At 37.6% G+C, this 116,329-nt stretch overlaps 7 protein-coding genes and 1 long non-coding RNA gene across 36 annotated transcripts; 6 read left to right on the top strand and 2 right to left on the bottom strand.

The window, feature by feature from the left end:
- Positions 1 to 1,581: 1,581 nt before the first annotated feature.
- Positions 1,582 to 8,051, top strand: LOC103955816 (leucine-rich repeat receptor protein kinase HPCA1). Its single transcript, XM_009367713.3, is given in 21 exon segments — positions 1,582 to 1,715; positions 2,161 to 2,267; positions 2,705 to 2,828; positions 2,942 to 3,013; positions 3,217 to 3,256; positions 3,258 to 3,292; positions 3,398 to 3,469; positions 3,560 to 3,721; positions 3,835 to 3,909; positions 4,005 to 4,076; positions 4,175 to 4,246; positions 4,345 to 4,413; positions 4,505 to 4,579; positions 4,697 to 4,768; positions 4,855 to 4,989; positions 5,084 to 5,550; positions 5,637 to 5,786; positions 5,889 to 6,028; positions 6,119 to 6,338; positions 6,771 to 7,006; positions 7,348 to 8,051. Coding segments are annotated over 21 exon segments (3,027 nt in total). The 5' UTR covers positions 1,582 to 1,596; the 3' UTR covers positions 7,861 to 8,051.
- Positions 8,052 to 10,007: 1,956 nt separating this feature from the next.
- LOC108867841 (probable galacturonosyltransferase 7) lies at positions 10,008 to 18,365 on the top strand. 12 transcript variants are annotated; one of them, XR_007255192.1, is made up of 13 exons: positions 10,008 to 10,583; positions 10,702 to 10,733; positions 10,947 to 11,006; positions 12,255 to 12,388; positions 12,464 to 12,521; positions 12,634 to 12,935; positions 13,845 to 13,968; positions 14,379 to 14,406; positions 15,878 to 15,936; positions 16,298 to 16,700; positions 17,035 to 17,174; positions 17,320 to 17,968; positions 18,062 to 18,365. XR_007255192.1 is itself a non-coding variant. In XM_048575952.1 (7 exons), the coding sequence occupies exons 1-7, from the start codon at positions 10,319 to 10,321 to the stop codon at positions 13,882 to 13,884; spliced, it is 891 nt and encodes a 296-aa protein (XP_048431909.1). In that variant the 5' UTR covers positions 10,008 to 10,318; the 3' UTR covers positions 13,885 to 16,254. The 12 variants fall into 12 exon arrangements, 1 of the variants encoding a protein (XP_048431909.1); XR_007255207.1 differs by having other exon boundaries at positions 15,875 to 15,936; XR_007255206.1 differs by having other exon boundaries at positions 14,372 to 14,406.
- A 4,388-nt stretch (positions 18,366 to 22,753) lies between these two features.
- LOC103955818 (leucine-rich repeat receptor protein kinase HPCA1) lies at positions 22,754 to 43,335 on the top strand. Its single transcript, XM_048575927.1, has 20 exons — positions 22,754 to 22,955; positions 23,553 to 23,659; positions 25,897 to 26,020; positions 26,125 to 26,196; positions 39,085 to 39,159; positions 39,265 to 39,336; positions 39,426 to 39,587; positions 39,674 to 39,748; positions 39,837 to 39,908; positions 40,007 to 40,078; positions 40,177 to 40,245; positions 40,337 to 40,411; positions 40,529 to 40,600; positions 40,687 to 40,821; positions 40,916 to 41,382; positions 41,469 to 41,609; positions 41,712 to 41,851; positions 41,943 to 42,162; positions 42,274 to 42,509; positions 42,651 to 43,335. Exons 2-20 carry the CDS (start codon positions 23,581 to 23,583, stop codon positions 43,161 to 43,163), a joined length of 2,871 nt encoding a protein of 956 aa, XP_048431884.1. The 5' UTR covers positions 22,754 to 22,955; positions 23,553 to 23,580; the 3' UTR covers positions 43,164 to 43,335.
- A 20,030-nt stretch (positions 43,336 to 63,365) lies between these two features.
- LOC103952954 lies at positions 63,366 to 66,727 on the top strand. The gene is made up of 4 exons (XR_007255249.1): positions 63,366 to 63,858; positions 64,476 to 65,205; positions 65,505 to 65,591; positions 66,452 to 66,727. It is a non-coding gene; the product is annotated as an uncharacterized LOC103952954 (long non-coding RNA).
- An 11,570-nt stretch (positions 66,728 to 78,297) lies between these two features.
- Positions 78,298 to 84,156, top strand: LOC103960154 (leucine-rich repeat receptor protein kinase HPCA1). The gene is made up of 19 exons (XM_009372569.3): positions 78,298 to 78,871; positions 79,336 to 79,459; positions 79,572 to 79,643; positions 79,844 to 79,918; positions 80,024 to 80,095; positions 80,186 to 80,347; positions 80,461 to 80,535; positions 80,620 to 80,691; positions 80,790 to 80,861; positions 80,960 to 81,028; positions 81,120 to 81,194; positions 81,312 to 81,383; positions 81,470 to 81,604; positions 81,699 to 82,165; positions 82,249 to 82,398; positions 82,500 to 82,639; positions 82,732 to 82,951; positions 83,063 to 83,298; positions 83,440 to 84,156. Exons 1-19 carry the CDS (start codon positions 78,793 to 78,795, stop codon positions 83,950 to 83,952), a joined length of 2,880 nt encoding a protein of 959 aa, XP_009370844.2. The 5' UTR covers positions 78,298 to 78,792; the 3' UTR covers positions 83,953 to 84,156.
- Positions 84,157 to 84,464: 308 nt separating this feature from the next.
- On the bottom strand, positions 84,465 to 89,647 carry LOC125473298. Of its 18 annotated transcripts, none has more exons than XR_007255232.1 (11): positions 89,260 to 89,641; positions 89,014 to 89,146; positions 88,558 to 88,648; positions 88,334 to 88,465; positions 88,098 to 88,161; positions 87,746 to 87,857; positions 87,562 to 87,655; positions 87,055 to 87,114; positions 86,314 to 86,389; positions 85,757 to 85,843; positions 85,098 to 85,371 (listed from the first exon to the last, which is right to left on the bottom strand). XR_007255232.1 is itself a non-coding variant. In XM_048575959.1 (7 exons), the coding sequence occupies exons 4-7, from the start codon at positions 85,781 to 85,783 to the stop codon at positions 84,472 to 84,474; spliced, it is 582 nt and encodes a 193-aa protein (XP_048431916.1). In that variant the 5' UTR covers positions 85,784 to 85,843; positions 86,314 to 86,389; positions 87,055 to 87,114; positions 87,562 to 87,738; the 3' UTR covers positions 84,465 to 84,471. The 18 variants fall into 18 exon arrangements, 1 of the variants encoding a protein (XP_048431916.1); XR_007255228.1 differs by having other exon boundaries at positions 88,575 to 88,648; positions 89,260 to 89,640; XR_007255220.1 differs by having other exon boundaries at positions 88,597 to 88,648; positions 89,260 to 89,638.
- A 2,037-nt stretch (positions 89,648 to 91,684) lies between these two features.
- Positions 91,685 to 97,746, top strand: LOC103960155 (probable galacturonosyltransferase 7). The gene is given in 12 exon segments (XM_048575997.1): positions 91,685 to 92,392; positions 92,517 to 92,548; positions 92,658 to 92,708; positions 92,798 to 92,857; positions 94,707 to 94,827; positions 94,942 to 95,000; positions 95,112 to 95,413; positions 95,722 to 96,079; positions 96,173 to 96,664; positions 96,666 to 96,692; positions 96,897 to 97,119; positions 97,122 to 97,746. Coding segments are annotated over 12 exon segments (1,923 nt in total). The 5' UTR covers positions 91,685 to 92,247; the 3' UTR covers positions 97,175 to 97,746.
- Positions 97,747 to 98,276: 530 nt separating this feature from the next.
- Positions 98,277 to 102,106, bottom strand: LOC103960214 (protein SCARECROW 2-like). Its single transcript, XM_048575928.1, is given in 3 exon segments — positions 98,277 to 98,887; positions 99,638 to 100,089; positions 100,091 to 102,106. Coding segments are annotated over 3 exon segments (2,490 nt in total). The 5' UTR covers positions 101,669 to 102,106; the 3' UTR covers positions 98,277 to 98,427.
- Between the last annotated feature and the right edge of the window lie 14,223 nt (positions 102,107 to 116,329).

Raw genomic sequence — 116,329 nt, 5'->3', positions numbered from 1 at the left:
AAGCTTAGGGACAAAATAAGTAGAGGAAGACTTGGAAAGATACTTTAAGAAAAATCATAGAGTATTTGAAGCTAACGGAAGACTTAGCATAAAACCGAGCAGCAAGTAACATTCTAGGATTTATATAAACGACTCCACTTACTGAAATAAAGTTTTATTGTTGTTGTAGACACAGTCGCAGTCTAGCAATCTTCTGTTTCAATAAGATGTAAATTTTTATTCGACAATCATGGGCATGTCATCTTTGATGAAATATGCTTGAATGCTAAGAAAACAAAAGGAGAAGAAGACCCTGCTTTCATAAAAATGGCCTCAACCGTCACCACCACCTAGTGGAGGCAATGACATTAGTTACAGACACACCATAGGCCGTCCTTACTCCTTACTCCTCTTATCCATTTCTTACGAAAACTGGTTCCTAGTTGCAGATAAATTAGGGTTTAACTTATATGTTGTTTTAATGCCATGTATTTCTAATGTACGAGAGAAACTTGTTTGCAAGGATGCTATTGGTGGCATCTTTGTTAATAACGTGTGGTCATGTGTTATAACTTATTCAATATCTTTTAAGCCTATAATGCGTTCTCGTACATTTTAGTGTGTCGACCTAGACACGAATACAATTAGTTTACCAAACTGATTGCATGTAAGTTCTTCTCATTTAAAACGGACGATACACTTAAGAAAGAATTATAAACAATTACTATATATATATATATTGTTTGAATCCTTACATATAAAAAGTTATTTTTCTTCCAAATGAACATCTTTAAAAATAAAAAAAAAATGTGATTTAGAAATCCTTTAGTCATTCATATGAATCACACAAATTGATGGTTCATAATAAGGATGTTACTTGTTATCATGACTGCCGATTGATCTGGTATATGTGGATGACTAAATGATGTCCAAATGAATGATTTTCTGTAAAGATGATTGATAGATGGTGATTAAAAAGGATGAACAATTCCGATAATAATACGACAAAATTATATCATGTCATGTTTGAAGGGGGAAGAATAACCTCATGTATTGTCTATTAATTTTAATTGGTCAAACTGATTATTTTTTAATTACAATTGTTTGATTATTGATATTTGATCGTTATATCCTTATCATGTGATCGATATATCATTATTTAATTTTGATTAGTTCTGAACATATTAGACTATTTCCTTAGAAAACGACCAAACGGTGTTCATTATTTCATTAGTAAATTGTAGCAATGATTCTTCAATTTTAATCAAATTAGAACAATGATCTATTAACTAAAAATCCATTACCATTGGTCCCTCAACTCATCAAAATGTATTTTTAGTTAAGAAACTCTTGCTCCAATTGAGTTAAAGTTAAGAGATTATTGCTAAAATTTACACTTATTTCATTCATCAAGAAAATGGATGAAACCAGGAATCGGTCCCAGCCGGAGGAGGAGGAGCCCGTCGCCTTGAATTTCATGTCAGCGTTTTGGGACCCACCTCCACCTAAAGTCGAACTGTAGACATTGAATCGCCCAGTTTAATTTGCAAGTTGCAATCTTAATTAAATTTAAATTTAATTTGCAAGTTGTAATCTTAATTAATTTTCATAATTTAAATGAGAGTCGCTTTTGGTCATATACCCAAAAGAAACCTGCTTTGCTTGTTCATATTGCTGCCTACACTGTATTTGGATTATGCGTTTTGTCCTCTCAAATTGCGCGGGCGGAGGAAACGGTAAAACCTCCCCTTTTATTTAATCAATTTAATCACTTTATTAGTTTAATTTAATCTAATTATACTAATGGAATATGAAGGAAGCCAAGCTTAAATATACGCTAATGGTTGGTTTTTGCTCTGGACTAAATCAAATTGCTTTGGCTTCTAAGACAAGGCTTAAATATTTAAAAGAAGCTGAGAAAAGCCAGCCCTAAACCTTTTTCTCTTTAGTTCACTTTTTTGGTTGCTTGGTGGGAACATGGAGATTTAGCATCTACATGCATGCGTGGGACTCTTAATTTTCTTCATTAAATTTCCAACCATCCAAGTGGTGTGTTAGGTGGTATGCAGATGCAGTGGAAGAAGATATGTTTGAAGAGTGCTTTTTTTGACATTTCAAGGAAGTAAAATTTTGTACAAATGTGCTTTTAGGCTTCTGCTTACTAGCTGATCGACCTCACAGATTCACACACAAATTTCCCAAGGCAACCATGCGGCTGCTGCTGCTCTTTCTGGCTTTCTGCTTCTCTGGAATTCATGTGATCTCTTCTTCTACACACCCAGATGATGGTATGTATAGTCTTAAATATCAATATATACATATATATATATATATATATATTGATCTCTTAATTCATGGGAAAATTGGGTTTTGCGTAGTTTCTACTTTTGGTCTACAATTTCAAAGCTACCTTCATATCCGTTGACTTGAGAGATCACATGTTATTATATGGGTTTTGTGTAGTTTTTTCCTATTCTCTGTGACGATATTCCAAATCAATTATCTGTTATTATATGGGAAAGTAAAAACTGATGACACAGTGTGATTGGTGTGGGATATCAGTATTATGCATCCTTGGTGTAGATTCTTTCGTTGTGTACTTAGCGATTAGTCCATTTAATTTCAGTCTAATGTGAATTATTTTGAAGTTTTGGTTATTTTTCGTTCTAAACCCTCATTGTTCCTATTAAGGGTAGTTTATTGATTTAGAAGTGTGTTGATCCAGCTAATGCACTCCAATCCTTGAGGCAGACATGGACCAACGTTCCACCCAGCTGGGACAAGTCAAACGATCCATGTGGGGAGCGCTGGGAAGGCATCACTTGCAGCGGTTCGAGGGTGACTGCATTGTGAGTGTTGTTCATCTTCAAATTCTGATCGTGATCGTTGTAATTATGAGCATTCTTGCTTACTTTCTTAATCGGATTTTGAACCAGAACCTCTTCTGATGTTCATTGTGCAGGGGATTATCAGGAATGAACGTGAAAGGGACAATTGAAGGTGACATCGCGGGGCTCTCTAAGTTGATATCCTTGTGAGTGTGATTGTTCCTCCTTTCATACCAGCATTATGTTTGCAGTATATTATGAACTGAGCAACAAACAACAAATTTGATGTCTGATTATAAAAATATGCATAAAACATGTTTGTTTTTGCAGTCTCAGTTATTTTGTTTAGCTCAATCTTGATTAGGGATGGAATTCTTTTTGTAACGAAGCTGAAACATTAACATTGCAGGGATCTTTCATTCAACAAAGGCCTCACCGGTTCTCTCTCCTCCACGATTAGGGGATCTAAGCAATCTAAACACCCTGTAAGAACAATTTACCAAGCAATTTTTCACATCTGCACCTTTCGAACTTTATGGAACATGAGTTTTTATATCGGATAATTATACGAGACTGTTTCCATCTTTTAGGATCCTAGCTGGTTGCAACTTCAGTGGAATTATTCCAAGTGAATTGGGGAAACTTGGAGAGCTAACCTTCCTGTAAGAATTGGACTAATTATTCGTACTGTTAGTGCAAACCAATATGATGTTTTTCTTTTCCCAAGTTTATTTAACTTTGGTTTTTCTCAGGGCTTTGAATACGAATAACTTCACCGGCAGTATACCTGCTTCTTTGGGTAATCTCTCCAACCTCTATTGGCTGGACCTGGCTGACAATCAGTTGACTGGATCTCTCCCAGTTTCAAGCGGCACTACCCCCGGCTTAGACCAACTGTTTAAGGCTAAACATTTGTGAGTATTTTCCGTTTTGAAACTCTCTCCATTCTGAAAAGAAAATGAAATTCTAGTAAGGATTATGCCACTGCTTATTGCATAAACATTAAACAGATTATATGAATTTGCAGCCATTTGAACCAGAACCAGCTTTCAGGTACTATTCCACCCAGACTTTTCAGCTCCAAGATGATACTAATCCATGTGTAAGTTGATCCGAACGATCAGTTTCTAATTTGTCCGGATCCTATCTATCAGTTTATGTTCTATACTTAAACTGCTTGTCATTCTTTATTTGCAGATTGTTTAATGGAAATAGATTCAATGGGACTATTCCATCAACAATATTTTCCGTTCGGACTCTCGAGGTTCTGTGAGTGAAAAGCCGTCTTGATTTTTCTTTTTCTTCCACATTTAAGTGTATCTGCTTCTTGACACTTATTAGACTAAAACCGTTCTTTTCTGCAACAGTCGGCTTGATAGAAATGCTCTGACGGGACCAGTCTCCTCAAATATCTCCAACCTAATAAATCTCATTGAATTGTGAGTACAAACTCTACAAGAAAATACTTTGGTGTGCTTTTACCATAATCTTAGTGATGGTTAATCAGCTTTTACACGGTTTTTATATTCTCTTCCAGAAATTTCGCGGTCAACAATTTGAACGGCTCTTTACCCGACCTAACTGGATTGAATGCCCTCAATTATGTGTGAGTATATGGCGGGGAGCTGTCATTTTCAGCTTCAATTTTCTGAGTTTTTCTTGTGTTGTACTGATAAATCCTAATGATTTTGCTTCAGAGACCTTAGTAACAACTCGTTTGATCAATCAGAAGCTCCGCTTTGGATCTCAACCTTGCCCTCTGTCACCACTATGTAAGTCCGATGGTGGTTACACGAAAATGTCTTGGTATATATTGATGAGTCTTGGATAAGGACAGTGAAAACTTTATTGTGATATCATTTTGAAATTATTTACTGTTATGATGCCAGCGTTTTAGAAAATGTAGCACTTCAAGGGACTGTGCCAGAGAGGATGTTCAGCATACCGTCATTGCAGCAAGTGTAAGTATAAGGAGAATAACGGAATAATTCATCTACGTGCTGCGATTTCAATAAACTGGTCATTCATCTTTTCTGTGACTCGACAGGAAACTGAAAAACAATGTGTTTAACGGCACATTTAACATGGGTGATAACATCAGTCCGCAACTGACGCTTGTTGATCTGCAGAACAATAAGATTGAGAAAATAACTCTGGGTAATGAGTACAAAAATACATTAAGGTAAGACAGTTCACGGGTCTCGATCTTAATTTTCTATGATGCTCTGTATTTTCATGGGACAATCATTCTTAGTTGTGACTTTTACATTTTGCAGACTTGGTGGGAACCCATTGTGCAATGAATCTAGCTCGAGTTCGTTCTGTCAGCCTCCACAATCAAATACAAAACCGTATGCTACTAGCACGGATTGTCCATCCAATAATTGCCCCGGGGGTCAGCAGCCAAGCCCTCAGAGTTGTCAATGTGGATATCCTTATAAAGGAACACTGGATTTCCGAGCACCCTCTTTCGGGGAATTGACAGATATGACTCTGTTTCAATCCCTAGAAACGAGCCTATGGCTGAAACTTAACCTCACTCCCCATTCAGTGTCACTTAATAACCCTTTCTTCAACATCTATGACCATCTTGAAATACATGTGGCTCTCTTTCCACCTACAGGAACATATTTTAATAGGTCTGAGATTATCAGGATTGGTTTTGACATGAGCAATCAGATTTACAAGCCGCCACACGGGTTTGGACCCTTCATTTTTATTCCAGCTCAATATAATTTCCCAGGTAATTTTAAATCACAGTGTTCATGTACACTTTCCCTGCATTAGAAGATCAATTAAACTGACAGTAAAAAACCCGAATTGTTTCAGACACGCATACAAGATCTATGAGCACTGGTGTTATTGTTGGGATATCAGTTAGTTGTCTCATTCTTGTTGTGGGCCTCGTGGTAGTAGGAATTTACGCCATTAGGCAAAAGAAACGTGCGGAAAGAGCCATTGGTTTAAGCAGACCTTTCGGTGAGTAACCATTCCTGTTGTGGATGATTTGTAGACTGAGATTCTGTCATTAATACTAGATACTGTTCAGCTTATATTCACTATTCTCCTCTTATCTTCCAGCTTCTTGGGTGCCAAGCGGAAATGATAGTGGCGGTGCACCACAGTTAAAGGGAGCAAGATGGTTTTCGTATGATGAGCTTAAGAAGTGCACCAATAATTTCTCTGACAGTAATGAGATAGGATCTGGCGGCTACGGGAAGGTATATATACAACTCATTCAGTAACATCTATGAAATTGTGCTTGAAGGTAAAAGAATTTTTTTCTTTACTTTTCGGTTGGCTATCCATAGGTTTACAGGGGCATGCTTTCTGATGGACAAGTGATAGCAATCAAAAGAGCTCAGCAAGGATCAATGCAGGGAGGCCTCGAGTTCAAGACTGAAATTGAGTTGCTCTCTCGCGTTCATCACAAAAATGTCGTTGGTCTTTTGGGATTCTGTTTTGAACAAGGAGAGCAGATGCTGGTTTACGAGTTTATGCCTAATGGAACACTTAGGGAAAGCTTGTCAGGTCAGTTCTAGATTTTACTTCTCGCTAATTCATATTTTTAGTTTTATGTTGTTGGAAGTTGGAGGTTATCGGGACTCTCATTGCCGCAATCCTTGTCATTTAGGGTTAGTGTTTTACCCAGCATATAACTCTCGGCAAGGGTTTAGGGATCTAGGGTTTTATCCTGGATACTTAGTCATGATGTTCTTTTCCTTCAATTAAGGAACTTTGCTGTTTTGTTATTGTAAATAGATTAGGAGCGTCTCAAGGAGTGATTAAGGGAGTGATTGAAGTCTGTTTCTTCACTCCTCTTCTCTATATATGTTTGAGTCCTTGTAAAGTGTTTCCTTACGTAAAAAATACACAACACCTCTAAACTTTCCACATATGTGTTTCATTTAGTACCATTGATTTAACACGTAATGATAAGCTTTGTTTTAATATGAGATGCAGGGAGATCTGGTATTCATCTCGATTGGAAGAGGAGACTCCGAATCACTCTTGGCTCGGCAAGAGGACTGGCTTACCTACATGAGCTTGCAAATCCTCCTATAATTCACAGAGATGTGAAGTCCACCAATATTCTATTAGATGAACATTTAACGGCGAAGGTTGCAGATTTTGGCCTGTCGAAGCTCATCAATGACAGCGGAAAAGGACATGTCTCGACTCAGGTCAAGGGAACAATGGTAAGTTTACAATTAAGCATTTCGAATGTTATCATTTATAACTACCTAAAATGTTGGAACCCATTTGTCTCACATCGGACAGAGGGAAGGAGAAAGAGTACTTTACATAGAATTAGCCCACTCTAACTAATACCGAGGCCTTTTGTAATAAAACCCCACACCTGAGGATTGGGCAGGTGGTAAAGTGGGGACAGTATCGGTGTTGTTGGAGTGGACCCTCGGCCCATCAACCTGAAAATTTTACTTAAAATGTGATCTGCTAGCTTAAGCACTAAGCCTGAAAATCGTGATTTCCAGTTTCAACATTTCTTGTATAGTAAGTTTACTGTCTACACTTTCAGGGCTATCTGGATCCTGAGTACTACATGACTCAACAATTGACTGAGAAGAGCGATGTATACAGCTTTGGAGTCGTTATGCTTGAACTGATAACTGCTAGGCAGCCAATCGAGAAGGGAAAATACATTGTCCGCGAGGTACGATTGGTGATGGACAAGAATGACGAAGAGCATTACGGTTTGAGGGAGTTAATAGATCGAAACATTAGGAACTCAGGAACTCTTATTGGGTTTGGGAGGTTCTTGGAGCTAGCCATGCAATGCGTCGAAGAATCATCTGCAGATCGTCCCCCGATGAGTGAAGTTGTGAAGGCTATCGAAACCATTCTGCAGAACGATGGTTTGAACACAAACTCAACATCAGCATCTTCATCAGCCACAGAGTTTGCAGCATCAAAAGGTGCTCCGAAACATCCCTACAACGACGGCTTGCGGAAAAAGGAATTCAATGACAGCACCGGCTCCTTTGATTACAGCGGTGGATACACTGTTTCAGCGAAAATCGAACCCAAGTAGTAATTATGGAGTGCAACGAAGTTTTGTGTTAATTAGTTTCTTGTTTCGTATTGTAATTGTCTTGATTTCAACTGACAAATGGGCATGTAATATTTTTACGTTGTGTCTGAGATCTTTTGGATTTGATGCAAGACTTCTTTAAACGTGCTTTCTAACATTTCTTCCAGGAAAAAGATTGTTTGAAAACTCAACAGTTTAATTTTTACTGAAAGTTTGAGCTAACACTCACGATTTGTAATCGGGTTTGCGATTATCCAAAAAGAATTGTAAAATTTACTTTTGGCTGTCATTTTCGCTGCAGACGTAGCTTTTAAAAATTTATGTAGGACGTTGGAGAGATGTTCCGACTGTCAAAACGGATCTGATCGTGGTCACAAATATTTTTGGTTGATTTTTACTATTTTTTTTTATTAAAACGATAAATTTTGTTAGAATAGTTACCGACGGAGTTTGATCTCACTCCATCATGCAAGAGCTCAACCAATTTTCACGTTGTAGTAAAAGGCCACTTACTTCACAAGATTAAATATTCAATAAAAATACTACATAAATTAATAAATAGTGAAACTGCTTACAAATGGTGTAAAACTCAATGATCGCAAAAATGGGTGAGTGTTGCTCAATAATCACATTTTCACAAAAAAAAAAAAAAATGAAAATATGAGCAAGCATACATCAACAATTAAGCGTTCGTTTGGAAGCTTTTAAAATAGTTGAAAGCACTTTTGGTGAAAATATTTTTAAAACCATTTTTAATAAAAATGCAAGCAAATTCTAGAAAAACACTTGAAGTGTTTTTGAGATCTAAAAACATTTTCATTACTAACGCTTTTAGCCGTTATTTTAAAAGCACTTTCAAACGAGTCATAACAATCTTTCCATACCTTAATTACCCGATTCTAACATGTATTTAATTATCTGCTAGTAATCCTTCCATCCTTTTCTCTCTAAAATTAATTTTCCCCCCAATTGTTCGATTTCAAATATAAGGCAAAATCTGATAAAAACGTAGGTAATGATAAGGACTTATTTTATCATCCAAATCAAGGCACGCTATTTTATTTTTACCAGAATAAAAGGACTGTTTCATCGACAAAAAATTTAAATGACAAAAACTAGTTTAACAAATCGAGAAAATTAATAGATCATCAGGCAGGCAACGACCTCTATTTTTGTATTTTGGTGCCATTTCTGAAATTCAGATACCATAGTTAAGTAACAAACATAAATAGAACTAAAACAATAAAAATGTATGTAATAAATAATGTGTAAGTGTACTCTATATAGTTTATTGGGTAGAAAACAGGTTTACCTATACCAAATACACGAGAACAACCTGTATGGAATAGATTTATTGTCATTTTGCATTTCATTATGATGAGTCATGTGTAGAGAAACTGAAGCATAATATTGGACTAAAATCGTAAAACGCTACTGGTGACGATTAACTCGTTTTATATAGATCATCTCCAGTCAAGGGGCTAAGGCAATATTTAGCTTTAAAATTGACAAAATTAGTTGCAAATCAAAGCGCTAAAGAGAATAAGGCTAAAAGAATCAGAATAAGTTTGACCTTATCAAATGCAGCATGCAACCTCAATGTAGACAAAAGATTGTAAAATAATATAATATCAAGAGAAATAAAATATAACCTTGCATAGTTGGACATAGAAAAACTTTGCCCTAAAGTAGTCATAAAATTTGATGGACTAAAACATAGTTAAGCACCACGTTTAGCCTTCCATTACTGTGGATAGCCTATGTTCCTTTTTAGAAGCACAAATGTAAAATAATAACGCTACGCGTGTCTATATATCTACAGGGGATATTGCTCCTATTTTTAGCTTTATAAAAAGGAAAAGGAGTCCAGTGACGAGTGATATCCTCGCAAACGTTAGAGAATTGGATCTAACCCAAAAAATAAGTGTTCGTGATATTTACATACCTTATTTTACTTTTTACATACAATTTTTATTTTTAACCATCAGATCGAATAAAGTGAAGAAGATCAATGAATATAAATTATTAACAAGTGTGTGAGAAGTAAAATAAGATGGGTAGATAGCATATTCCAAAAATAATAACAAACAAAAAATAAATAAAATATTAACCGCCAGGGATAAAAAATTTAATCCCACCAAAAAGCCGGAGACAACGGTAAGCTCTTCTTTTCTTCTCTTTTTCTTTTCAGAAAAAAAAGGAAGAACAAGGTCACAGTTTGTTGTGCTAAAAGTAGGAAAATCCAATCCGTGCCGGACTGTCCAATCCAGTCCAATCCCATCCCATCCAGCTTTTGATTCGGAATCGAAGTGAGAGAGACAGTGAGCTCAGAAACAACCAATCAAATCATTAGAAATGATGATTCGTGCCACAGAGGAAGCACCGCGTTTCACTTGTTGATGCGACGGCGACGGCGACGGCGTTTGGGAGTGCGAGTGCGAGTGGGACTTCGCATTTGATGTTGACACTGCAACAACAACCGGATGAGGAGGAAGAAGAAGAAGGATTAGTGTTAATTGTGGTGGATTTGGTGCTTAATCGCGGCAATGAAATCGGATTAGGTGGGGCTGGCGGAGCAATGAAGGGCGGGGTTGCGGGCGGTAGTTATTCCGGGAAGCGGCGATGGAAGGGGTTGGTGATTGGAGTGTTGGGTCTGGTTTTTCTTTCCATGCTCGTTCCTCTTCTCTTACTTCTCGGCCTTCACAATGGCTTTCACCCTCCCGGTTACACTCTCTCTCTCTCTCTCTAGATCTGTTTCTCTCAGATCCGATTTTGCTTTTGCAACGGTAGTTTTGGATCTCTCTCAAATCTCGGTTTGTTCTTTTTGTTCATAATATGCAGGATATGTACCAGAACAACGAAATTCGCCTTCAGTAAGAACTAGAACTTTGTTTTGTTAATTTGGAATTGTTTTCTGTATCCTACATTCTTGGCGTTGATCTGTTTTAATTTGGATATGGTACAAAAATCATCATAAATGCTTCTAATCTGTTAGGGGTAAACTATACTAGCCAGCTTTGTAAATCGAATTCATGGGTAGAAACACATTGGTGAAGATAAATTACCGATTATTTGGTTTCTTGCAGGGGGGTGGCTCGAAGCATGTAGATGATTTCGTGAAAAATTTCACACCAACCCTTTCAAAGGTTCGTTGCCTGCTGCTCTGGTGTTAGGTTTTTTATGGTACCGCTGCTTTTCGTTTGATACAATGCTTAGTTAGTTATAGGGAAATAGGCTCGTAGATGAAACATCACTTAGCTTCCAGACAAATGCTACTGAAATGTGTGATATTTATTGATAAGGGCAATGTTTACGTGTTAAAATTCTTCAAAATTAGACATTGTGTCTCGTTGAGATAAATTCTGCTAGGAATTTGTTTATCTATTTAAGAGTTGTGATGCTGGAAAGTCTTAACTATTAATGTGTAAGGGGCCGGAAAGAATTTACATACGGTATTCATCAACTTCCTCATCCACCTGGGTCATCTAAGAACTTTTAAGTCTTGGCGTGGTCCTCTAAAAAGTGTTAAAACTATGGGAAAATACAGCAATAATACAAAATAAGCTCTGAAGTATCCGAGTACTGTACATTTTAATTCATCATTAACGAGTCACATGCAATTAGCTGGTTTTGATTTTTCTTTCTCTATGTTTAGGCGTTGGCTAGATCCAATAACTGGATTTTGAATTATTCTAACACGTCTAAGAGTTCTTCAGGATGTGTTTTAGACTTTTTAGTTCAGGAGCTTGAGGAATAAACACTATAGTAACCAATAGACACTTCCTTTCGAATTAGGACAAGTACAACTGTTTTGTTCCGTTATCAAAGATCATAAGCTTTTGATTGGTTCTTGTGAATTGTACTTGATGGGGAAATCCGTGGCCCTATATTTTATGTTTCTAACTGTAGGATATGTGTACCTTCGGAGGATCTGAAAACTAATTATGGGCACATACAAATTTTTTTCTGTAAGTCTTGGCATTTAATCTGTCTTTGAGATGAGAAAATTAAAGATCCAGAGTGAAGAAATATCTTTATAATTTACCATACTAGTTTCTCCATCTGTGGTTCTATTTATTTCGTGGGTCTTCCCAGTCTTTCATAGTTGCTGCCTAATTAACAGAATTTGTATCTTAGGAACACCCACCTATCCAGGTTCTTGGGGTTTGGGTTAAGGCAGCCATTCACTAATCCATAATATGAGAATTAATTTTTTGACTCTCGTGTTTGGCATTTAAGGCCTATATTTTATTCATTTGGTCTACAAAACCATTGCAGCAATATTTTATTCATTTGGTCTACAAACACGGTCAATAATTTGAGTGATGTGATTCAGGCATCTCAAGTCTTCAATGACCTGATTGATTTCTCTACCTTTATTTGTTTTGTGCCAGGATATGCTAAAGAATATTTCACATAAAGTTATTTCACGTAAAGCTGAAAATGAAACCAAAAATATCAGTGTCGTTCACAACAATGAACAAGCCAGTGTCGTCCACAGCAATGAACAATCAAAAGGCCTGTTAATGTTCAATGCCTTCTAAGGTTTGTCTATCCTTTTTACTTGCCACGTAATAGATTCTAACTCGAATTTTGTTTTCAGTAACTGCGGAGTTTCAGCTCCACCTCATGATGGTCCGCACTCGCTTCCCATTGAAAATGTATGCATGAATCAGCCATCTTTTTTGCTTGGAATCTGATTAACATGCTAACGGATTCTGTTCTTGTATAGCTATTGCCTTCTGCTCTGTTTAATTTGGATCTTTGCGGCAGAACTCTAAAGCTGGTGACTCAGCTCAAATCATTGATTATGCGAAAGGTGGTGTGGATCAAAGTGGAAAATCATGCGTGTTGAAGTTTGGGAGCTACTGCCTTTGGCGTGAACGACATAGAGAAGACATGAAGGATGCTATGGTGAAGAGATTGAAGGTTCAACTATTTGTGGCTCGAGCATATTTTCCTAATGTCATGAAACTTCCATCACGGGACAAGTTGTCTCGTGAGCTGAGACAAAATATTCAGGAGGTGGAGCGTGTTCTTGGTGAAAGTACTACAGATGTTGATCTTCCCCAACAGTAAGTCATGGAAACTATTCGTTTATATTCCCATTTTCTGCTCATTCAATGACAATAAAAAAGGGTTTGTGCTACAGATGTTTGTGCCTTCTGGTGCGTTTTCGATTTTTACTGATTTTTTTCTCCCTAAGGTAGTCTCCAACGGGAGGGTGGAAACAAAAAAACCCCAAATTTTTGGGTCCAAATCATATTATATGTATTAAAACCCAGTTTTGGGTTACTGTTGATCTATAGTGTGTGGACGGACTTGCCCCTCCAGCTGTTACCATCAACCTATTTCCCTGAATTGCACAGTAAATTTACTAATTTGCCCCTGATGTACACGTGTTGGTCATTGTGGCTTTTCCATTTGTTTCCAAAACAAAGCTTTTTCATTTGTTCGTAGATGAATCTCTCCATTTTCCCTTAAATTGAAACAAAAACCTGCGTTCATCCAAATCAACCCTACAATCCCGAAACCAAAATTCATCCAGATCGTTCCAGTCTTCAACCTCAAATCAAAATCATAGAGTATCATGAATTGCTCACCTTCCCTATCTCAAAAACAAAAACATCTTAGAAACTTAGTCTTCCCTCTCGCAGTTGAATCCCGTTCGGATTCGGAGAAAATTTTGAAACCCAGAAAAAGCATGGGTTTCCTGGTGAGTTCTCCGATTTTAGGAAAGACTATCACTTCTCTCTCTTCCATCCCTCCCACTGTCTCCGACTCTTGACCTTTTGCATGTGTATTTTACTGTGGAAAAGTTTGAACTTGAATGAATATTTTTAGTTATTTCTGGCAATATTGCATAATGGTTTGAATGTTTGCTTGATTTTGCACTTCCATTTTGTACTTTTGTTCGTTTTCTGGCTGCTGGTGCTGTTTTGTCATTTATTTATACCTGCATACATATATCTTTGCTTTTAAAGGTATGCGCGTTTGGGCACGAACACCATCTCTTACATATGAGTTATCCTTGAGGAGATGCATATGAATTGGATTGCAGCTGAGGCAACTATTTTGTCGCTGTCCCAGACTCCCCAACCATGCCAGGCATGTAATTCATTATTGGTACGTTAAAGTATGTTAAACACAAGTTTTGGTTTTTTTGTTCCGTAATTAGCTATGTATTTGCCTTAATCTGCATGTGTGTAGTGTAGATAATCTCAACCAACATTATAGAATCCATGTTCTGTGAAAAAATTAGAATGTTCTGAGATGGAAAAGGTTACGATAAATTGGAAGGTAGAAATTCTATTATGAGTTCTCCTGTTGATTTGGGGCAGGTAATATAAACTTTTATGTAAATTTATTTTTTGGATGCTTAATTTCTTCCGAAAACAAATAGTGTTTATCATCACCAAGTTGTACAAAGAATATTTTAAAGTGTTTTTTAACCAATCTATTGTCAAGTTTTCTGGCGGGTTTCTTATTTTATTTTTCGTTGTTTTGCAAGAAACCAGAGCCTTTCCATGCTCAAGAGTTCCACAGGTATGTCACCGCTCTTTTACATATTTCTGCTTTGATTTCCAATACGAGGTTAAAGCCTTTGTTTTCCCTCAAAGGACATAAATTATGTGTTTTCTTTAATCATTTTGTTATAATAGTGAACCCATTTCAATTTATTACCAACTGAATCCTAATTTGTTCAATTTCTTTTCATCTGGCAATTGAGTGTGGTTGTTTGTCATTCTCTTTGAGGTGAGATAAAGTTTATGTCTGTAAATATATGTATCTTAACAACAACCATGGGGGTTGCTAATGGCTTTTTTATTCACTAAATTTTTTTTTTTTTCAAGTGCTTCTCTAGAATTTAATCCTTTTTGTCATTATATATATTGCAGAAATTACAAGCTATGCTACAATCCCAGTTAGTGTTTTAAGTTGTTAACTTACTATTTAAACTTCAATTTTCCAGCCCCATTACGAAAATTTGCTAGGCTTTTCAGGTGATGTACATCCGTTGCCGACCAGGGTGGACTGTGCATCAAAGATATATATCTTTGTGTGTCTATTTACTTACCCTTTTCGAACTTTATACTTCTCGAGTGAAATGGTAATTTAATTTCTTAAGCTTACCGTTTATCGCTGTAAAAGAGAGTCCAACCACAACGACTGAATTGATTATCTTCATGCATAAGGATACTAGATTCCCTAGTCTAAAAGATTTTAAAATCATCACAAACCTCCCTTTTTTCTTTTCTATTGCAATTTCTGGATTATTATATGATGATTTTTTAACTTTCCATATATATATATATATAGAAATAGAAAGAGATGGACTAGAAACGACATCTCTTATCTCAATGACACCAAAGGGATTTTAAATGAATGGAATTGGGTGGCCTATTTTCTGAGCATTATAATGTCTACGTTTACACATTATCCAACTTGCTTCCAGGAAATTAAGATTATTAAATGCATGTATAGAATTTTGTTTAAGGGGAGAAAGAATTTTGAATTTTAGTCTTTATTTGATTCTTAAATATTTGTATAATTCAAGGAAAGAACATGTATGCTTTTTTGGTGGATTTGATTCAAATTGGTGGATTTCGGTAAGAAAGAAACTTTAATTTTTTCTTTTGGCGGTTTTAAGAACTGAAATGGACATGCATGAGATTGAAGAATTTTTGGTTTATCTTACTGGGATGAGAGGGTATTGTCAGAACAATTGTTTAGCATGACAGTATTAAATAATCAATTTGATAAATTAAAATGGTGTGATTGAATAAGATTATCTGTTGGGTGAACCTATATATGCTTGATAAATTGTTTAATGAATTTTCAATCTCTGTGTATTTGAGATTGCCTCTTTTTTCTTTTTTTTTTAATTTAAATTTTATTTGTTCATGGTCAAGGAAAATTCTGGTACCCAAATCATTTGACTTAATTTTATTTCCAGTTTTAAAAGTTTTTCCTGTAATTTTCTGTAATAAAAGTATTGTTTTGTTGCAAAAAGCAGGGCCACTCTGTTTAGGGCTTGAAGATTTCTACATTCACCAGGTTTATCTTCGACTTCAGGTATTTCGTTACTTAAAGTCAACTGCAACTGCACAGTTTGGTTATGATTGGGTAAAATAGGTTGATTATCTGCATATTTCATGAGGATATCAATAGGGACTATCTATCAATTTTTGTGTGTAAATAGTATGTAGATGCACATCAAATATTATTTTTTGTATGTAAATAAAATTACATACAAAAAAATTTGTACGATTAAGGACAGTTAGGAGTTCAATTTGTAAAAGATGTAAATATTAGAACAATGGCAATAGAACCGCCAATCCATATGGTTGTAAATAGATTCCTACATGTAAATAGTATTGCATATTGTATGTATTTAAAACTTTATACATATTTTATACAGTTTTAAAACCTACAGCATCGTGCAGGCACCGTTGCTAGTATATACTAAAACCGTGTCCGATTTTTTCAACTTTGCCATTTTACCACTTCCTGCCTACTCCCCCCTCTCGCTCTTGCTCACCGCTTCATGCCGCTTTATCTCCTTTGTCGCTCACAATCATTGCAAACAACCCCAAACCAACAAATCCATTTTCGCAATTTCTCTTAGAATCGCGGCTTCTCTCTCGCTCATCGCTTGCAAATCTCAACCGCAGCCGCACTACAAACCCATCTGGACGGAAAACCCATAAAGAAATCTTGGTCGTCGACCGACAACCGGACTGCAACATCGTCTTGACTCACCCCAGCATTAGCAGATTCTAGCTTCAAGCCCTCTCCGACCCTTCTACCCAAAAGCTCTCTCACTGATTTGTCATCAGGTAATATACTGGAGTTTTAATTTGGCATTTGATTGAAGTTTTCTTTGCATAAAATAAGAAAACAAACGCAAATCCTCAAACTAACATATAAAATTCTACAAATTCTCTCACATTTAATCGAATCGATCTCAAGTGTTAAGGTTTTAGGGTTTCGGTCTCCAAATTCCGGCGAATTGTTTCCGTATGAACATCAGTGACAAAATATGTTGTTTGGTTGTCGAGAAAATATGTAAAAAAATGATATTCTTCTCAACATATTTAAATAATTTCGTTGGATAAATTCGTCCATGAACCTTAAATTTTATGTTTGATTGGTATATGTTTTCATAATTAGATCATATCAAGCTCCATTCATGTCCACTTCTATTCATAAGAGCCCATCTTCTGTCAATAGCAACAATGGAGGCTAGGCCTGAAGCCGAACCAGAACCAAAAGAAATTGAAGAGAGTTATGAACCTCTTCTCAAATACAAGGTAATTAAAACTAAAATATCTTTTTTATGAACACCAATCAGCTTCTTTGCCCGCTAGGTCTATTGTTCTTCATTTTGCATGTCTTTCAAAGGATGTTTGAGGATAGAGATTTAATACTCCTCAATTTGGGATTTCTGTGTTGTAGATTTTGCAACATCGGTTGCATGGGAGATAGGGAAGCCGTTGGTGATGTAGAGGGTGAAGGTTGCTCCACCTAAGGCCATGTAAATAAGGGTAAGGGTCAATATACCTCAGTTTATCACACTGAACTCTACTTCTGCCGAAGGTCAGCAATAATAGCTACTACATACATATAATATACATAATACACACACACACACACGTGTATCTATATATATATATATATATATATATATATATGATTTTATATGATTAACCCTTAAGAACACACACGCACGCGCACACACACATATCTATATATATATATGATTTTATATGATTAACCTTTAAGAATTGCAGATTTGTAAACTATGAGTAGAGTTTTCTAGGCACATTTACTTCGGGTGAATACATTGTTGTTCATTTTGGCCTTCTTTCCAAAATCAAGCCCCTTGCTCAGTTGGACAAAGTTTTCATCCTCAGTTGCGCCATACCGACATGTTTGGTGTCCTACTCAATGATTTAGAGTGTTGAATATACATCCTAAATTGATACTAAATATTGAATCATTTGAACCATACTGAATATTTTGTTTTTTAATATCAGGTTTGGGTGCCCCTCTCAATGTAGCAAAAACAAAAAATTATCCTCAGTTGCTGTTTATTGGCCTCGCTGTAAGTTTGGACAAACTTTGTTGATCCCAAATTCTTTGTTTTAATAAATTGCATTTATTTTATTTTCCGAATATTGATACGTGCATGATCTAGGCTATTGAAGGTGCAAGAATTTCTGGGGCACCACTAAGTATTGGGGTGGAGTCGGTGGACCTGAAGCCCAAGAGGTTTGACAAAGGTATTTATTTATTTATTTTTTACGTTTGGATTTGTATTATTATATCCAGATGCGGAATAGTGATAAACTCTTTCGATGTAAGTCTTCCTCCATACCAATGTTATGTATAGAGAGAGAGGAATAAGCTTAAGCTACTTATGAGTTGGAATTAAACTTGGGATGTGGAGTTTCTTTACATAAGTGGCTTTTAGGGTGATGAATCAAACTCAAAATCTCAAATACAGGAGTGAATGCGTCCGCTTGGTGGCTTGGTTTGAAATTAATATCTTACTGTTTCGTGAACTTATAAATGCTAAGACTCAAAACTTATTATTTTACACAAAACTTAGTCATTTGACAGGATAACCCTTTGTCCAAACGATGCCAAAAAGTCAACAACTAAAAGTCATTGGCAATTATTAGAGCTGAGTTAAGGAAAGAGATCCTCTTCAGATCTCTTCATCAAGTCCAACAAATCCATCCATCCGGATCATTGAAATTTGATTCAACGACTATAAACAAGGGGTCCTTTTAAAATTATAATAACTTAAGTTGTTGTATCAAATTTCAATTATCCATATAAGTGAACTTGGTGAACTTGGTGAAAGGGATCCGGAGGATCCTTTTCCCTGAGTTAATTGTGATTTTGATCGTTCGACATAAGACCTTAATCAAATAGTACTGTAGTATATGTACGACTTAGTCTCCCCGGATCCTTTTCCCTGAGTTAATTGTGATTTTGATCGTTCGACATAAGACCTTAATCAAATAGTACTGTAGTATATGTACGACTTAGTCTCCAATGTCTCTGTTGCAGTCTCTGTCATTGGTCGTAGACTTAAAATTTTAGCACTACAAAGCATTAGGCATAGACCTAAAGTCTCGAAGCCTTACGGATGAATCTGAGACTCATTTTGGGGGCGACGTCTTTCAGGCTCTCACGTTGTCTCGATGTTACATGTTTTTAGTTTTGTTTTTACAAATCAATAATAGAATCTTAGACCTTGAAAGCAAGAGTGATTCTCTTAACTAAATGAGTCACAACTGTTTGTCATATTGCCTTCAACTTAACCACAGTTAAATGTTTAGTCTCAAACTATCTCAATTCAGTGTAAGGCAATTAGGTCAAATCAATATTGGATACGTTACAACCACTAGAGGTGCCTAGTGCTTGTGGATGAATTCCAAGTTCGTATTCCACACGGCATTTTCTGGGTTCGATTCCTAGCATTGGTGAATCATAAGACGGTAGCCAATGAGAGTCTGAAATGCTTCTATGAGTCTTGCTTTTGAAAGATGGACTATAGTGGTGAAGCCACTAGCTAGTCCCATTATAAAAAAAAAAAAAAAGAAAAAAAAATAGATATGATACATACGTACAATGATTGTTCATGGTTGATGCCCTCTGCTACTTATTTACGTGTGTGAACAACGCAGACGTAGAAAAGGGAAGAATCAAACTCCAAGTTTCAATCACAAAGTTAAATACTTTTCACTGTTTGAGCTCCAAATCTCTTCCAAAATGTTGCGTTTTTTATTCCCTTAGCTTGAATTTCTTGTGAACGAAAAACCCTATTGTTGGAGTTCTTATTGGTGGGTGTTAGACGGCAATTTGTACTTGGTTTGTGTATTTGGACTTTGACTCACTAAAAGAAAGAATTTTCTTTGTTGTAGTGAATTTGGATATTTTATTTAATAGACAATCTCGGTTAAAGTGGTTTGACCATGTGAAACGAAGACATATACAGATGCTTCGGTTAGAAAATGCAATTATGAGACAAAAGCTTAGGGTAAAAACAGTAGAGGAAGACTTGGAATGAAACTTTAAGAAAATACATGAGTATTTGAAGCTAATGGAAGAGTTGGTGCAAAACCGAGCGTAGTGATGTTGTAAGATTTTTATAGCCGACTCTACTTAATGAAATAAGGCTTTATTATTATTGTAGACAGAGTCACACTCTAGAAATCGTCTGTTTGAATAAGATGTAAATTTTTATTCAACAATCATGGGGATCTAATCTTTGATTAAATATGCTTGAATGCTAAGAAAACAAAAGGAGAAGAAGACCCTACCTTCATAAAAATGGCCTCAACCGTCACCACCACCTAGTGGAGAAGAAGACCCTACCTTCATAAAAATGAACTTACTCCTCTTATCTATTTCTTACGAAATCTGGTTCCCAAATTGACCCGCCATTCGAATCCAATGGTTGTAGTGCCTCATGAGTTTTGATCTAGTGTTGCGAGCTAACTATATCCTTTTTAAATTGAATGGCTCAAATTCAATTTAATCAATTTTAACTGTAATAAAAAGATCAAATGGCTCAAATTTAAATTAAACTGTCAAAATAACATTATTTATTAACCAAATCATATCCAACACCAAAACTCTATAAATACACATCCATGTGTTCATTAATCCATTAAAATTTCAATTTTCTCAACAATTTTTTTTGTTCAGAATTTGAATTTTTTTACATCAAATGTTTGCAAAAATAAAACAACATAGATTATACAAAAGCTAATTCCAAAATTATTAACGAAAAAAAAAAATCAACTAAATATGAAAGTTTAACAAATTATAAAGTTTGGGGTGGAAAAAAAATGTCTAACCTCAAGTGTCGAACTCACTATTGCTGGCAGTTGCAATGCTAATACTGGTTTAGGGGTTCACGACACAGATGTAGGCCAGCAACGTTTGGTTTGGGATGAAAGGATTCTTTGCCATCCAAATGGAAGTAGATTTTTTTGTGTCAACTGTCTCTCTTGTCCAAACATCAATTTAGTTGCAATATTAGGGAAGTATCAAGTGTCACTCCTCACTTGGATAAGAAGTATGGTTATTGTAAGCTCATAGTCACGAGAACAATTTACATGAAACGAGTGTTGGCGTGAGTCAACGTTTTTTATATTTATTGTAAATTTGTAATTTCTTTATGGATAGGGATTTCATTCTTGATGAGGGATTTCATGCATCTTGTACTTGTATCAATCTTCCTCGAAAGAAGAATATACAACAATTACCCTAAAATTTTCCTACAATTTTATAGATACCTATTAGCTACTATGACGTTCCGGTCCAATAATACATTCTCAAATATATGGAAAAAAGCCTTATACATGACAATGTATTGTTCGAGCTCCAAATCTCTTCCAAAATGTTGCGTTTTTTATTCCCTTAGTTTGAATTTTCTTTGTGAACCAAAAACCCTATTGTTGTGGTTGTTCTTATTGGTGGGTGTTAGACGGCAATTTGTACTTGGTTTGTGAATTTGGACTTTGACTCACTAAAAGAAAGAATTTTCTTTGTTGAAGTGAATTTGGATATTTTATTTATTAGACAGTCTCAGTTAAGGTGGTTTGATCATGTGAAACAAAGGCATATACAGATGTTCCGGTTAGAAAATACGATTATAGGATAGAGGCTTAGGGCAAAAGGAGTAGAGAAAGACTTGGAATGAAACTTTAAGAAAAGACATGGAGTATTTGGAGCTAATGGAAGACTTGACTCAAAACCGAGCGCAGTAACATTCTAATGTTCATATAGCCGACTCCACTTAATCAAATAAGGCTTTATTGTTGTCGTAGACACAATCACACTCTAGAAATAGTCTGTCTGAATAAGATGTAAATTTTTATTCAACAATCACGGGGATCTAATCTTTGATTAAATATGCTTGAATGCTAAGAAAACAAAAGGAGAAGAAGACCCTACCTTCATAAAAATGGCCTCAACCTGTGGAGGCAATGACATTAGTTACAGACACACTATAGTTCGTCCTTACTCCTTACTCCTCTTATCCATTTCTTACGAAAACTGGTTCCTAGTTGCAGATAAATTAGGGTTTAACTTATATGCTGTTTTAATGCCATGTATTTCTAAAATATGAGAGAAACTTGCTTGCAAGGACGTTATTGGCGGCATCTCTGTTAATAATGTGCGGTCATGACTTATAACTTGTTCAATATCTTTTAAGCCTATAATGCGTCCTCGTATATTTTAGTGTGTCGACCTAGACACGAATACAATCAGTTTACCAAATTGATTGCATGTAAGTTCTTCTCATTTAAGACGGGTGATGCACTTAAGAAAGAATGACTCTATAAACAATTACTATATATATATATATATTGTTTGACTCCTTATATATAGAAAAGTTATTTTTCTTCCACATGAACATCTTTAAAAAAATTATTTGATTTAGAAATTCTTTAGTTAATAATATGAATCACACAAATTGATGGTTCATAATAAGGGTGTTACTTGTTATCATGATTGTCGATTGGTCTGGCATATATGGATAACTAAATTGGGTCCAAACGAATGAATTTTTGTAGAGATAGTTGTTAGATGGTGATAAAAAGAATGAACAATTCCGAAAATAATACGACAAAATTATATCATGTCATGGCTGAAGGAGGAAGAATAACCATATGTATTGTCTCTTAATTTTAAGTGGTCAAATTGATTACTTTTTAAGTTACAATTGTCGATTATCAATATTGATTGTTATGTTCTTATGTGATCGATATATCGTTATCTAATTTTGATTAGTTCTGAACATATTAGATATTTCCTTAGAAAACGACATTATTGCATTCAACAAGAAAATGGATAAAACCAGAAATCGGTCCCAGCCGAAGGAGGAGGAGCCCGTCGCCTTTAATTTGCAAGTTGTAATCTTAATTAATTTTCATAATTTAATTGAGAGTCCCATTTAGGTCATATATTCAAAAGAAACCTGCTTTGGCTTGTTCATATTGCTGCCTTCACTGTATTTGTATTCTGCGTTTTCTTCTCTCAAATCGCGCGGGCAGGCGGAGGAAACGGTAAAACCTCCCACTTTATTTAATTAATTTAATCACTTTATTTAATTAGTTTAATTTAATCTAATTCTATGCTAATGGACTATGACTACGACAGAGAGTGATTAGGATGATGGTTGTTTTTTGTTCTGGACTAACTGGAAAGATCAGATGATTTTGGTTTGTGGGTTTAATCAAATTGCTTTGGCTTCTAAGACAAGGCTTAATCGTTTAAAAGAAGCTGAAAGAAGCCAGCCCTAAACCTTTTTCTCTCTAGTTTCTCTCTCTCTCTAGATATTGTAGCCTGCAGGGTATTTTTTTTGGAGACAGTTGAAAGAACCCAACTCAGGAAATCCAGCTTTACTGCTCAAAAATAAGCAGAGCTTCCAAAAAAAGCTCTTTTTTGGTTGCTTGGTGCTTGGTGGGGACGTGGAGATTTAGCATGTACATGCATGCGTAGGACTCTTATTAAATAAAATTCCAACTATCTAAGTGGTGTAGTAGTTGGTATGTAGTGGAAGAAGATATGTTTGAAAAGTGCTTTTTTGGACATTTCAAGGAAGTAAAATTTTGTACAAATGTGCTTTTTGGCTCCTGCTTACTAGCTGATCGGTCTCACAGATTCACACACAAATTTCCCGAGGCAACCATGCGGCTGCTGCTGCTCTTTCTGGCTTTCTGCTTCTCTGGAATTCATGTGATCTCTTCTTCTACACACCCAGATGATGGTATGTATAGTCTTAAATATCAATATATACATATATATATATATATATTGATCTCTTAATTCATGGGAAAATTGGGTTTTGTGTAGTTTCTACTTTTGGTCTACAATTTCAAAGCTACCTTCATATCCGTTGACTTAATAGGTTTTTTGTGATATCATGTTCATCTTCCTATTCTCCGTGATGATATTCCAAATCAATCATCTGTCATTATATGGGAAGGTAAAAACGAATGACACAGTGTGATTGGTTTGGGATAATAGTATTATGCATCCTTGGTGTATATTCTTTCGTGTGTTGACACGCCCGACCCCGATATCCTCCAAATACCTGAGGTAGGACACGTGTTGTCCGACACCCGAAGGTGACAAAGCCATACTAACATTGATGTGAAGTAACGAACATAAATAAAACTTATAAATTTAATTACAATGCTTATGCAATTGAGGAACGTGTTCAGAGCATACAACTAATCCTAGTCACTAAAAAGGAATAATATAAAATTGAATGAACAAGAGATGGGTCCTACACTGAGAGGACTCGAAGATGCCGATGCGGGAGTGCCTTAATGTTAGGATTGTACGCCTTGATTCTAAGTCCTAAGGGGGCGCAAAACAAAACATGAGTGGACCAAGTTGATATATATATATATATATAAGTAGTACAAAAATAGTTATTCAACAACGTACTAACCCCCAAAGTTTATGAAAACTCAATAGCATAAGATATAGTAGGTTTTCCAAAACCCTAGCATGCCATAAAAACCTTCATAAAACATATATTGTATTTAGTGTGCTTAGAAGTGGTATATATATAAGGCATATACATATATATAATATTCATTCGCCCGAAGGCATATAGAACATTTCTTCATTCATCCGAAGGTTCTACATCACGCGTTTGTAAATAGATCATTCGCCCGTAGGTCGTAGGCACTACATCCCCCGGCCGTAGCCAATATAAATATCTTCCGCCTGTAAGCCCTACACACGTTCGACCGAAGCCAATATAAATATCATTCGTCCGTAGGCCCTACACAAGCCCGGCCGAAGCCAATCATATATCTGCTGCCTGTAGGCACCAACTAAATGCTCTGCTAAAGCCAATCATATGTATCCAACCCACACCCGGCCGTAGCCAATCATATATATATATATATATATATATCCAACCCACACCCGGCCGTAGCCAATCATATAAGTATCGTTTGCCCGTAGGCAGTAACATTCAAATAACCATTAAGTAAGTACATAAGGACATTAACATAATATTTCTAATATATATATATATATATATATATATCTATTTTAATCGGAGTTTAGTAGCTAAAACGTCATATCGGAAAACCTATTCGTAGTATATAGTCATCAATCATATATACTACGAAGAGCGTAAAATCAATAAAGCATGGTAATTCGTAAAGCATGAAACTAATTTACTCATAAAAGTTTCATAAAATGTAGCCATTAAATCATGCTTTTCATGTATACGTTTCTAGCAATTAAAACATTCATTTTGGAAAGGGTCCACTCACCTTACACCGTTGGCAAAGAGCTGTGCAAACAAGCGTGGATGAAATGCCACTAACAATTGCACCTAAGCACATAAGGGTACCAATTAATAAAACTATACTAAAACGATTGAATTAAAGAAAACAGACGTCGAAAACAGATTCAGGATGTCAAATTTAGTCTAGAAGGGGTCTCGGACCGAACTCGAAAAAGTCAACCCAAAAGTCAACATTGATGGGTCAACGGTCAACGGTCAAATGGGTCAGTCAAACGGGTTGGGTTGGATCCGGTTAGGGTTTAAGGTTTTGGACTTGAGTTAGTGTGAGGTTTGTGGGTTAGGGCCTAGGCTAATGGGTAGTAGATTGGGCTTTGGGTTTGGGCCGATTGCATGGCCCAAGGGTTAGGTTATTGGGTTGAACCTGGGTTGGGTTTGATACAAATTTGGGCTTGGGTCACAAAGGCCGAAGGTTTGGGCTGGTTTCAGGTTGGGTCACGGGTCGGGAAGAAAGAGGGGGAGAGGGAATAGTGGGCCGGCCCACCCATAGTGCAATTATGAAATTGCCCTTCCGTTACATAATATCCGGAACGGGTCGTTACAGTGTACTTAGCAATTAATCCATTTAATTTTGGTCTAATGTGAATTATTTTGAAGTTTTGGTTAAATTTCGTTCCAAACCCTCATTGTTCCTATTAAGGGTAGTTGATTGATTTATAAGTTTGTTGATCCAGCTAATGCACTCCAATCCTTGAGGCAGACATGGAGCAACATTCCACCCAGCTGGGACAAGTCAAACGATCCATGTGGGGAGCACTGGGAAGGCATCACTTGCAACGGTTCGAGGGTGACTGCATTGTGAGTGTTATCTTCGAATTCTGATGTGATAGTTGTAATTACGAGCATTCTCACTCACTTAATCGGATTTTGAATTCGAACCTCTTCTGATGTTCACTGTGCAGGGAATTATCAGGAATGAACGTGGAAGGGAAATTTGAAAGCGACATTGCAGGGCTCTCTGAGTTAAGATCCTTGTGAGTGCGATTGTTCATCCTTTCATACCAGCATTATTGTTTGCAGTATATTATGAACTGAGCAACACACAACAAATTTGATGTCTAATTACAAAAATATGCATAAAACATGTTTATTTTGCCAAAAAGAATTAAAAAACAACAGCAAAACGAGTCTGAGGGACTCCAGCAGCATCATCAATGAAAGCTGATCTAATTCAAATGGGAGGCTCATCAAAAATAAGAACACCAATATCCATATTATTGGTGGAGAACAATTTAGAAACAATAAAATAACAGAAATACAGAACCGAAGTATTTATACTTTATTATTCAAAAATACTTGTAATACAGAATGCAATTATGTTATAGTAACAAAAAAATTAAAATGATACTAACTTGACTGAGTTGAAGGTAGAGGCTAGCGCAAACGCTATGTCCTTCGAACAGTATTTCCTTCCCACTCGTGTGTTTGTGGTTCTACAACGTCTGCTTGACCAGGATACAACTACCTAATTCTACAACCCGCACTAGATTATAGAATTCTAGCGAATTGCTTTGTGTGTTTACTCTCTGGAAATTTTGTACGGAAGACAAGGGGGAAGAAAAAAAATATGATCTTTGATGGAACTGAGGACTCCAGTTATATAAGCTCTTTCATACCTCTTCATACACATTTTGGATGTATTTGAAGCTATACAACTCTTTCCAAAGAGATACACCTCTTTCCAAAGAGTTGTGTCTATTAATCAAAACGTTTTTAATTAATTTAATTAAAAACTTAATTCGAAATTAAAACTAATTGATCAGATTAATTTTAATTCCTTGGTCCTAAGGCCCAAGGCCCTTGTCTTGATTAATTAATATTAATATTATAGTATAATCGTCAAGCTTAATCCATACAACCATAAAGCCCAAGCCTTCGATCCATTTCCAAATGGTCCAAGTTCTAATTACTAAGATAAAAGAATAAGCCTATATAAAGGCTAGTGAAAAAATACTGTTGACCAATATGGGACAAGAGGATCTCAAACTCCTACAATTATAACTCCAGTTAGCCAACTGATCTGCCACAATATTCTTCTTTCTGTAAATGTGATTCAATTCACACCTCCTCAATTGTCTCATCATTAATCTGCAGCTATGCATAATTGTCTCCAAAGGATGGAAATTATCAACTTGGGTTTGCTTCAACAACATAACAATAGCCTTGGAATCCATCTCAATATGAAGATCAATAGCACCCTTATCAATAGCAAGCTGTAAACCAAAGTATAAACTCCATACTTCAGCATCACAAACTTGCCCTTGTCCCAAATTCACAGCAAAGCCACCTAACCAGTTGCCATTATGATCTCTTAGTACGCCACCAACCCCAATTCGACTAGAATTTGTCCTTCTAGATCCATCCACATTTAACTTACACCAACCTACATCAGGATGATCCCAAGACAGTGAAATTTGCCTCTTGACAGGATTAACAGAAGACTTCACACAAGCCTTCAACCATTCAGCCACATCTCTCACGATGATTGCTTTCGGATCCATAGGCATGACAAAATTAACAAAAAAAAATCTGCTTGTTTCTCCATTTCCAAATATACCAGCAAATAAAAAGGAAAAGAGTACACCAAACACCCTTATTGGTCCATTTTGAACTTACTTTCAGATTTGCCAGCAGCCAAGCCTTAAACTCAAGATTTTGGGCATTCCTCAGTTGCCTTGGAACCCCATACTTTCCCAAATACACATAGCCCTGGAACAATCTTTAAAAAATATAAGCAATGGATTCAATTGGTCCACAACAAGTTATACAAGAAGAATCATAAGTTATTTGTCTTTTAACTCGCTGCTCATTAGAATGCAATCTCCCTTTACTCATCAACCAAAGAAAAACTTTTAGCTTAGGTGGAACATTAATTTTCCAAATAAAATCCCAACAAGAATCAGGCAAATCCTCTCCATCAAAGAAAAGATTATGAGCTGACTTAACGGTGAAAACTCCATTAGAAACACACCTCCAAATAATTTTATCCATACCTGCACCAGTAGTACCAGCGGGCCGACATATAACTTTTTGAACCATATCTTATGGCAACACATCTCTGAGTTTTTCAAGATCCCACCAACCATTACTTAAAAACTCAGAGACAGCACACTCAATATTGGAGATATTAGCAACATCAATAGTTTCAATTAAAGGGACATTTAAGACCCGTGAATCCTTCCAAAATTTCACTCTCACCATTGCCAATTCTCCAAGTCATGCCCTTTTTAAGAAGATTAGCTCCATACAGAATTCCTTTCCAAGAATAAGAACACTCATTTCTTTCATGAATTTTGGGGTCTAAAATAGAATAGCCTTTCAAATACTTGGCCTGATAAATTTGAGACCAAAGACCAGAGTCCTTAGCATGAATCCTCCACCCTAACTTGGCCAAAAGAGCCTGATTCATCACACCAGCTCTCTTAATCCCCAAACCACCCTTACTTTTAGGTCTGCAAACCATACTCCATTGTCACAAATGAACTTTTTTCTTTTGATCGGTATCCCCCCACAAAAAATCCCTGTTCAGCTTGTCTAACTCTTCACACACACTAGCAGGAAGCTTGGTCGTTTGCATGGCATAAACTGGTATGGACGAGGTAACAGCTTGAATTAAGGTAATTCTTCCAGCCATGGACAATACCTTGCTCTTCCAAGTTGCCAACCTCTTCTGAACTATATCAATAATGCCCGAATAAGTAGCCTTTGAAACTCTAGTATGAATTAGAGGCATTCCTAAATAATTCCCAAGACTCAGAGACAGGAGAACCACAAATTGCACTAATACGATTAACAACATCCCTGGATGTGTTTGGAGAACAATAAATAACAGATTTTTCAAAGTTAACAGCTTGACCAGAAGCTTTGCAAAAAATTTCAAGGAATCTTTTCATTAATCTTGCTTGCTTTGGAGTAGCTTCAGAAAACAAATTAAATCATCAGCGAAAAAGAGATGAGAGACCCCATGTCCAGATTGAGAAGCCTTAACAGGTTTCCACCTTCCTCTGTTCACAGTTGCAGAAATTAAATGAGAGAGTTTCTCAATACATAGCACAAACAAATAAGGGGACAAATGATCCCCTTGCCGAATACCGTTTTGAGGAGTAAAACAATCTGTTTATTCACCAGTGAAACAAATTTGGTACTTAACGGTGGATACACATTCCATCATAAGTTGAACCAAATTCGAAGGCAACCCAACCTCATTCAGTACATACTCAATAACTTCCAATTAAGTCTGTCATAAGCCTTAGAGAGATCAATTTTCCAGGCGAAAAATCCTTTTTGGCCTTTTGACATTCTGAACTTGTGAAGAATTTCTTGAGCAATAAGGATATTGTCAGAAATTTGTATACCAGGAACAAAACTACCCTGATTAGGACTAATCAGATGAGGCAAAAGAGGTCTGATTCTAGCAACAATGATTTTAGAGAGCACTTTATAAAGAGTTCAACAAAGACTAATAGGTCTAAAATTCAACATCTTTTGAGGATTATCAATTTTAGGGACCAAAGTTATCAGCACACTGTTTAACCCCCCAGGCAATCTCCTTGGGTGAAAAGCATTCCATACCATTTCAAAGATATCATTAGCACATATATTCCACTGACTTTGATAAAAGCAAGCAGGAAAACCATCAATACCTGGAGCTTTAATGCCTCCAATATTAAAGAGGCTTTCCTTGACTTCAACCGTATCGATATCTTTGATAAGAGCTTCATGATCATTTATATCAGGAAAAAGATTAGGAAAAGATTCCATTTGCTTAGACTTTTGCCCATGGGAAAAAATAGTTTGAAAGTACTCCACCGCCAACTTTTTCAGATCAGAAGACTCCGATATCCAAGCACCTTGATTGTTAATGAGCCCCTCAATTCTATTTCTTCTCCTCTTTACAATAGTAGTGAGATGAAAAAGTTTGTATTACGATCACCTTCTTGAAGCCACCTCAACCGAGACTTTTGATGCCAAAATATAGCCTCCTCATTCAGAACTACATTATATTCAGAAATCAACTCATTCTCCAATTTACAAAGAAATTTATTAGGCCCACGACACAAAGCTTTTTGAATCCCATCAATTCTTGCTAGAAGTCTGCACTTGAATATTCCACTTCTTAAGCGGTTCAACAAGAGCACAAGTTTTATTAACAACCGAACCTCCACCATTACTCCAATAACCATCAACAAACTCATTGAAATTTTCATGCCACAACCACGTAGCTTCAAAACGAAAAGGATGATGCTTGGGAGAAAATGAATGATGAGAATTTAAGCATATCTTAATTGGGTGGTGATCTGACTTGTTTCGCGGGAGATGGTGAACATAAGCTTCAGAGAAAAGGCTCCTCCAACTCATATTACAAATCCCTCGATCAATTCTTTCTAAAAATTTTTATTAGTCCAAGTAAATTTAGGACCAATAAAACCCAAATCAATCATATAATTCATATCCACCTAGGATTTGAAGCCTTTTAATCTGCATAATGGAGCACCACCAAGTTTATCTTCCACACACAACATGTCATTGAAATCCCCAACAATTAACCAAGGCAATTGATGACAATCGGCTACAAAATCCAAATAATCCCACAATCTCTCTCTTTTAGTAGCACAAGGGCTAGCATAGACAGCAGTGAAAATCTAATGGTTCTTGTTAAAGCAATCAACCCCATCTCATTAAAGGACCTACACAAATCTAGAATAAAGAATTCTAGAACATTCACTAAGGTTGGTTAGCTAGATTATCCAAGTTAAAGTAGTACTTTGTAGAAATGACTAGAATGTTGTTTCTTAAGTTGGTGGAAGAGTCTAGAAGAATGGTGAGGTTTCCACCAACATGCAAGATTAGTATAGATAATTCTAACTTAGGAAGTTAGTGGAATTATCTAGATATCTCTAGCATGGTGTGTCCATGCTTCTCCAAGGTTTCATCCATGCCTATAAAAGGAGAAGACATCCACACCATTTGTATCAACAAATCAACAAAAAAAAAACCAAGCAAGCTTGTAAGCAAGCAAGCAAGTGAGAGTGAGAAGAAAGAATAGTCTTGTAAGAGTGTGAGTGTTCTAGAGTTTGTCTCTAGAAAGTGAGTGAGTGTCATAGCTTCTCAAGAGTGTCTTTGATAGTTTGTGTTGTAATATTTTGTTTGTGTAATACAAGTAATCTGTTTACTTGTATTATCTCTCCAACACTTGTGCTAGAGTTGGGTACTCTAAGTTTTTTTTTCACCCCAACAATTGGTATCAGAGCGGTACGATCAAGGACCGTCTCTATTGAAGCTTCCGAGAATCGTGAGAAGTTTAGTACTTTGCAAGATTATTGGTTAATCTTGTTCAGCTTATCGAAGCTCTGCCAACACGATGGGAGACCTTCAAGTTGTTGGAGGAATCAAGAAGTTGAACAACAAAAATTACAACACGTGGGCGACATGTATGGAGGCTTACCTACAAGGCCAAGATCTTTGGGATGTCGTCGGCGGTAATGAAGTTACGCAGCCAGAAGAAGACACCAGCGGCGCTTTGAGGAAGTGGAAGATTAAGGCAGGTAAGGCCATGTTTGCCTTAAAAACTACAGTTGAAGATGACATGTTAGAGCACATACAGAAGGCCAAGACACCAAAAGAAGCATGGGACACCTTCGCCACACTCTTTTCAAAGAAGAACGATACAAGACTACAACTTCTCGAGAACGAGTTGTTATTAGTGGCCCTAAGGGACATGATGATTGCGCAGTATTTCCACAAGGTAAAGTCTATTTGCCGTGAAATTTCTGAATTAGATCCTAGTGCTGCCATTGTAGAATCCAGGATAAAAAGAATAATTATCCATGGATTGAGACCCGAATATCGAGGCTTCGTTGTCGCTTGTACAAGGATGGCCGACCCAACCATCACTTGTTGAGTTCGAGAATTTGCTTGCCGATCAAGAAGCTTTGGCAAAGCAAATGGGAGGGGTCTCGTTAAAAGGTGAGGAGGAAGCGCTCTACACCAAAAGTGAAGGCAGCTTTAAGCAACTTGCTGGTGATGGATCTAAAAGAAATGGTGACAAGGAAAAAGGTCATCAAGGAGGAGGGAGTTCTCGGACAGGGGGAGCTCCGAAGTATCATGGAAACCGTGGTCAGTCCCAGAATAATAAAAGATTTGAGGGCAAGTGTTACAATTGTGGAAAGAATGGCCACATGGCGAAGGATTGCTGGTTCAAAAGGCCTGCAGAAAGTAATGTCGCCAACTTAGAGAAGAAAAGTGAAGATGATTGGGACGCCGTAGCATATCTAGCTATGGATGAAGAATGGGATGCTGAAGCATCTTCTTGGTGGTGCTCAAAAAATGAAGTGTTGCCTAAGTCAAGAGAGATTAAAGATATGTTGCAAGAGAAAATGGGAGACCAAGTTGCCCAAATCCAATGGAGTCCAGATGAGCTTGAAGAATTGCTTGATGGTAACGATGTCAAGCAAGAAGCACCTAGGAGTCATTGGAAAACTGAAGAAGTTAGATCTATTGAAGTGGAAGTATCAACTCCACATTCACAACTAACGAGGTCAACAGGAATACTGAAGCCAAATCTCAAATACGCCACAACAACCATAGTAGAAGAAGCAATTGAAGTTGAGATGTGTAAAGAAGCATCACAGAATTCCGAGTGGCATACATCTGGGCGAAGAGGATGCTGTGTTAAAGAAATATCAAACTTGGGATCCAGTGGCAAGGCCAAGAAATGTGAAACCTATCTCATACAAATGGGTGTTCAAGATGAAGCGTTGTCAACCCAGCGTAGAGTAAAGAATGAGATGGTGTTGAGGGGGAGTGTTAAAGCAATCAACCCCATCTCATTAAAGGACCTACACAAATCTAGAATAAATAATTCTAGAACATTCACTAAGGTTGGTTAGCTAGATTATCCAAGTTAAAGTAGTACTTTGTAGAAATGACTAGAATGTTGTTTCTTAAGTTGGTGGAAGAGTCTAGAAGAATGGTGAGGTTTCCACCAACATACAAGATTAGTGTAGATAATTCTAGCTTAGGAAGTTAGTGGAATTATCTAGATATCTCTAGCATGGTGTGTCCATGCTTCTCCAAGGTTCCATCCATGCCTATAAAAGGAGAAGACATCCACACCATTTGTATCAACAAATCAACAAAAAAAAACCAAGCAAGCTTGTAAGCAAGCAAGCAAGTGAGAGTGAGAAGAAAGAATAGTCTTGTAAGAGTGTGAGTGTTCTAGAGTTTGTCTCTAGAAAGTGAGTGAGTGTCATAGCTTCTCAAGAGTGTCTTTGATAGTTTGTGTTGTAATATTTTGTTTGTGTAATACAAGTAATCTGTTTACTTGTATTGTCTCTCCAACACTTGTGCTAGAGTTGAGTACTCTAAGTTTTTTTTTCACCCCAACAGTTCTGACCAACGCCTCTCACAACAACAGAAATAGCTTGGTCAATGGTGCCGATAACTTCCACCTTTAATCTAGAATCCTTCCACAACATCCACAAACCACCAGAGAAGCCAACAACATCCACAATCTCAAAGCACGGAAAACCAAGAGATTTCACTACTAAAACAGCTTTCTGACCACTAATCATGGGCTCACAAATAACCAAATTCTCTATTTGGTGAATATTAATTAAATCTGCAACATTATCTTTAAACTTGGTGCAACCAACACCTCTAGAGTTCCGTACTACAATGTTCATCATAAAGCTGGAGCCTAGCAACCCATAAGGGTTGCCTCCACATGGGGGGCACACATCTCATCAGACTTAGCTGAATAAGAATCCTCGGATGAACGAGATCACTAAATAATTGAACCTGGAATAGCATGATCAGTATTCATCATCTCTTCACCTGGATTCAGATCACATGCAGCTCACTCAACACCGCTGCCACTTGCATTGGATGATTGGTGACCAAAAATACATGTTCCCTTCGACATATTTGAACCATAGTAAATATCAGTCTTGAAGGCATTAAAATTAAATTTGAACGGCTGAGTCTCAACATTACTAATCGAACTAGAACTTGTCCTTCTCACCAAAGGTTGTCTTAGCTGCCCCAAATTATCAGTGCTCAGTCGGGAATGAGCATTTGGCTTACCACCAAAGTTAGAGATTTCAGCAAGTGCATCCTGATCCCCAGTTTCCTTCACCAGTTTCCTTCTTCTTCCTAGCCACCCAAATTTTCCTTACAATAGACCTTTCACCCTTCTCACCATCTATGCCATTTCCCACATTGCCCTCATTCAGACTTTTATCTTCCCCATTAAGTGCACTGAACCTTGACCCCTGCCCATTAAAAGAAACATCCACGCCTCCCTGTCCATTATTTATTTTCCAAGGTATACCTCTAGGCTTAACTTGCATCCATGTACCATGAATAGCAGAAACATCATCTCTACTTTGAGCAGACTTTACTATAGGCTCATCCACATTCATACTATTACTCTTATTTTCACCACCATCAACCTTTTCCACCATAGGATCAATGACACGCCTCGATCTCGATGTCTAAGGGACATTGGGATGGCCACGTGCTGGCCGACACCCGAAGGTGACGTAAGCCATTTAATGAATGCATATGCTAAAGACATGTAAAACATGCATATAAATTTCGCTCGAAATACTAATCAAATATAAGTCTTACAAAATACCATAAAAATATTCAACTGCCAACAATGAATATAGTGATGATGCATGTTATGTTCAGAGCGTACATCTAAGAAAGAATACAAGTGGAAGGTGTTATTACAATGATGTCAAAGCAAAGATGATGGCACGATGTCACTGGTGGGGGAATGCCTCGTAGGTCGGATCGTATTCCTCGTTCCTATGTCCTGAGGGGGCGCAAAACAAACATAAGTGGAACAAGTTGATATATATATATATATTTATATAATACTGAAAGAGTTATTCAACATACTAACCCCAAATTTTTAATAAAAACTCATAGTGTAATATGTAGTAGGTTTTCCGAAAACCCTAGCATGCCATAAAACCTTTCCAAAACATATCTCGTATATAGTGTGCTAACTAGTGGTATCAGTTGTAACGACCCAAAATTCTTATTTGGAAGCTAAATCCAGTGATAGGCCAAAATAAAGTCATGGTTAATCTCTACACTATTAACCATAACAAATTTCTTTCGTTAAAAGAAATTCAGCACAATATTAAATTTGGGTTATTTTTATGGCTGCATCTAACCGTCTTGTTAGATTACCTACATACCCTGCGAAGGGATCAAGCCATTCGTAGTTCATCGTTATGCTTCTAGAACAACATCTCTGCACAATCTGCAGAAAAACAACACTATTGGACCAAGTTTAGGCTCCCCTTGGAGCATTCAAAACTAAACCAAATCATGTAATATTATATGGGTTTTGAAGCTTGTGTTCTTTACTTTAAAGGCATATAAAGTTTGTAGAAAACAGAGCTCTAAATCGGAAGTTATGCCAAAAAGAAAATGGAGTCTTGAAACTGGAAATCCAGTTTTCTGCTCATCTGGTGGTCCTGTGACTCAACTTTGGACATAATTTTGATCAATCAAAATTCAACAGAATTTAGTGAAATCAAATGGGTTTTGATCATAGACATGTCTAATTTCAAAATACACAATATTAGATCAAAAGGAACTCACGAGGACATAGAAATCAAGAGCCAAAGTAGGCTACTTGAAACATAGTTTCTTTCTGCAAAATGAACAAGTTTTCTGCAATGTTAAACCCATACTCCTTTAATCCAATTTACAATTCTAGGGCAATCCCAAACTATCCAGGAATCATATTTAACTTATATTTCTATGTGTTGGCTTACCCATATCATGCTTAATTCTTCCTCTTTTAGACAAAGACTACAAACAATTCAATAAAATTAAGGTATGTACCATTTCTTGTTTTTGTCATGCCCTACAAAGTCGTTCATCAATCTACCACTTAGCTACTAAACTCTTAAATCAATGTTACCACTATAACTCCTCAACAAGAACACCAGAAATTCAAGTTAAACACATAAATATCAATCTTGTTCGAAAATGAAACTTGAAATTTGGAAGATCCACTTACATATCTTGGAAGCGCATGAAGAGAGGAGTATTTTTCTGAATAAAATCATAACCTCAGTCTACGATTTTATTCAAGCTCAAAATAAATAAATCAACGAATAACTCATCGTGATTCTCACCCATATTCTCAAATTCCCAGCCACATCATTGGCAGAATAAATATAAGAAATTTTAGCCATATACATTGGCAAAGTAAATATCAAACACCAAGCCGCAATCCTCATGGGTTAAATAAATACTAGATTATCAAACCACATCTACCATCGGTTAGATAAATACTAGCATAATAATCATAATCATTGGTATACCACTTACCATCATTGGCTATACACAGTTGTTACCACGATTCCTTCTCAGAACTCGTGTGCCAACATAATCCAACCTGAACCCTCACTTCAATTTGACCACAACAACATGAAGTAGGGTAACGAAAGTGTCCATTTAATCCTACACCCTAGAACTAAGTGCCCTCCCCACAGAATAGGGTACAAGTTTGACCATGTAAGCCTCTAGAGGTTTAGGGGATCGAAACCCATGGCAGCGCGCGGTGCCCCTTACTCCTAGTAACTCTCAATCCAGGAGTGTCCATTTCCAACGGTTATACCACATAGACTATCCTGCAGGAGTAGCCCGTCCGTATAACACCCTCTGAAGGTTCAGGGGATCGAAACCCAGGGGAACGTCCCAGTCCCTTTCACTCTCAGGTCATCAAAATCATCCAGGGAACCTACATTTACAATCCACAGGAACTTGTGCTCACAATAACACACGTGAGTATCCCTTATACATATATGTAACTCACTTATTCCTAGCAATTACGAAATATGCAACCACAATGCAATAATAATTTCCACCAATTGGACTCCATAATCAGAATGGAGTCGCACCACATATCACATGAGAGCGACTTCATTCAAAAAATTTTGAAACAATGTAATCACAATGCATATCATAATTCACATCAATAAGAGCTTAAGGATAAAATAATTTGACAGTAGGATCGTTCGCTCTGATACCACTGTTGTAATGACCCAAACTTCTTATTTGGAAGCTAAATCCAGTGATAGGGCAAAATAAAGTCATGGTTAATCTCTACACTATTAACCATAACAAATTTCTTTCGTTAAAAGAAATCCAGCACAATATTAAATTTGGGTTATTTTTATGGCTGCATCTAACCGTCAAACCGGTTAAAGTTTGATGGATCCAGGACGTCAAAATTAGCCTATGAGGGGTCTCGGCCAAAACCCGAAAATGTCAACAAAAAGTCAACTTTGACCGATCAAAGTCAAAGAACGGTCAAACCGGTCAACGAATCAACCGGGTCGGTCAAAATGAGTCAACCGGGTTGGGTCAAACCAGGTCAACCGGTCATAGGCCGGGGTTTGGTTCGAGTTGGGCCAAGGGTTAATAGACCGGATCCATGGCCCAAAGGCCTGGGGTCTATATAGTGTTTTGGGTTTGGGTTTAACGGGTTGGGCTTAAGCTCCACGGCCTGATTCAAGGGGTTTGGGTTTTAAGGGTTTAAACATGGGGTTAACGGGCTGGAAGCCCTGGGTTGTACAAACGGGTATGGGCTTGAAAGCCCATCCCAGGATTATAGGGTTTAACTAAATGGGTTGCTGGTTGGGTTGCCTTAAGGTTTTGGGCTCGGGGGTTTAGGTTTCATAGGCCTTAGGCTTGGAAGCCTAGCGCAAAGGTTCTAGGCTCGAAGACCTGGGTTGGTTTCTCGCCAGGGGGTGGCCGAAGGTGGCTGGATCTTAGCTCGAAACCCACGAGCTCGCGGAACCTAGGTCGGGTGTCTTCTGGGTGCCCCGGAGCTTCATAGAGACGAGGGATGGAGGGAGGAGGTCCACACGAACGTGGTGGTGACGTCTGGGTTCTTTGGGTATGACGGTGGTGTAGTTATGTCGCCAGGAAGGCAGAGGGAGGAAAGTCCGAGAGAGAGATAGAGTGAGTTGAGAGTGAGATAGAGAGTGAAAGTGAGAGAGCTCGGGGAGAAGAGAGAGGGAGAGAGAGGAAGTGGGTGAGTGCTTGCCACGTGGCAAGCAGAAAGGTGTGGAGAGGTTTAGAAAATCTGAAAAGGGGATTTTGATTGGGTGAAGATAGGGGACCAAGGTGTAACTTTCATAAATCTTTAGGGGAACAAAAGAAATTACAAATAATTGGGGGTGGGGTTTAACAATCAACGCTCCAAGGACAGCTCTCCCTCTTATGCCCATAGCGACCACATCTGAAGCAAATTTCTGGCATACCCGGGTACTCCAAATGGTACCATCCCTTATTAATTTTAATAAACCCTTCAAGAGGCTTAGTCACATCAATCTCAGCACAAATTCTAGCAAATTTGCCCCTGTATTGAGAGCTGGTGTTTACATCAATCTTCAACAGTTTTCCCAGCACACTACCTATCTTCCTCATTGCCGAAACATTAAAATACTCAATTGGAACACCAAGTATCCTAACCCATACAGCCATACGAGTAATGTAATAACCTCTGTTGCAGGCACAAATCCTGGTCTCCATTTTTGAATCGTCACATACTGACCCGCAATTATCCTCTTCCAAATCAAATTTAACAATATAAAAATCATGATCAATGTCAATAAGCTGCATGCCTCCTTTTAATTACCATTTTTGCCTCAGCCTGTTCAACAAAAAATTATAAGTGTGCGATCGCCCAAGAAGTTTGATGACCAGAGCATCATGCCAATTCTAGGGTGCTCTGAATTATTAAGTGTAACTAAGAGAGTTGTACCATTTCATGAGAGTCGAGATGGAATTCTTTTTGTAATGAAGCTGAAACGTTAACATTGCAGGGTTCTTTCATTCAACAAAGGCCTCGCCGGTTCTCTCTCTCCACGATTAGGGGATCTGAGCAATCTAAACATCCTGTAAGAACAATTTACCAAGCTATTTTTCACGTCTGCACCTTTTCAACTTTATGGAACATGAGTTTTTGTATCGGATAATTATACGAGACTGTTTCCATCTTTTAGGGTCCTAGCTGGTTGCAGCTTCAGTGGAACTATTCCAAGTGAGTTGGGGAAACTTGGAGAGCTAACCTTCTTGTAAGAATTGGACTCATTATTCCTACTGTTGGTGCAAACCAATATGATGTTTTTCTTTCCCAAGTTTATATAACTTTGGTTTTTCTCAGGGCTTTGAATACGAATAGCTTCACCGGCAGTATACCTGCTTCTTTGGGTAATCTCTCGAACCTCTATTGGCTGGACCTGGCATACAATCAGTTGACTGGACCTCTCCCAGTTTCAAGCGGCACTACCCCCGGCTTAGACCAACTGTTTGAGGCTCGACATTTGTGAGTATTAAAAGAAAATGAAATTCTAGTGAGGATTATGCCACTGCTTATTGCATAAACATTGAACAGATTATATGAATTTGCAGCCATTTGAACCACAACCAGCTTTCAGGTACCATTCCACCCACACTTTTCAGCTCCAAGATGAAACTGATCCATGTGTAAGTTGATACGAACAATCAGTATCGAATTTGTCTGTCTATCAGTTTATGTTCTATGCTTAAACTGCTTATCATTCTTTATTTGCAGATTGTTTGATGGAAATAGATTCACTGGGGCTATTCCATCAACAATATTTTCCATTCAGTCTCTCGAGGTTCTGTGAGTGAAAAGCCATCTTGATTTTTCTTTTTCTTCCACATTTAAGTGCATCTGCTTCTTGACACTTATTAGACTAAAACCGTTCTTTTCTGCAACAGTCGGCTTGATAGAAATGCTCTGACAGGACCAGTCTCCTCAAATATCTCCAACCTAATAAATCTCAGTGAATTGTGAGTACGAACTCTACAAGAAAATACTTTGGTGTGCTTTTACCATGATCTTAGTGATGGTTAATCAGCTTTTACACGGTTTTTATATTCTCTTGCAGAAATTTCGCGCACAACAATTTGGACGGTGCTTTACCCAACCTAACTGGATTGAATGCCCTCAATTATGTGTGAGTACATGGCGTGGAGCTGTCATTTGCAGTTTCAGTTTTCTGGGGTTTTCTTGTGTTGTACTGATAAATCCTAATGATTTTGCTTCAGAGACCTTAGTAACAACTCGTTTGATCAATCAGAAGCTCCGCTTTGGATCTCAACCTTGCGATCGGTCACCACTATGTAAGTCCGATGGTGGTTAAACGAAAATGTCTTGGTATATATTGATGAATCTTGGAAAAGGACAGTGAAAACTTTATTGTGATATCATTTTGAAATTATTTACTGTTATGATGCCAGCGTTTTAGAAAATGTAGCGCTTCAAGGGACTCTGCCACGGGGGATTTTCAGAATACCGTCATTGAAGCAAGTGTAAGTATAAGGAGAATAACGGAATAATTCATCTACGTGCTAAGATTTCAATAAACTGGTCATTCATCTTTTCTGTGACTCGACAGGAAACTGAAAAACAATGCGTTTAGCGGCACATTTAACATGGGTGATAACATCAGTCCGCAACTGACGCTTGTTGATCTGCAGAACAATAAGATTGAGGAAATAACTCCGGGTTATGAGTACAAAAATACATTAATGTAAGACAGTTCACGGGCCTCGATCTTAATTTTCTATGATGCTCTGTATTTTCATGGGACAATCATTCTTAGTTGTGACTTTTATATATTGCAGACTTGTTGGGAACCCATTGTGCAACAAATATAGCTTGAGTTCGTTCTGTCAGCCTCCACAATCAAATACAAAACCGTATGCTACTAGCACGAATTGTGCATCCATTACATGCCCCGGGGATCAGCAGCCAAGCCCTCGGGGTTGTAAATGTGGATATCCTTTTGAAGGAACACTGGATTTCCTAGCGCCCCCTTCCAGGGATTTGACAAATGTGACTCTGTTTAAATCCCTAGAAACGATCCTATGGGAGAAACTTAACCTCACTCCCCATTCAGTTTCACTTAAGAACCCTTGCTTCGACATCGACGACCATCTTAAAGTACATGTGGCTCTCTTTCCACCAACAGGAACATATTTTAATAGGTCAGAGATTATCAGGATTGGTTTAAATATGAGCCATCAGATTCAGAAGCCACCAGATGAATTTGGACCCTTCAATTTTATTGCAGCTCCATATAATTTCCCAGGTAATTTTAAATCACAGTGTTCATATACACTTTCCCTGCATTAGAAGATCAATTAAACTGACAGTAAAAAACCCGAATTGTTTCAGACACGCATAAAAGCTCTATGATCACTGTCTGGATATTAGTTAGTTGTCTCGTTCTTGTTGTGGGCCTCGTGGTAGTAGGAATTTACGCCATTAGGCAAAAGAAACGTGCGGAAAGAGCCATTGGTTTAAGCAGACCTTTCGGTGAGTAACCATTCCTGTTGTGGATGATTTTTAGACTGAAATTCTGTCATTAATACTAGGTACTGGTCAGCTTATATATATTCACTACTCTCCATCTTCCAGCTTCTTGGGCACCAAGCGGAAATGATAGTGGCGGTGCACCACAGTTAAAGGGAGCAAGATGGTTTTCGTATGAAGAGCTTAAGAGGTGCACCAATAATTTCTCTGACAGTAATGAGATCGGATCTGGCAGCTACGGGAAGGTTATATATTCAACTCATTCAGTAACAGCTATGAAATTGTGATTGAATTTAAAAGATTTTTTTTCTATACTTTTTGGTTGGCTATCCATAGGTTTACAGGGCCATGCTTTCTGATGGACAAGTGATAGCAATCAAAAGAGCTCAGCAAGGATCCATGCAGGGAGGCCTCGAGTTCAAGACTGAAGTCGAGTTGCTCTCTCGCGTTCATCACAAAAATGTCGTTGGTCTTTTGGGATTCTGTTTCGAACAAGGAGAGCAGATGCTGGTTTACGAGTTTATGCCTAATGGAACACTTAGGGAAAGCTTGTCAGGTCAGTTCTAGATTTTACTTCTCACTAATTCATATTTTTAGTTTTATGTGTTTCATTTAGTACCATCGATTTAACACGTAATGATAAGCTTTCTTTTCATATGAGTTGCAGGGAGATCTGGTATTCATCTCGATTGGAAGAGGAGACTCCGAATCACTCTTGGCTCGGCAAGAGGACTGGCTTACCTACATGAGCTTGCAAATCCTCCTATAATTCACAGAGATGTGAAGTCCACCAATATTCTATTAGATGAACATTTAACAGCGAAGGTTGCAGATTTTGGCCTGTCGAAGCTCGTCAATGACAGTGGAAAAGGACATGTCTCGACTCAGGTCAAGGGAACAATGGTAAGTTTACAATTTAGCATTTCGAATGTTATCATTTATAACTACCTAAAATGTACTCTGCTAGGGTAAGCACTAAGGAGGAAAATCGTGTTTTCCAGTTTGAACATTTCTTGTACTGTAAGTTACCGTCTACACTTTCAGGGCTATCTGGATCCTGAGTACTACATGACTCAACAATTGACCGAGAAGAGCGATGTATACAGCTTTGGAGTCGTTATGCTTGAACTGATAACTGCTAGGCATCCAATCGAGAAGGGAAAATACATTGTCCGCGAGGTACAGTTGGTGATGGACAAGAATGACGAAGAGCATTACGGTTTGAGGGAGTTAATAGATCGAAACATTCGAAACTCAGGAACTCTTATTGGGTTTGGGAGGTTCTTGGAGCTAGCCATGCAATGCGTCGAAGAATCAGCTGCAGATCGTCCCATGATGAGTGAAGTTGTGAAGGCTATCGAAACCATTCTGCAGAACGATGGGATGAACACAAACTCAACATCAGCATCTTCATCAGCCACAGGGTTTGCAGCATCAAAAGGTGCTCCGAAACATCCCTACAACGATGGCTTGCCGAAAAAGGAATTCAATGACAGCACCGGCTCCTTTGATTATAGCAGTGGACACATTGTTTCAGCGAAAATCGAACCCAAGTAGTAATTATGGAGTGCAACGAAGTTTTGTGTTAATTTCTTCTTCGTAATTGTAATTTTCTGTATCCATATATACATAAATGTAGCAAAAGAAAACGTAGCGTTCTTGATTTCAACTGACAAATAGGCATATAATATTCTTACGTTGTGTCTTGGTTCTTTTGGATTTGATGCAAGACTTCTTTAAACGTGCTTTTTGACAATCGATAACGTTTCTAACGAGTGACCACATTTGACATAAAAACTTACAATTAAGCACGGTTGTAGAAGCACACCTAAGTACTTTTTTAGAAAGCAGTTAAATAAATCATTTGAATATATAGAAATTTCAACATGTTTACACTTGCAACCTTATTAGCAGAATTGCTCCCTATAAAAATAGTCTCTCTTCAAGGTAGAAAAACTTAAAAGTGCTAATGATCAGAAGCACTTCGAACTGTTTTTTCAAAAAGCACTTGGATTTAATAAAATTTCGACGCTCTTCTAATAAAAGCACTTTTAACAGCATTGAAATTCAGAGAATCATTTCATTCCACACTTCTAACTACACAATCCCATCTTAAAAATTCAGTCCTCAACTTCTTTGGAAAAGAAAAAAATGAGAAACAAACATAAGGGAACAACTACAAATGCAGCAACCTTGAGCAACTCCTCACTCTCTTTTGCGATGGCTCCAATCCTCGACCAGTCTCCACTGTATCCCTCATCGATGAATCCGAACCCGAATGACGCAACCGCAGCCCTAGGAAGAACCGTATTCGAAACCCTGACCCTCAACGGGAACGTGAAGTTTTCCGGCGTCGTGGAATCTTCAGACATATCTTTCAAAGACAAGGCTCTTTTCTGCGACCAACATTATTTTCTTCACTTTTGATCAACTTGAATTTGGTAGCTATATCTATATGACTTGGCTTCTTTTCCTGAAATACACCAAAACGGTTGAATGAGTTTGGTTGTTGGACGGCCGCAACTACTTTACTTCCAGGAAAAAGATTGTTTGAAAACTCAACGGTTGAATTTTTACTGAAAGTTTGAGCTAACACTCACGATTTGTAATCGGGTTTGCGATTAAAAATTTATGTAGGACATTTCAGAGATGTTCCGACTGTCAAAACGGAACTGATCGTTTTCACAAATATTTTTGGTTGATTTTTTACGTTTTTTTTTTTTTTTTTTGTCATACGATAAATTTATTAGATTAGACACCAATAGAATTTGAACTCACATTGTCATGTAAGGACTCAATACATTTTCATGCTGTGGTAAAATGCTGCTTGCTTCACAAGATTAAATATTCAATAAAAATACTTATGTAAATTAATAAATGGTGAAACTACTTACAAATGGCGTCAAACTCAATGGTCGCAAAAGTGGATGAGTGTTACTCAATAATCACATTTTCACAAAAAAAACAAAAAAAAAATGAAAATATGAGCAAGCATACATCAACATATAAGCTTTCGTTTGGAAGCTTTTAAAATAGTTGAAAACATTTTTAGTGAAAATGCTTTTGAAACAATTTTTAATAAAAATACAAGTGAATCTTAGAAAAACACCTGAAGTGTTTTTTGCAAGGAAGCACTTCAAGTGCTTTTGAAACCTAAAAATATTTTCTTTACAAACGCTTTCAGTCGTTATTTTAAAAGCACTCTTAAACGAGCTCTAACAATCTTTCTATACCTTAATTAACCGATTCTAACATTCATTTAAGGGTAAATTACACTTTACCACCTCAGGTTTGATGTTTATTACAACCTTATACAATATTTTCAAAACATTTCACTTTCATACCTCACGTACTATTTTGTTTCAATATAATAACTCCGTTACATTTTTCATCCATTGCTCCGTTAAGAGCTGACGTGGCTGCCACATTTATACCACATGACTGCCACATTTGTGCCATGTGGCTAAACAATTAATAAAAAAATTTAAAAATTTAAAAAATTAATTAAAAAAAAAAAGAAAAAGAAAAGAATAAACCCAGAAACCCATTCTCCTCGACCCACCTCCCTCTCCTCCACTCTTCACCTCCCCTCCCATCCAAAAACCCACCCCCACTGCCTGTTCTTCTTCTTCCGCCTTCGAGTTGTCCCTTGCTCTCATAAGTCTCTCATTCTTCTTCCTCCCTTCATCTCTCTCTCGTTCCCACATCTTCTTCTCCACCTAAGAGGCTTGTTAGCTGAAAATGGTGTTACAGAGGTCCCTAAAATTAGGGCCCCAATGTTTGAACAAATTGAAGAACGAGAGGTGGACGAATGTGCAGAGGCCGTTGGAGCCTCTGTGGCCCATAACCATAACCGTAAAGTTTAAATGGGCGGGTAACCATGGTTACCCATAACTGCGGGTATTTTGCCCATCCCTAGTAACCATGTGCGATGTGCGAAAGTGGTAACGATATGAAAATGCGAATAACTAAAAACCACTAGTTATCTTACCTTAGACTAGCTTATAAGTACAAGTGAAAGTGATTAGAGTAAAGACACACACAACTAGAGCATAGATATCAAAGTGCAGTCCCGAAGGCTAAGTAATAATTATACAAATCATAAAAGAAACCCTACACTGGTGGATGTCTGCCATAACCATCGTGAAGCCCTTGTGAGCCACCAACAAGAACTTTTACCTAGAACCTAGAGGGGCGCAAAACAGAAAATGTGAGTGGGAAAAAACAAACTTTCAAAACCATTTATCTTTTCAAATGTAATAACCCCTCACTGTAAAACCCATATAAGTTTCCCAGAAATAATACTATAAACATATATGAAAACTATACTCGAGTATAACCAAACCATGTGTATGCCATGAAAATCATCTCAACCATGAATAAGTAAGCCAGGTGAATTGCACTAATATAAAGTGACATATCAGCCAGAGTCACCTAACGTGACCTGTACGGCTGAATTAATAACTCAACAATCAAATCAAATCCTACACACGAGTTGGAACCACCTATGTGGTATGTACGACAGGCTACGTGTAAATAAGTACGCTTAAGTGCTACGGTCACGTGAAGGCTGTGCGAAGTATTGCAAGTCACCTATGAGTTGGAACCACCTAATGTGGTTTGTACAACAGGTTGGCACTTGCCTTGGATGCAAGGTGAGCGTATGGTGTGGGAGGTTGATGCGAGATTTATACGCACACAAATTAAACCCTCTTTTTGTCAATTGTAGTATAAGTATAAGTAGGGATCGTTCTGGACCGGGGATTAAGAGGGATTGTTAATCTCTTGGAAACTGACTCAAAAACGTAAAAACAAGATAAAACACTAAACTAGACTCAAAGAATGTGAAACTAAACGTTAAAACACTAAGACAAACCAAAAGACTCAAAATGCTTTAAAAACACAAACTAAATTGATTTCTAACTAAATTGAACAATAAAGCAAAGGGGGATTGGATTTGGACGACTTTAAACTAAAAATGGAAACTTGGAAATAAAACAAATTGTAAATATGGATTTGACGGAAATGAATGGATGGGAAGCTAGCTAAGGGGTTCATCTCCACATATGTTATACTTGCATACAAAACGATGTCTAATTGCTTTTCAATAAACCATGAATTCTCAACGCCCCGGGTTAATTAGGTCCGCTTAAATTAACCGTCAAGTTTTCCTTAAGTTAATGAATTGGATGATTGCATACGACAATCCAAAGCATTCCTCACAAGTTCCCTACATGAATTGCATAATAGAGATACAAGCAAGAATCATTAAGCATCATGAAAACTATAAGTGTTGACGAGGCATTCGTTACTATGATTGCATGAAACTTATGCCAAGAATATGTTTAACACGATTGTTTATAAGCAACCTCCACTACTTGTGAATATAAGTTCATAACTATTACGTGAAACTCACTTATATTCTAGCGTCAAATTCATGCATGAAAATTAAGCGTTCATTCTTAATAAACATACATAAATAGGTTATCAATTAAACAGTTAAACAAATTGAATTCACAACTTATGAAACGTAATTAAAAGTAATCAAATCATATTACAAACATAAACATAGTTTCGAATCACCCCCTAGCTAAAGGGGGTTTATTTCCTCATACGTACAAAACAAAGAGAATTGAAATTAAACATTGAAATCAAAGAAACGCCTAAACATTCCAACAACTCAATCTTGAATTGTATGAATGTTTAGGCCCTCTTATCTTCCTCTTTATTGTAGCATAAGGTCTAGGGATAGTTGGTTGGGGGGATGGAAGTGTTGGGAAATTATGGAAATGGATGAGGAGTGGTGGAAATGGAAGATGGTTTTTGGATTCTAAGGGAGACTCACGGCTAAGGAAGGTGGATGTGTTTGTGGTGTTGTGTTGTGAATGAGATGATTTGATTTTTGAATGAATGAATGCAAGGGTATTTATAGGAGGAGTGGAGATGTATATGGCTATTTGTTTAAGGTGTTTGTGGCTACAATGATGAAGAATTGCATGTGGAAATAAAAGGGAAAATGTGGTGAAATGATGAAGTAGGAAGGTGGAAATGCATGTGAGATGTTGGAAAGGAAATGGGAATATGAGTAGGCCATGGCATGGGAGTTGTTTTGTTGGTGTAAATGTGCCATGGTTGCAATGATGAAGAATAAAGGGTGCATGTGGGGTGGAATTGAATGAATGCAAAGTGAATGAATAATGAAATGAGTTAAAGAGGGAGAATGTGGTGAAATGATGAAGTAGGAAGGTGGAAATGCATGTGACTTGTTTGTGGAATAAAGAATGAATGGTGGAATGATGAAGAGTTGCATAAAGAATGCATGTAGGGTTAGCTAGGTTGGCTTTGTTTGGGTGCATGTGTGTTAATGGTGGTTTTGCATGTGAATTGATGGATTGTTTTTGATGGAATGGATGGTTCTTTGCATGGCTTTTGAAGTGATTGTGGGCTTTGGAATTGGAAGGAAATGCATGGCCTTGGTGTTGGTTTAAGAGAGAATGGGCTAGGCCCTTTGTTTTATGTCCAAAATGAATACAAGGCCTTCAAATTCGTCCAACACTTTGGCTCCAATCATATGCTATCCATTCCAAGCCCAATTTTGCTCCAAAATGCTCCAAAATGCATCTTTTTGCTTCCTTAGCCATATGAACCTAAAAACACACGAAAATGGCTTAAACTACTAAAACAACTATGAATTAACAACATAGATGCACGAAAACAAGCTAAGTAAGTCGCCTAAATATGCTCCTATCAAACTCCCCCACACTTATCTTTTGCTAGTCCTCGAGCAAAACAGAATAAAAACAAATAAACAAAACGACACTAAACACGTAAAACACAACCTACACCTTCCAACAATCGTTTCAGGGATTTCCAATGCACATGACAAGTTAAAAATTATTATTCCCACAGAATTTAGCCATCTTTACCCTTAAGTACATTCTTAATCATAGTCACCACATACTAGTTCACAATTAAGCATTTAAAACCATGTTTTGAATGTAGTAACATGCCTTAGAGAATTTGCTCAATTCCTTACAAGATATGCACTCAATTTTCACTCAGATTTTCTAACTACACACCCTAATCTAGTCATATGTGAGAAGATTGATGTAAACATGAAAACGAACACTCACATATATGTATCACAAAGAACGCAATTTTTGGAGTTAATAAGCATGTTTAGATTATGATCTCATGAATGGAATGCTACTATTTAGACGCGAGAACCAGTGACACCATATGCTCATACCAAATTCAAACTCCACAATTGAAATACATAACACTCAAGATTGAAGTCACGGGTTGTAATGGGGCTTGGGGCGTGTGGATAACAAAGAAGGGATATGGAAAACAAAGGTTCTTAAAGAAATAGTGAGCAAGCCAATTGAATCAACTTAGAATTTTCTTTTGAATGAAAACTCAACTTTGGAACAAAAAGGGAGACAATTTAGGGCCAGAATTGGTGTTTTGAGCCCTTACTTCAATCACTCATTCTTTCATTTTTTTCAAGCTCTTTTTTCTTTCTTTCATTTCTTTTCTGTTTTTCTTTTCTTTTGAAACTCAAAACATACTTAAGAACAAGCATTCCTTCTCCCACACTCATTTTCTTGCATAATGTAACTCAAAAGGAATTCATTTAAGTCATGCTCACTATCTTCTAAGAACAAAGGTGTGGATTGTCCTAAACTAGGCTAGGTGAGGATAATGTGGGTTGACAAAGAATAAAGGCTAAACAAAGCTCAACGGGGGTAAAACTTACAACATATACGAAATATGGGAAGTGAGGCTATTTGGCTATGGTGGCAACTACACAACTTCATCTTGGTATATGTTATGCAAATCAATAACATGCTTTGAATGAAATGGGCATGAGTTCTAGCATTTGGAACTATATGATGAAACGCCTTCTAAGTAGTAACCAAGCAAAGAATAATGAGATCATGCAACGACTTTAGAAAACAAGAAATCACAGATTATACTCTCCAAAGAACGTTATAGGCTCAAGTCTCTCAGGGTTGTAGCGTTTGTTTGAGTTCCTTCCTTCAAGCATGTTACATAACTAATTTTTTTCTTTTATAATTGCATGTGAAGTCATACATTATAACCATAACCAAGCATATACCAAGAGTAAATCAAACTTTTCTCCATGTTTATAACTCTTTTCAACAGTCATGCAATTAGAAACCAAATCCTTATCATTGTGTTGGAAGGTGACCTACGACACAAAAACGACTCAAAACACTCTTTTTAGGCTTTTCAAAACATGTTTTTCAAATTTTTATGTGATTTTCGAATTTTTAAGTCAAAACACACTAAACACACTTAAAAACAGCAAGAAACAACATTTGAAGTTATGGTGGATAAAACCCTACGAATTTGCATCAAAACACTTTAGTAACTCCCCCACACTTAAAACAAACATTGTCCTCAATGTTAAAAACCACACTAAACACAAACAAACATATAAACAGCAATTAAACATACTAAACATGGCAGAATGTATCTAACAAAGAGAAGAGTTTAGAGATGCAAATCTGGTTATGGAGTTTTCGTTCCATCTTCTCCTTGGTGATTGCAGTGAGGCTTCATCTTGAGTTTCCACAGGCTTACTCTTGAACTGCGCTGCTCCCATCGTTGATTTTCCTTTGTGCTACTCTTGAACTGGGCAGCAGGCTTCCTTTGGTCTCCCTCGAAGGTCTGAGCTTCCTCCTCTTATCTGTTTCTTTGTTCAATCTCTCCAATTCGTATTGAAGAGGGTTAGAGGATAGCTCAGCAAAGCTAGGTAAGCAACCAGGGAATAGAGTCCAGATAGACTCCAAGTGCCGGCTGATTGCTTCTTTCACTTTGCCATGCAAGTAATATCAAGGACAAAGGAAAAGACAGGGAAAGAGCATGATATGAGATACCTTTGCTTTTGCCCTTGATGATATGAGATACCTTTGCTTTTGAAGAAGCGGTGAATGAATCAGCACATGTATTTGTGGTGCTGTTTCCTCCTGGGTCATCTGTACTCCAGGCATTTGGTATCATCTTTGGGGAAGAAGAAAGAATGGAGTATTTCAAAAGGCTTTGCTGGGAGTGCACCCTCAGAGGTGAGGAAGAGTTGGGCATTTTCTTCAGTTCTGTCTTGCCATAAAAGATGAAGGTCGACATATATAGGGAATTCAATAGCAAGTGATGATACTGTTCTTTTACCGTTGTCGACAATCATTTTGATCCCGCAAATCCGACTTTTTGGAATAGTGACGACTCCTCGATCTTTGAAAACGCCTCTTCGATAAAGCTCCACGCGTTTTCTGAAAAGCAGATAAAGCGTCGCCGAACTTTGCGCTTGTCGGCTAAAGACGTGTAGTTGCGATGATGGCCTCCACGTGTTGAACGCGTTTTCTGAAAAGCCGAGGAAGCGTCGCCGAACTTTACGCATGAACTTCCGGCTTTTTGAATCGGTGGACGCGTTTCCTTGGCTTTTTATAGAGCTATCGATCACCGCCAACTTACACACTCTGAAGATTTCCCATTCTTGAAACTCGTCTCCGGCCCTTTGAAAATCTAATCCGTCCACCCCTTCTCTTTTAACTTCGTGAACAATGGCTAGCTCATCCAACCCATCGAACCTCTGCTTAGATTTGAGTCTAAGCAGTGATCCGGTCGCGTCTCATCAGGGTAAGGTATGGTGCCCGTCTTTCTTATCTTCCCATGGCCCTCTTACAGATGAGGACTCTGTGATGACGGATCCCACAACGGCTACGATAGTGGCTCGGAACCTCCTCACTCCCAAAGACAGTCAGCTGCGTTCAGGACGGTCCGATGAGTTGGCCGTTCAAGAATCCCTGGCTCTGAGTGTTCAGTGTGCTGGCTCTGTGTCCAACATGGGCCAACGCCTTCTTGCTCGCTCCCGTCAGGTTGAATCCTTGATGGCAGAGGTGGAGAGTCTTAAACAGGAGATCAAACAACTTAAGTACGAGAACCGAAGTTTGCACGTGCTTGCCAACAATTATTCAACAGGCATGAAGAGGAAGCTTGATGAGCTTGATGACCGTCAACGGTTTGCAGCTTTCTTCCAGAGGCACCTCTTTCCTGGGTCATCCAGCGTTCCACCAAGGTTTGGGGCCTTGAATGATCTATCTTCGGTGCCTCCTGCTCCTATGCCTCCTGCTCCGATGCCTCTTGCTCCGATGCCTCTTGCTCCGAGAGTGTTGCCACGTAATGGGGCCTCACGTACACAACCTTTGTAAAGGCTCCATCTTTCTGCAATGTTTAGACACAATTGTAATTTATCGAAAAAAAATCAATGAACAAGCAAAAGTTTTATTTACTGTATTGGGTTGCCTCCCAAGTAGCGCTTGCTTTAACGTCGTACAGCCGGACGAAGAACCCAATCACTCCAGGATATGTTCACGAATCGGATGAGAACTCCGAGTCATGAACTAGTACCTAAAACAAGAAACAAAACAAATTTAAGAATCTGGAAAAATAAAAACAAACGAAAATAAAACAATCCAAGGGATTAGCAAAGTTGCTAATCCCCGGCAACGGCGCCAAAATTTGATGCGAGATTTATACGCACACAAATTAAACCCTCTTTTTGTCAATTGTAGTATAAGTATAAGTAGGGATCGTTCTGGACCGGGGATTAGGAGGGATTGTTAATCTCTTGGAAACTGACTCAAAAACGTAAAAACAAGATAAAACACTAAACTAGACTCAAAGAATGTGAAACTAAACGTTAAAACACTAAGACAAACCAAAAGACTCAAAATGCTTTAAAAACACAAACTAAATTGATTTCTAACTAAATTGAACAATAAAGCAAAGGGGGATTGGATTTGGACGACTTTAAACTAAAAATGGAAACTTGGAAATAAAACAAATTGTAAATATGGATTTGACGGAAATGAATGGATGGGAAGCTAGCTAAGGGGTTCATCTCCACATATGTTATACTTGCATACAAAACGATGTCTAATTGCTTTTCAATAAACCATGAATTCTCAACGCCCCGGGTTAATTAGGTCCGCTTAAATTAACCGTCAAGTTTTCCTTAAGTTAATGAATTGGATGATTGCATACGACAATCCAAAGCATTCCTCACAAGTTCCCTACATGAATTGCATAATAGAGATACAAGCAAGAATCATTAAGCATCATGAAAACTATAAGTGTTGACGAGGCATTCGTTACTATGATTGCATGAAACTTATGCCAAGAATATGTTTAACACGATTGTTTATAAGCAACCTCCACTACTTGTGAATATAAGTTCATAACTATTACGTGAAACTCACTTATATTCTAGCGTCAAATTCATGCATGAAAATTAAGCGTTCATTCTTAATAAACATACATAAATAGGTTATCAATTAAACAGTTAAACAAATTGAATTCACAACTTATGAAACGTAATTAAAAGTAATCAAATCATATTACAAACATAAACATAGTTTCGAATCACCCCCTAGCTAAAGGGGGTTTATTTCCTCATACGTACAAAACAAAGAGAATTGAAATTAAACATTGAAATCAAAGAAACGCCTAAACATTCCAACAACTCAATCTTGAATTGTATGAATGTTTAGGCCCTCTTATCTTCCTCTTTATTGTAGCATAAGGTCTAGGGATAGTTGGTTGGGGGGATGGAAGTGTTGGGAAATTATGGAAATGGATGAGGAGTGGTGGAAATGGAAGATGGTTTTTGGATTCTAAGGGAGACTCACGGCTAAGGAAGGTGGATGTGTTTGTGGTGTTGTGTTGTGTTGTGTTGTGAATGAGATGATTTGATTTTTGAATGAATGAATGCAAGGGTATTTATAGGAGGAGTGGAGATGTATATGGCTATTTGTTTAAGGTGTTTGTGGCTACAATGATGAAGAATTGCATGTGGAAATAAAAGGGAAAATGTGGTGAAATGATGAAGTAGGAAGGTGGAAATGCATGTGAGATGTTGGAAAGGAAATGGGAATATGAGTAGGCCATGGCATGGGAGTTGTTTTGTTGGTGTAAATGTGCCATGGTTGCAATGATGAAGAATAAAGGGTGCATGTGGGGTGGAATTGAATGAATGCAAAGTGAATGAATAATGAAATGAGTTAAAGAGGGAGAATGTGGTGAAATGATGAAGTAGGAAGGTGGAAATGCATGTGACTTGTTTGTGGAATAAAGAATGAATGGTGGAATGATGAAGAGTTGCATAAAGAATGCATGTAGGGTTAGCTAGGTTGGCTTTGTTTGGGTGCATGTGTGTTAATGGTGGTTTTGCATGTGAATTGATGGATTGTTTTTGATGGAATGGATGGTTCTTTGCATGGCTTTTGAAGTGATTGTGGGCTTTGGAATTGGAAGGAAATGCATGGCCTTGGTGTTGGTTTAAGAGAGAATGGGCTAGGCCCTTTGTTTTATGTCCAAAATGAATACAAGGCCTTCAAATTCGTCCAACACTTTGGCTCCAATCATATGCTATCCATTCCAAGCCCAATTTTGCTCCAAAATGCTCCAAAATGCATCTTTTTGCTTCCTTAGCCATATGAACCTAAAAACACACGAAAATGGCTTAAACTACTAAAACAACTATGAATTAACAACAAAGATCACGTGAAGGCTAAGCCCTACCCTCGAGCGGAGCACTAACACCTGGGTGCAGGATATAAATCACTAAAAGCAACTCATCATAATCATACACATGATAGGAGCATATTCATGCGACTTAATTAGCTTGTTCTCGTGCATTTATGTTGTGTTTACTTATCTATTTTAGTGTTTAAGGCCACTTTTGTGTATTTTCAGATTAAAAGGCCAAAGTGTGCAAGAAGATGCAAATTGGAGCCTTTTGGAGCGAAAGAGGAATGAATGAGTTGAAGACGTGAAGAAACGACGAATTCCTACGCCAACGATGAATTCCTACCAAAACGAGGAATCCTACTCAAACAAGGTTTCCTATTTTAGGAAAGTTGACCCTAAGTTTCCCGTTTTGGTAACCTATCCTAATCTTAAACGTCCATATTTTCTAGCCACTTTGTAACCCTTTGCCTAGCCCTATTTCCCTTCCTAGCCGCACCTTTATATTTATATTTTAATTTCCTATTTTCGTAAGCCTTTGATTTATTTTTAAATAAGCTAGGGTTAGTTTTCTGAAACCCTACACATTTTTACTTCCTAGCCGCACCTATTATTCAACTATCTTCCATTATTTTTCCGTGCCATCTCCCTCCCATTCAACAACACCACACTTCCACATTCCATTTCAAACCTGCCGTAAGCCTTACCATCCAATCTCCCTGCCATTCTAACCATTTTCCACAAAATAACATCCAAATCATCCATTTAACCAATCTGTTGCAGAAGAAGAAGAGGAAAGAGGAGCTTCGACGCGCACAAATTCACGTGGATTCGTTGGGCGTTCTAGGTGTAATCAATCCTTTGTGCTTTATGTTTAAATTCATTTGTAATTTTCTTGTTGCGAACATGAGAGGCTAAATCCCCCTAGTTAGCTAGGGGGTGATTCGAAACCATGGTTATACTTGCAATATGAATTGATTACTTTTGGTTGGGATTTCATGAATGTTGGATTCAATTTGTTTAACTGCTTGATCGATAACTTATTTATGTATGTTGATTGAGAGTGCACACTTAATTTTCATGCATGAATATGACGCTAGAATATAAGTGAATTTCACCTAATAGTTATGAACTTATATTCACAAGTAGTGGAGGTTGCTTATAAACAATCGCGTTAAATAAATTCTTGGCACGAGTTTCATGCAATCATAGTAACGAATGCCTTGTCAATGCTTATGGTTTTCAAAGAACGTAATGATTCTTACTTGTATCTCTATTATGCAATCATGTAGGGGACTTGTGGGAAATGTTTTGGGTTGTCGTATGCAATCATCCAATTCAATAACGTTAGGAAAATCTGAGGGTTAATTAGTGCAATCACGGTTAACCTGGGGCGTTGAGAATTCATGATTTATCGAAAGACCAACTGAGAATCAATTTTGTATGCAAGTGTGACATGTGTGGAGAAGAACCTTCTAGCTAGCATTCATTCCATATTTCATCACATTCATATTTAAATTCTGCTTTTAAGTTACAATTTGTGCATTTAATTTATTTTCGTCCAAACACAATCCCCCCTTTACTTTATTGTCAAATTAGTTAGAAATCAATTTAGTTTGTGTTTTTAAAGAATTTTGAGTCTAGTTTAGTGTTTTATCTTGTTTTTACGTTTTTGAGTCAGTTTCCAAGGTTTTAGCAATCCCTCCTAATCCCCGGTCCAGAACGATCCCTACTTATACTTATACTACAATTGACAAAAAGAGGGTTTAATTTGTGCGCGTATAAGTCTCGCACCAACACACTACCATCACAATCATCACTATATACTCACCTAAAGCTTACTTGAACGTCCACGACGTCGAGCAGTAATATGCACAGCTATATTATAACATATACTAATATGTAATGCATACGAATGGTATTTAAAACGTAAAAACTATTTAAACAGTTTCTGGGAAACATAAGGCATATATATGTATATACATAAAACCAAAAAGCCCACTCATTGGTATGTAGTCGGGTAGTAACCCCCAAGTCTTGCCTGGCTGCGCTCGTCCTCTGGAAAACATCACACCTATATGTGAAACAACTATTTTAATGTTACCTTTAAGCACATAACCATCACTATGAAATAACTTCTCATACGTTGCTCAATTGGGGTGTTAAAATATACCATCGTGGCCTACTCAACACCACGAGCATCCCCATAGTTTTAGAAAAAAATTTCAACATCCCATACGCCCTCATGCTCTGGCTACGCGCAGGCACGTGCCTGGCATATTGATGATAACCCTAACGCCGTTAGGGAATATTCCGTTAAGTACAAGGATATTCCGTTAAATCTACCTGACGCCATTAAGAATATTCCGTCAAGGGTGACGGAATATGCTCTGTCTTCTCCAATGGTTTCATCGGATTTCGTCGCCGGCCGCCACTGCACTTGCAGGTTTCTGGAAAAACTTTGAATCTCAATATCTCCGTCATTTCAACACCAAATTTCACTAATTTTATATCAAATTGAAGCCCTGAACTATAAGAACATGATCTTACCTCTTAGAGGTCCTAAAACCGACAAAAAGTGGTCTGAAAATAGCTCGACACAACCGGCCAAACCTGAAACTCAACAGACCTAAGCGTTTGGACGTTCTAACCACTCCAAAACTAGCCTAGGATCCTAGTACAAACGTTTAGGACCTTTTTTGGGCTTTAAAATATTGTAAAAGATCCACAATCACGTTGGAGTAATAGAGTACCTCGCCGAAGCTCTCGAGTTCCCGATGTCCTTTCTTTGAACAACTGGTATGATTAGGTTCGTAAGCATGCAAGGAGTCCAAAGGTGGTCCTCGGAAGTTTGATCTGTGATGTTTTGATGGTGTTTGAAGGTTGAAGACTCTGTTGTACGGACGGAAAGAATTTTCGAGAAAAAGAGAGAGAAGGGAAGAAGGTTGTATGTGTGTGTATGTGTATCCAACGGAATAGGCCAAAATAAAAAGAGCCAAGGCCTTGATTGGGCTTTAAGGTTTAGGACAAAAGAAAATCAACTAAAAAAAACCCAACTTTTAATTGGGTCCAAATTTGTGGGAGATATGGCAGTTGGTCAATTCCTTTAGCCCGATTACATAATCGTACTACAACATTTCAAGGGCAACATTGTCATTTCCACGCGTTCAAGGATAAAATATATTTTAATTTGGGATGGGTCATCACAATGGTGGTTTGACATCGACGGGGAACGATGATGAAGCCGTCGTTGGAGTCGTCTGGGTGCGTTGGGAATTGTTGGAGAAGACGATGAACGGTGGGAGTAACCACCGAGGATGTGGGGGTGGGGTGGGATGGGAGGGGAGGTGAAGAGTGGAGGAAAGGGAGGTGGGTCGGGGGGAATGGGTTTCTGGGCTTTTTTATTGTTTTTATTTACTTTTTTTAATTAATTTAATTTTTTTTATTAATTGTTTACCCACGTGGCACAAATGTAGCAGTCACGTCAGCTCTCAATGGATGGAAAATGTAACGGATGTATTATATTGAAATAAAATAGTATGTGAGGTATGAAAGTGAAATTTTTTGAAGACATTGTATGAGGTTGTAATAGACATCAAACTTGAGATGGTACAGTATAGTTTACCCTTAATTTAATTATCTACTAGCAATCCTTCCATCCTTTTCTCTCTAAAATTAATTTTTCCCCCTATTGCTCGATTTCAAATATAAGGCAAAATTTGATAAAAACGTAGGTTATGATGAAGACATATTTTATCATCCAAATCAAGGAACACTATTTTATTTTTACCAGAATAAAAGGACTGTTTTATTGACAAAAAAAATTAAATGACAAAGACTAGTTTAACAAATTGAGAAAATTAATAGATCATCGGGCAAGCAACTGCCTCTGTTTTTGTATTTTGGTGCCATTTCTGAAATTTAGATAGCATTACTAACTACCAAACATAAATAGAACTGAAACAATAAAAAAAAGTATGTAATAAATAATGTGCAAGTGTATACTCTATAGTTTATTGGGTAGAAAATAGATATACCCGTACCAAATACACGAGAACAACTTGTATGGAACAAATTCATTGTCATTTTGCATTTCATTCTGATGAGTCATGTGTAGAAAAACTTAAGCATAACATTGGACTAAAACGCTACGGAGACGATGAACTCGTTTTATGTAGGTCATCTCTAGTCAAAGGGCCAAGGCTACATTAAGCTCTAAAATTGACAAAATTAGTCACAAATCAAAGGGCTAAAGAGAATAAGGCTAAAAGAATCAGACTAAGTTTGGCCTCATCGAATGCAACATGCAGCCTCAAAATGGACTAAATTTGTAAAGTAATATAATATCAAGAGAAATAAATTATAGCCTTGCATAGTTGTAAATGAAAAATTTAGCCCTAAAATAGTCGTAAAATTTGATGGGCCAAAACATGGTTAAGCACTACGTTTAGCCCTCCATTATTGTAGATAGCCTATGTTCTTTTTTAGAAACACAAATGCAAAATAATAACGTTACTATATATATACAGGGGATATTGCTTCTATTTTTGCTTTATAAATAGGAAGAGGAGTCCAGTGATGAGCATATCCTCACAAACATAAGAGAATTGGATCTGACCTAAAAAATAAATAAATATTAACCGAAAGGAAGAACAAGATCACCGTTTGTTGTGCTAAAAGTAGGAAAATCCAATCCGTGCCGGACTGTCCAATCCAGTCCAATCCCATCCCATCCAGCCTTTGATTCGGAATCGAAGTGAGAGAGACAGTGAGCTCAGAAACAACCAATCGAATCATTAGAAATTATGATTCATGCCACAGAGGAAGCACTGCGTTTCACTTGTTGATGCGACGGCGACCGCGAAGGCGTTTGGGAGTGCGAGTGCGAGTGGGACTTCGCATTTGATATTAACACTGCAACAACAACCGGAGGAGCAGGAAGAAGAAGGAGAAGGAGAAGGATTAGTGTTAATTGTGGTGGATTTGGTGCTTAATCGCGGCAATGAAATCGGATTAGGAGGGGCTGGCGGAGCAGTGAAGGGCGGGGTTGCGGGCGGTAGTTATTCCGGGAAGCGGCGGTGGAAGGGGTTGGTGATTGGAGTGTTGAGTCTGGTTTTTCCTTCCATGCTCGTTCCTCTTCTCTTCCTTCTCGGCCTTCACAATGGCTTTCACCCCCCCGGTTACACACACACTCTCTCTCTCTAGATCTGTTTCTCTCAGATCCGATTTTTCTTTTGCAACGGTAGTTTTGGATCTCTCTCAAATCTCGATTTGTTCTTTTTGTTCATAATAACAACGAAATTCGCCTTCAGTAAGAACTAGAACTTTGTTTTGTTAATTTGGAATTGTTTTCTGTATCAACTTCCTCATCCACCCAGGTCATGTAAGAACTTTTAAGTCTTGGCGTGGTCCTCTAAAAAGTGTTAAAACTATGGGAAAATACAGCAATAATGCAAAATAAGCTCTGAAGTATCCGAGCACTGTACATTTTAATTCATCACAACAAATTAACGAGTCACATGCAATTAACAGGTTTTGATTTTTCTTTCTCTATGTTTAGGCGCTGGCTGGATCCAATTACTGGATTTTGAATTATTTTAACACGTCTAAGAGTTCTTCAGGATGTCTTTATAATTTACCATACTAGTTTCTCCATCTGTGGTTCTATTTATTTCGCGGTTCTTCCCAGTCTTTCATAGTTGCTGCCTAATTAACAGAATTTGAATCTTAGGAACACCCGCCTATCCAGGTTCGTGTGGTTTGGGTTGAGGCAGCCATTCACTAATCCATGATATGAGAACTAATTTTTTGACTCTCGGGTTTGGCATTTAAGACCTACAGGAACCATTGCAGCAATATTTTATTCATTTGGTCTACAAACACGGTCAATAATTTGAGTGATGTGATTCAGGCATCTCAAGTCTTCAATGATCTGATTGATTTCTCTACCTTTATTTGTTTTGTGCCAGGATATACTAAAGAATATTTCACGTAAAGTTATTTCACATAAAGCTGAAAGTGAAACCAAAAACATTAGTGTGGTTCACAACAACGAACAAATCAGTGTCGTTCACAACAACGAATAAGCCAGTGTCATTCACAACAACAAACAAGCCAGTATCGTCCACAACAATAAACAATCAAAAGACCTGTTAATGTTCAACGCCTTCTAAGGTTTTCTCCCTAAGGTTATCTCCAACGGGAGGGTGGAAACAAAAAAACCCCAAATTTTTGGGTCCAAATCATATTATATGTATTAAAGCCCAGTTTGGGGTTACTGTTGATCTATAGTGTGTGGACGGATTTACCCCTCCAGCAGTAACCATCTTCAGCATATTTTCCTGAATTGCACAATAAATTTACTAATTTGCCCTGATGTACACGTGTTGGTCATCGTGGCTTTTCCATTTGTTTCCAAAACAAAGCTTCTTCATTTCTTCCCATATGAATCTCTCCGTTTTCTTAAATTGAAACAAAAACCTGCGTTCATCCAAATCAACCCTACAATCCCGAAACCAAAATTCATCCAGATTGTTCCAATCTTCAACCTCAAATTGAAATCATAGAGTATCATGAATGGCTCACCTTCCCTATCTCAAAAACGAAAACATCTCAGAAACTTAGCCTTCCCTCTCACAGCTGAATCTCGTTCGGATTCGAAGAAAATTGTGAAACCCAGAAAAAGCATGGGTTTCCTGGTGAGTTCTCCGATTTTAGGAAAGACTGATGGGTTTGGTTCCTGGGATCTCTTTATTTGTTGGAATTTTTTATGATTTTAATTCTTGAAATCTGGGTTTTGTTTGTTGATTGGGACAAATTCTGATCGGGGAAGCCCCTCTGCGTTTCTCGCTTCTCATCGCTTAGATCACTTCTTTCTCTTCCATCCCTCCCACTGTCTCCGACTCTTGACCTTTTGCATGTGTATTTTACTGTGGAAAAGTTTGAACTTGAATGAATATTTTAAGTTATTTCTGGCAATATTGCATAATGGTTTGAATGTTTGCTTGATTTTGCACTTCCATTTTTACACTTTTGTTCGTTTTCTGGCTGGTTGGTGCTGTTTTGTCATTTATTCATACCTGCATACATATATCTTTGCTTTTAAAGGTATGCGCGTTTGGGCACGAACACCATCTCTTACATATGAGTTATCCTTGAGGAGATGCATATGAATTGAATTGCAGCTGAGGCAACTATTTTGTCGTTGTCCCAGACTCCCCAACCATGCCAGGCATGTAATTCATTATTGGTACGTTAAAGTATGTTATGCATGTCAAACACAAGTTTTGGTTTTTTTGTTCCGGTTGATTTGGGGCGGGTAATATAAATTTTTATGTAAAGTTGATTTGTTATTTATTTATTTTTTGGATGCTTGATTTCTCTCAGAAACAAATAGTGTTTATCATCACCAAGTGGTACAAAGAGTATTTTAAAGTGTTTTTTAACCAATCTATTGTCGAGTTTCTGGCAGGTTTATTTTCCGTTGTTTTGCAAGAAACCAGAGCCTTTCCATGCTCAAGAGTTCCACAGGTATGTCACCGCTCTTTTACATATTATGCTTTGATTTCCAACACGAGGTTAAAGCCCTTGATTTCCAACAAATTTCAGTTAGGTAATTTGATTTCCCTCAAAAGACATAAATTATGTGTTTTCTTTAATCATTTTGTTATAATATTCAACCCATTTCAATTTATTACCAACCGAATCCTAATTTGTTCAATTTCTTTTCATCTGGTAATTGAGTGTGATTGTTTGCCGTTCTCTTTGAGGTGAGATAAAGTTTATATCTGTAAATATATGTATCTTAACAACAACCATGGGGTTTGCTAATGGCTTTTTTGTTCACTAAATTTTTTGTTTTTTTCAAGTGCTTCTCTAGAATTTAATCCCTTTTGTCATTATTTATATTGCAGAAATTACAAGCTATGCTACAATCCCGGTTAGTGTTTTAAGTTGTTAACTTACTATTTAAACTTCAATTTTCCAGCCCCATTACGAAAATTTGCTAGGCTTTTCAGGTGATGTACATCCATTGCCGACCAGGGTGGACTGTGCATCAAAGATATATATCTTTGTGTGTCTATTTACTTACCCTTTTCGAACTTTATACTTCTCTAGTGAAATGGTAATTTAATTTCTTAAGCTTACCGTTTATCGCTGTAAAAGATGGCCTATTTTCTGAGCATTATATTGTCTACGTTTACACGTTATCCAACTTGCTTCCGGGAAATTAAGATTATTACATGCATGTATAGAATTTTGTTTAAGGGGAGAAAGAATTTTGAATTTTAGTCTTTATTTGATTCTTCTCAAATATATGTATAATTCAAGGAAAGAACATGTATGCTTCTTTGGTGGATTTCCGTAAGAAAGAAACTTTAATTTTTTCTTTCGGCGGTTTTAAGAACTGAAATGGACATGCAAGAGATTGAAGAATTTTTGGTTTATCGTACTGGGATGAGAGGGTATTGTCAGAACAATTGTTTGGCATGACAGTATTAAATAATCAATTTGATAAATTAAAATGGTGTGATTGAATAAGATTATCTGTTGGGTGAACCTATATATGCTTAAAAAATTGTTTAATGAATTTTCATTCTCTGTGTATTTGAGATTGCCTCTTTTTTCTTTTCTGTTCTTTATTTTTTTTTTTCAATTTAAATTTTATTTGTGTATGGTTAAGGAAAATTGGTACTCTAATCATGTGACTTAATTTTATTTCCAGTTTTAAAAGTTTTTCCTGTAATTTTCTGTAATAAAAGTATTGTTTTGTTGCAAAAAGCAGGGCCACTCTGTTTAGGGCTTGAAGATTTCTACATTCACCAGGTTTATCTTCGACTTCAGGTACTTCGTTCCATTGACGACCTAAAGTCAACTGCAACTACACAGTTTGGTTATGATTGGGTAAAATAGGGACTATCTACCAAATTTTTGTGTGTAAATAGTATGTATATACACATCAAATATTATTTTTTGTATGTAAACAAAATTACATACAACAAAATTTGTACAGTTAAGGACATTTGGGAGTTGAATTTGTAAAAGATGTAAATATTAGAACAATGGCAATATAATCACCAATCCATATGGTTGTAAATAGATTTCTACATGTAAATAGTATTGCATATTGTATTTATTTAGAACTTTCTACATATTTTATACATTTTTAGAACCCGCAGCATCGCGCGGGCACTGTTGCTCGTATATACTAAAACCGTTGGGGAAATCATTATAACTTAGCTACAGACGATTTTTTATTTTACCCCTAGGTTTTTTTCGGTTTTTTCAGCTTTGCCATTTCGTCTTGCTGTCAAGTGCAGCAGCGTTCCCGAACACGTGGGATCTCGTTCCATTGACACTTTCGGCCTACTCCCCCCTCACGCTTTTGCTCATTGCTTCATGCCACTTTATCTCCTTAGTTGCTCGCTATCATCGCAAACAACCTCAAACCAACAAATCCATTTTCGCAATTTCTCTCAGAATCGCTGCTTCACTCTCGCTCAACGCTTCATTGTCAACAAATCTCAACCGCAGCCGCACTGCAAACCCATCTGGACGGAAAACCCATGAAGAAATATTGGTCGTCAGCCAACAATCGGATTGCAACATCGTCTTGACTCACCCCTAGCATCAGCAGACTTCATCTTCAAACCCTCTCCGACCCTTGTACCCAAAAGCTCTCTCGCCGATTTGTCATCAGGTAATATACTAGAGTTTTTATTTGGCATTTGATTGAAGTTTTCTTTGCATAAAATAAGAAAACAAACCCAAACCCTCAAACTAAAGTATAAATTCTACAAATTCTCTCACATTTAATCGAATCGATCTCAAGTGTTAAGGTTTTAGGGTTTCGGTCTTCAAATTCCGGCGAAGTGGTTTCGTCTGAACATCGGTGACAAAATATGTTGTTTGGTTGTCGAGAAAATATGTAAAAAATCATATTCTTCTCAACATATTTAGATAATTTCATTGGATAAGTTCGTCCATGCACCTTAAATTTTATCCTTGATTAGTATATTTTTTTCATAATTAGATCATATCAAGCTTCATTCATGTCCACTTCCATTCCTAAGTGCCCGTCTTCTATCAATGGCAACAATGGAGGCTAGGCCTAAAGCCAAACCAGAACCAAAAGAAATTGAAGAGAGTTCTGAACCTCTTCTCAAATACAAGGTAATTAAAACTAAAATATCTTTTTTATGAACACCAATCAACTTATTTGCCCCTAGGTCCATTGTTCTTCATTTTGCATGTCTTTCGAAGGATATTTAAGGATAAAGATTTAATACTCCTCAATTTGAGATTTCTGTGTTGTAGATTTTGGGACAGGTGTTGCATGGGAGACTAGAGAAGTCGTTGGTGATGGATAGGATGAAGGTTGCTCCACCTAAGGCCATGGAAATAAGGGTAAATGTCAAATATACCTCAGTTTATCACACTGAACTCTACTTCGGCCAAGGTCAGCAATAATAGCTACTACATACATATAATATACATAATACACACACACACACACACACACACACACATATGATTTTATATGATTAACCTTTGAGAATTGCAGATTTGTAAACTATGAGTAGAGTTTTCCAGGCACATTTACTTTGAGTGAATACATTGTTGTTCATTCTGGTTGTCTTTTCAATATCAAGCCCCTTGCTCAGTTAGACAAAGTTTGCATCCTCAGTTGCGCCATACCGACAAGTTTGGTGTCCTACTCAATGCTTTAGAGCGTTGAATATGCATCCTAAACTGATACTACTTATTGAATCGTTTGCACTATACTGAATATTTTGTTTTTTATATCAGGTTTGGGTGCCCCTCTCAATGTAGCAAAACAAAAAATTATCTTCATTTGCTGTTTATTGGTCCTCGCAGTAAGTTTGGACAAACTTTGTTGATCCCAAATTCTTTGTTCTAATAAATTGTATTTATTTATTTATTTTCTTTTCCAAATACTGATACATACATGATTTAGGCTACTAAAGGGCACCAGTAAGTATTGGGGTGGAGTTAGTGGACTTGAAGCCCAAGAGGTTTGACAAATGTATTTATTTATTTATTTTTTTTTTATGTTTGGATTTGGTTTAACAGGTAGTTTAGTGGGAAAACATAGAAACATATTTTTGCTTGAACATTCTTTCCCTGGTCATAACTAAGAAATTCGGAATAAGTGAATTTGTGAATTCGAGTGACAATGACAAACCAGTGCACGAGATGAAAAATGATTCGCTATTCTTATTATGTTTTGGACATGAATCAACATAGATAGTTAAGTTGTAACTTTAACTTATATTTTTATTTTCTTCTGCTTCTCATCTACCCAAGTCTACAATGTACATGCAGCTAAGGAAAACACCGAGACATCAACCAGTGCAGAAGCTCCTGATAAGACTAATTGCAGATAGCACTACAAATTTAAGCTTGATGTTGGTATGTGATTTCCACTCCATCTCATCTTTTTCTTTTTCTTTTCTTTTTTATTTTTTATTTTAATGTTAGTTTAATTTTCAAACCTTTTGTACATATCAAGTAATTCTCCATATAATTGAATAATGGCCGTATTTTTTGTTTCTCTTTTTTCGCTCCTCCATCAATTCATTGGTTAAATAGATTGAAAAATTTAGAATGTATCCGGTACTCTACTTAAATCCAACTTTTTAAACTCAAAAACAATTTTCAAGTTTTAGGCTTTAGGCTTTAGGTTTTAAAAACTTGTTTGGTATGACTATTTTCAAAAACTGAACTCAAGACTAACTCAAAAATATAGTCTATTCTCTAAAAACACAAAAAGTGAGTTTTTAGAGTTTTTAAACTTAAACTGACTCACTTCTTTTCTCTCCCTCCTCCCCCCACTCCAAATCTATCTCTCTTTTATTCTCTCTCTCACCCTTTTTTTTTATTTTTTTATTTTTTAACCTTTTTCGCCTTTCTTCCAATTCGTTATCTTCATTTTCTCGGTTCTTTTTCTCACTCTTCTTCCTCTCTATCTCTTCCGATCCTCTCACTTCTTTCTCTTTCCTCCAATCATCTCCTTACTTTCTTTCCTCCTCTATCCTCTTTCTCTCTCAGACCCTCTCTTTTTGGATCTCTTTGTCCAGTTTAAGTTGTAAGATTTAAAATTTTTAAATCGCATACCAAACAAGTTTTTGAGTTTTAAGGAAAATTGTTTTCAAGAAAAATTCTTAAGAAATGTTTTGAGAAATTATAAAAAAATTTAAATAGGATACCAAACAAGTCCTTAGTTTTTTTTTTATATTGAATTCTTACCGATTCCAATGCTTAATATATAGCAAGAGAAAAATTCTGGACAAAGCAAAAAAGAAAATGGTGACCAAGAAAAAGATGGTCATTCCCAAACAAGCAAAGACCAAAAGATTGACCAGGAAAAATCATAAACACTAAGCAGATGTGCGGTGCCAAGCTTTTGGTACGGGCATATGTATATTTTCGTATTTGAACGATTTTGATACTATGAACTTCTGTACATGTATATAGCCTTCATAGCATCTCTATCTTTATAGCAGTGAGCAATTGGACACTGCCAATCTCTTTGATAACTATGAACACTGCCAATCTCTATTTTAGGTATATAAATATAGCTTCAATAAATTATGTTTTCTGTATGTACATATTATCAAAATATTTTGAACACCCACAACAATGCGCAGACACTTTTGCTAATCATTTCTAATAGGTGTATTTTGAGTATGGGTATGGGGGTGGATATGTGGTTCTCCTATCCCCCAAGATGGATAAGGTTCCTTGTGGGCCAAGGGCCGCCACGCAACTCTGCTCCATCACATGAAACAAGGCCACACGGATCCTACGCAACAACATCAAGATGACAGAGGGATTCTTTGCGGGCGAGTACACGACAAACAGGGGTTTTACGGCCCAGATTGGCACGTCATTCGAATCCAATGGTTGTAATGCCTCATGAGTTTTGATCTAGTGTGGTGCGCCAGCTATATCCTTTTTAAATTCAATGGCTCAAATTCAATTTAATTAATTTTAACTGTAATAAAAAGATCAAATGGCTGAAATTTAAATCCAACGGTGAAAATAACATTATTTATTAACCAAATCATATCCAACACCAAATCTAGTCCAAAACTCTATAAATACACATCCATGTGTTCATTGATCCATTAAAATTTCAATTTTCTCAACAATTTTTTTTGTTTAGAATTTGAATTTTTTCACATCAAAATGTTTGCAAAAATAAAACAACATAGATTATACAAAAACTAATTCCAAAATTATTAACAAAAAGATCAACTAAATACAAAAGTTTAACAGATTATAAAGTTGGGGGTGGAAATTATAGGTCTCTTACTGTTCGAGGAAAAAAATTGTCTAACCTCATACGTATAGGTGAAATAATTGAAAATATGGGGTTAAAATTTGAGAGCTCTCACCCTTGGATTGGAGATATCCTAACAACTAACTATTTAACTATTTAACTATTTAACTAAATATAAATTATTTAGTTAAAAAAGCTAAGTAACTAAAATAAATAGGAGGATATAGAAGGAGAAAAACGTGTGCAGAAATTATTTTTCTACTGGTTTTGATCATTTGACAGAACTCTAACAAATAGTAGTGTGGTACCACTTATTCCACGCTATGAACTCACAACCTCAAGAAACCCATGCGTAAATGAACTAATCAATGTCATTATGCGCATGCCTATGTGCAGGTCAAAAACTTAAAAGTCCAATAGTGCCAAAAGGGCATACAGATGAACATACTCATGCAACCGGTGCAAGAAAGTTCTTCTCGTTCTTTGGGGGCGTCAAGGAAAAGCTAACCGAAGCTAGCCCCAAACAGAAACCTCTTGGATAACATGTCTCTTAGTGTTGCATCGATATTATCTTCCGCTTAACTGCACAAGTTGAATTAAAGGGACACAAATTGTCTGGATAAAACCTTAGACAGAATCTTACTTGAGGTACCAAAAAACAATTGCATTTATTTTACAAGATCCATAACATAAAATTAGGTCAACCTCAAGTACTTTTGGTCAAGTCGCGAACTCACTGTTGCTGGCAGTAGCAATGCTAATACTGGTTTAGGTGTTCACAGCACAGATGTACGCCAGCAACGTTTGGTTTGGGATGAAAGGATTCTTTGCCATCCAAATGGAAGTAGATATTTTTGAGGTAAATTACACTCCACCACCTTAGGTTTGAGGTCTATTATAACCTCATACATCTTCAAAACATTTCACTTTCATACCTTAAGTACTATTTTATTTCAATATAATACATCAGTTACTTTGTCCATCTATTGATCCGTTAAGAGATGATGTGGGCTGCCAAATTTGTGCCACGTGGCAAAAAAAAAATTTTTAATAAATTAAAAAAAAATAATAATTCCCAAGTGACCGGATAATATTTCTTTAAGAATTTTCCATTGATAGGTAATTTATGAATCAAACCAATTCGATCCTTGAGGTGGTATGCCCCCTTGCCGAGAATTTTGTGGACGACGAATGATCCTTCCCAATTCGGCGACCATTTCCCAAATCTAGGGTCTTTAATCCCCACTAGTAACACGGTTTGCCATACTAAGTCATCTTTGCCGAACGTCTTTTGTCCTAACTTGTCAATTATAAGCTCGTTTGATGATCTTTTTCTGCATCACCAATAAGTTATAGGCATCGAGCTGAGCTTCCTCCAAGTCCTCCAACTCTTGCCTCATGGCCTAACTATACTCAGTACTAAAAAACTGCTTTGTTCGATAACTCGTAACGAGTTTATGCTCAACTCAACCGGTAGCATTGCGTCATGTCCATATGTCAACGCATATGGGGTCGTCCTTATTGCTGATTGTAGTGAAGTTTAGTAATGCCCATAATGCCTCGTTTAACTTCAAATGCCACATACCAGGCTTTTCTTTTATCATTTTCTCAAGGATACTGATTAAAACTTTATTACTTGCTTCGGCGTGTCTGTTTGCTTATGAGTAATACGGCATGGATGATCGAGCCAAATTTTCAAACTCGCCGCGTATTCTTTAAACCTGTCAGCTGTCAAAAGTGTGCCATTGTCCTGTTATAATTGTTTCTAGTGTACCAAATCTTGTCACGATATTTTCTTCTACAAAATTACAGACCTCTTTAGAAGTTAACTCGTCGTATGACTTCGCTTCGACCTATTTGGTGAAGTAGTTTGTTGCAACGAGTATCCATGCATACTTTGCTAATCTGGAGGACGACGTCATTTTGCCGATTACATCCATGGCCCATCCTCTAAACAGCCATGGTTTGGTGACCGAGTGAAGTAATTCAACCAGTACTCTCTGTAAGGGCCCATGTATTTGACATTGTACACAACCTCGTGTGTATTCGATGCAATCTTTCAACATACTTAGCCAGAAATAGCCAGTGTCGACGGAGCAACCATCGTGTTTTGTGTTCAGATTGATGAGCCCCGTATATCCTTCATGTACTTCTATAATAGCTCAGGTGGCCTCTTTTAGGCCGTGGCACAATAGCAACAGACCATCTTCACTTTTTTGGTATAGCTTATTCTGGTACATTACGTAATTTGTGGCATCTACCCTTGTTTTGCAGTCGTGGTTACCACTGGATTATCAAGATACTGCATAATTGACTTTCTCCAATCGTCTGGTAAAGTCTTGACCACACAAATATTTATAGGATCCTCTTGTTCCAACAACAAAGGTAGGGACATAACTCATGTACGGATCATGTGGTCATTTTTTAGAACTTGCTGATTAACCAAGGATGGGTGTGGACGTCGCACTACTGGTATGACCTGGCCTAATTCACCCCCCAAAAGTTGTGCTCCGGATGATATTTGAGCCAGTTTGTATGCATTAGTATTTCGAGCTTGTGAGACTGTGCTTGAATGTAATGCTTACAAAGGATTTGGCTAAATGGCTAGCAACCATGTGATAGGTCGCCAGAGTACAATTCATGCAACGAAAAGTCCCATTGAGTTGGTTAATCATAAGTTTTGAATCGCCAAGAACGAGCACATGGATTGCCCTCAAATCATGAAGGACGTTAAGGCCGATGATAAGCTTTGTATTCAGCTTGATTATTTGTACAGTTGAAATCCAGCTTGAGAAAAAAATACCACCAGTAGTGATCAGGAGAGACGTTCCAACGCCAGCCAAGGTCGAGGTACTAGAGCCAGCAAAATACATCATCCAATAATTATCACGTGTTTCCACCATGCCAATTTCAACGTTGTTGCCCCCGAAACCATATGGAAAAGGATGTTGAGCTAAGAAATCGGCCAATGTTTGTCTTTTGACAGCTTTCTAGGGCACGTATTGCAAACTGAATTCGGATAGTGCCATTGTCCATTTCCCAATTTGGCCTTTTACTATCGGTCGAGTGAGCATGTAGCGAATAACATCTATCTTAGTGATGACCTGAGTAACAAAAGGGAGCATGTAATGCTGAAGCTTAGATGCAGCGAAGAACAAAGCTAAACAGAGTTTCTCGACGGCTGAATAATTTATCTCTGCTGAGTTAAGATTTCAACTTAGATAAAAAATGGCTTGCTCTCTCCCAGTGTCGTTATCTTGTGCAAGGAGATAGCCGATAAATTCCTCGGTAGTCGAGATATACAACTTAAGGGGTTTACCGTATTGAGGTGGCACAAGGACATGTGGAGTAGTGAGGGAGACCTTGATTTGCGTGAAAGCATCCTAATGCTCTTCGCACCGTTCGAATTTTTCAGAATCCTTAAGTTTCAAGAGCATGGAGATAACCTTCATTTTCCCCACCGAATTAGAAATGAAACGGCAGGAGGAAATTGATTTTGCCAAGTATGGATTGTAATTGCTTCTTGATTGTCGGGAGTGGAGCATCAATGATCACTCGAGCTTTATTCTCATCCACCTCGATGCCACGATGATGTACAAGGAAACCTAGGAAATTGCCTACCGATACATCAAAGACACATTTGGCAGGATTCATTTTAAGGTTATGTTGGCACATACGAAGGAAAGCTTGCCAAAGGTCGTCTAAATATGATTGGCGGTGCGTCGACCACGACATCATTGATATATACCTCAACGATTGTGCCAATCAGGTCATGAAAAATAGTATTCATAGCGCGTTGATATGTGGCATCGGCGTTCTTAAGTCCAAAAGGCATGACAATTCATTCGTAGGTCTCAAGGGCCCCTAGGTAACGCAAAACGATTTTGTGGACATCAGCTTCAGTAATGAAAATCTGGTTATAACCAACATGATTGTCCATGAAAGATAACATCTCATGGTTTGCTGCAACATCGATTAACAAGTCTGAAATTGGCATTGTATATTTGTCTTTATGGGTTGCCAAGTTCAAATTACGAAAATCAGTGCAAATACGTAAAACACTGATTTTCTCTAAAACTGGGACAATATTCGCCAACCATTTGACGGAACGAGCTGTCCAAATAAAATCAGCTTTGAAAGTCGAATGAGTTCGTCCTTTATGCCGAGCTAAACTTCGGTCGAGAATCGTCGAGGGGCTTGGCGGAAAGGTTTACAACCAACCTTGATATGTAATTCGTGTTTGACGAGTGTTCAATCTAAACCAGACATCTCATGGTAACTCTAAGAAAAACAATCTTTAAATTCTTTGAATAATTTACAAAGCTCGGTTTTCATAGGTTTGGGTAATAAACCACTAATAAATAAAGGCCGATGGACATCAGCCATTCCAACATTTATTTCATCCAATGAATCTTTGACTTGGGGCCGACTGTCTTCGAGCTCAGCTGGGGCAGCTTAGACTTTATCAAGTGACATGATTGAACTGTTGTTTATTTAGCAAGCAACACGACTAAGTTCACGCCGGAATTCGGTTACTTGAGAATAGTATACCAATGGGCCAGCAGGTGTTCCATGATAGATGAAACCGCAACTCGATGTCTATCCTGTTTGGTATCAGACATTAGGATCGTCAATTGTGTTGGCCAACCCGAGTCTCGTCGAATTCTGGTGAATAGTCTTAGCGCCAACCTCAATGGCTTTCTGAACTGAAATCTAAGTCTGCCTGCCGTTCTTCGTTAAAACCCTGCAAGGTGATGTAGCCGACGTGATCATTGTAATAGCGAGCTTAAATCATATTGGCTTCGAATGACTGATTATTGGCTGGATGAACCACGACCGATTTGCGGTCCCAGAAGATAAAGACTTTATATAATAACTGAAGAGATACAGCTAGTTTGGTGGATCCAGTCACGACCAAGCAATGCATTGTACTTGATCTTTAAATCAATTAAAAAAACATGATCACATGATTTCGACCTGCGATATTCACATTTAAAGGAATAACTTCCTTGGTCTGAGATTTATCATCGACAAAGCTACTTATGGTTACCCCTAATGAAGCTGTGTCATTCTGAATGTCGATCTTGGGCTCGCTTGGTGTTGGGACTTGGTCTTGCTCTTGTGAAACTTTGCGAGTTCGCTCCTACTATGCGATGCGAATGTCCCTCGTGTCCAAAAAGGAGCACAGCTAAGAAAACTTTGAAATGGTATCGCAAATACTGGAGAACCTCAAAAGAGAAAGGAAGCTCGATAGTATTAATATCAGTATAAGGTTCCATCTCAAAGCTGAGCATATATGTTAGAACCTAACCTTCATTCCTGGATCGTGGTTTTCTGGATAATCTGTTTGTCATCGGGGCAAGTTAGCGCCAAATCAAGAACCTCTTGACATGCTTTTGGTAAGCCGTACAAGTCATTAACCTAATATTTCAAGAACCTCTTGACATGCTTTTGGTAAGCCGTACAAGTCATTAACCTAATATTTCTTGTGAAACTCCCGCATGCATTCCAAAGCTTCACCGGGAAACAGCGGGTGGAGATTTCGTCAGACATTAATTAATAGCTCTTGTGGGGGTAATGAAGGAAGTTTGCTTTCAACTTCCTTCCAGAAGTGCTCCAGGCGATCTTTCATCTTCCCAGGCCGAAGAAAAATTTTGATTCGCTTCTCAGATTCTTTAATTGTGGTTTCAAAATCGTAATCGATCACCTTCTTTCCTTGAAGCAGGTCAGCCATGATTACTAGAGGTTGTCGGTCATCTTCGTTATCCACCATTTTTTTGGGCTGCCATTTGGTAGCCGAGGTAACCTGGGCTGCTTGTCGTCGAGCCATACAGTCCATTCTTGGGCGTCAACGTTTTTGTGATTTGGATAACATAGTATACACATCGGTAGGGGAATTATAGTTATACCAACACTGGTCGTGTGGCTCATGTGGCTTGAAGGTTCGCTGGTTCTCATTGGCTTGGATCGAGAACTTTTCCAGACCCTGCCACAACTGCAAACGCCAATTGCGGTACTTTAGCACAAAGTGGTTGTTCCTTAGGCTTAGTTATGATGACGCTTAATTTGCACCGGTTGTATAAAATCATCGGCCCGTCAGTTTCCTTTGTGCTGGAGTCTGATATTGACTCGGCATAAACTGGGTTTGAAAAGTATCTTGGTGGCTCATCCAAGGATAGATCGACCTTCAATTACAGTCGAGCATTCTGCCTAAGAACGTATTGTGTCGGGATGAACTTGGCTTTTCCTTTTCTTTTGTCCTTGGGTAGGTGAGCATCTATCATGCTCATTGGTGTCGTAAGGAAAGGATCGGAGTCAATGACCATTTGTTTCTCAAGAAACTTGAGTTTACCATTGTCAATCCAGCTCTGAATGGCATCACAAAATATGACACAATTATTTATCGTATGCTTGTTCGAGTTATGGTATTTGCAATATGTCTTACCTTTTAAATCTTTAGCCTTAGGAATATTATGCCCTGGCCGAAGCTTGACTAATTTTCACGAGTAATAACTAGTTTTAGATGGTATCGACCTTGGTGATGTCAAAAGTATAGACTTTTGACATTTTGATGACAGCTTCCTTAAAGGCCAAGCAGGTTTTGGCATCATTGGAGTTAACATGAGCTAATGCTTTGCATATGTATGGTTTGTTGATTACTATCTCGGCTGCGTCTATACTGGCATATTGGGACTCTTCGCCTGCGTCCGATACATAACTGACCGTAGGGTTCTTGTAGATCATTCCTTCGGATAGGGACTTCGAGATCTTCTTATCTCGAAGTAAATAATCATACTACTCGACATGTTAAGCCAATTCGTACATATCTCGGAAGTTTACCCTCGAGAATTTCTTTTTGTACTCCACGTCTGGGCTATTTAGGGCGATTCTAACAAACTCGACTTCAGGAGAGGTACTTGGCACCAATTTCTAATCGACTTAAACCTCGTAAGGTATTCCATTGGTGACTTGTCGGATGATTGAGCCATCTTGGCCAAAGAAGAGATGGACATTTCCATCCCTGGCCAATAGAATTGCTCATGAAATTTCTCGATTAATTCCTCCCAGCTTTGGATGAAGTTGGGTGGGAGATTGATGTACCATACGAATGTTGAACCAGTCAATGAAAAATTGAAAAGTCGTAATTTATCAAAGTCACTATTGATATCTCCACATTAAGCAGTGAACCAAGCCACGTGTTCCAAAAGATAAGGATGATTCCTCAGCGAAAAGGCTAAAGTTTGGAATTTTGAATCCCTTGGGATACTCGAACCTTTCTACAAAGGCTGGATATGGGTGAATAAACTTTGGAAACTTCAGCCTATTTTTTAAAGCTAAATCAATCATCCTCTGGACATCGACCATGTCAACAAATGCTGTTTCTGCTCCTTGGTCAAATTTGTCTGATCTGCTGCTCGATCCATCACTTTTCTCTAAGTCAATCATTTTGAGCCGAGCATATCTTGTCTCGGCTTGTATCGTTGGTAGGGGATTATTCTTTAGAAAAGGATGTCTGGATCGATCGGTAGGTCCACTTTCGTGGACTTTGTTAACCATAGCATCAAGCAGTTTGTTGTGCACAACGCTATTATCATGGATCTATTCAAGTATACTCTTTACCTCTCGGCTGAACATTTGCTCAAATTGCCGGGATTGTTCTTCAAGTCGTTGTCGAAGAAACGATCTAGTTAGTGGTTTAGAGGCCTTACGACCGTCCTCGTCATAATCATCCACTAGTCCTTTAACAAAAATGTCTTTTGTCACTTTGGTGGGGAATTCTGTGTTTGACTTGCCGAGATTAACTTCATTTTTTTCGACGTGTCACACTTGTGGCTTCAGGTGTCGCAGCAACGTGATGATTCTGTGCCTGTAACAAGCCATCTTGTCCTGGGTTTTAGACTGGAAGATTAGTACTCGACTTTCCTATGATTGTTTTCATTTTTATTGACCGTGTTTCAATGGTCATGAACTTCCTAGTTTTAGCATTGGATCTCACCGGGCATGCCAAAATGTTGACCCTAAAAACTACCAAGCCTACGTGGCACGCATGCCGAGTAATTAACAAGCTAACTATGTCATTCGGTTATGCGCAGGGCGTGCCAACTCGTCCGCCGAATTCGGCCGGGGAGTAAAATATGCTGATGTTGCGTTGAGCGAGCTGTTGACTTCTCAGTCTTGCTACCACAGCCAAGGAAGGAACACGTTTCGGCCTTTGGGTTGTAGAGCCTGTAGACAAGGCTGTTAGTTCTGCGAAGTTCACAAATCGTTGAGGTCAGGGTTTGGTCACAGTGATTATATTCGTGAGAGTATAAGCATGCCAACCTGGTACCAAACTATATGGACATAAATTCTTGAAAGAAATGTATGTCTTGATCGTAAATACTGGTCCGGCCATTGAAATGCCGAACTCTGAAACTTACTTGCGAGTATCCAATCATAAACAAAACTCGGTTTTCAATGTGCCGAGCCAAGTATCCTTGTAACACCTCACTTCGCCGAGAAAGCTGATAAGATGACATCTACCAACAAAGACTCGAAATCCCTATTGGCCAAGACTTGGATAAATAGCTAGTCGGCCTCAAAGCAGTGTTGTCTAACCAAGCTGAAGGTGCTCCTTGGTCGGTTAGTTCTACAGCTCCAGTGTTGTTTATCGAAACTGAAGATGTCGCCGATTGCCTTCACAGTGCTGTTTATCCAAATTGAAGATGTGTTGGCGGGAAGAAAGGGGAGAAGGATAAAGTCTCAAAGGGTCTTGAGAAGCTTTGCGCACGGCAGTTTGTGTGTTGAATTGGAGAGGGCCTTGAATGATGCACTCCCTTCTCTATTTATAGCAGCAAACCCCCTCATGGCCGAACTAGAAATGGACAAGGATTAGAACTCCTCAACCTAACCTGATCAGGTTTCAACCAATCCTAATCCCTATAGGACTTTGAACCAAGCCCTTTGATGAACCAGATTCATCTCTCGAATCTAAGCATCTTTATCTTTAATACTCCTTATTGCATTAGGGTTCGACTACTTCATCTTTATCCAAAACAATCCTCTTCATAATAGGATTCGGCCGACCTTGACTAGCCGGCCCATGACAAGATTCTAGATGAATGTCACTGGGCCGAGAATGACTCTAAGCTTGCTCCAAAATAATATTTTGGGCCCAAACATGTACATACGTACAATAATTGTTCATGGTTGATGTCTTCTGCTACTTATTTAGGTGTGTGAACAATGCAGACGTAGGGAAGGGGAGAATCAAACTCCAAGTTTCAATCACAAAGTTAAATACTTTTCACTATTCGAGCTCCAAATCTCTCCCAAAATGTTGCGTTTTTTATTCCATTAGCTTGAACTTTCTTTGTGAACGAAAAACCCTATAGTTGGAGTTGTTCTTATTGGTGCCGTGTTAGACGGCAATTTGTACTTGGTTTGTGTATTTGGATTTTGACTCACTAAAAGAAAGAATTTTCTTTGTTGTAGTGAATTTGGATATTTTATTTTTTAGAGTCTCGGTTGAGGTCGTTTGATCGTGTGAAACGAAGACATACAAATACTCTAATTAGAAAATGCGATTATGAAACAGAGGCTTAGGGCAAAAGGAGTAGAGGAAGACTTGAAAAGAAACTTTAAGAAAAGACATGGAGTATTTGAAACTAACGGAAGACTTGGCGCAAAACTGAGCGTAGTGACATTCTAAAATTCATACAACCGACTTCACTTAATAAAATAAAGCTTTATTGTTGTTGTAGACACAATCGCAATCTAAATCGTCTGTTTCAATAAGATGTAAATTTTTATTCAACAATCATGGGGCTCTCATCTTTAATGCTAAGAAAACAAAAGAAGAAGAGGACCCTACCTTCATAACAATGGCCTCAACCGTCACCACCACCTAGTGGAGGCAATGACGTTAGTTACGGACAAACCATAGGTCGTCCTTAGTCCTTACTCCTCTTATCCATTTCTTACGAAAACTGGTTCCTAGTTGCAGATAAAATAGGGTTTAACTTATATGTTGTTTTATTGCCATGTATTTCTAATATACAAGAGAAACTTGCTTGCAAGGACACTATTGACGGCATCTTTGTTAATAACGTGTGGTCATGTGTTATAACTTGTTCAATATCTTTTAAGCTATAATGCGTCCTCGTATATTTTAGTGTCGACCTAGACACAAATACAATTAGTTTACCAAACTGATTGCATGTAAGTTCTTCTCATTTAAGACGGGTGATGCACTTTAGAAAGAATGACTCTATAAACAATTACTATGTATATAAAAGAATATTGTTTGACTCCTTACATATAAAGAGTTGTTTTTCTTCCAAATGAGCATCTTTAAAAAAATCATTTGATTTAGAAATCCTTTAGTCATTCATATGAATCACACAAATTGATGGTTCATAATAAGGAAGTTACTTATTATCATGACTGCCGATTGGTCTAGCATATATGGATGACTAAATGGTGTCCAAACGAAAGAATTTTTGTAAAGATGGCTTAGATGGTGATAAAAATAATGAACAATTCCTATAATGATACGACAAAATTATGTCATGTCATGGCACTAAAGGAGAAAGAGTAACCACATGTATTGTCTATTAATTTTAATTGGTCAAAATGATTTTTTCTTATATTACAATTGTTGATTGTCGATATTTGATTGTTATGTCCTTATTATGTGATCGATATATCGTTATTTAATTTTGGTTTGTTCTGAACATATTAGATATTTCCTTAGGAAACGACCAAACCGTGTTTATTATTTCATTCAACAAGAACAAGGATGAAACCAGGAATCGGTCCCAGCCGAAGGAGGAGGAGCCCGTCGCCTTGTGTTTCATGTCAGCGTTTTGGGACCCACCAACCAAAGTCATCTTATCTTTCCAGTTAGTCCAGAGCAAAAAAACAACCATCATCTCATCACTCTCTGTCGTAATCATAGTCCATTAGCATATAATTAGATTAAATTAAATTAATTAAATAAAGTGGGAGGTTTGTAGCCTGCAGGGTGTTTTTTTTGGAGACAGTTGAAAGAACCCAACTCAGGAAATCCAGCTTCGTTGCTCAGAAATAAGCAGAGCTTCCAAAAAAGCACTTTTTTGGTTGCTTGGTGGGAAGCATGCGCATGCCTGGGACTCTTAATTTTCTTCATTAAATAAAATTCCAACCATCCGAGTGGTGTAGTACTTGGCATGGAGTGGAAGAAGATATGTTTGAAAAGTGTTTTTATTGACATTTCAAGGAAGTAGAATTTTGTACAAATGTGCTTTTGGCTTCTGCTTACTAGCTGATCGGCCTCACAGATTCACACACAAATTTCCCAAGGCAACCATGCGGCTGCTGCTGCTCTTTCTGGCTTTCTGCTTCTCTGGAATTCATGTGATCTCTTCTTCTACACACCTAGATGATGGTATGAATAGTCTTAAATATCAATATATATGCATATATATATATATGTATGTATGTATGTATGTATGTATGTATGTATGTATGTATATTGATCTCTTATTTCATGGGAGAATTGGGTTTTGTGTAGTTTCTACTTTTGGTCTACAATTTCAAAGCTACCTTCATATCCGTTCACTTGAGAGGTTTTTTGTGATATCATGTTCATCTTCCTATTCTCCGTGACGATATTCCAAATCAATCATCTGTTATTATATGGGAAAGTAAAAACGGATGACACAGTGTGATTGGTTTGGGATACCAGTATTATGCATCCTTGGTGTAGATTCTTTCGTGTGTGTACTTAGCGATTAGTCCATTTAATTTCGGTCTAATGTGAATTATTTTGAAGTTTTGGTTAAATTTCGTTCTAAACCCTCATTGTTCCTATTAAGGGTAGTTTATTGATTTATAAGTGTGTTGATTCAGCTAATGCCCTCCAATCCTTGAGGCAGACATGGATAAACGTTCCACCCAGCTGGGACAAGTCAAACGATCCATGTGGGGAGAGCTGGGAAGGCATCACTTGCAACGGTTCGAGGGTGACTGCATTGTGAGTGTTGTTCATCTTCGCATTCTGATGTGATCGTTGTAATTACGAGCATTCTCGCTTACTTTCTTAATCAGATTTTGAACCAGAACCTCTTCTGATGTTCATTGTGCAGGGGATTATCAGGAATGAACGTGGAAGGGAAAATTGAAGGCGACATCGCGTGGCTCTCTGAGTTAAGATTTTTGTGAGTGTGATTGTTCCTCCTTCATACCAGCATTATGTTTGCAGTATATTATGAACTGAGCAACACACAACAAATTTGATGTCTAATTATAAAAATATGCATAAAACATGTTTATTTTCACTGTCAGTTATTTTGTTTAGCTCAATCTTGATTAGGGATGGAATTCTTTTTGTAACGAAGCTGAAATATTAACATTGCAGAGATCTTTCATTCAACAAAGGCCTCACCGGTTCTCTCTCTCCACGATTAGGGGATCTGAGCAATCTAAACATCCTGTAAGAACAATTTACCAAGCAATTTTTCACATCTGCACCTTTTGAACTTTATGGAACATGAGTTTTTATATCGGATAATTATACGAGACTGTTTCCATGTTTTAGGATCCTAGCTGGTTGCAGCTTCAGTGGAATTATTCCAAGTGAATTGGGGAAACTTGGAGAGCTAACCTTCTTGTAAGAATTGGACTAATTATTCATACTGTTAGTGCAACCCAATATGATGTTTTTCTTTTCCCAAGTTTATGTAACTTTGGTTTTTCTCAGGGCTTTGAATACGAATAACTTCACCGGCAGTATACCTGCTTCTTTGGGTAATCTCTCCAACCTCTATTGGCTGGACCTGGCAGACAATCAGTTGACTGGACCTCTCCCAGTTTCAAGCGGCACTACCCCCGGCTTAGACCAACTGTTTAAGGCTAAACATTTGTGAGTATTTTCCGTTTTGAAACTCTCTCCTTTCTGAAAAGAAAATGCAATTCTAGTAAGGATTATGCCACTGCTTATTGCGTAAGCATTAAACAGAGTATATGAATTTGCAGCCATTTGAACCAGAACCAGCTTTCAGGTACCATTCCACCCAGACTTTTCAGTTCCAAGATGATACTGAGACATGTGTAAGTTGATCTGAACAATCAGTATCTAATTTGTCTATCAGTTTATGTTCTATACTTAAACTGCTTGTCATTCTTTATTTGCAGATTGTTTGATGGAAATAGATTCACTGGGACTATTCCATCAACAATATTTTCCGTTCAGACTCTCGAGGTTCTGTGAGTGAAAAGCCATCTTGATTTTTCTTTTTCTTACACATTTAAGTCTATCTGCTTCTTGACACTTACTAGACTAAAACCATTCTTTTCTGCAACAGTCGGCTTGATAGAAATGCTCTGACGGGACCAGTCTCCTCAACTATCTCCAACCTAATGTATCTCAGTCAATTGTGAGTACAAACTCTCCAAGAAAATACTTTGCTGTGCTTTTACCATAATCTTAGTGATGGCTAATCAGCTTTTACACGGTTTTTATTTTCTCTTCCAGAAATTTCGCATACAACAATTTGAGCGGCTCTTTACCCGACCTAACTGGATTGAATGCCCTCAATTATGTGTGAGTACATGGCATGGAGCTGTCATTTGCAGTTTCAGTTTTCCGGGTTGTTCTTGTGTTGTACTGATAAATCCTAATGATTTTACTTCAGAGACCTTAGTAACAACTCGTTTGATCCATCAGAAGCTCCGCGTTGGATCTCAACCTTGCTCTCGCTCACCACTATGTAAGTCTGATGGAGGTTACATGAAGATGTCTTGGCATATATTGATGAGTCTTGGAAAAGGACAGTGAAAAATTTATTGTGATATCATTTTGAAATTATTTACTGTTATGATGCCAGCGTTTTAGAAAATGTAGCACTTCAAGGGACTGTGCCAGAGAGGATGTTCAGCATACCGTCATTGCAGCAAGTGTAAGTATAAGGAGAATAACGGAATGATTCATCTACGTGCTGCGATTTCAATAAACTGGTCATTCATCTTTTCTGTGACTCGACAGGAAACTGAAAAACAATGCGTTTAACGGCACATTTAACATGGGTGATAACATCAGTCCGCAACTGACGCTTGTTGATCTGCAGAACAATAAGATTGAGGAAACAACACTGGGTTATGAGTACAAACATACATTAATGTAAGACAGTTCACGGGCCTCGATCTTAATTTTCTATGATGTTCTGTATTTTCATGGGACAATCATTCTTAGTTGTGACTTTTACATATTGCAGACTTGTTGGGAACCCATGGTGCAATGAATCTAGGTCGAGTCCGTTCTGTCAGCCTCCACAATCAAATACAAAAACGTATGCTACTAGAACGGAGTGTCCATCCATTACATGCCCCGGGGGTCAGCAGCCAAGCCCTCAGAATTGTCAATGTGGATATCCTTTTGAAGGAACACTGGATTTCCGAGCGCCCTTTTTCAGTGATTTGACAAATGTGACTCTATTTCAATCCCTAGAAAGGAGCCTATGGGAGAAACTTGACCTCACTCCCGGTTCAGTGTCACTTGATAACCCTTTCTTCAACATCGATGACCATCTTAAAGTACATGTGGCTCTCTTTCCACCTACAGGAACATATTTTAATAGGTCTGAGATTATCAGGATTGGTTTTGATATGAGCAATCAGACTTACAAGCCGCCAAAGGAGTTTGGACCCTTCATTTTTATTGCAGCTCAATATAATTTCCCAGGTAATTTTAAATCAGTGTTCATATACACTTTCCCTACATTAGATGATCAATTAAACTGACAGTAAAAAACCCGATTGTTTCAGACACGCATACAAGATCCATAAGCACTGGTGTTATTGTCGGGATATCAGTTAGTTGTCTCGTTCTTGTTGTGGGCCTCGTGGTAGTAGGAATTTACGCCATTAGGCAAAAGAAACGTGCTGAAAGAGCCATTGGTTTAAGCAGACCTTTCGGTGAGTAACCATTCCTGTTGTGGATGATTTGTAGACTGAAATTCTGTTATTAATACTAGATACTGGTCAGCTTATATTCACTACTCTCCTCTATCTTCCAGCTTCTTGGGCGCCAAGCAGAAATGATAGTAGCGGTGCACCACAGTTAAAGGGAGCAAGATGGTTTTCATATGATGAGCTTAAGAGGTGCACCAATAATTTCTCTGACAGTAATGAGATAGGATCTGGCGGCTATGGGAAGGTATATAATATTCAACTCATTCAGTAACAGCTATGAAATTGTGCTTGAAGCTAAAAGATTTTTTTCTATACTTTTCGGTTGGCTATCCATAGGTTTACAGGGGCATGCTTTCTGATGGACAAGTGATAGCAATCAAAAGAGCTCAGCGAGAATCGATGCAGGGAGGCCTCGAGTTCAAGACTGAAATTGAGTTGCTCTCTCGCGTTCATCACAAGAATGTCGTTGGTCTTTTGGGATTCTGTTTCGAACAAGGAGAGCAGATGTTGGTTTACGAGTTTATGCCTAATGGAACACTTAAGGAAAGCTTGTCAGGTCAGTTCTAAATTTTACTTCTCGCTAATTCATATTTTTAGTTTTATGTGTTTCATTTAGTACCATCGATTTAACACGTAATGATAAGCTTTGTTTTAATATGAGTTGCAGGGAGATCTGGTATTCATCTCGATTGGAAGAGGAGACTCCGAATCACTCTTGGCTCGGCAAGAGGACTGGCTTACCTGCATGAGCTTGCAAATCCTCCTATAATTCACAGAGATGTGAAGTCCACAAATATTCTATTAGATGAACATTTAACGGCGAAGGTTGCAGATTTTGGCCTGTCGAAGCTGGTCAATGACAGCGCAAAAGGACATGTATCGACTCAGATCAAAGGAACAGCGGTAAGTTTACAATTAAGCATTTCAAATGTTATCATTTATAACTACCTAAAATGTGATCTGCTAGGGTAAGCACTAAGCAGGAAAATCGTGTTTTCCAGTTTCAACATTTCTTGTATTGTAAGTTACTGTCTACACTTTCAGGGCTATCTGGATCCTGAGTACTACATGACTCAACAATTGACCGATAAGAGCGATGTGTACAGCTTTGGAGTCGTTATGCTTGAACTGATAACTGCTAGGCAGCCAATCGAGAAGGGAAAATACATTGTCCGCGAGGTACGATTGGTGATGGACAAGAATGACAAAGAGCATTACGGTTTGAGGGAGTTAATAGATCGAAACATTCGAAACTCAGGAACTCTTATTGGGTTTGGGAGGTTCTTGGAGCTAGCCATGCAATGCGTTGATGAATCAGCTGCAGATCGTCCCACGATGAGTGAAGTTGTGAAGGCTATCGAAACCATTCTGCAGAACGATGGGATGAACACAAACTCAACATCAGCATCTTCATCAACCACAGAGTTTGCAGCATCAAAAGGTGCTCCGAAACATCCCTACAACGAAGGCTTGCCTAAAAAGGAATTCAATGACAGCACCGGCTCCTTTGATTACAGCGGTGGATACGCTGTTTCAGCGCAAATCGAACCCAAGTAGTAATTATGGAGTGCAACGAAGTTTTGTGTTATTTAGTTTCTTCTTTCGTAATTGTAATTTTCTGTATCCATATATACATAAATGTAGCAAAAGAATACGTAGCGTTCTTGATTTCAACTGACAAATAGGCATGTAATATTTTTACGTTGTGTCTTGGTTTGTTTGGATTTGACGCAAGACTCCTTTAAACATGCTTTTTGACAATCGATAACGTTTCTAACTAGTGACTACATTTGACATAAAAACTTACAATTAAGCATGATTGTAGAAGCGTACCTAAGTATTTTTTTAGAAAGCACTTAGATAAATCATTTGAATATATAGTAGAAATTTCAACATGTTTACACTTGTAACCTTATTAGCAGAATTGCTCCCCTATAAAAACAGTCTCTCTTCAAGGTAGAAAAACTTAAAAATGCTTATGATAAGAAGCACTTTGAACTGTTTTTTCAAAAAGCACTTGAATTTAATAACATTTTGACGCTCTTCTAATAAAAGCACTTTTAGCAGTATTGAAATTCAGATAATCATTTCATTCCACACTTCTAAGTATACACAATCCCATCTTAAAAATTCAGTACTCAACTTCTTTGGAAAAGAAAAAAATGAGAACAAACATAAGGGAACAACTACAAATGCAGCAACCTTGAGCAACTCCTCACTCTCTTTTGCGATGGCTCCGGTCCTCGACCAGTCTCCACTGTATCCCGCATTGATGAATCGCAACCCGAACGCTGCAACTGCAGCCCTAGGAAGAACCGTATTCGAAACCCTGACCCTCAACGGGAACATGAAGTTTTCTGGCGTCGTCGAATCTTCAGACATATCTTTCAAAGACAAGGCTCGTTTCTGCGACCAACATTTTTTTCTTCACTTTTGATCAACTTCTGAATTTGGTAGTTACTAGCTAGTAATGCCCGCGTGTTGTTGCGGGATTACAAATTCCAAGAATAATAAATTTGTAAGTGGAAGTACCTCGTTGAAAGCCTTCTGGAAGCAGTACAACACCTTTTGGAACCTTTGCTTCATTCTGGTCCAGAGTGCATAATGAGCAAGCAATTTAAGCATTTCCCAGCACCACAGAGCATCATATTTCCTAGGATTAATCAACAATGCCTCCTCCAGCTTTGAAATAACAGCTGGGCAAACAAACACAAATCCGCATTTACTGATTTTCACTTAACTCCCAAATAAATAATTAATAAAAATAACAAAGAGAATTTCTACGTCTAAATAATTAATAAAAAAAGGATATTTCGGGGAAATTCAAAGTTAACACCTTGAGTTAGCTTCTTTGATTCTAGCACATTCCAAAACTGAGACAGATTGCTCTCCATTTCCTCTCATAATACAGACATGCAGTTTCTATTTTTTGTTCAACATAGTCGACATCCTTTACAGTCGGTTAGATTGTATCTCCTTACATGATTGAAAAAACAATTGAATCACAATTAACATTTGTTAACAAAAATTTTAAATCATATATCCAATCTCATAGAGAGATCACAATCAAACAGTGAAACTTAAAAACCAAAAATGCACCTTAATGTCCTGGAGAGAACAGAATTGCAAGCAAAAGTAGGATATTGAAACAATATCGTGATAATCACGAAATAAGTTCATGGGTTTGCTAATATTGATTTATTAGGTAATTTAGGTTCCAACTTTGTCTCAATTTCTCATTTTCTGTTAAACTGAAGTGTAAACATTTAGGCACTTACCAATAAAAAAGCAATTAATTATTTGATGCTACTACAAAACCAATTGGCATACATAGGCTTTGATTAAAAGGTTAAGTATTTACCAAAAGATTCCAGCTGCAAAAATGCATGGAATATCTACAAAGTGTTTGATAAATCCAGAATTTAATTCTTTCTCTTCCTTCATTTTCCTTGCACCCAAGAAAAGAAAAGCAATTTAGTGCCAAACTTTAAAAAGAACCTGTAAAATCTAGAGCAAGCATTAAAGAAAGTTAACAGTGTAGGAAATAAATGTTTGCCCAAATAAAAAAAGGAAAGATGTTTCCTAGCTATATTTCAAGCAAGCTCATATACACAGAACATATCAATTGTATCATACACATAAGTCAAACAAAAGCATTAGAGCTAATAATAAAATGGAAATGAAAACCTATTAACCAATTTATTAACAAATTTTTTGTGTATATCGCTAACTCGCTATTCTTAATTTATCAAATTGATTAAAATTACTAATGCTCTTATATCTGTCAATAACCCTCCCACCCCAGAACAATAAACAAAAAAAATTCTCAATTTCTTTTATCTCACAAAGAAAAGCACATGCATGTCCATTTCAAATCTTACAACCAAAAGAAAATATCATGGTTTCTTAGTTTCTTACCCAAATCCACCAATTTGAATCAAAACTCTACACCCCAGCTTGAAATCTGTCTGAAATCACTTGCACGAACACAAATCTTATACATGCAAAACAGTTTAGATGAAGTTGATAGAATAGGTAGTAATGAAAAATTAACAAACAACCAAATTCCAAACGAATAATTAATTGTTAGATGTACAATGGCAACAAAAAAAACTAAATTTTTAGATGTAAAACCCGAAATTAACACTAATAAAAAATAGCACTTGAATAAAATGCATAAACAAAAGCTGTGCTAACATGAGAAAACATGCAAAACAAAACAATGTTATATATCCTAGGTGTTCCATTTATAATTATTCTCCATTTTTATATATTTAAACTACCAATTATCTGCATAAATATTTCATTCCCTTACAACTACCACAACTATATATAAAACATAACAGAGCATGTAATTGCTTTAATTACATCATTCTTTAAAAAACCCTTGGGTGGGAGTTGAAAGGCTGCCATATTTCATTAGTGCACATAAGCCAATAATTTTATCCACTCTGATTATTTTTATGATTTGCATTTATTTAGAATTCATAAATGCAGGAAAAGATTTATAGGAACTTAGAATTTTAGAACAATGAAAAACTATGCATGTATTGTGAACTCTATGTACAGAGCTTTTACATGGCCAAAAGAAAACAAAACAATCAGTAAGAGCTCTTACATGCACAGATCAACAACGAAAATTCATCAGCATTTTCTTACCCTTTCTTTCACAAAATCTTGTCTTCCAACCAGATCCTGCTATCTAATCCACACCTTGTCCTATACATGAAAATACACTCCAAATGTAAAATTTAAAGTTGTTGTAATTTAAAATCATCATGCTAAGATAGGCAATCCAAGATAATGCTACTCTTTAGTCTGGATTTTAAGTCCTCAAATTCAGAAACATTTCTGGAACGACTGAAATGATCTGGGACCATCATTCAAATAGAAACTCTTGGCCCTTCATTTGATTAGATAGTGCTCTAAATTAAAACCCAGCAATCAATTCGCAAGCTACTCCAAGTAAAATCTAAAGCAACCCACTCTAAATTTATAAGCCAACAATCCAACATTAATAAAAAAATTGAAAAACAAATCGAACTAATCAAATTCCAAAACAATCTCATAATTCTGCAATGGAGAAGAAAATATTAGAGATATTAACATAGATTTTTTGGTTTGAATAGTTGGGAACACCTTGCAGAACTGGAGAAAAATGTGTACCTGATCGGTTTGTACTGCCCTATCCGGTGGATTCTATCTTATGGTTGCCTCTCAACAGCTGGGTTCCACCATGGGTAGATTAACAAAACCTATTCTAAAATGCAATGTCTTTAACTCACTTAATCCCCATCTGTATAAGTTAATTCTCAATAATTTAGACATGAAAACAGAAGACATTACTCACATGCGATGCAATTGTCAGATGAAGAGCAACTCCTCTTTCAAGCTCATTCAGAACATGATGCAATCCGGATCCTCAGTCAATCTCTTGCAGACATAGTTATGCTTCCAAACAACTGAACACAATTGATACCAAATTGGAACAATTTCTTTAAATTAGTCATAGTAATCTATTGATGCACAAATATAAAATTTTGTATATATTCAGTTTCACCTTTTGCAAGGAGTAGTTAATGATATCCAAGAACGATGAGAAGACATATCATGGGTTAAACTATCTATGAGTTGAACAAAACTAAAACGCATTGTACAGAGCAAATGAAATAGCCAAAAAGCAAATGAAATAACTAAGTTACCACTCTTTGTCTTAAGCAGCAAAACTCACATTCCACCAGGTACCTTTCCACTTCTTCATATCCTCTGCAACAAAATAAACTATATCAACATCGAAGTGATACTCACCAATTGAAGTCCACATGATACAAAGCCTCAGCTAAAAAAAGGACAAAAAAAGTAGTTAATACAAAACAATTTTGCTGCTATATAAGCTGATGTATTGGCAATGGCATACAATGCCTATAAAGCTACTTACAGCGCAACAAATTCCAATGCATATATATTGATGTTCTTGTCTTTGCAAGCAGCCAGCTTCTACTGACCCATTGAATTTTTCGATAAATATTATCTGTTCCAATAATTGAATCGAAGCCTCCTTCCAAAAATCCTAATCACAAAACCAAGAATCGCAATCAAAACAAATGACACAAACACATACACAGAGATATATACTTATATGTACTTAGCTAATGTACAAACCACTCTTTTTTCATAACCTTGGCATCAAAGTAAACCTACGTTCTACGCTTCAACGGCCTTATTATTTCTTCCTGCAGGTGTTCGAACGAATCTGTAAAATAAAGTGAAAGAGTAAAATAATAGATTATCATGGCAAGAACTAAAGAAATTCATCCATATTGCCTTATTCAATCGCATCATTCCCTTTTTCCCTACTAAATAAAAAAAGAGGTCAGTGATTCAATACAAATATATTCACAAAAATTAAAAATTCTAAGATTTTCCTCAAGGGATATCCCATAATTTAAATTCACACTAAACCCATTCCCTAATTGTCTTAATTGGAGCGAACCCATAAACAAAGTAATGAAAAAAAAAAAATTAAAAAATTATTCTCAACATCTAAACAGCTCAAAGCCCAGAACAAAAAAAAAAAAAAAAAAAAAAAAAAAAAAAAAAAAAAAAAAGAGGGAATACCTTCGCAGGTTTGGAGCTCTTTCTTATAAGTGTTACAGTATTGTTGTTGCGCCTTAATATGTCATGTTTCCGTCGGTAATAATCGAAGGTGGGGCTACTGGTTTGGATGAAGAAGATGAGGAAGGATCCGAGCCTACAAACAAAATCACAAAAAGCAAACTTAAACACAAAACCCATCTGCAAATCCTAAACTACCAAAAAAATAAAAAATAAAACACCCACGTTGAGAAAGGCGGAAAAACTCACCAGTAAACGCTAACTTTTTTGGGTAAAAAATTGAATCGATTCGAATGAAAAATCGAAAAAAGTTCTAGCTACAGAGTGCTTTTTCCGGCAAGAGACCATCGTTGTTGATAATTTGTGAAAGAGACGGCAAGGTTGATGAGCGAGGCAAACCGCCGTTTTCGAGACAAAGAAAGCCAGGGTTCATAATAGCAAAAACTGAGAATGGTGAGAGAGAAAGGCGAAAAGCACTGATGAAGCCGAAAGCAGGTCCAGTGATGATGGACGTGTGGGCAAGCCGGGCAACTGTTCCTTAAGGTATCGTTTGGTATGCAGACCGGACGGGACGGAACGGAATGGGACGGGACGGGACGGGACAGGACGGAACGGAACGGAGCGGGAGCAAAGATGCCCTCGGATGGAAACAAGAGAAGAAGAAGGAGACGGGATTTTAATTTGTGTTCTCGGTGTGGAAAACAGTGCCATTGGGGGCTTTAGAGGAACGAAAATTCACCCAAACGGTCCCGTGGAACACTCGTTCCACCCTTTTAGGCACACCACGTGGACGGACGCCTGTCCCACTCTGGTCCAGTCCCCACGTACCAAACGGTACCTCGCACGAAGAACGCGTGGAAAATGGGAAAACCGTCTTTCCATGCACGAAGCAAGCCACCAACAGATGCGAGGGCAAAAGTCCGCCACTGTCTCCACAGACCACTTCTGAGTTTTAGTATATAACTCATATGACTTGGCTTCTTTTCCCGAAATACACCAAAACGGTTGAATTAGTTTGGTTGTTGGACGGCCGCAACTACTTTACTTCCAGGAAAATGATTGTTTGAAAACTCAACGGTTGCATTTTTACTGAAAGTTTGAGCTAACACTCACGATTTGTAATCGGGTTTGCGATTAAAATTTTATGTAGGACATTTCAGAGATGTTCCGACTGTCAAAACGGAACTGATCGTGGTCACAAAATTTTTTTGGTTGATTTTTACGTTTTTTTTTTTTTTTTTTTTTTTTTTGTCAAACGATAAATTTGTTAGATTAACTACCGATATAGTTTGAACTCATGCCGTTATACAAGGATTTAACACAAAAACCACTTACTTCACAAGATTAAATATTCAATAAAAATACTTATGTAAATTAATAAATGGTGAAACTGCTTACAAATGGTGTAAAACTCAATGGTCGCAAAAGTGGGTGGGTGTTACTCAATAATCACATTTTCACAAAAAAACAAAAAAAATGAAATTATGAGCAAGCATACATCAACAAATAAGGGTTCGTGGAAGCTTTTAAAATAGTTGAAAACATTTTTGGTAAAAATTCTTTTGAAACCATTTTTAATAAAAATATAAGTGAATCTTAGAAAAACACTTGAAACATTTCTTGCAAGGAAGCACTTCAAGTGCTTTTGAAACCTAAAACTATTTTTTCTACAAACGCTTTCAGCCGTTATTTTAAAAATACTCTCAAGCGAGCTATAACAATCTTTCTATACCTTAATTACCCGATTCTAACATTTATTTAATTATCTACCAGCAATCCTTCCATCCTCTTCTCTCTAAAATTAATTTTACCCCCCTATTGTTCGATTTCAAATACGAGCAAAATCTGATAAAAACGTAGCTAATGATAAAGATTTATTTTATCATCCAAATCAAGGAACACTATTTTATTTTTACCAGAATAAAAGGACTAGTTTTATCGACAAAAAAATTAAATGACAAAGACTAGTTTAACAAATCGAGAAAATTAATAGATCACCGGGCAAGCAACTGCCTCTATTTTTGTATTTTGGTGCCATTTCTAAAATTTAGATAGCATAACTAACTACAAAACATAAATAGAATTGAAACAATAAAAAAAGTACCTAATAAATAATGTACGAGTGTATACTCTATAGTTTATTGGGTAGAAAAGAAAATTCGCCCGTACCAAATACACAAGAATAACTTGTATGGAACAAATTTATTATCATTTTACATTTCATTTTGATGAGTCATGTGTAGGGAAACTTAAGTATAACATTGGACTAAAACGCTAAGGTGACGAAGAACTCGTTTTACGAGGTCATCTCTGGTCAAAGGGCTAAGGCAACATTAAGCTCTAAAATGGACAAAATTAGTAGCTAATCAAAGGGCTAAAGAGAATAAGGCTAAGTTTGACTTCATCGAATGCAACATGCAGCCTCAAAGTAGACTAAATTTGTAAAGTACTATAATATCAAGAGAAATAAATTATAGCCTAGTCTTAAAATTTGATGGCTAAAACATAATTAAGCACTATGTTAGCCCTCTATTATTGTAGATAACCTATGTTCTTTTTAAAAAAAGCAAATGTAAAATAATATCGTTACGCGTGTATATATATATATATACACGGGGGAGATGGCTTCTATTTTTGCGTTATAAATAGGAAGAGGAGTCCAATGATGAGTGACATCCTCACAAACGTAAGAGAATTGGATCTGACCCAAAAAATAATAACAAACCAAAATAAATATTAACCGCAAGGGATAAAAAAATTAATCCCACCAAAAAGCCCGAGACAACGGTAAGCTCTTCTTTTCTTCTCTTTTTCTTTTCAGAAAAAAAGGAAGAACAAGATCACAGTTTGTTGTGCTAAAAGTAGGAAAATCCAATCCGTGCCGGACTGTGCAATCCAGTGCAATCCCATCCCATCCAGCCTTTGATTCGGAATCGAAGTGAGAGAGACAGTGAGCTCAGAAACAACCAATCAAATCATTAGAAATGATGATTCATGCCACAGAGGAAGCACCGCGTTTCACTTGTTGATGCGACGGCGACCGCGACGGCGTTTGGGAGTGCGAGTGGGACTTCGCATTTGATATTGACACTGCAACAACAACCAGAGGAGGAGGAGGAGGAGGAGGAGGAGGAAGAAAAGAAGAAGGAGGAGGATTAGTGTTAATTGTGGTTGATTGTGGTGGATTCGGTGCTTAATCCCGGCAATGAAATCGGATTAGGAGGGGCTGGCGGAGCAATGAAGGGCGGGGTTGCGGGCGGTAGTTATTCCGGCAAGCGGCGATGGAAGGGGTTGGTGATTGGGGTGTTGGGTTTGGTTTTTCTTTCCATGCTCGTTCCACTTCTCTTCCTTCTCGGCCTTCACAATGGCTTTCACCCTCCCGGTAACTGTCTCGCTCTCTCTCTCTTTCTCTAGATCTGTTTCTCTCAGATCCGATTTTGCTTTTGCAATGGTAGTTTTGGATCTCTCTCAAATCTCGATTTGTTCTTTTTGTTCATAATATGCAGGATATGTACCAGAACAACGAAATTCGCCTTCAGTAAGAACTAGAACTTTGTTTTGTTAATTTGGAATTGTTTTCTGTATCCTACATTCTTGGTGTTGATCTGTTTTATTTTTCTTTTTTCGAATTTTCGAATCGGTGTCAGATTGGAGGATATGGTACAAAAATCATCATAAATGCTTCTAATCTGTTAGGGGTAAACTATACTAGCCAGCTTTGTAAATCGAATTCATGGGTAGAAACACATTGGTGAAGATAAATTACTGATTATTTGGTTTCTTGCAGGGGGGTGGTTCGAAGCATGTAGATGATTTCGTGAAAAATTTCACACCAACCCTTTCAAAGGTTCGTTGCCTGCTGCTCTGGTCTTAGGTTTTTTATGGTACCGCTGCTTTTCGTTTGATACAATGCTTAGTTAGTTATAGGGAAATAGGCTTGTAGATGAAACATCACTTAGCTTCCAGACAAATGCTACTGAAATGTGTGATATTTATTGATAAGGGCAATGTTTACGTGTTAAAATTCTTCAAAATTAGACATTGTGTCTCGTTGAGATAAATTCTGCTAGGAATTTGTTTATGTATTTAAGAGTTGTGATGCTGGAAAGTCTTAACTGTTAATGTGTAAGGGGCCGGAAAGAATTTACATACAGTATTCATCAACTTCCTCATCCAGCCGGGTCATCTAAGAACTTTTAAGTCTTGGCGTGGTCCTCTAAAAAGTGTTAAAACTATGGGAAAATACAGCAATAATACAAAATAAGCTCTGAAGTATCCGAGTACTGTACACTTTAATTCATCACAACAAATTAACGAGTCACATGCAATTAGCAGGTTTTGATTTTTCTTTCTCTATGTTTAGGCGTTGGCTAGATCCAATAACTGGATTAATGTGCCAATGGGCTTTGAATTATTCTAACACGTCTAAGAGTTCTTCAGGATGTGTTTTAGACTTTTTAGTTCAGGAGCTTGAGGAATAAACAGTATAGTAACCAATAGACACTTCCTTTCAAATTAGGACAAGTACAACTGTTTTGTTCAGTTACCAAAGATCATAGGCTTTTGATTGGTTCTTGTGAATTGTACTCAATGTATTAAAAGCGTGAGGCGTGGGCGAGGCGTCCGAGGGATAGCCCAGCCTAGGTGTGAGGCGAAGCCTCATGGGACGGGACCTAAATTTTTTAATATATACACTGTGTGTACACATGTATTATATTAAAAAAGAAGAAGATTATTAATCAATAATCACCCTGAGCACACACATATATTATAAATACATACACACACACACACATATATATATATACATATTTTATATTATATTATATATATAGATATATAATAGAGGATGAAAAGCACAATGAGCACACATAACAATGCACGCAGACGGCACACACATCCTTTATATAAAAAATAAAATAAGAAAACAAGGCAGAGAGATGATAGTGCAAGGAAGAGGTATGAGGTAGTTAAAACCCTACCCAAAATTTGGGTTTGGGAGTAAAAAAAAAAAATTCCCCTGAGGGGCACCTAGGCGGCTCTGGCGGCATCTTCCGCCGCCTAGGCGGCTCTGGCGACGCCTTCCACCCACTCCCTCAAAACAAAGGCGGTAACCCTCAAGCCCAGCCTCACAGGGTGCCTAGGCGTGCCCTAAGGCGAGCCTTTTAAGACATTGATTGTACTTGATGGTGGAATCCAGTGGCCCTATGTTCTATGTTTCTAACTGTAGGATATATGTACCTTCGTAGAATCTGAAAACTAATTATGGGCACATATAAATTTTTTTCTGTAAGTCTTGGCATTTAATCTGTCTTTGAGATGAGAAAATTAAAGATCCACAGTGAAGAAATATCTTTATAATTTACCATACTAGTTTCTCCATCTGTGGTTCTATTTATTTCGCGGGTCTTCCCAGTCTTTCATAGTTGCTGCCTAATTAACAGAATTTGTATCTTAGGAACACCTGCCTATCCTGGTTCTTGTGGTTTGGGATAAGGCAGCCATTCACTAATCCATGATATGAGAATTAATTTTTTGACTCTAGTGTTTGGCATTTAAGGCCTATAGGAACCATTGCAGCAATATTTTATTCATTTGGTCTACAAACACGGTCAATAATTTGAGTGATGTGATTCAGGCATCTCAAGTCTTCAATGACCTGATTGATTTCTCTACCTTTATTTGTTTTGTGCCAGGATATACTAAAGAATATTTCACATAAAGTTATTTCACATAAAGCTGAAAATGAAACCAAAAATATCAGTGCTGTTCACAACAATGAACAAGCCAGTGTCGTTCACAACAATGAACAAGCCAGTGCGTCCACAGCAATGAACAATCAAAAGGCCTGTTAATGTTCAATGCCTTCTAAGGTTTGTCTATACTTTTTACTTGCCATGTAATAGATTCTAACTTGAATTTTGTTTTCAGTAACTGCAGGAGTTTCAGCTCCACCTCATGATGGTCCGCACTCACTTCCCATTGAAAATGTATGCATGAATCGGCCATCTTTTTTCTTGGAATCTGATTAACATGCTAACAGATTCTGTTCTTGTAGAGCTATTGCCTTCTGCTCTGTTTAATTTGGATCTTTGTGGCAGAACTCTAAAGCTGGTGACTCAGCTCAAATCATTGATTATGCGAAAGGTGGTGTGGATCAAAGTGGAAAATCATGCGAGTTGAAGTTTGGGAGCTACTGCCTTTGGCGTGAACAACATAGAGAAGACATGAAGGATGCTATGGTGAAGAGATTGAAGGATCAACTATTTGTGGCTCGAGCATATTTTCCTAGTATCGCGAAACTTCCATCACAAGACAAGTTGTCTCGTGAGTTGAGACAAAATATTCAGGAGGTGGAGCGTGTTCTTAGTGAAAGTACTACAGATGTTGATCTTCCCCCACAGTAAGTCATGGAAACTATTCCTTTATATTCCCATTTTCTGCTCATTCAATGACAACAAAAAGGGTTTGTACTTACAATTGACGTTTTAAGATCTGCTGGTTGAATTTGGTTGTCAAATCCGCCTTGAAAATGCACAAGTTCTCATAATTCATTCCTTCTTTCTTACAAGATTATGCTGCTGTTTTATATTTTTAATCTTATTCTGGGACAGTCCTATACTGGTTTTCTTAGATTTCTTTCATCATGGGCTATTGACAATGTTTCCAGCTTCCCCATTGAACTAAGCACAATGCCAATTGTTTCATCAGGATTGAGAAGAAGCTACAGAGGTTGCAAGCTTCAATAGCCAAAGCCAAAACATTCCGCGTGGATTGTAATAATGTTGACAAGAAACTGAGACAAATATATGATATGACTGAGGATGAAGCGAACTTCCACATGAAACAAAGTGTCTTTCTCTACCAACTTGCTGTCCAGACTATGCCAAAGAGCCACCATTGCCTGTCAATGAGACTGACTGTGGAATATTTCAGATCTCCTCTTGACAATGCCGACTCCTCTCTGGCTGACAAATACGTTAATCGTTCATTCCAGCACTATGTCATATTCTCCACTAACGTACTTGCATCCTCAGTTGTAATCAACTCAACTGTAATGCATGCAAAAGTATGTATTTATTCTTTCTTCTGTATGTATTTTGCTGCTAGTTAGCTTCACTTCTTGTGATGACTCCAATTAACAAATTTTTTTATGTTTCAGGATAGTGGGAAACTGGTTTTTCACGTGCTCACGGATCAAGAGAATTACTTTGCAATGAAACTCTGGTTTTTCAGAAATACTTACAAGGAAGCCACGGTTGAGGTGTTAAACATTGAGCAGCTTAATCTAGACAAGCGCAAACTATATCTTTCACTGCCTTTGGAGTTCCGTGTTTCCTATAGCATTGATGCCCAATCCAGAACGGAATACTTATCTACTTTTTCTCACTCGCACTATCTTCTCCCTGAGATATTCCAGAATTTGGAGAAAGTTGTGGTTCTGGATGATGATGTTGTTGTCCAGCAGGACTTGTCTGCTCTATGGAGCCTCAACATGGAAGGGAAAGTTAATGCTGCTGTGCAGTTGTGCTCGGTGAAGTTAAGTCTGCTGAAGAGCGTTCTTGGCAAGAACAGTTTCGATAAAAATTCATGCGCTTGGATGTCTGGATTGAATGTGATTGATCTGGTTAAGTGGAGAAAGCTCGATCTCACCTGAAACTTACAAAAAGTTTGTAACGGAGGTCAGTGACATCTTAAGTTCACCTAATACCTATATTCATTGTGATTTTTTTTATCAATGTTTAACAAGAGCGGGAAAAAACATTCACTTTTAGAGTTAGGATGGAATGCTTGACCTCTTTGGGTTTCATTATCTTTGGTGAGATGTTATTGTCATTCAAAACCATTATTGTCATTCACATTTTCTGACATATTTGCATGAGCAGGGGACAACGCAAGATGGGGGAAATGAAGCCGCTGCTCTACATGCAAGCTTGCTTACCTTTCGGGGCTTGATTTATCCTCTTGATGGTTCATGGGCTCTCTCTGGGCTAGGTCATGACTATAACATAGATGTTTATCCGATAAAGAAAGCTGCAGTGTTGCACTATAACGGGAAGATGAAACCTTGGCTTGAGTTAGGGATCCCAAAATACAAAGGTTACTGGAAGATTTTCTGAACCGAGAAGATCAGTTCTTGAGCGACTGCAATGTGAATTCATGATGAGCTGATTGTCCTGTGTTCACTACCAGAGGTTATATGAAACACGGGGCTCCAGAAGCACTAACCGATGGATGCCTTATTTTTCGGGTGCTGAGAATTTTGTTATCAAAGCTTCCAAGGCGAGGAAGTGATGCCCGCCCCAAGTTTCACACACATAAGTGTAATTCTTTTGGTAAATAAAAGACTCATAAAATTTTATTTTTCTTTCTGGAAAGAGCAGAAGGACGAAGCTCCCGGGATGGCAGCTGAGGCCTGAAGCTTCTGAGGTTACCGCATTAGGAAGACGAAGGGTGATCCGACGGACAATTCCGGTGGAAGTGTTTTGAAGGGGATGTTGTTTGCTTAAGAGGAAAGCTGTTCAAATAATTGTGTACACGCAGGAAAGGGTGGTAGCTATTATTTGTTTGTCCAACGTGATTCATTTACCATATTGTATTTTTATTTTATTTAATTTTTTTCAATTTTGTTTTTGTTAGGTGATATCAGGGGACTAATTCCTTTATAAATTGTATTTTGTTTTTCTCTGAACAAATCAATTTAACCATTGTCAAAATTGTGTGTTGTCGTCTTCATCTTCCTCTCCAGATCTCGGGTCTTACATGTTTAGTTGCACTTTCGTCGGCGTCCACTGTTTTTTTTTTCTTTCTTTGTGTGTTTAGTAAGCGAAAGATACGTTAGAAATGAGAATGATACCACTCGAAATTTTGCATTTTTAATGATGTCCCATGACAGGGTTTGGGTTACGTGTTAATGAAACGTGGTAAGATAGTAGCATATGCTTTTCGACAACTTAAGAAGCATAACTGTCTAGAGGATCATCACCACACCAGGGACTGAGATAGACTAGACTAAAATGCGAGGCAACAATGTAGAGTTTTGGCACCGGCCGAAAGCCTGACGGCAATAATGAAAGGTTGAGATTTAACCACATCTCACTTAGTTAAATCTCAACCGCTCACTGATGGCAAAAAATGTGCGAGAGAGAATTTTCAGACTTAGTAATGCGCATGAAGGTAGAAGGCCTAGTCTCTCCCTACCCAAATCCCATAGTACCCCGAGCCAGGCCCGAAGGCTATAGACCCTAAAACCCAAGATTCTTCCAAAACACAAAATCGATTTCAATTAAAAAAAGATTAAAGTGGGGTAATGATGGTAATTAAGCATAACAAGATAATACATTCAAACTCAGCAACCGCCTAAAACCCTGCACCCTGACGAAACATCATATTGATACATACATGGACAAAAGCATCTCAGTAGTGAAGGTTCGGATTTGGGGCGGCATGATACGGCGGCCGCCATGCGGAAGCGGTGAGCAAGCAGAGATCCTTCCACCCAAGCTTGAGAGTCCCATTGTCCTCCACCAGAGTGTACCCGTCCGAAGGGAACATCCCGAGCAGCAAGGTGGCCTGAGTTGCCGCATTTCCCGCCAGGGAAATGCCCCTGAACCCGCTCTGCTGAAACTTCTCCCTCCAGTTGTGGAACTTCACCTCTCCGCTCCTCGACGGCCCGCCCACTGCTAAAACGTTACGAATCTCTCTGGAGAGCAGCTGCTGCTCCACCACGTGCCTCTCCTCGCTCTCTTCGCCATAGCTCGCTCCCAAGGAATCAAACAGGGCAGAGTAGTAGTGTATGGCCTCCACAAACCGGCCCAAGAACGAGCCAGCGTGGCTCAGGTCTTGCTCCACCACCGTTACCACTTTTGGCGCCAATCTGAATCAATAGTAACACAAAAATAAAAAAACAATTCATATATAAACATGTGCTGGAAGTATCTAATAAAATATGCAGCCATGAGACATTAGTCCGACCCTTCTACCTAAGTTTGAATCTTGCCCGTGAATTAAGATGTGGAAATTATTTCCGAACGCGACGCACACTCTTGTTTAATTCTACTTCTGAAGTCTTCTTTGAGTTTTTCAATCTAGGATCATAAACGTTTCCAAGTTTGAATCTTGTCCATACATTAGAATACAGAAATTATTTTCGAACACTCATTTTCTTCCGAAGCGTGCTTTTGTTAATTCTATTTCTAAATCTCCTTCTAACTTTTTCAATTTAAAGACCAGAAATAAACCGAATAGCGCGGTGAAAATGGAAGTTTAGAATCTCAAAATACCACTTCGTTAAAAGGTTAAAAAAAAAAAAAAAAAAAAAAAAATCAAATCTTTAATTTTTGCTTCCTTCCCACTATGAAGGTGCAGCTTTTTGCAGTTACTAGATTTGAAAAGCGCATGAAAGTTGCAATTGATCTAAACCCAATAACATTATTTGTTTAACAATTAGTCAGCGCTAGCTAGTGTTTATTATAGTTCGATACTTTGATCACCAGCATCGATCGAAGACACCAAAAAGTGCAACCCAAAAGAAGCCCAGTTCGAATTTTCATGATATGTTTACCCAGAAAAGTGGAAAAGCAAGAAATCAGTCGGATTGGATTGGACTGGATTGAAGAGACGTTACCTCTGCAAAAGCCAGAGCGTGTTGGAATCGGAACCCGTGACATCGTAAAGCGAATGCTGCAGCCAGTGCACCGCCACAGCCTCTCTCTTGCTGATATTCAGCCTCTCCAGGTCCAAGTTCCCAACTTTCTCCGCCACGGGGAAGAACTCGAACGGAAGCCCTAGCTTGTCTGCGAAATCGGACAACCGCTTTCCCGTGGCCTCCAGGGCCACCATTGAGGTCCCGAGCCCGGTGAGCCTGACGTATGGAGGACCGCCGGGTCTGGAGGCCAGGATGTGGAACAGCCCGGGCCATTGGAGGCCCTGCATTATGTCGAGATCGACGATGTGGACCCTGTCCTCCCGCTCGAACGCCTCCTGGATCGCTTGATTGGCGGTGAAGTGGGAGAACTTGACGAAGGGGCTGATGCCGTTGAAGACTTGGAAGGCGGAGACCATTTTTTGGGTGTAGGTGACTGGGGACGGAGGAGTGAGGGAGGGAGGCGTAGATGCCGAGGCAGGAGCTGACGAGGCGGGCTGACATGGCTTCGGAGAAGTAGGCCGCGACGCGCTGGGCGGAGGTGCCGAATGGGGTGGAGAGCTCGGAAATTTCGAGGAGCATTTTGGTGGCTTCGTCGTAGTTGTCTGCGGAGACGGCCTCCGCGCATTGGAGGAGGAGGGTGAGGAGGTGTAGGCCTTCCTCGTCTCGCTTTTGCTGCCGCATCTCTTCTTTTTTCTCTCTGAGTAGGGAGACTGCTGAGGTTGTTGGTTGCGGCGGGGCTGTGGCGGTAGCGGTTGTGGGTGCGGGTGCAGCGGTTGGGGTGGTGGACTCCGCCGCAGGGGAAGAGGATGACGAGTTTTCTAATTGTTTGTCTTGTGTTTGATGAATTGCCTGATTAAAGGAAGGGCTTTGGTGATGTGGGTTTGTTTGGTTGCAGGTCATAGGGACATGAGTAGGGTTGGGTTGGGGTAGGGACAGCCCAACCCCTCCGCCACCCCCAGACCATGACTGCAAGTACAAGTCATTGTTATCCGCCGTTGATGTGTTGAAGATTGCAACGTCATGTAGGGCACCAGAGTCCAGATTGAGCTTAAGAGCCCCGGGGCCAGGACCACCTTGTTGTCTACTCCTCATGTCTGGGATTGGGGTCGGATTAAAGCTCGGGACTGGAAGGGGCAGAGGAGGCGGCGGAGGCTCGGATATGGAGCGGAGTCTGTACTCGAGGAGAGCCGCGAGGCTGGGGTTGCAAGGGAAGATAATCTCCCTAACATTGTGAATGAGCTGGGGGATGGAGACGTTGGTGGAGCTGTGGATGAGGTCCTTTATGATCCCGTCTATCCATGCCGTGGCGGCAGAGGAGCCGTCTTCCATGGCGGAAATAGTAGTAGCAGCGGTAGTAGGATTCGAAGGAGGAGTCTTTTCTGGTGGGAACAAGGGCAGACCAGAAAACCCACAAACGGCCGGAGTGGTAGTGATCTGGGTGGTGGTGGTCGTCGGCTGAATCGGAAGAGGGCGATGAAACGACAATGGATCGATAGGACCCCAGCTGCCAGCTGCTGTAGCGGAAGAAGGAGAAGGAGAAGGAGAAGGAGAAGGGGAAGGAGAAGCAGGTGACAATAAAGCCCCACCAGCTGACGTCAAAGCGGTCAAATCTGTGGAAGATGGTACGGGTAACAGCATAGTGGAGTAGTTGGGATAAAACATACTACTATTCACTTTACTGGGGTTTGGATTTTGATATGGGTTTGGATATACCGGCTGGACTGGCGGACTATTATTAATAATCCCGCGGCGGGAGAGCTGGAAGTAGTCCGAACCGGCGGTTCTGCTTGTCGGGGTGGTTTGGACTTCGATCTCGGACGCCATGCGCTTTCTCACCATCTTGGTTGGCTGCTGCTCCACGCTGCTGCTGTTGGAATTGGTAGTGCTGTTGTTCATAGGACAAGAAGGGCTTCCTCCACCGCCACCGTGGCTACTACTGTTGTTCTTATTGCTGCCATTGCCGCTGATGTGGCCGCCGACATTGTCACCGAGGAGAGCACAAGCAGCCATTGGGAAGATTACTGGAGATCCTGGAGGACGACCTAACGGGACTAAATAGTACTGGGACAAAGGGAGGAGAAGGTGTTTGGTGTTTGGGTTTCTTCATGGATTGGGTTGGTAATAAAAATGGGATCTTGGCAATGGGAGGAAGGAGGGGGATTGCAATGTCCCAAACAGATAACGGTGTAAAGATTGGGACAGCGGCTTTGGGATTCCTTCTTCTTCTCTCTCTTAAATCTCTCACAGTGTGTCTTTCTCTCTCTAGCTCGAAGTATTTCAAAGCAAAACACGAGGTCCCAACTCCCAAGTGGTAAGCTAGTTTAAATAATGTAAGTACGCCGAAGCTATGTCGCTTGGATGCATCTGGGATTTTTTCAGAACCGAGAAGAAAAAGGGGAGGGAGAGGGTGGCGAGAGGGTTGCTCGTGCTGGGAGAATGGGATTAATGGCCATTAGCTAAACGTCTGTTTGCGGATGGATGAATTTAATTATGGGTAATGCAAGGTCAGCCAAATTATTAAATTAAATTTCCAACCAAATGCCGTGTAGCACGTTGATAAATACTTAAGTAATAATTCAATCATCAATAATCATAACATTTGGTTACAAATTTAATTTATAAATTTAGTCTCCTTAACATTATTCATTAATTAAACCCTTCTTTTGATTTTGTTTTAACTTTCTAATTTGTGTCTGATAGATTAAATAATGGATAATACTAAGTTGACTAAATTTCTAAACCAAATTTTGTAAACTAAATGATGTGGATGTTGATGATTGGATTATATTAAGTGTTGATTAACATGCTTATTTCTTATTTGTGACACATCATTTGGTTTGCAAATTTGGTTTAAAATTTTAGTTAATTAAGTGACAAGAAAGTTAATTAAGTGACACATCATTAAGTGTTAATTAACGTGTTTGTTTCTATTGGTTATACATCATTTAGTTTGTAAATTTAGTCAACAAATTTAATCTACCTAGCAATACTCTTACAAAATTAGAACTGTTTATATTAGAAGTACTTCTGCTCATAAGCGCATTTTGAAATTGGTGTTTTATACTATTCATGGGACAATGGACTTTCTCTAGTCGTTGACTGCTTCTATAGGAAGGATTTTTTGTTCATCAACGCTTATGCTACAAGTGCTACGTACTAATATACTTCGAAGCATGTTGAGGAAAACTATAATCACATCTCCAGACTAATAAGGCTCATTTGAGATTGATTATTTAGAAAACACTTATACTCGTAAGGCTTTAGAATTGAAATCTTTTTATAAGAATCATAAATGCTTTCTAGAAAATGACTTGAAAGTGCATCTTTAAATGTTTTTTAGAAGCGCTTTCAAGTTCTTTGTCAAACGTTGTCACAAGCACTTTCGATAGTCAAAAAAATAAAAAAAAAGCCTTCAAGCCTTTCAGAAGCAGTCTCAAGCATGCCTTAAGTTATTCTCTCATACGTGATAAAAAACAATTTTAGTTGTCAGAAAATTCTTCTATACGTTTCAAAATTAAGCAGTTTCACACAAACCCTAATTTTTTTTATCAATATAATCATAAACGTTTCTAATTGTCAAAAAACACTTTTACCATTTCAAGAAACAATTACAACACAATCCCTAAGTGCTTCTGTTTTTCGAAAAAGACCCTAAGCGCTTCTTGAAAAAACACTTTTATAATAATACTTAATAAAAAATTTGTATCATAAACCGGATTTTGACCTTTATGAAAGCAATCTCAAATGTACCCGTAACGATTAATGGGAGTCAAGCTAGCTATCTAGCGATGGAAACAAACTAATGAGATTATAATTATCACATATATACAAGAAGATCGAGGGAAAGAAATGGAAGGGCGTGGGCTGTGGCTCTATGGCTCGTCGTAAAGCGTTTGACGTTTTCATTGGCATTCAGAACTCGGAACGACCATTACGATGATATCTCTCGATGCAAATTCATGTCTGTGGGATATCAGTCTATCGTTATTGTTACTGTCCACAGAAAGAAGATAAAACCCTAGCATGCACTACAAGTTAATGAACTTACCAAATCTAATATCTTCCATTTACTTTACCTGCCACAAATTAAAAGTGCCAACCTCTTTCTTTCATCAGGTTGGAATATTGGATCAGAGCATTTATTTTCGATGAAGTTGTTACATATTTTGGGGGACTGGTAGTACTCATGGGTGCAGCTACCACTCTTAAATTTGATTGTATATATAGGAAATTGTTCCTTGATTATTTATTCGTCAAACTATATCATGACAGTTGAGAAAATGAACTTGACCAAATTAAGTAGTGGACTATATGATTATTGCAATGCACTACTTTGTATCGAGAAAATTGTAGCAATAGCTCTTCAATTTTAACCTAATTAGAACAATAATCAATCAACTAAAAATTTATAATCATTGGTCATTAACTCATCAAAATATGTAACTCATCAACTCTATCAAAATTCTGTCAAAATGAGTCATGCTGGAATGACCATTACTACAATTAGGTTAAAATTGAAGGACTACTACTCAAAGTGGGTTAAAGTTGAGAGACCATTGCTTCAATTGGGTTAGAGTTGAGGACCATTTCTACACTTTTTCTCATTTGGTTTTCGATATTTGCCCCTTGATTTAGCCTCACGTGCGTGACACATGACTTATTTTGACATAACTTCTAATGGAGCAAACGAAATGGATCATAACTGCACGTTTTGATGAGTTAAGCAACTAATGTTCACGAATTTTTAGTTAAGAGACCATTGCTACAATTTCATCTTTTGTATGGATCATGATTTTGGGACTCTCAATTTAGATTTTGAGACTTCGAATTGAATAGTTTACAATTTTTTGATGTTCATAATAAAAGTATCAAATGTTAAATTGCGAGTGTGAAAATTGCTACGTATCCTTTTTGTGCAACTCAATTCGAACTTTGTAAATAATCATGTTAAACTTTAGGTAATCGTGTTATATAGCCATTCAAGACATGTTTACTTGAAGTATATTCCGAGAAGAACATTTTTCACTTACATGCTCTCGAAAAATAAACATTTTCATTCAACACCTATTGAGGCACATGACCAGTTCTCTTGTGGCACCAAATCTCCGCTCGGTTGGAGGACATCTCATGTTTGGCTCACACAAATATGATCACAACATAGGGAGTTCAATACTAAAATTTGTTGTAACAAACTAAGCATAACTACTTGGGTGACGAAGGGACATCCATCTCACACAAATATGATCACAACATAGGGAGTTCAATACTAAAATTTGTTGTAACAAACTAAGCATAACTGCTTGGGTGACGAAGGGACATCCATCACGCAAAGGTAAATACAATTGCCGGAAACATTGGGCGACGAAGAGGGCGTCGCGTAAAGCTCGTGACGTCAGACATTATGCGACAAAGAAAAGTTTTTCATCGCGTGAAATGAATGTTGCGCAGCGGATTTGGTTGTCGTTGTGTGAAATGAAGAGCGATGAATGAGTGTTCATTGCACATGATACTCCGAACGACGAAACTGGGGTTCGACCCCCATACCCTTGCGCGACGAACATAAGGCCTTCGCAGTAAGATTTTTAAAATTATTATTTATTTATTTTTCATTTTAAATGATGATAATATTGTTTTATGTGTAAATTAATTTAATGAAATTAAAAACAGAAAATGTAAAGAAGACTATTGAATTAAAAAATTATTGAAAGTATACATACAACGGAAAAGAAATATTTTAAAATTTGAAAACAATTTAAAAAAAAAAAAAAAAAACTAGAAGATATAGTCATCCACGTCACAATGGCTTGTTGGTGGTGTTGCTGCTGCATTGGGGGGTTGTGAGGTTGTAATTGTTGCGACGAGGGGATGGGAGGTCGTAGCTGCTGCAACGGCGGCAGGCGCTGAGCAGGGGGGAGGGGGTGGGGGCAAGCTGAGACTGATGGGCAGCAATCTACTCCTTTAGGTCCACCACTTCAAATGTCAGTGATTCAACCTATTCTGTTCTCTGCCTTGAGGATGAGGCAGACGGGTTTCGAAGGCGGGCTTTCCCAAGCCCTCGGTGAACATTCCCCTGCGTACGACCGAGGGTCTGATCGATTGTGTCCATCATGATCTGTAAACTTGCATTGTCAGGGGGAACACCTCCTTAGTCGGGGTCTCTGGGGGAAGTTGGGAAGCCACCTCATCCAAAACAGTCTGGCCCTTCTGCACCATGGTGGACTAGAAAAATGAAAACAAACAAAGTAATTTTAATATACATGTAATTAATATTAATACTAATTGAATATTAAAAAATTGAAATAACTTGCCATAAGCTGCTTCGTTAGCTCATCCCCGGGCCAGACGTACACCTCCTTGAACATGTCAATCTCAGAAAACTTTGACCCCCCCTGAATAAAAAAAAAAAAAATATTAACACATAAACTACCAATTGTGTAATAGAGAGTACAAAGAATCAAAACATAAAATAAATATACGGTTATCTTACGTCGCTCCTCCAACCTATAAGAGAAGCGTCATGCACCGTAGTGGTGAAAAAGTTTCTTTTTCGACCGATTGATCGAGTTTGCCTTCACTTTTTTTTTGCTGAATTAAAAAAAAAGTATTAGTTTAGATATTTATAAAAATTAATGAAAAAAATTAAATATTATTAAAAAATATAAAAGTTTTGATTAAATATTATTGAAATATATATTATACTTACGAGCTATTTCTCGTCTTGAAAATGGTTGCAGAGCCACTCCCATTCATCCCAACAGTCCACCAACTCTATAGGGCACACAACTGCTAGAGCGGCATCTTGCCCATCATATTTCTCATAATGCTTGTGGGGGTCGTTCTTCCATTGAGCGAACCTACCGGTGCAAAGGTCGTTGATGTACTAGTTTTGATTGGCATCGACGTTCGTGAGCTCATAGTGATGTTGCAAAACTCAACAAATAAATAGTAGTTAAAATTTATAATATTTGTATACTTTAATAAAAATTTAGTATTTGAGGTTGAAAATACTTATCAATAATTCATGAAGAACACCTTTCTTGACTTCAGGTAGGACAACTTTCCATGACTCCCACAGGAGGGGGCAATGATTCATGATAACCGAGCTGGCCAACGCACTATGCTGCTCCTTTGTTGCAGTTGCACAATGTCGAGGATCCCACGTAATGGTGATCTTCTCGGTCATGGTGCGAGTGGTCTGTGATGTCTTTAAAAGTCTGCATAGGCCCCTGGTTTTTTATTATTGAACAACCAAATAAACAAAGTAAACATTAGATGAATTCTATTTTCTACCAAAAATTCTGCGGAACCTCTCCTAAAACTATAACATTTTCTAAAACCTGCAGACAATTTAACAATAAAAACAACGCATCCACCCAACAATTCAAACACTTTATACCAATTAGGGACTTTAAAACAAAATTTACAATTTGTATAAAGTGTTTTCACTTCTAATTGCATCATTGACCATGAATCTGTGAAGAAACTACACACATATTGGATTGCACATGTAATTAAGTTAGTTGAGAACAATATCGATGTAAGTAGTCTCATCTCTTTGAAATTTTAACACACCATATTCCTAACTTGAAAAATATACTAAAGATTTTCACTAATGAGAAAATAAAAGAATAAGAAAGACAACTTTTTAAGAGTGTAACCAAAGAATTTATCAACCAACTTTTATCTAAAGAAGATTGGGGATCTTCTTTTGTCATCCACCAACAGATTTCAGTATCCTCCTTGACAGTATTTTGTAACCAATGACTTTTTATGAACCTACCCGAAAAACCAAATAATTTCAAGTTTGATTTTCACAACAACCAAATAAACTTTCAAAATTTCGATTATACTATGAGAAAGATGCATTATCCTTCTGGGACCTCTCTCTATGAATAGAGGAAGCTTCACCAGACTGCTTAGCCACCTCAGAACTCTGAGGGCATCAATGAGTCCGTCGGGCGCTTAGTAAAGGATGCGTCACCGAAGAAGTCGATGACATAGGAACCGTAGACACCGTTGGACTAAAAGATGTGACCGGAAGGACACCCATTGTGCCCATATTAGGTGGAGAGGTGGCAGCAACACTACCTACTGAAGAAGGTATCTAACTAACCCTACTAGCTGCCTGGTGGTTTGAAATTAAGTTCTACATCTATAAAAACAATAAATAAAAAAGTTACATTCCACTACTTTTAGTCAATTTATTAGAGTATATTACATGGCACATAATATACATAATCCACCAACACCAACATGTTTTTGTTTATGTTTTTCATATAAAAGCTATCAAATGTTTATAAAAAAAACATAAGCAATGAATCCTAAGTAGCTTATCCGCCAATAGATCAGTAATAGACAAAGATCCAAATCCAAAGTAAAACACCAAATTCCCCTAAATTCCTTTTGTACTTGGAAGAGGGAAGGAATAACATGGGCGTTAACACTTTGACTATTCTAACCTATTAATAGCCAGGAAGCTAGAGGGAACAGATTATGGCTAAGAAAAGTGGCAGAAAATCATGAATACTAGATATTTACCATCAGACAGAAAATGAGAGACTGACATTTATAAGAACTCGATAATGATTAGTAGTAACTAATTAATCTGGTTTGGATATACTAAAAAAATATCCTAACCTAGAAGCAAAATAAGATATATCTTTAAATTCATTAATATCATTAAAGAAGGAATCAAATTATGAAATTACTCATACACGCGCAAAATATATATTCATGCACAATAAGAACATCTATAGTATCCCACATGCCTAAATATTAAATGTGCAAACCTATATGTATAACCTATTTACATGTCTTATGCAAAACTTACCATGGGCACAAGCATCAGTATGATAAAAATGAAAAAGAGAAGTTAAAAGGACAAAACATGCATATACAGGGACATACTACATTCAACCTCAAAAAAGGTTTGCCTTGTCGGTCAGTTGAACTAATGAGCTCTTCCTGAACAAGGAAGCATACAGTCAATAAACCCTATATTGAAAAACAGTTTGCAAGACAATGCAAAACTTTGCCCCCAACGATGTAGGGAAGCCTGTCAAACTTTACAAATCAAACAATCAAAATCATTAACAAGAGAAATGTCTAAACTTGATGCTATATTATGTACATATATAAACTCCATATATTTTTACATATTAGACCTACTTCCATATAAAGCAACTAGATTTGCAATTAACTAGAGGTGGCCAATGGAGCTTTGGTTCATGTCTTGATTCACATTGACATTTAAATGCTGATATTTCTGACAAGTGATCGCTTAAAAGTACTAAGTTTATTTTCTGTTTGTTCTACATGTTGTTCTGATAATTTGATTTTTTACAACCTCTATGCATATTTTGACAATTCATGATGGCCAACAGAGCTTTGATTCGTGTCCTGATTCACACTAACGTTACTAAATATCTAAATTTCAAGGTTGTAGATGGTAGTTTCGTGTATAACAAAGGGAAGGTGGGATTCCTAATAATTTTCAAGTTCATTGAGTGCTTATTCATGCATAATCTAATGAAATATATGAAACTACTAATCAATTAATAACATTAACAAGAGAAAGGTCTAAACTTGACGCTATATCATGTACATATATATAAACTCCATATATTTTTACATATTAAACCTACTTCCATATAAAGCAACTAGATTTACCTTGCATCCTGCCCAATTCGAAAACCATCACCCAATATTCTCAATTCAAAAATCATAACCCAATATTCTCAATTCGAAAACCCTAACCCAAGATTCCCAATTCGAACCCTAAATCCCTAAATGTTCTAATTAAAACAATTCAACAGAAAAAATGAAAAACTGCACTAATAAATAATTGAATTAAGAGATAATGGGTGCTTACCTAGTACTATTACGGCTGCGGTGAGATGGTGTGGCGTCGAAGTGCGGCGAATGAGAGATAGAAAGTGACAGAGAGACAGAGAAACAGAGAGAAAGCGAGAGAGGAAAAGACTGAGATAATGAGTGATGAGAGCGAGAGATGGAGAGAATCTAGAGAGAGAGCAAAGTGAGATTCGGGTAGAATCGAGAGAAAGAGAGAAAGAAGATTGAGCTTCACATGCAAAGAATGAGAGAAAGATAGAGAGATGAGTGAAGGCGCTGAAATAAAAATGCGCTCAATTTTCACCAAAAAAATCAAATTTTTACATGTTTGTGTGACAAGGGTGTTCTAATTTTCGTCGTGCGACTAGTTTTCAAATAAAAAAAACAATTTTTTAAATATTTGCGCGACAAACATTTCCAAAATGTCGTTGCGCATATTTGTAAATTTAATTTATTTTTTTGTTTAAATAAATAAATAATTTTTTTTTGTTTAATTAATTTTTTACAAATTTTAAAGGAAACATTTGTTTGTATACAAAATAAATATCATTACATTTACATCACAAATTTTCATTAATCTTTGTCTGAACTAGAATAAATATCATTACTTTCGTTCAATTCAAAGTCATATTCCTCCTCATCTGTAGGCTCGCCAACATCGTTGTTCACGTGCTCAGGTGCATTGTATCACGGTAGATCTCTGAGATCAATCATAATGGAGTCGATCGGTATTTCGATTTCAAAAGCTCTAGCTACTTGATACGGTTCTTGTACAATAGTCATATCCCGCAATGTACTCTACACCAAGTTCCGTTGAAGTCTCTAGTTGTTGGTCAATAATGTCACCATAATCATCATCGTTAGCAAGATCTCGGTCCAAAATATCATACAGCCATTTGTGCTCAATCTTCTGAACTACTTTCCATCCCATCTAGCCCTTAGGGTCATTTATATAGAAAATTTGTTTGGCCATTGTTGCCAAAATGTAGGTGTCGTCGTTATACCAACATCTATTAATGTTGACCAATAGCAAACCATCGTCTCGCTTAACACCTCTAACCCTACGTGGGTTTGTATCAAACCATCAACACTTAAACAGGATAACTTGGCAGCGATCTTTGTAAAGCAATTGCACAACACTTGTAAGTTTTCCGTAGAAATTAATGTCTGTAATGTCGCCCGCACCAAGGACATATACCCCCTATTTTGCGTGCATAGCTTGTCATCGCGATCAACTGCCAAAAACTTGATGCCATTTACATGATAACCAAAGTACAATTCTGGGCTTAAGGGCCCAATAGCCAAGTTGTACAATTCTTTAGTGTAAGTGGGCGAATTCATGTCCTTCAAGTTCTTCACCTAATTTAATGATAAAAAGTTGACGTCTTAGTTTACCATTTACAATTATGCAAATAACCTAAAACACAAACAACTTACATTTTCACGAAACCAAAGAGGAAACAATTCACGGTGCTTCTTAGCATATAAATGTGAAGGATGTTCCCGCTTCATCAACTCTTCATACTCATCTAGGTAGGTAATTGTCTCGTCACAATTGTTAAGTACAAACCAATGTGCTACCTTCATGTCCTTTTTGTTAAACGACTTTCCTCTTATTGGTTCACCAAAGGATCATGCAATTTGGGCAAAAAACAAAAAAAATTTCACTTCTCACACCACCGTCATTATTGCGTTGCTGTCGATTAAACGTAGTCTCAACATCTTGTAGGTACATTGCACAAAATGTAAGCAACTCAAATGCGACCTATGCCTCCATAATTGATCCTTCGAGCTTTGCTTTATTCCATACATTATTTTTTAATTCACCCAATAGTCTACATCAATAAATAAAATAACGTGTAAAATTAGTCAAATCGTACATACATCACGATCTAAAGTATTTAGGGCGATTAAATACCTTTCTATCGGATACATCCATCGATAGTTGACGGGTCTGGCTAGAAATGCCTCATCCGGTAAGTGAATCGTGACGTGGATCATGCTTATGAAGAAAGTTGGAGGAAATATTTGTTCAAACTTGCATAGCACTTCAATAATATCATCGCGCAACTATTTAACATTGGACTTGTGCAAAGATCTTGCAGTTAATTGAGAAAAATATCTCACCAACAACATAATCAGCTTCACCACATCTTTTGGCAAGAAGTGTTAAATTCCCACTAAAAGAAGGTGTTAAAGTACCACATGACAATCATGACTCTTGAGGCCTGAAAATTTTCCTCCATCCATGTTTGCGCAACGACCAATGTTTGAAGTATACCCATCCAGACTGTATAGAATATAGAAATTGTAAAAACTCTTTCCTCTTATCAGGTTTCATCGAAAATGATGCAAGCTTCTTTTTGGCTATGTCTTCATCCCTCGTCATCTATAAACCTGGCCTAATGCCAATTTTTTCCAGATCGATCCGAGTTTTTATTATGTCCTCGATGTCTAGTATAGTTTCAACCAGTGTATCAAACACATTTTTCTCAGCATGCATTACATTGATGTTGTGTCTCAATTTTAATTTGGATCAATACGAGAACATGTGTCCAGTTCAGATATGTGTCTGGTCTTGTCCTATTTACGGATTTGCTCAACGGAGCAAAATTCAGACGATTCACCTGAGCCAAAATTTCTTCTCTGGACCATTTTCTGGGTCTTGGCCGGTCTCTGTGCCGTTGAAGAAGGCTGTCTAGTTTTGACTCCACTCGTGGTCCCACGACAACCATTTATGATGCCCTAGGTAACAAACTTTTCTCACGTGCCAACTAGATGTTGTGGTCTGTTTGCAAACTGGACATGCGTAATAACCCTTAGTGCTCTACCCAAACATCATAGTGTACTTAAGAAAATCTTTTATAGTCCACATCACTGCAGCTCTCAAAGTGAACATCTTCCCGATAGATTTATCGTACGTGCGAACACTGTTTTCCTATAATTCTTTTAGTTCATCGACCAACGGTTGTAAATAAATATCAATAGATGTGCCTAGAACTTCAGTTATCAACAATGTCATCATCAAATATTCTTTTTTTTCATGCATTTCCAAGACGGCAAATTATACGGAATTGCGAAGATTGGCCAAGTGTTGTGGTTTTGGTTTAGCACCCCGAACGGATTAAACCCATCTATCACAAGTCACAATCTAACGTTACGGGGCTCAAGTGCAAAATTGGGGTACAACTGATCAAACTCTTTCCATGCCTCTCCATCTACAGGATGTCTCATAACATCATCATCCACTTGTCCATCCTTATGCCACCTCATGTCGCTTACAGTTGCGTCAACATATACAATCCTTGTAACCTGGGCTTTAATGGGAGATAAAGCATAACTTTTTGTGGAATCTTTGTTGTTCTATTATGAGAGGTCATTTTAAACTGCGACTCATTACATATAGGGCATTTATCCAAAGCTTTATTCTCTTTGTAGAACAAAATGCAATTTTTTTACATGAGTGAATTTTTTTTCATATCCCAATCCAAGCCTACTCAGCACCTTCTTTGCACTTTTTTGATCTTTAGGCAAGCAATTATCCTTTGGAAGCATCCTTTTGAAAACCTCCCAAAAAGTAATCAAAACACTGGTTCGACATACGAAACTTTATTTGGCCATGCATCAACTAAACAATGGCCGTGAGCTCCAAAAATCCTTCGCAACTGGGGTATAATTATTGCTCGACATTTTTAATAGTTTTTCATATTTTTCAAATGCTTCACTGTCCATGGTGGGAGGGACGTCATCTTCTACTTTCTCATTCGTATTTGAACTAGCATTTGGAAAAGCATCATTGATAATGTCCATAATTTGTTCATTTAGGTCCACAATAGATTCAACTGTCTCCACTGCTTGGGTAATGTGTGAGGATGAAGCATGTTGTATTTGTTCTCCATGATGATTCCATGTAGTATAGGTCTCCATCATCCCATTTCTGACTAAATGATATTGAACAGTTGCAAAATATTCAATCATTAGTTGTTACACTTTCTACAAGGACACCGAATTTGAGTTGAACCTCGGTTGTTTGTAATTGCAAAATCAATGAACTGATTTATTCCATCCAAATAATGATAAGCACATCTGTTAGGATTATGTATCCACTGTTTGTCCATATCACTTGCAAACATAAAAAATTTACACGGTTACAACAACTTCAATTATGACATGACACTTTATGCCTCTGTTATGGGTCTTATCTCATTCGAGAATGCACAGTTACGTGTTGTAATTTACGGTTCCAACACAATAGAGTTCGATCATGGAAAAATTTCGGTAGCATTTCCTTGCAGTTATTCAAGTGCACGACGTAGATACAAAAAACTATGATGCACCCAACAAACGCAAAAAAGATGCTACCAAATTTCTCATGTTCAAACTCTAATGCGTGAACTGCAAAATACAACATGCAACTGTGCATTCTCAAACTGTCCAAAATTTTGAGACAATTCAAGAATTAATTGGACTGCAGTTATGCTTTCGCATCCATTCATGAAATCCAACTAATTCTCAAATGAGAAATTAAGTTATATGAACATTGCAAACCATTTTTTGTACATCCATACAAAAATATTTGCATACAAATACATAAACTCACAATAATTATAAACTGCATACAAAACAATTTAAATGAATGAGAATTAAATAAGTTAGCTAAGAAAATATACCTCCGAGATTAATGGCAACACAGCTAGAACGATTGGATATTCGAGCAGGAAGGCAGCTACTGCAATTGTTTTGCAGCTTCTACTTTCCTACATTCTGGTTAAATTCAGTAAAGTGAAAAGACCTTGTGCGACGAAAGCACCGTCGCGCAAAACATGGTGCTTCCACATTTGGCGCCATCCAACTACACTTTGCAGCATTGTTAATAACACTTTGCGCAATGAACCATAGTTTGTCGTGCATTACCCTTTCTTTTTTTCTTTTTTTTTAATTTCGTATTTTGAAAAAAAAAATTGAATTTTTCCATTCAGTCTTCAATTTTTTTCAAACCACATAAATACTTAATAAAGTAAGAACTTATTTCATTAAACCATTTGTGCATAATTAATTAATATAAATATTTATTAAAATGCATTAATTTTATTCAAAATAAACATTAAGTACATATTTAATTAAACCGTTCATAATAAAAATAAAAAAAATAAAAAAACTTCTAATTCAGATCTCATTATTAAATAAGCAGTAAAATTAAAATAAAAAAACACTATTCTACTCCTCTGTTGGTAGTTCTGGTTCTCACTGTAGTTTTGCCGCACGTTGATTATCAAACTTCCATTCCCAGAAACAAGACTTGAAGATGTTGTTGATAGCCTTCATCAAATGTGGGTTACTTTTGTCAATGTCCCAATGAGGCTGTCATGCAACAATTAATAAATTAAAATCTCACTATTATACTAAATTTAACAAACATAATTATTATTTAACTAATAACTTAACACATACAACTTACTCATCAATCAAGTGCATCTTTAGTTCCTCGGGGATGGCTCTCCAAGACTCCCAATCCACAACATATTTGCCATGCACCAATACTCCAACGTCAAACCAAAAGCTAGCATGCATATTTGACTTCACAACCCTTATTAATTCATCAGCAGTGATTTGGTAACGGCTCCCACCACAAATGTGTCGGACCCGTACCGTAGCTTTTTTCTTCTTGTCTATCAACAAAATATGTATTCATAATACTAAAGCTAAATAAAAACTTTATACAAAATGCAAAATCTACAACGCAAACCTTTTCCGGAACCTTCACCATCCATTGTCTTTGATGAATGGACACCACAGTCGACCATCGTACCAACAATCAAAGAACAAGTTGATTATAAGCTGCAAAATTGTAAAGCGTTTCCAAAATGAATTTTACAGAATAAAGAGAGTAGAAGCCCATATTTACAAGAAGGTTAGGGACTTTGTGCGACGAAACCTTTGTCGTGCAAACATCTGCATTAAATACGGTATTAATTTCTCTTATTCACATGCACTGAATGCTTTGACTCAAAAAACTAAATGGACTTTGCATGACGAAGCCTGTGTCGCACAAGGTCTTCGTGGGAAAATGTTATTCCGCTTATTCGCATGCACTGCATGCTCTGACCTAAAAACTGAACGACTTTTGCACGATGAAGCCTTTATCACACAAGGTTTTACACCATACACAACCAATGTTTCGTCACACAAAACATATAGATTTGAAATACAGTGGTAAAGTTAACCGCGTTTTTTGTGCCCTTTGCGCAACGAAATGTTCATCGCGCAAAATTTTTAGCACCAAACATAATTGATTGTAATTATAAAGTTTACGTAAACATAGATCTTTAGTATCTATATTTACGTAAACTTCATAATTACAAACAAATATTCAATTATAATATTTATTCTAAAAATGATTAAAAACTTAAATAAATTGAATTAATCCATTCAATTATTTAAACAACAAAACATGAATTAAAGCCTAATTAAGTCCAAATACCTATATAAAAAATTAAAAAAAAAACCTTAAAATTAAATATTGTCCTAAAAAACATAAATTTAAAACTACTGTTTCGCGTCCTCCATTTCGCTCTACGTCATAACGCCACTACTTGTAACCCCCCTTCAACGCCTCCTCCATCAACTTCATCAACTCTTTGTTCGTATCATCATGAGTCTAGTTATGTTGATACACATATATGCAAATAATTAATTACAACATATAACAAAAAATTTCACAAAATTAATTATTTTCACCATTTGTCACACTTACTAATAATTGATCCATCACCACCTTCTTCACATTCTCAGGCACATGCTTCCAAGAATGCCACTCAG

This window comes from the organism of the source record quoted next, unplaced genomic scaffold, assembly GCF_019419815.1.
Source record: "Pyrus x bretschneideri cultivar Hongxiangsu unplaced genomic scaffold, Pyrus_bretschneideri_v1 Contig11, whole genome shotgun sequence".
NCBI lineage: Eukaryota > Viridiplantae > Streptophyta > Magnoliopsida > Rosales > Rosaceae > Pyrus > Pyrus x bretschneideri.
This window is presented reverse-complemented; position numbering and strand designations above follow the sequence as displayed.

Excerpts from the sequence above, each read along its gene's own strand:
- LOC108867841 (XM_048575952.1), top strand. The coding sequence starts at position 10,319 with ATGTTGACACTGCAACAACAACCGGATGAGGAGGAAGAAGAAGAAGGA. Across the intron at positions 11,007-12,254 it reads TCACACCAACCCTTTCAAAG|GATATGCTAAAGAATATTTC; the intron begins GTTCGTTGCCTG and ends GTTTTGTGCCAG. Across the intron at positions 12,936-13,844 it reads GATGTTGATCTTCCCCAACA|GTATGCGCGTTTGGGCACGA; the intron begins GTAAGTCATGGA and ends TTGCTTTTAAAG.
- LOC103955818 (XM_048575927.1), top strand. The coding sequence starts at position 23,581 with ATGCGGCTGCTGCTGCTCTTTCTGGCTTTCTGCTTCTCTGGAATTCAT. Across the intron at positions 40,079-40,176 it reads CTAATAAATCTCAGTGAATT|AAATTTCGCGCACAACAATT; the intron begins GTGAGTACGAAC and ends ATTCTCTTGCAG. Across the intron at positions 40,822-40,915 it reads GAGTACAAAAATACATTAAT|ACTTGTTGGGAACCCATTGT; the intron begins GTAAGACAGTTC and ends TATATATTGCAG.
- LOC103960154 (XM_009372569.3), top strand. The coding sequence starts at position 78,793 with ATGCGGCTGCTGCTGCTCTTTCTGGCTTTCTGCTTCTCTGGAATTCAT. Across the intron at positions 79,644-79,843 it reads CTCTCTGAGTTAAGATTTTT|AGATCTTTCATTCAACAAAG; the intron begins GTGAGTGTGATT and ends TTAACATTGCAG. Across the intron at positions 82,952-83,062 it reads ACTTAAGGAAAGCTTGTCAG|GGAGATCTGGTATTCATCTC; the intron begins GTCAGTTCTAAA and ends TATGAGTTGCAG.
- LOC125473298 (XM_048575959.1), bottom strand. The coding sequence starts at position 85,783 with ATGCATTTTTGCAGCTGGAATCTTTTG. Across the intron at positions 85,293-85,756 it reads TTTGCAGCTGGAATCTTTTG|GAAATGGAGAGCAATCTGTC; the intron begins GTAAATACTTAA and ends GTATTATGAGAG. Across the intron at positions 84,802-84,927 it reads TCCAGAAGGCTTTCAACGAG|AAACGAGCCTTGTCTTTGAA; the intron begins GTACTTCCACTT and ends TGTTGGTCGCAG.